Consider the following 144179-nt stretch of genomic DNA (forward strand, 5'->3'; position numbering starts at 1 on the left):
ATTTAGAGTTGACAGGTGTGAGTAAGATTTGAACATTTTCGTCAATGCCACCATTGTATTTCGAGTACATCATCTATCCCACTTAGCTCCTCACGTCAAGATACTGAAAACTCACGTGGAATATTAACATACAACGCTGTGAGCAGGATTTGAACCTGCGCGGGTAATACCCATTGGATTTCAAATCCAACGCCTTAACCACTCGGCCATCACAGCTCATGTGACAACTTCCCAAATGGCAATTTTTCCAAACAGAGTCCCAAGGGACCTGGGATAGATTAAAGTGGCCCTTGTTACACAGTGAAACATCTGTTTCCAGCACTTCATGTTTTTTGGTCAAATTTACAAGACGTAAGCAAATATGATACATACTTTCCATAACTGGATACGTTTCTAATACGATGCCCCTGGTAGAATTTGAACCGGCCCGGATCGAAACCGTGTGATTTTGGATCTAAAGTCATTACCCCTCTCTCATCATAAGACCTTTGTAAATTAAACAAAGGGAATATCCGTCGGTCAAGATGGATTGGCCTTTAACAATTACTAGGCCTTGTCGAATGGTTGATCTAGTCAAAAATCTCAGCAGAAAAGTATATGTGAAAGATTTGAGCTTCGCTATTCCCAGTGAGTTTTCGAGTCTAATGCATTAAACAATGCGTCATAACATTTTCTTATTTTTGGTGTAAAAGCGGATTATATTGGCAAAAGATTATTAAATGAAATGCAGCAATCAAAGAAGGTCCTCTATACCCAGTATAACAAGTGTTTTTACAATCTTCATAGAGGATGGTCAAATTTAAAGGATTAAGCCATAACTACCCATTTCTTCTTTGAGATAATCAAATGAGGCCAGAATGATTCCATTGAAATGTTCCGCTGTGAGCAGGATTCGAACCTGCGCGGGGAAACCCCATTGGATTTCGAGTCCAACGCCTTAACCTCTCGGCCATCACAGCACCATTGGTTAAAAAACAATGGGAATTTTTGGAAAACCATCCCAGATTACAAGCGTTGAATATAGAAGTTCCTAAACCACAATTAAACATCAGTTCTAACATCTTCATAGAGGTATATCAAATTGAAAGCAGAAATTCCTTATCATCCTTTCTTTGACCAAATTTTGATTGATTTAGAGTTGACAGGTGTGAGTAAGATTTGAACATTTTCATCGATACCACGATTGCATTTTGAGTACGTCTTCTAACCCACTTAGCTCCTCATGTCAAGATACTGAAAACTCACGTGGAATATTAACATACAACGCTGTGAGCAGGATTTGAACCTGCGCGGGTAGTACCCATTGGATTTCAAATCCAACGCCTTAACCACTTGGCCATCACAGCTCATTTGACAATTTCCCAAATGGCAATTTTTCCAAACATAGTCCCAAGGGACCTGGGATAGATTAAAGTGGCCCTTGTTACACAGTGAAACATCTGTTTCCAGCACTTCATGTTTTTTGGTCAAATTTACAAGACGTAAGCAAATATGATACATACTTTCCATAACTGGATACGTTTCTAATACGATGCCCCTGGTAGAATTTGAACCGGCCCGGATCAAAACCGTGTGATTTTGGATCTAAAGTCATTACCCCTCTCTCATCATAAGACCTTTGTAAATTAAACAAAGGGAATATCTGTCGGTCAAGATGGATTGGCCTTTAACAATTACTAGGGCTTGTCGAATGGTTGATCTAGTCAAAAATCTCATCAGAAAAGTATATGTGAAAGATTTGAGCTTTCGCTATTCCCAGTGAGTTTTCGAGTCTAATGCATTAAACAATGCATCATAACATTTTCTTATTTTTGGTGTAAAAGCGGATTATATTTGCAAAAGATTATTAAATGAAATGCAGCAATCAAAGAAGGTCCTCAATACCCAGTATAACAAGTGTTTTTACAATCTTCATAGAGGATGGTCAAAATTAAAGGAATTAAGCCATAACTACCAATTTCTTCTTTGAGATAATCAAATGAGGACAGAATGATTCCATTGAAATGTTCCGCTGTGAGCAGGATTCGAACCTGCGCGGGGAAACCCCATTGGATTTCGAGTCCAACGCCTTAACCTCTCGGCCATCACAGCACCATTGGTTAAAAAACAATGGGAATTTTTGGAAAACCATCCCAGATTACAAGCGTTGAATATAGAAGTTCCTAAACCACAATTAAACATCAGTTCTAACATCTTCATAGAGGTATATCAAATTGAAAGCAGAAATTCCTTATTATCCTTTCTTTGACCAAATTTTGATTGATTTAGAGTTGACAGGTGTGAGTAAGATTTGAACATTTTCATCGATACCACGATTGCATTTTGAGTACGTCTTCTAACCCACTTAGCTCCTCATGTCAAGATACTGAAAACTCACGTGGAATATTAACATACAACGCTGTGAGCAGGATTTGAACCTGCTCGGGGAGTACCCATTGGATTTCAAATCCAACGCCTTAACCACTCGGCCATCACAGCTCATTTGACAATTTCCCAAATGGCAATTTTTCCAAACATAGTCCCAAGGGACCTGGGATAGATTAAAGTGGCCCTTGTTACACAGTGAAACATCTGTTTCCAGCACTTCATGTTTTTTGGTCAAATTTACAAGACGTAAGCAAATATGATACATACTTTCCATAACTGGATACGTTTCTAATACGATGCCCCTGGTAGAATTTGAACCGGCCCGGATCGAAACCGTGTGATTTTGGATCTAAAGTCATTACCCCTCTCTCATCATAAGACCTTTGTAAATTAAACAAAGGGAATATCCGTCGGTCAAGATGGATTGGCCTTTAACAATTACTAGGGCTTGTTGAATGGTTGATCTAGTCAAAAATCTCAGCAGAAAAGTATATGTGAAAGATTTGAGCTTCGCTATTCCCAGTGAGTTTTCGAGTCTAATGCATTAAACAATGCGTCATAACATTTTCTTATTTTTGGTGTAAAAGCGGATTATATTGGCAAAAGATTATTAAATGAAATGCAGCAATCAAAGAAGGTCCTCTATACCCAGTATAACAAGTGTTTTTACAATCTTCATAGAGGATGGTCAAAATTAAAAGAATTAAGCCAAAACTACCAATTTCTTCTTTGAGATAATCAAATGAGGACAGAATGATTCCATTGAAATGTTCCGCTGTGAGCAGGATTCGAACCTGCGCGGGGAAACCCCATTGGATTTCGAGTCCAACGCCTTAACCTCTCGGCCATCACAGCACCATTGGTTAAAAAACAATGGGAATTTTTGGAAAACCATCCCAGATTACAAGCGTTGAATATAGAAGTTCCTAAACCACAATTAAACATCAGTTCTAACATCTTCATAGAGGTATATCAAATTGAAAGCAGAAATTCCTTATCATCCTTTCTTTCTTTGACCAAATTAAAAGAGTACATTTTGATTGATTTAGAGTTGACAGGTGTGAGTAAGATTTCAACATTTTCGTCAATGCCACCATTGGATTTCAAGTACATCATCTATCCCACTTAGCTCCTCACGTCAAGATACTGAAAACTCACGTGGAATATTAACATACAACGCTGTGAGCAGGATTTGAACCTGCGCGGGTAATACCCATTGGATTTCAAATCCAACGCCTTAACCACTCGACCATCACAGCTCATGTGACAACTTCCCAAATGGCAATTTTTCCAAACAGAGTCCCAAGGGACCTGGGATAGATTAAAGTGGCCCTTGTTACACAGTGAAACATCTGTTTCCAGCACTTCATGTTTTTTGGTCAAATTTACAAGACGTAAGCAAATATGATACATACTTTCCATAACTGGATATGTTTCTAATACGATGCCCCTGGTAGAATTTGAACCGGCCCGGATCGAAACCGTGTGATTTTGGATCTAAAGTCATTACCCCTCTCTCATCATAAGACCTTTGTAAATTAAACAAAGGGAATATCTGTCGGTCAAGATGGATTGGCCTTTAACAATTACTAGGGCTTGTCGAATGGTTGATCTAGTCAAAAATCTCAGCAGAAAAGTATATGTGAAAGATTTGAGCTTTCGCTATTCCCAGTGAGTTTTCGAGTCTAATGCATTAAACAATGCATCATAACATTTTCTTATTTTTGGTGTAAAAGCGGATTATATTGGCAAAAGATTATTAAATGAAATGCAGCAATCAAAGAAGGTCCTCAATACCCAGTATAACAAGTGTTTTTACAATCTTCATAGAGGATGGTCAAAATTAAAAGAATTAAGCCATAACTACCAATTTCTTCTTTGAGATAATCAAATGAGGACAGAATGATTCCATTGAAATGTTCCGCTGTGAGCAGGATTCGAACCTGCGCGGGGAAACCCCATTGGATTTCGAGTCCAACGCCTTAACCTCTCGGCCATCACAGCACCATTTGTTAAAAAACAATGGGAATTTTTGGAAAACCATCCCAGATTACAAGCGTTGAATATAGAAGTTCCTAAACCACAATTAAACATCAGTTCTAACATCTTCATAGAGGTATATCAAATTGAAGGCAGAAATTCCTTATTATCCTTTCTTTGACCAAATTTTGATTGATTTAGAGTTGACAGGTGTGAGTAAGATTTGAACATTTTCATCGATACCACGATTGCATTTTGAGTACGTCTTCTAACCCACTTAGCTCCTCATGTCAAGATACTGAAAACTCACGTGAAATATTAACATACAGCGCTGTGAGCAGGATTTGAACCTGCGCGGGTAATACCCATTGGATTTCAAATCCAACGCCTTAACCACTCGGCCATCACAGCTCATTTGACAACTTCCCAAATGGCAATTTTTCCAAACATAGTCCCAAGGGACCTGGGATAGATTAAAGTGGCCCTTGTTACACAGTGAAACATCTGTTTCCAGCACTTCATGTTTTTTGGTCAAATTTACAAGACGTAAGCAAATATGATACATACTGTCCATAACTGGATACGTTTCTAATACGATGCCCCTGGTAGAATTTGAACCGGCCCGGAGCGAAACCGTGTGATTTTGGATCTAAAGTCATTACCCCTCTCTCATCATAAGACCTTTGTAAATTAAACAAAGGGAATATCTGTCGGTCAAGATGGATTGGCCTTTAACAATTACTAGGGCTTGTCGAATGGTTGATCTAGTCAAAAATCTCAGCAGAAAAGTATATGTGAAAGATTTGAGCTTTCGCTATTCCCAGTGAGTTTTCGAGTCTAATGCATTAAACAATGCGTCATAACATTTTCTTATTTTTGGTGTAAAAGCGGATTATATTGGCAAAAGATTATTAAATGAAATGCAGCAATCAAAGAAGGTCCTCTATACCCAGTATAACAAGTGTTTTTACAATCTTCATAGAGGATGGTCAAAATTAAAAGAATTAAGCCAAAACTACCAATTTCTTCTTTGAGATAATCAAATGAGGACAGAATGATTCCATTGAAATGTTCCGCTGTGAGCAGGATTCGAACCTGCGCGGGGAAACCCCATTGGATTTCGAGTCCAACGCCTTAACCTCTCGGCCATCACAGCACCATTGGTTAAAAAACAATGGGAATTTTTGGAAAACCATCCCAGATTACAAGCGTTGAATATAGAAGTTCCTAAACCACAATTAAACATCAGTTCTAACATCTTCATAGAGGTATATCAAATTGAAAGCAGAAATTCCTTATCATCCTTTCTTTCTTTGACCAAATTAAAAGAGTACATTTTGATTGATTTAGAGTTGACAGGTGTGAGTAAGATTTCAACATTTTCGTCAATGCCACCATTGGATTTCAAGTACATCATCTATCCCACTTAGCTCCTCACGTCAAGATACTGAAAACTCACGTGGAATATTAACATACAACGCTGTGAGCAGGATTTGAACCTGCGCGGGTAATACCCATTGGATTTCAAATCCAACGCCTTAACCACTCGACCATCACAGCTCATGTGACAACTTCCCAAATGGCAATTTTTCCAAACAGAGTCCCAAGGGACCTGGGATAGATTAAAGTGGCCCTTGTTACACAGTGAAACATCTGTTTCCAGCACTTCATGTTTTTTGGTCAAATTTACAAGACGTAAGCAAATATGATACATACTTTCCATAACTGGATATGTTTCTAATACGATGCCCCTGGTAGAATTTGAACCGGCCCGGATCGAAACCGTGTGATTTTGGATCTAAAGTCATTACCCCTCTCTCATCATAAGACCTTTGTAAATTAAACAAAGGGAATATCTGTCGGTCAAGATGGATTGGCCTTTAACAATTACTAGGGCTTGTCGAATGGTTGATCTAGTCAAAAATCTCAGCAGAAAAGTATATGTGAAAGATTTGAGCTTTCGCTATTCCCAGTGAGTTTTCGAGTCTAATGCATTAAACAATGCATCATAACATTTTCTTATTTTTGGTGTAAAAGCGGATTATATTGGCAAAAGATTATTAAATGAAATGCAGCAATCAAAGAAGGTCCTCAATACCCAGTATAACAAGTGTTTTTACAATCTTCATAGAGGATGGTCAAAATTAAAAGAATTAAGCCATAACTACCAATTTCTTCTTTGAGATAATCAAATGAGGACAGAATGATTCCATTGAAATGTTCCGCTGTGAGCAGGATTCGAACCTGCGCGGGGAAACCCCATTGGATTTCGAGTCCAACGCCTTAACCTCTCGGCCATCACAGCACCATTTGTTAAAAAACAATGGGAATTTTTGGAAAACCATCCCAGATTACAAGCGTTGAATATAGAAGTTCCTAAACCACAATTAAACATCAGTTCTAACATCTTCATAGAGGTATATCAAATTGAAGGCAGAAATTCCTTATTATCCTTTCTTTGACCAAATTTTGATTGATTTAGAGTTGACAGGTGTGAGTAAGATTTGAACATTTTCATCGATACCACGATTGCATTTTGAGTACGTCTTCTAACCCACTTAGCTCCTCATGTCAAGATACTGAAAACTCACGTGAAATATTAACATACAGCGCTGTGAGCAGGATTTGAACCTGCGCGGGTAATACCCATTGGATTTCAAATCCAACGCCTTAACCACTCGGCCATCACAGCTCATTTGACAACTTCCCAAATGGCAATTTTTCCAAACATAGTCCCAAGGGACCTGGGATAGATTAAAGTGGCCCTTGTTACACAGTGAAACATCTGTTTCCAGCACTTCATGTTTTTTGGTCAAATTTACAAGACGTAAGCAAATATGATACATACTGTCCATAACTGGATACGTTTCTAATACGATGCCCCTGGTAGAATTTGAACCGGCCCGGAGCGAAACCGTGTGATTTTGGATCTAAAGTCATTACCCCTCTCTCATCATAAGACCTTTGTAAATTAAACAAAGGGAATATCTGTCGGTCAAGATGGATTGGCCTTTAACAATTACTAGGGCTTGTCGAATGGTTGATCTAGTCAAAAATCTCAGCAGAAAAGTATATGTGAAAGATTTGAGCTTTCGCTATTCCCAGTGAGTTTTCGAGTCTAATGCATTAAACAATGCGTCATAACATTTTCTTATTTTTGGTGTAAAAGCGGATTATATTGGCAAAAGATTATTAAATGAAATGCAGCAATCAAAGAAGGTCCTCTATACCCAGTATAACAAGTGTTTTTACAATCTTCATAGAGGATGGTCAAAATTAAAAGAATTAAGCCACAACTACCAATTTCTTCTTTGAGATAATCAAATGAGGACAGAATGATTCCATTGAAATGTTCCGCTGTGAGCAGGATTCGAACCTGCGCGGGGAAACCCCATTGGATTTCGAGTCCAACGCCTTAACCTCTCGGCCATCACAGCACCATTGGTTAAAAAACAATGGGAATTTTTGGAAAACCATCCCAGATTACAAGCGTTGAATATAGAAGTTCCTAAACCACAATTAAACATCAGTTCTAACATCTTCATAGAGGTATATCAAATTGAAAGCAGAAATTCCTTATCATCCTTTCTTTCTTTGACCAAATTAAAAGAGTACATTTTGATTGATTTAGAGTTGACAGGTGTGAGTAAGATTTGAACATTTTCGTCAATGCCACCATTGGATTTCGAGTACATCATCTATCCCACTTAGCTCCTCACGTCAAGATACTGAAAACTCACGTGGAATATTAACATACAACGCTGTGAGCAGGATTTGAACCTGCGCCGGTAATACCCATTGGATTTCAAATCCAACGCCTTAACCACTCGGCCATCACAGCTCTTGTGACAACTTCCCAAATGGCAATTTTTCCAAACAGAGTCCCAAGGGACCTGGGATAGATTAAAGTGGCCCTTGTTACACAGTGAAACATCTGTTTCCAGCACTTCATGTTTTTTGGTCAAATTTACAAGACGTAAGCAAATATGATACATACTTTCCATAACTGGATACGTTTCTAATACGATGCCCCTGGTAGAATTTGAACCGGCCCGGATCGAAACCGTGTGATTTTGGATCTAAAGTCATTACCCCTCTCTCATCATAAGACCTTTGTAAATTAAACAAAGGGAATATCCGTCGGTCAAGATGGATTGGCCTTTAACAATTACTAGGGCTTGTCGAATGGTTGATCTAGTCAAAAATCTCAGCAGAAAAGTATATGTGAAAGATTTGAGCTTTCGCTATTCCCAGTGAGTTTTCGAGTCTAATGCATTAAACAATGCATCATAACATTTTCTTATTTTTGGTGTAAAAGCGGATTATATTTGCAAAAGATTATTAAATGAAATGCAGCAATCAAAGAAGGTCCTCAATACCCAGTATAACAAGTGTTTTTACAATCTTCATAGAGGATGGTCAAAATTAAAGGAATTAAGCCATAACTACCAATTTCTTCTTTGAGATAATCAAATGAGATAATGAAATTTTCCGCTGTGAGCAGGATTCGAACCTGCGCGGGGAAACCCCATTGGATTTCGAGTCCAACGCCTTAACCTCTCGGCCATCACAGCACTATTTGTTAAAATACAATGGGTATTTTTGGAAAACCATCCCAGATTACAAGCGTTGAATATAGAAGTTCCTAAACCACAATTAAACATCAGTTCTAACATCTTCATAGAGGTATATCAAATTGAAAGCAGAAATTCCTTATTATCCTTTCTTTGACCAAATTTTGATTGATTTAGAGTTAACAGGTGTGAGTAAGATTTGAAAATTTTCATCGATACCACGATTGCATTTTGAGTACGTCTTCTAACCCACGTAGCTCCTCATTTCAAGATACTGAAAACTCACGTGGGATATTAACATACAACGCTGTGAGCAGGATTTGAACCTGCGCGGGTAATACCCATTGGATTTCAAATCCAACGCCTTAACCACTCGGCCATCACAGCTCATTTGACAACTTCCCAAATGGCAATTTTTCCAAACATAGTCCCAAGGGACCTGGGATAGATTAAAGTGGCCCTTGTTACACAGTGAAACATCTGTTTCCAGCACTTCATGTTTTTTGGTCAAATTTACAAGACGTAAGCAAATATGATACATACTTTCCATAACTGGATACGTTTCTAATACGATGCCCCTGGTAGAATTTGAACCGGCCCGGATCGAAACCGTGTGATTTTGGATCTAAAGTCATTACCCCTCTCTCATCATAAGACCTTTGTAAATTAAACAAAGGGAATATCCGTCGGTCAAGATGGATTGGCCTTTAACAATTACTAGGGCTTGTCGAATGGTTGATCTAGTCAAAAATCTCAGCAGAAAAGTATATGTGAAAGATTTGAGCTTTCGCTATTCCCAGTGAGTTTTCGAGTCTAATGCATTAAACAATGCGTCATAACATTTTCTTATTTTTGGTGTAAAAGCGGATTATATTGGCAAAAGATTATTAAATGAAATGCAGCAATCAAAGAAGGTCCTCTATACCCAGTATAACAAGTGTTTTTACAATCTTCATAGAGGATGGTCAAAATTAAAAGATTTACGCCATAACTACCAATTTCTTCTTTGAGATAATCAAATGAGATAATGAAATTTTCCGCTGTGAGCAGGATTCGAACCTGCGCGGGGAAACCCCATTGGATTTCGAGTCCAACGCCTTAACCTCTCGGCCATCACAGCACTATTTGTTAAAATACAATGGGTATTTTTGGAAAACCATCCCAGATTACAAGCGTTGAATATAGAAGTTCCTAAACCACAATTAAACATCAGTTCTAACATCTTCATAGAGGTATATCAAATTGAAAGCAGAAATTCCTTATTATCCTTTCTTTGACCAAATTTTGATTGATTTAGAGTTAACAGGTGTGAGTAAGATTTGAAAATTTTCATCGATACCACGATTGCATTTTGAGTACGTCTTCTAACCCACGTAGCTCTTCATTTCAAGATACTGAAAACTCACGTGGGATATTAACATACAACGCTGTGAGCAGGATTTGAACCTGCGCGGGTAATACCCATTGGATTTCAAATCCAACGCCTTAACCACTCGGCCATCACAGCTCATTTGACAACTTCCCAAATGGCAATTTTTCCAAACATAGTCCCAAGGGACCTGGGATAGATTAAAGTGGCCCTTGTTACACAGTGAAACATCTGTTTCCAGCACTTCATGTTTTTTGGTCAAATTTACAAGACGTAAGCAAATATGATACATACTTTCCATAACTGGATACGTTTCTAATACGATGCCCCTGGTAGAATTTGAACCGGCCCGGATCGAAACCGTGTGATTTTGGATCTAAAGTCATTACCCCTCTCTCATCATAAGACCTTTGTAAATTAAACAAAGGGAATATCCGTCGGTCAAGATGGATTGGCCTTTAACAATTACTAGGGCTTGTCGAATGGTTGATCTAGTCAAAAATCTCAGCAGAAAAGTATATGTGAAAGATTTGAGCTTTCGCTATTCCCAGTGAGTTTTCGAGTCTAATGCATTAAACAATGCGTCATAACATTTTCTTATTTTTGGTGTAAAAGCGGATTATATTGGCAAAAGATTATTAAATGAAATGCAGCAATCAAAGAAGGTCCTCTATACCCAGTATAACAAGTGTTTTTACAATCTTCATAGAGGATGGTCAAAATTAAAAGATTTACGCCATAACTACCAATTTCTTCTTTGAGATAATCAAATGAGATAATGAAATTTTCCGCTGTGAGCAGGATTCGAACCTGCGCGGGGAAACCCCATTGGATTTCGAGTCGAACGCCTTAACCTCTCGGCCATCACAGCACTATTTGTTAAAATACAATGGGTATTTTTGGAAAACCGTCCCAGATTACAAGCGTTGAATATAGAAGTTCCTAAACCACAATTAAACATCAGTTCTAACATCTTCATAGAGGTATATCAAATTGAAAGCAGAAATTCCTTATTATCCTTTCTTTGACCAAATTTTGATTGATTTAGAGTTAACAGGTGTGAGTAAGATTTGAACATTTTCATCGATACCACGATTGCATTTTGAGTACGTCTTCTAACCCACGTAGCTCCTCATTTCAAGATACTGAAAACTCACGTGGAATATTAACATACAACGCTGTGAGCAGGATTTGAACCTGCGCGGGTAATACCCATTGGATTTCAAATCCAACGCCTTAACCACTCGGCCATCACAGCTCATTTGACAACTTCCCAAATGGCAATTTTTCCAAACATAGTCCCAAGGGACCTGGGATAGATTAAAGTGGCCCTTGTTACACAGTGAAACATCTGTTTCCAGCACTTCATGTTTTTTGGTCAAATTTACAAGACGTAAGCAAATATGATACATACTTTCCATAACTGGATACGTTTCTAATACGATGCCCCTGGTAGAATTTGAACCGGCCCGGATCGAAACCGTGTGATTTTGGATCTAAAGTCATTACCCCTCTCTCATCATAAGACCTTTGTAAATTAAACAAAGGGAATATCCGTCGGTCAAGATGGATTGGCCTTTAACAATTACTAGGGCTTGTCGAATGGTTGATCTAGTCAAAAATCTCAGCAGAAAAGTATATGTGAAAGATTTGAGCTTTTGCTATTCCCAGTGAGTTTTCGAGTCTAATGCATTAAACAATGCGTCATAACATTTTCTTATTTTTGGTGTAAAAGCGGATTATATTGGCAAAAGATTATTAAATGAAATGCAGCAATCAAAGAAGGTCCTCTATACCCAGTATAACAAGTGTTTTTACAATCTTCATAGAGGATGGTCAAAATTAAAAGATTTACGCCATAACTACCAATTTCTTCTTTGAGATAATGAAATGAGGACAGAATGATTCCATTGAAATGTTCCGCTGTGAGCAGGATTCGAACCTGCGCGGGGAAACCCCATTGGATTTCAAGTCCAACGCCTTAACCTCTCAGCAGTGGCATGGCGTGGGGATTTTTTTTGAGGAAGCCAAGTGACGCCAAGCCTTTAGAGAAAATAGTATGTTTCAGCTTGGATGTAGTTAATGCAACTACAACAGCTATTTGTGCGCCTGGTCATTTACCAGGACTTACACACACCGGTAATCTGACCGACACGACACACGCTCTCTCTCTCTCTCTCTCTCTCTCTCTCTCTCTCTCTCTCTCTCTCCTGCGCTCTCTCACACACACACACACACACACACACACACACACACACACACAGTCCTCCTAAACATCTCACTAAATTATACATTTTATTATAAATACAACCCCTCCCCGACCGAAATGCACAAGCCGCTAAATGGTCAAAGAATCGACAGCGCGGTTGTCGGCTATTTCAAGTTTCATGTTCACGTGTAACACGACTCACACAATCACAGTATTTGATATACATCCTTTTCGTAAAACTAGGCCAAAATCAATGTTAACTATTCAACACTACTTAAAAGACAACACCAAGACAACCCAGAACAAGCACATTTTCTGCATCATGCACGAGTTTGAAGCTAGACTCGGAATGGGTACATTCGTTTTGTGACACCGGGCAATACTTTCTTTCTTGAAAGCGTCTTACTGACTGTAGCGTCTTATGGGGAAAGAAGCAACGGTGATTGACCATACTAAACACCTTATCCATACTATGGGTCTGTGAAATGCTAATGAAATCAAATGTATTTATTAAGCACATTTAATACGGTGTGCAATTATTTATTTATGTTTTTGTTATAATGGCCGTTTTTATTTGTATGCCCACCGTTATTATTATTTTTTACTGCCGTTTATGAAATAAATATGAACTAATGCCACAATTATTCATGTCTACCCCTCTCTCATCATAAGACCTTTGTAAATTAAACAAAGGGAATATCTGTCGGTCAAGATGGATTGACCTTTAACAATTACAAGGGCTTGTCGATTGGTTGATGTAGTTCAGTGTTGTATTTCTTGTTCAGTTACTTTATTTGGGAATAAACGCAGACTGCGGCTTAAACCAGGATCCATGGGTGGTACTTGCCGTGAAAACAGACACTTCGGAACCGGGTTGCCACATATGGTGGAGAATGCAGGCAATTGGAACCGACTACAACTCACGGTGAAGTAACCGCTCACAACATGCAGAACCCAGTCGGGGCCGCCGCCGCCCAGCGTCAGCAGCAGCTCCAGGGGCAGGCCGCCGCTGTACAGCGGGATACTATGCAGAGTCTTGCACCTAGAGCTACTTGAACTTTCAAGATGGTGGCCATTTTTCCAGAGGACTGCCGCCCGCCATGTTGATCTTTAAATGTTACATTTTCACATAGAAATGTATTTGGTTCCTCAAAAGGCTCTCTCAAGAGAGGTTGTTTGACTGTGTTTTGTCTGACTCCTCGCCCACAACCTGTCAGGAGTTTCCTTTCATAGCTCTCAGGGTTCACTGAGGTAAACAAGCTTCCTTACCATGACAACGTAACAGTCACAAGGGATAATTTTTTTCTTTTAAACGAACAGCCATGAAATTTGCCCTGAAAAAAACACTCCAAAATAATAAATGAGCACTGGATAATACTGAATCTTTCTAACATAGCCACGGAACAATCTGAACTTCAGCGAGTCAAAGCCAAAGCTCCTTTCCCCCAATTCCTTCACAACCATGGCCGAGATAACCCCCACTACGAGTCTCGCTGTGGAAGAACTGGGAGCCCGCCAAACGGCAACAATCTCTTTCTCCCCCTCCATGTCGCCACTCAGTCTGTGCTTCAGATTGACGTGTAAGTGGAAGAACCAGAGACGTCGGAGAACCCGACGAAGTCGTTTGAGATTCAAAATATCTTCCGGAGGCGCACACAGCTTTTGGCTCTGATAATATATATTATATAATTTACATATCTATATATGATATTATTTAGATATAGAGCCTCAGGACTCCTGCCGGAGCCCCCGGAGTGTTCTAGAATATATACAGACACGGCCAAAAGCCTCCGGATGATATTATGAATCCGAGCCATTGCGATACATCCACTGTTATCACTAGCGCATGGTACCGTGGCCGCAAGCTGCTTAGGGGCACATCCACACCGCAAACAATGGCAAGATCAAGATAAGAAAGAAAATTAAAGGAATGGCTGGAGAGGCACACACTCCCTGTCTGACCTATGTAAGGTCACTAAGAACTTGTACAGGTCATAGTCTTCAGATCAGTCTTTAGGAAGGAGCAGAACAATCTCTGCAGTCGGCCAGATAAAGGTTTTGACATTGCCTTGATCAGCTTTCACTTCGACCTTCCTTACATGCCCATCTCTCCCAGGGAAAGTGGCATTGAGTAGTTGCGAGCGGCCTGCTTGTCCCTGAGCAGAACCAGATCTCCAACCTGAAGGTTTCTGCCGGGCTCTGAGCACTTCTGTCTGTATTGCCAAGAGGGTAGGTATTCTCGGCTCCAGCGGCTCCAGAACTGGTTTGCAAGGGCCTGGACTTGCCTCCATTGCTTTGTGTACAGGTCCTTGCCAGAAAAGTCTCCAGGAGGAGGTGGAACTCCCGACTTCTGTGTGAGGATCACAGACGGAGAGAGTATGAAGTGTTGCTCGGGATCCGTAGAGACAGGTAAGAGTGGGCGTGCATTCATAATCGCTGTGACCTCCGCCATTAGTGTGCAAAGCACTTTATGGGTCAAGCGAGTGTTTTGCTGTTGGAGCATTGAATTGAAGATTCTTCTGGCAACGCCAATCACACGCTCCCAGGAACCTACCTCGATTTGAACAGCTCTGGAGCTCATACAACTGAACATGATGGCCCAACGCTTGCTCTCTGCCTGTCCTCCTCTGGTGCGTCTAGTTGTAACAGACCAGGGACCAAATACATCGAGGCCCACATATGTGAAAGGAGGGCACATTTCGAGACATTCTGAGGGCAGATCCGCCATTTTTTGTTCTTCCAGCTTCCCACGTAGCTTGCGGCAGGTTAGGCATTTGTGGATTACTGAGTTGATGAGCTTCTTGCCTCCCAAGAGCCACAGTCCTTCTGCCCTAATCGCTCCTTCCATCAGGTGACGGCCTTGGTGTCTCACCGGCTCATGGTGATGCTGTGTGAGTAGAAGTGAAATGTAGCTTCCTTTGGGCAGAACTTTCGGTTCTTCTTTGCGGTAGCAAGATGAGAGTACTTTAGTCGGCCTCCAATGCAGATAAGGTCATCCTCCAAGATTGGGTTGAGTGTCCTTAGAGGACTGCTCTTTGGTATGGTTTTGTTGGCATGGAGAGCTGACAGTTCTTTTGCCAAGGCTGTTTCCTGCGTTGCTTTAAGGATAACTTTCCCTGCTTGTGCCATTTCGGCTGGAGTCCGAGGTAAGTTACATTTATGCCAGCCTTTGTACTTGCTGTCTTGGTTTGAATGTTTTATTTTCAAGGGTGGTTTCAGGGATGCAAACCGATTGACTGCCTGCTCTTTGTTATTTGGTAAAGGCCAGCGTAGTTCTCTGAAGGGCAGTGGGGCGACCCAACTGTTAGCGTCTTCTCTTTAGACGTTTGTGTCCATTATCTTCATGAAGATGGTGTCTTCCACTGATGGAGCAGGTTTGTTGTCGTTCTCAGTACGGTTGAACACTGTCTGTCCCAGCATACTGTCGGGTGCTGTACCAGACTTCTTAAAGCTGTGGCGTGTCTCCTTGACGTGGATAAAGCTTGTGCAGGGTTGAAAGATTGAGTGGCGACTGCTGTCCAGCACGTTGATCTTGAACGTGTTGACTGTTGGTTTATGCACATTATCCAAGCACACTTCTCCTATCACTACCCAACCTAAATCCAGATGTTGGACAAAGGGGGCGTTATGAGGTCTGTTGACCTGCTGCCTTACCTTGTGTGCCCTAAGAACATCTCTTCCGAGCAGCAGTAGTATTTCTGCCAGAGGCAGAAATACTACTGCTGCACATCCAGTTCAGGGATGTGCTCGGCAATGTGATGGAGATGAGGCTGATGAAGAACATGGGAGATGGGTTTGTTGGTGTTAAAGTTCTGTGAAAATGGTTTGTCAGGTTTGTTGGGTATTGTGGTACAGCCTTGATGAATGAAGCTAGAGTCGTTGCGCTTTTTCGCCTCATAGGTAACAAAGTTGCAAAAGTATTCGAAAGGAGGGAAGCGACCGTTGTTTCGTTCTTTGTACCGTGACCCTGCAGACACCCACTTCTCCTGAAGTCCGTAAGGAAGTTTGTCTACGATTGGCCCTATGCCGCAAGGTGTCCAGGTAAGACAAGCCGGTCAGATATCCATCTTCTTTAGCACCTTGGATCTCTGCAAGTAGATCCCCAAGTTCGCGTAACTTCAAGTGATCCTTGGCTGAAATCTTAGGAAAGTTGTCCAGGCGCTGAAACATTGACTTTTCAACAACTTCGGGGGCAGCATAGGATTCACACAACCGTTCCCATGCTTTGTCTAGAGCCAGGTTGGGGTTGTTGACATGCAACGATCGCATGCGTTTAACCTGTTCGCTAGATTATTTTCCAAGCCATTTGGTCATGAGGTTCAACTGTTGGGTTGCTGTGATGTTAACTTAACTGGTTGCGCTGGAGAAAGAGGAGTACCATGCACGATTATTCTCGGGCTTGTCATCGAACTGGTACAGCCCTGAAGTCACAAGGTCTCGTCGTGCCAAATACTGTGCCAAAGGCTCCCCTAAAGTGGACATTGGTGTGCCACTTTGAGGGTAATGTCGGAGTTTACAACGGAGCATGAGAGTTCATGGTGGGGTTGGCTCTACTAACCTTAGCCTTTGTCTCAGCTTTAGTTGGGCCAAATAATTCTGGTGGAGACGGTTGCTTACTCTCAGCATTGTCCCTGCTGACAGGTTGTAGTTGTGAATCGTCTTCCATAGGTGGATGCCATGACATGAAGCTGTCGTGTGACCTTGCATTGATTGAGGGAGCAACGGGTAAGGGGAAGGAAGGAGAACAATTCTTATGATCGATCTGGGATTGAACATATTCACTGGTGCGTTTGATTTTCACCTTTTCGGATTTATATTTCCCGTCTTCGACAACAGACTGCATCGCTTCTGCGTCTTACAACACTTGAGCTGTCACCATGGCTGCGTCAGCTTCTCTATGAAGGGTTAGCACTTAGACTCTTAGACTCTGTGTCTATTCTTGTAGTTTCCAATGTATTTTGAGCATCTCTAGTGGCCCTTTCCAATTTTAGGTTAGCCTCTCGGCTAGCATATGAAGCTCTCACCTTTGCTGCTGCTGCTTCAGCCCGGGCGTGAGCTTACTGATGATGTTCTGCTGCTCCTAGCACTGCCGGCAGGCGACCTGCTGCTTGTTGCCATCGCGACCACTTCAAAACATCCAATGCTGCCTTTTCACTGTAGTTTTCTCGTGCAGTTGGGTTGTCTCTCATCAACCAAGAGAGCATGTCTCGGGAGGTGCAGCAGAAGCACTGGCCCTGCATCCAAGATCCACCTGGTGTGCAGTTGTACATCAACACCGGATCAAGGTAGGAGAAGGTAGGAGACATCTTAATGCTCTGCATTAAGATGTGATTAAGCTGTGTATTAAGTATTAAAATCAGTGCTTATTATTACACTAATGTCCCTGTTGCAATCAGAAACAAATGAAACATTCCATATAACCCAATTGTTGTATAATATCACCTACCTCATGATATCTGCACTTACAGTCAGTTACAATCTTTTTCCCCAAACAATTTGCAGGTAATTAGGAACAAGCATTATCCGTTGTATTACTGCCCTCCATCTCCTGCCTCCCGGTCTCTGGCCTGTTGAAAATGTATATTTCCCCTGAGCATACAGCGTCATCACACCTGCCCTGTGAGTCTGGTTTCCCAGTCTTCGTCATTTCTAAAGATAAGGACATGAAAAACAGCTATTATTAGGCAACAGCTGTAAATATCCTGGCCTAGACTACTTCATCACGGATCATTCAAGGCAAAATGTATGAATAAGAAATATAGAGGTATTAGAAATAGTAGGATATGCATACCCTGACATAATGCATATACAGAATAGTACAAGCAGCGATTTCACAAATGTGTTAAATCATAGCCTATACACAGGATAGATAACAGCAGCAATCCCTTCGATTAATACATCATAACATTGTTTGGGTGTTTTGATAGTATCAAACATCGTCAGTGACTATATAGGGCCGGCTAGGGCCTATACATTTTTTTTCTTTGCTCCTCTTTGGTGCATAGCCCGGGATTGGGGCTAGGGCCTATATAGCAATGTTATAATAATAAAACACGTACATAACCAGCAGACGCACGGACTACTCGCATATCCACACACACAAATACCACTTATAAAGACACTGTAAAACATGTCTTCAACTAAACAAGCTTTCGATAAAAAAAACACACCCCCACCCTCCTCCTTGACCCGCCTCTCTCCTCCTCATTTGCATTAAAGGTACAGACACAGAAACGGCGCGTTTGGGGAAAGCTCAATATGCGACTGGCTCGTAGTGGCTGTAATTCTGCATCACGGCTGAATTTCTGGAACGTCTTCAAATACTGTGTTAGGGACCCACTAATATCTATATTAAAGCATCCATAAAGTAGCATGCCATGGGACCTTTAAAGAATGGTTCAATAATCATGGTTTAGGAATGGTTTAAGCAAATATCAGCAGTTGTTTAGATGGAAGTCAGCGAGGAATCTAGCTTGAGCATAATTGCATTGCATAACATAAATTTATCAATATCATAAATGAATCAGCATTATATATACAATTTCATATGACATCAAATAAATAAAATACTTAGAAAAGATTCACATGATGAGGCACATGGCCCTTAGTTTCAGAAACAGCCACAGAGACTGGCGCAGTGGCTGGTCCCTCAGTATCATGTCCTGATGATACTGAGGACGTGAGGCAAGGTGAGCTCATAGGGGCCACTAAAAGTTATTCCAAGTAATCAGTTGCACTTTTGACTGAAAGGAGCTCAAATAAACATGTACAAAATCCTTTTGAGCGCGATACTCCAAGATAACCTTGTTGACCATGGTCAAGTAATTTTAGGCTTTGTTGTGAAAGGAGGGATGAAATGTTGTGAAATTTCAAAATGTGCACACTAACGGACACACACACACACACACCCCCCCACACACACACGCACGCACACATACTAGTTTAAATGTGATATGAACAGTTAATTAGGGACTACCCTGATGAACACTGCAGATCCATGTGTTTGCCCAATTAATTGTGTCTGTGTTTTCTTAAAGATGAGTGAGATACATGGATGAAGAGAGGAAGGGGGCTGCTGTTGTATAGGACTCAGTTCCGTGCTTCGCCCTGTGGGTTTGTGGGTTACTACGCTTGGATGTATACCAACTGGAATGTTCTAGAAATGTAGTTTTGGCGTGTAATCATTGTATAAGCAAACATGTATGTTCCTTGTATAAAAACAGGATTAGACTCAATCAAACATATTTTCAGAAGTCAACCCAAATAAGAGACATTTGATGTTGTGCCCTTCTCTCCCTACATATTCATGATGCAGCATGTTTTACAGGCCAAAGGCAACATGGTGCAGTGGAACTTTTTTATTTTATTTATTCTCACAACAAGATACAAATCCATATACTATTGATGAATAGATTAAATACTTCACGAGGAAATCCATTTAAAATGATGAAAAGATGAAAGATGTGGTGAAAGATGTACATTCATCTGTAGTGATTAAATATGTTGATCGGGTTGGGAAAGATGTTTCTGAGCCTGGGGGTGAAGCGGCCTACCGGCGACCACACCGTACCTTGGAGGATGGCTTGTTTCCAGACTGAGGCCACACTTTGTCATTGGGGGGAGACAGGGAGTTAGTTGGTAATCTATTGATTGATATAGTCCTGATATTATCGCTGTTAAAGCCTATCTACAGAGTGAATATAGTTTCTAACATAGAAACCTGAACGAGAATGCTTTGGATTGCAATGTTATGATAATGTGGTTACTTAATAAGTGCATAATACTCAAAAGCCTCCGGCATTACTGGCCAACTGTTTGGTGCCTTGTGGGAAAAGAAAGAATTCAAAATGATGTTCAACAGAGGAACGGTTGAATTTAATCAAGCTGAATAAAGGCCTCCGTCTACGACCAGCTAAACAACACTGAGGGTGCTGTTGTTTTAGGTCAGCTGGGATAAAGGATTGTATCCTCCTGGGGGCCTTGTTGATTGCTTGTGGGGGTGGGAGGCCTCTGGAGTTACCCTGGACGTGCCTTGGGGGGGTACACAACAATACCAGCCACTCTGATGCCAACAACAGATTCCTTGCTTAACCGGTCGCTGTTGATTGTGCTCCAGGTCTACTTAAAGCCTACTTGTGACCACAGTGAGTCTTTTCATTAGGTTCTATATTGATTATATTTATAATAGGAAAAGGACTAAAGAACTAAAGAACTGTACTCACATCAAAATGTATCCCATCACAATGTATTATGTATTTATTGACCTATTCACAATCGACAAATGTATCTAACCCTTACCCCTTTAACCATTATTATTTATTTGGAAGACAGAATAATATATATTTTTGTCTTTCCTTTTTTTTTGCTTGTATTCTTTACTAAGAGAGTGTCTTTCTTTTTATAACGGTGTAGTTAAAAGAAGAAGGAATAACATGTGTTATGTATATAATATATGTTAAATAACATGCAATTATTAATTAATATAGTTAATATACAATAATATAACTGCATAGTTATATGAATATCATGTATGAGGATAAATGAAAATGGCCATAATAATAATAATAATAATTATTATGATTATATAATATATACAACATTGCGATTAGAGCTTCAGAGTTATCCTTTCCCAGTGAGGGAGAATTTAGGACACATATGTGCGCCTGGGGTGTTCTCCGCAAGTGGTCCACCAAATGGCTTTTGGTGGAAAATGTAAAGATCACTCCGGAACAAGATTTTAGAGTCACACGTTTTAGTAAACAAGTCCACGGTAAACACCTGCTAATGTCTGCCGACCTGAAACTTCGGGATCAGGGAAGGAGAATTTATTTAAAATATTGTATGGATTATTTTATTCATTCTACAATTTATATATTTTTCTATCAGATATTTAAAGAACGCCTTAAACGGAGCCCATGATAGAGTGACCAACCGTTCGTGGGAGGAAGGTTAAAGGCTCGGATTAGATTTAATCCCACGGTTACTGGGCATGCGCAGTGTGAGGAGAATGGAAGAATGACAGGCGATGTGGCCGCCTCCCCTCTTCAATTTCCTTTATTTAATGGGTGAGGAATTACCAAAAGAGGTAAGGGCATATAAATCTTACATGTTATGTGTTTGGTTTGTTTCCGGATAAAATAAAATAAAAATAGTGACGTCCGGACACTAACATTCATGAAAAAATGTGAGTGTCCCGGGACGATTGATTGGTTGAACGACCGAATAAAGTGCTTATACGTTATAAACAACGACCAACATCTAAAAGTAACTCGCAGTAACACTTCCAGGTAACTTAATGTCGATTCTAGTTACAATGTGCACTTGTTCGCTCTGTGTGAATATCATTGTAACGGGCGCTGACCCACTTGGCAGGCAGAGCGATTGTTCAGATTCAACTCACAGTGGAGTCGCACAGGAGAACTCATGAAGGAAGGCCTACAGCAGCTGATCACATGGCACTGATTATCATTTAAAACTAATGAACTCATCCCTTTTACAAATGTAGATTTTAGTAGGTCAATATATTACGTTTATTAATTATAATTGTTATATGAGCAAATTTAGATAGAATTATGTTCCTTTCAATTATGCAATGATTGAAAATATTGGATTCTTATTCATATTGCACAGAATACTGTTTTCCACATGCCTCCTTTACAGAGCAACATATAATCATGTGCAATGTGAGTAATCCTGACATAAATCACAGCCTATCCCTTTCTCCATGAAGCCGTCAACATTCACTCACTATGTCGTAATGCCCTTTCCGGAAAAGCATATAAGAAGTGTATAGTGTCCTCTTTCAGTGACCAGCTAATAATAAAAAACGTGTCTTCTTTCAGAACCGGTTTAAGCAGAACAACATTCAACAGCAATGGTCTAAATGAGTAAAACCCTGGTGCTCATTTCCTGTCTGCTTCCTCATCCTCCATCCTGTCTGGAATTAATAAAGTACAGTTTCACTGGCTCATCATCACACATCTCCAAGGCCCTCTGAGTGGATGCATTTGGATTCATGAGTTCCCTTCGCGGAGCAGGATGCTCCGGTCCGGTGCCCGGTTGAAGCATGTCTAAATGTGAGTGTATCGAGCTAAAGGACCTCAGCGCTGATGAGCCCATCGAGCTGGCCGCTCCGCAGGCCACGCTAGTTGGGCCTACGTCAGCCGCCGGCCCGCCGCTACGCTCCAACGTGGTGCGCCTGGTAGGCGGCGCGGCAAGCGTTGAAGGGCCCCTCTTCCATCCGAGGGACGCCGGGAAGGGCCATGACTTCCTGCCCTGCAGCTACACCCATCTGACCTGGTGCGACCTGTGTGGAGAGTTCGTCTGGGGTCTCTACAAGCAGAGCCTCTGCTGCGCAAGTGAGTTACGACGTGAGCCGTCTCTCTGTGGTGTAGGCTTCTAAAAACAGAACCCAATACACCGTCTCTCTGTGGTGTAGGCTTCTAAAAACAGAACCCAATACACCGTCTCTCTGTGGTGTAGGCTTCTAAAAACAGAACCCAATACACCGTCTCTCTGTGGTGTAGGCTTCTAAAAACAGAACCCAATACACCGTCTCTCTGTGGTGTAGGCTTCTAAAAACAGAACCCAATACACCGTCTCTCTGTGGTGTAGGCTTCTAAAAACAGAACCCAATACACCGTCTCTCTGTGGTGTAGGCTTCTAAAAACAGAACCCAATACACCGTCTCTCTGTGGTGTAGGCTTCTATAAACAGAACCCAATACACCGTCTCTCTGTGGTGTAGGCTTCTAAAAACAGAACCCAATACACCGTCTCTCTGTGGTGTAGGCTTCTAAAAACAGAACCCAATACACCGTCTCTCTGTGGTGTAGGCTTCTATAAACAGAACCCAATACACCGTCTCTCTGTGGTGTAGGCTTCTAAAAACAGAACCCAATACACCGTCTCTCTGTGGTGTAGGCTTCTAAAAACAGAACCCAATACACCGTCTCTCTGTGGTGTAGGCTTCTAAAAACAGAACCCAATACACCGTCTCTCTGTGGTGTAGGCTTCTAAAAACAGAACCCAATACACCGTCTCTCTGTGGTGTAGGCTTCTAAAAACAGAACCCAATACACCGTCTCTCTGTGGTGTAGGCTTCTAAAAACAGAACCCAATACACCGTCTCTCTGTGGTGTAGGCTTCTAAAAACAGAACCCAATACACCGTCTCTCTGTGGTGTAGGCTTCTATAAACAGAACCCAATACACCGTCTCTCTGTGGTGTAGGCTTCTAAAAACAGAACCCAATACACCGTCTCTCTGTGGTGTAGGCTTCTAAAAACAGAACCCAATACACCGTCTCTCTGTGGTGTAGGCTTCTAAAAACAGAACCCAATACACCGTCTCTCTGTGGTGTAGGCTTCTAAAAACAGAACCCAATACACCGTCTCTCTGTGGTGTAGGCTTCTAAAAACAGAACCCAATACACCGTCTCTCTGTGGTGTAGGCTTCTAAAAACAGAACCCAATACACCGTCTCTCTGTGGTGTAGGCTTCTAAAAACAGAACCCAATACACCGTCTCTCTGTGGTGTAGGCTTCTAAAAACAGAACCCAATACACCGTCTCTCTGTGGTGTAGGCTTCTAAAAACAGAACCCAATACACCGTCTCTCTGTGGTGTAGGCTTCTAAAAACAGAACCCAATACACCGTCTCTCTGTGGTGTAGGTTTCTAAAAACAGAACCCAATACACCGTCTCTCTGTGGTGTAGGCTTCTAAAAACAGAACCCAATACACCGTCTCTCTGTGGTGTAGGCTTCTAAAAACAGAACCCAATACACCGTCTCTCTGTGGTGTAGGCTTCTAAAAACAGAACCCAATACACCGTCTCTCTGTGGTGTAGGCTTCTAAAAACAGAACCCAATACACCGTCTCTCTGTGGTGTAGGCTTCTAAAAACAGAACCCAATACACCGTCTCTCTGTGGTGTAGGCTTCTAAAAACAGAACCCAATACACCGTCTCTCTGTGGTGTAGGCTTCTAAAAACAGAACCCAATACACCGTCTCTGTGGTGTAGGCTTCTAAAAACAGAACCCAATACACCGTCTCTCTGTGGTGTAGGCTTCTAAAAACAGAACCCAATACACCGTCTCTCTGTGGTGTAGGCTTCTAAAAACAGAACCCAATACACCGTCTCTCTGTGGTGTAGGCTTCTAAAAACAGAACCCAATACACCGTCTCTCTGTGGTGTTGGCTTCTAAAAACAGAACCCAATACACCGTCTCTCTGTGGTGTAGGCTTCTAAAAACAGAACCCAATACACCGTCTCTCTGTGGTGTAGGCTTCTAAAAACAGAACCCAATACACCGTCTCTCTGTGGTGTAGGCTTCTAAAAACAGAACCCAATACACCGTCTCTCTGTGGTGTAGGTTTCTAAAAACAGAACCCAATACACCGTCTCTGTGGTGTAGGCTTCTAAAAACAGAACCCAATACACCGTCTCTCTGTGGTGTAGGCTTCTAAAAACAGAACCCAATACACCGTCTCTCTGTGGTGTAGGCTTCTAAAAACAGAACCCAATACACCGTCTCTCTGTGGTGTAGGCTTCTAAAAACAGAACCCAATACACCGTCTCTCTGTGGTGTAGGCTTCTAAAAACAGAACCCAATACACCGTCTCTCTGTGGTGTAGGCTTCTAAAAACAGAACCCAATACACCATCTCTCTGTGGTGTAGGCTTCTAAAAACAGAACCCAATACACCGTCTCTCTGTGGTGTAGGCTTCTAAAAAATAAAGGGGATTATGGCAATGATTAACTATGTGTGTGTGTGTGTGTGTGTGTGATTGTGTCTCTCTCAGCTATTTTGCATACATTTATTTGCATAATATACTTTTTGACAAGGAAAAGGGGCTTAATCATTGTTCCTCATTGGATCACTCTTTCAATATTAACAAGAAGGAACGCTTCGACTTTCCAAAACTGTATTGTCAACAATGTTGAGCATTTTCTGGTTATGAGTTGACTGTGATTCCATTCAATATATTGCTTTATCAAATACTTTGTTACATTGATGTGTAGGATATTTTATGGAAGACTTTAACCAAAGTACATTTTTCTGAATCAACTTTGTAAGCATACCATTTTAGTTCTTTTTCCTTCAATACTATAGAGGACTACTACTTTATCCATGTCTCTTTGCCCAATCAATAGAATTATCTCAGATGAGATAATTAAATGTGATACATGTGAGAGTGAGGCTCCAGGAAGCCTCACTCTCAAATGTATGGGTTGACTGGTAGTAGTGATAATACTTTGATGTGAAACACATCCAGAGGCTCAAAAACACTATATTTCCGACAGTCACCATAGTTTAAACATGATATGTAATGGATTAAGCTGTTGACTACTTTTTTGGCTATATCAGTCATATATTTGAACCATTAACTAAGTCTAACATTTAACATTAATCAGCTACTCAATAACTAGTCTCTTGTCTAACTGTGACTCCTCTCCCCTGTCAGACTGCAGATACATCTGTCACGACCGCTGCCGGCCGTTCATTCAGCTGGACTGCAGTGCAGGGGGCCATTTGGCGCCAGAGCCAGCAGATCTGTCTGTAGATGCCATAGAGACAGACACAAACGTGGTAAGATCTGTCTGTAGATGCCATAGAGACAGACACAAACGTGGTAAGAACCATTTTACTGAGGGCACCATGAATAGGCAAGGCAAGGACAATTTGATCACCCTCTCAAGTCACGTTTTTATTTTTAAATCTACCACAGCTGCCCTTAAACTCCACACACACACACACACACACACACACACACACACACACACACACACACACACACCAAAAGGCAGATTGGGACAAATCTTCCACTGCCACTCAGTTCTCCATTCGTCAACAAATACATTGATTCATTTTGTGAGGACACTAATATACCAATCATTTAAGAGAAGGCAAAATCACAATTGTACAGCTTTTTTTTTACATTGAAATGATTTGTATCCCTTTCGTCTCTTCTATTTCAGGATGAACAGATTGAATGGGGAAAGCAAGAATTGACTATTGGTGAAATCCAGCAGAAGATAAAGGAATACAATGCCCAGATCAACAACAATCACTTCATGGTGAACGTAAGTGAAGCTGTTCTTCATTCTTTCTGCACATTCATGTATACGGAAGTAAGGTTGCCTTGGAGCCTAGATGTTGTGCTTTTCAATGTTCATGATGATCTTTGCAGAATAAGGACGGATCATACACAGGGTTCATAAGGGTGCAGTTTCAGCTCGCTCGTCCGATTTCTCTGCCGTTGCCACGCAAACTGTCTCTGACACAAGAAGGACAAGCCTCGACGCGGAGGACGTCATTTTACCTCCCGAGAGATAGTGCCAAGCACCTGCACATCAGCTCCCTGACCCGTGCACGGGAAGTCATCCAGGCCCTGCTCAACAAGTTCACTGTGGTGGACAACCCCGCGAAATTTGCCCTGTTTGAACGAACGGAGCGTCAGAATCAAGGTGAAACTATGCAATGTGTTATTACACTTAACATTTCGTTATCTTTCGTAGCATAATTGCCTCAGTCATATTTTGGCCAAATTATGATAGGTCAACTAACTACACTCCTCACGCTGTTGATTAACTGAAACTCATTGGCTATATCCTAAGCCAATCAGTGCTTTTTACATTCAATAATCACTATCTGCCTAGGTCATCAATTTGACTGAGGCAATTTTGACGCTAAATACAAAATGTACCTTCAAATATGACTTAGGCCATTAAGCTATGAGGCTAATGATTTGGTGAATTGGACAAACTTAGACATGCTAGCTCTTCCTATGTTCACCAGTCGATTTCCTTGTTTTTTTTATTCACAGTGTACCTCCGTAAGTTGTCTGACGACGCATGCCCCTTACACTTACGCCTATGTGCTGGCCCTGGGGAGAAAGCTCTGAGCCTGGTTCTGAAAGAGAATGACACGGGCGACATAAATGTATGTTTCAAGTGTCAACCCACGTGGCCCCAGAGGGCATCCATACCGTGTGCTACAATGTGTCATTTAAAATCCTTTTGTATTTCTTACAGTGGGATGCTTTCAGCTTTCCTGAGCTGTGCAACTTCCTGCGGATGCTTCAACGCGAGGAAGAGGTGCACATCCGTCAGATAGTCAAACGCTATGCCCTCGCCAGAGAGGAGATAAAGCAGGCCATGTCAGGGGTCAGCATACTGTGTTGAAGCAGTCTGACGGGTCAGTGCACAGGGCTGTCCGGAAAATGGCTGGCCAATCAGTGGGTATTTAGCCTCTTCTGCAGCATAATGCAATCAGAATTATGACCTCAAAGCACCTTTTTGTAAAGAATATTAATTTAAAGCGATAACAGAAATCCGTATTTTACCTCTTATATTATTCAGGGTTATCAAGGTGTGCATTAAGCATCAGAAAAGGATGTTCCATTAAATTAATTCCTTCTATTACTTCCAGAAGATTGAATGAGTCTGTGGTTTACCTTCCTGGCTTCATAGCCAAGAGGGTGGCCAATTACTGTAGACTTGCGGCCAAGTCAGTGAGCAAGGCAGTGCGCTCACATTGTGTTGATGGTGCAGCTTAATGAAGCTACAGAGTGAGATCTTTATCGATGATGTTGTGAGAACTGCAACCACATTGGGAATGTTTAACACTTGCATCTTTACTTCAGGGAGTAACACCCAGAGCCGCATTGAGATCCTATCGCAGGGAATCCAATCAGGAGTAAACAGACTGTAGTGTATAATGCTGCTAACTGTGAAACAGGTTGTATAAAGACACAGTGTTAAAGTAAAAAGGGTGTTCTTACCTGAGCAGAGATAAAATGTGCCGTAGTAAAGATCTGAGAGTTGTAAAAAGATAGTGCAGAAAAGGGCAAGAAACTGAACAACCCCAAATAAGTGCCCTCCTCTCAGCTCCCTTCCTCCATACGTTTCACTGCCATTGAGGAGTGTTGCATTGACTCACTTGTGATTGACAGGCAAGATGGATTCCTCAAGCCAATCAGGGCTGCACTGATTAGTCAGAACTTAGTTAGGAGTGTTACAAAAGCTGAATTGGCTCATGCATAGACAGGGTGCTCCAACAGACATTCTCACAGCACTTCACTGACTATTAGCTCCTAATGGCTACGGTTATATTAAATGATAGCTCTTAAAGCCTACCTACAGCACATTTAAGAGGGATGGGGTCTAGACTTGAGAGGAATGTTGTTACATTTTTTGAGAGAATTGCTTGAGATGCTGTTTAAATTGAAAAATAAATTATTTAAAAGGTTTCCGCACATTTGAGACTTGTTATCTTTTGTTTACAGTATACAAGATGGCTCATGTTGATTAATATTGGGTTTCACACAATTGCAACTGTATTGCACATAATATGTATTGTCATTCTTGTCTTTGAGGAATGAGAGAGATATTGAGAATATATTGCAACATTTTAAATAAAAACTTCTCTAGTAGATTGGTGGCATAATAGCTGTTGTCTTATAAAGCCTTATATTTAAAAAGTAATAGATGCATGTATATAGCAATCGTTTTGATGTCTCGTACATCCACCGATTCCCACCCTTGCCGCTTGGTGGCGGAATTACAAATGAAGGCGCTTCCGGCCCCTGGAACAAGAGAACCAAAGAAGGATTGCATCCGGTTAGCTTACAGCGGTAGCTTGTGTGTAGCTTAGATGGAAATGATCAAAACAGCTATTTAACTACCGATTCAAAATACGACCCTAGAAACTAGTGCTGGTGCAGGTGATTCAACACGGATATATTGGATATACCCAAGGTGACAACGTTCTTCTGCATGAGTCTCCTTCCTTAAGGGTGAATTTAACCAGATGCCCTGTGTAGCGTTTTGAGGTAGGCTAGCTAGCCAGAGAGTGATCAAGCAATGCCCTATAAAGTGAGGTTATCATGGTAGTTGTTTAATATGTGTAGTTTAACGACTGGTCAAAGTCCAGTGTGTGATCTCTGCTTTATGTTTAACTCATAGTTGACATTGAAGGCAGTGGAAGCCGACCCATCCAGCTCACATTGGGTCTGGCAGCAGATCGAGGGCTGCACTGTGCTGTCGATCATTTTAGTTTTGGTTACTATTGCATGTGTGATGCCTGCTGAATACCTGCTGAACGAATGAATACTTTTCTTTGAAGGTTAGAAGAGGCATCTCAAAATGTTATCACTTTTTCATTACATATTAACGTGACAGGGCTCTGATTTATCATATTAATGATGGTTGGTTTTCTGTCTGTTTCCCCTCATTTTTTATTGTAAGTGTCCTGGTGTTGAACTGTACATATTTTATACTGACGCAATTTATGCTTAGACTGAATGTTAACCTTTCTTCTTTATTTAACATGAAAAATGCTATTTAAAACACATGTACCTTGTTCTATTCTGCACAGTGAAGCTGTAACACTACAAGGAGGCCTGTGACCAAGAAAAGAATGTGCCACAGTTGAAGATGGGCGGGAGTGGCTCAAAATCAAGAGGATATTGGCCTTTTTCTGGCTCAGGTACTGTTGAAGACGCAACCAAAGACGGAAATGAGCAATCGGTGACCAGACTGCGTTTCCCAAGTGCAACGCCATTTGTGTTTACAAGACGGAGGTGAATACAGGCTGCCACACCAGATTATGTATCACATCATGGCTGTTAAAAGTATTGCAGACTGTCTCAAAACAATTAGTAATAACTTTATGTATTGCAGCTCGTTGTACTTGGATGAGGATGGTGACTTGGCCCATGAGTTTTACGAAGAGACAATTGTAACAAAGAATGGTCGTAAAAAGGCCAAGCTGAAAAGGATTCAAAAAAATCTAATACCTCAGGTGTGTAGCATGGAAGAAAAATCGATTGTTTCTCACTGGACCAGACATAGATTTTCCCAAGATGTATCATGTCAAAGCAAGTAATGGCTCTCTTTTCACTACAGGGAATGATAAAGCTGGAACATCCTTCTATCCATGTAGATTTTCCTATCGTCCTCTGTGAGGTTTGATGCCTGAGCCTTTTCCTGCTCGCCAACTCCGTCCTGCCGTCTCCCTGTGTGGGGGAGCCACGCACTTCACTGGAACATGACCTCTCCAAATATCTAATGCCCTTTGCCTGGACTGGTTAGTAAAATGTTAAGCCTCTGCATGCAAACTATGTTCATGGTTTGTCACGTGATCTGTGTCGGGCACAGAAGAGGCCACCCATAAAAATGTATGATGTATTAAAGATGACAAAACAGTAGAAGGGGGTTACCATCTATGTGAATCCTAGTTTAAATTTTAAGTTTAGTGTGCCTATGGATCTTTGAATATTGTAGGAAATTCCTTACCATATTTCAGCGGGGTCTTCTCTTGTTTTATAATTTGTTGAAGAAATGCACTTCGAGAATAATGCAAAAGGTTATTACATTTTTGGCTTTGGCGAGATAATGGCCAGTAATTTCTATAATGGCCTGAAAACAAACGATACACGTATGATTTGAGAGGAATCAAGAGCTGTTTGTTAAATCACTATCGTGTCAAGTGCTTCTAGCATAAATATCTATAATATATATATATATATATATATATATTAAAAATCCAATTTAATCAAGGCCAAAACTTAGGTTTTCAGAGCAGGGAGGCTTAAATGTACATTGTATGTGTGCAACGCCTATATAACTTGCTTAAATATCAACCTTGCATGAAGCCTTCATTTGCTTAACACTAAATATCCCTATGAGGTGGACGATTCTCTGCCAATATGTTCAGAAGTGGTTTAATGTGTTGTAATGTATGATGGATCTTGGCTTGAGTTAAGAGGTTGTCTGACGCCCTCATGTACAGTTGAGTTTAACAACAGATCATTTGTTTTCTGCTTGGGCTCACTCAGTTCACTTTTTATTTATAACTGGTCAAATAAATTTTTTATTTATATTACAATTGAAAATGTGTAATTGGTTTGTTTTATTTTTCATGCAAAATTTGTTTTCTTCTTCTTCGTAACTTTAACTCTAATAATTGCATTATATAATTGTCAATATTATTTTTTGCTCCATTGCTGTGATATGGATTTTGCAGTCCTTTCAGAATGAAAACAATTTCCCTTACTATTATTTGTACTTATTTTATGCAAAGACTACATGTTATCCTTCAATCCAATTTTGATGAAAACATGGATTTAATTCTGGAATCAAACCAATTTAATCACAAAAGGTTAAGGGCTACGGTGAGTAAAAAATAAACTGCTGACTGAAGGGATTTTTGGCAGTTGTCCCTTAGAGTCTTCTTGGTGCCTCCACCCTTCAATCCCTGATTGGGGAACAGGGTGTCCAAAGATTCAGGCTCTTCTCCTGGTATAAAGGTTTAGGGTCTCTGAACAGGTATGGAGAACCCTGATGGTCAGGATCTCTGAACAGGTATGGAGAACCCAGAAGGTCAGGGTCTCTGAACAGGTATGGAGAACCCAGAAGGTCAGGGTCTCTGAACAGGTATGGAGAACCCAGAAGGTCAGGGTCTCTGAACAGGTATGGAGAACCGTTAGTGGGAATGCAAATCTATTGATTGAGTCATCAAGCGATGATGTACATAGTATTCAAAACACAGGAAATGCTGTGCAACACAGCCCATATACAATCTTGGTTTGCAGTATTAACGTGGGTGGATTCTTACCATCATTGTATTTCCGCTTTCAGGACATGTAAGGAAAATAATTAACCTTTCAAATCCAACGTCTTAATGAAACATGTAATGGCTTTACCAGTAAAGACTGCAACAAGAAGAACAAGCTGCACAGGAAATTGAGGGTGGCTCTTGCAGGGAGAGGTTAATAAGAAATGAATTAATAAGCATTGAAGTGGTTTATTACGTCCACTTAAAGGATAATGCTTCATCAAAATCCACTTAAAGTTATTGATGTTACGAAATCCTTTTGATTTCTGCAGCTTCAAAGTATTTCATCGTCCTGGGGAAGTTCCAACCACGATGGGTCGGTTCAACTTTACATTCATGGTCATAATGGACTGGCCCATGAGGCATCCAGCCCAAGTAAAGTAGACGGGTTCATCGGTAAACGGCACCGTGTTGAGCAGAGTAGATTTAATCAATATTTAATGTTTCATTAAGAATTATTCAAATATGTAATTTACCCTTCTTTTTTTTTTTTACATAATATAACATTATCCTTGGTAAAACTACATCTCTACATTTGTGCGCTTGTATATTCAGGATGTGATATTTGAAAAAGAAAATAGCATATATAGATATATCTCAGATATAGAAGGTTATATGAACTGGTGGTCGTGCATGCCTTGATTTGCTTTAGTTGCTGGACAACGCTTGGATCACTCCTATGCAAAAATAGCAAACATTGAACTCATAATTCATGTTTATATTCATCAGAAAAACTCAATACTAGCATGGACTTAGGTCCTGTGTGTGTGTGTGTGTGTGTGTGTGTGTGTGTGTGTGTGTGTGTGTGTGTGTGTGTGCGCGCGCGCGCGCGTGGTGTTTGCTGTCTTTATTCAGACAGCTCTGAATCAGCTCAGTCATCTTGGTTATGACAGTATCAGGGTTCTCTCCAGGCCCTCTAGGGAGGGCCTTAAGGGTGGAGGTCATATTAGGTCTATAAAACGGCTGCGCCCTAATGGACTGAAACTGGAATTGAACTCATAGCAGGCAAAAGAAGACCCTCTGTTCGACTTCAGATTTTCCCGTAAGTCTCTTGCGGGTTATGCTGTTTTATTAGATGCCAGTATTAGATTATATATATATATATATATATATATATATATATATATATATATATATATATATATATAAATACTACTATAGATACTTAATATGCTACGACTTTAATCGATAGGCACTGGTGACCAAACCTAAATAGAACACCGCGGAAGAAGAACAGACCATATGCTGAGATGTGTAGGGGGATCGGGCACAGAAATATTATGAAAAATGGAACGTTGAAATCGTGTGGTATGATGAAGATGATACTGCAAACTTTTTTTTTTCGATAGTTCGATAGTAAGTCGTATGGATCATGAAAACAACAATATATGAGTTGTAATGGTTTTACAGCAGCCTCTGCTTGAGAAACCAATGCCCCCCCCCCTGTTTTCCTCGGTGGGCGAGTCGCTTCCGCCAGCCTCTAGCTGAGCATACTCCGGACCAGTGTTGCCAGATTTGGCCAGATTTCCCGCCCAATCTGGCAACCCTAGCTGCAGCGCGCATCCGCCAGGGTTGCCAGATTGGGGAGGAATCTGGCCCAATATGGCAACACTGCTCCGGACGTCGATACTTGTTCGCTCGTAGTAATACAGACATGTATTGAAATAAAAAAGTAAGTATGAGGAATTCTCTCGCCATGGCAGGGTGTTTGGAAATTGAAGTTATTTACGAGTCATTTGAAAGCGACCATAGTAGACCGAAGTGTCTTAGCTGACAACTTCAAAGTAACAGGTCAGTCTTATCTGTTCCCTAAAAAGGTTGTTAGAAATGATAATGAATGCTCTGTGACCAGCCAGAGAGATGCCACAGCCGACCGAATGGTGTCCATCAGCAGAAGCAGAATCATGACAACGTGCGAGCACTTTAAAGAAAGGTACTGAAAGGTTAGGCATATGCTTTTCGATTTCGTAATTTGACGTGTATTTATAGTAACCTATAGGCCCATGTATAGTCTCTACATTTACAAGAAACAAAATCTCGTTTACCATTACCAGAAATATATTAATAACCAAATAGAGCTAAGTATCAAATGTTTTTTTTACTGGCATATGTAATCGTTGCAGTTTTTTATTTCAGAGACTGGAAAAACGTCAGAGGTTAGTTATGGCGAACGTATTGAACAACCATTGGGCGCTGAGTGTTCAAGTGGCATGGTTGTTTGTAGCCCTTTTCATACCCTGGACTGGCCTTTGTGCAGAAGAGCTAAAACAGACAAGATTGCCATTGTTTTCCCAAAAGCCGATTCTCCTGGCCTGGAATGCCCCAACAAAGGACTGTTTTCCACGTCATGGTATACACTTTCCTCTGGAGCAATTTCAGATTGTGGCATACCCAACTGAGGGGTTTGTTGGACAGAACCTCACAATATTTTACAAGGACCGACTTGGCTTGTATCCTTATTATGAGCCCGATGGCACTGCTGTCAACGGCGGCCTCCCGCAGGTCGTCAGCCTCTCCCAGCACTATGAGAAGATACCGACGGGCGTGAAGAAGTACATAAGGGAGCCAGGGTCCAAAGGCCTGGCTGTCATCGACTGGGAGGAATGGCGCCCACTGTGGATTCGAAACTGGAACAGCAAGGATGTGTATAGAGAGAAGTCTCGACTTATGGTGGCCCAAAAGAACCCTGATTGGCTCCCTGAATGGGTAGGGAAAGTCGCCCAGCAAGAATTTGAGCTGTCCGCTCAGAAATTCATGCTGGAGACTCTGAAACTTGCCAAAAGCCTGAGGCCACACCAGTTATGGGGGTTCTACCTGTTCCCCGATTGCTACAACCATGACTACACCAGTGATCCCAACAGGTACACCGGCCGCTGTCCTGATCTGGAGGAGAAGCGGAACGACCAGCTCAGCTGGCTGTGGACTGAGAGCACGGCACTGTTCCCCTCTATATACATTGCCTCAGTACTGCGCTCCACAACTTCCGGGCGGCACTTTGTGCGTCACAGGGTAAAAGAGGGAATGCGCCTGGCGTCGACTGGGGACGGAGTGGCACGGCCCGTGTTTGTTTACACCCGGCCCACCTATACCAATGAGCTGACTCTGCTCACCGAGGTAGGTGGATCTTCCCACAGAATGAGAATGCATAGCATGTTTCCCATTCCGTCCGTTCGATCTTGATGTGTAAAGCAGGCTCTGAGAAGTTGTGACATGTCTTTGATCAAAAGGTTCAACCCCCTGCCTGTCCTAATCTGACCAATAATTGTAATTCATGTCAATGTTTCTCGCAGATGGATTTGGTATCAACCATCGGAGAGAGCGTCGCACTGGGAGTGGCAGGTGTCATCCTGTGGGGCGACGCCAGCTATGCGAGCAGTAAAGTGAGGGACCTGCTCACAACACCGTACCCCTACCATCGTACCATGTGTACCAAATATCTTAACATCCCGTCTCTCATTCCCTACTAGGAAAACTGTTCCCGCCTCTCTGAGTATCTCCGCGGGCCGCTGGGCCGATACCTACTCAACGTCTCCAACTCGGCCGAGCAGTGTAGTGGCATGCTGTGTCATTCCCACGGCCGCTGTCTGCGCAGGATTCCCGACACCGACACATACCTACACCTGAACCCCCTGAGCCATAGCATTACACTGCAGGACGGGCGATGGAAGGTAACTGGTAAGGCAGGCCGGACAGAGTTGGTAGACTTCCGCAGACATTTCCAGTGCCAATGCTACAGTGGATACAGAGGGGAAGGCTGCGGCCTTAAAGAAAAAGAGGAGAATAGAGCAATCTCATTCCTGGGTGCTTGGCCCCTGAGTCTTATTTTCCCACTCGGTCTCCTCCTCTTGCTCCACTGAACGAACCCTGATCAAAGATCAGTTATCTCTACATGTCGAGGATGTATACAATTAGATGGGCGTCGGATCAAAGGCCTTATGAAACAAATCTAGATGAACCTCATTCATCTGAACCATGGACTGCCGCTCACCACAGAACGTGTGAACATTGAACACTTCACAGGCATTGTTCCTCGCAGCCATGCTTCTTGGGGCCTTTGCTTTTTTTATCTGCAAATTGCAAGTTTGGTCATTTATTCAGCCAAAGAAGGTCAGTAGGACTTTTGTTGAGTTTCATTTAATTTCCCATGCATTGTCATTGCATGTGATGCAATGAGAAGGTGACTAAGGTCAGTGCTTAGAATCAGAGAATTAAACCCAAAGTCCACCAGAACCTAGTTTATTTGGCAAAATAAATAAGCATGCATGCAAAGAAGAGGCGAAGAGGTTCTGGTGGACATTTGGGGATTTTCATTTTGTGTTTCTAAGCAGTGACCTCAGCATAATTGTCATTGCATCACGTGCAACTAGCTAGGTAGTTGGTTGCATGTGTTGCAATGACAATGTTGCCTAAATTCCTTATTCTAGGCACTGACCTCATCAACATTGTCATTGCATCACATGCAATTAGCTAGGTAGCTTGGAGGCATTTTTATACAGTTTTATATTATAAATATATTTATACTGTAAGATATACAGTGTGCGTATAGGTTTTATGTGCCAATCGTTGCTACTACCTGCAAAGAATCTAAGGCTTTGCGGATGCATCCAAGCAAGGTTTAGAAAGCCATCCTAAAGCTTGGCATCTGGTTCATTGATATCCTGGGCATCAATTAACAATTGTGCCTTAATCGAGACTGAAGCCCATTTAAATGTCCAACTAATGATTCAGATTATTAGTATTCCATCTTATCTATCGAAAATCGTGTTTGTTTAGATGTATTTTTTAGCTTGCTGCAACAGTGATTCTCTAAGATGTACTAATGCAGGTCATAAACCAACATCAAATGAATTCTAAAGCTATTGATTGGTGGGTTGTACTAATTCATGCACATAATCTTCTGCATTGTGCTCAAGAATTGTGACTCATTTGCACTGGGATATTTTCAGCTGGCTTTTAATATTTATTAAATTTATAATTTGGTCATGATAAATCATCAACTGGCTGACATACTGGAGAATACTAAATATGAGATGATGCTGAACATTACTTCCAGGATATGTTTCAGATTTATCAAGTTAAAACTAACAGGAGAAATATTCCATTATCACATTTGTTGACAATGGTATATACTAAAATGTGGTTAACTCCTCATCAGGTTTTATATAATGAAATGCTTAATATGGATTTATATTTAATTTAAAAAGGAGAACTGGAACTTTAATGGACCTGAGTGCTGTCAGATTTGATGTTCAGTTAAGTTGACAATCAGATTGAGTTTGTATTAAGGAACATGTATTGCTTTGGTACAGCAAGCTTTAATAAAAAAATATTGATAATCAAAATTCCTGTTAATGCCAGGAACCCTAATCCTATTGAAATTCAAAGTCATAGGTAGGATACTCTAGTTGAGGATTCAAAAAAGGTCAATTTGGCCTCAAATTGAAGTACTTGATTATTAGTCAATCAAGAAGTATTGCCCATGAATCAGCATTCCCCATGAATCAGTGTTCCCCATGTATCAGTATTCCCCATGTATCAGTATTCCCCATGAATCAGTATTCCCCATGACTCAGTATTCCCCATGAATAAGTACTCCCCATGACTCAGTATTCCCCATGAATCAGTATTCCCCATGAATCAGTATTCCCAATGACTCTGTATTCCCCATGAATCAGTACTCCCCATGACTCAGTATTCCCCATGACTCAGTATTCCCCATGACTCAGTATTCCCCATGAATCAGTATTCCCCATCAAACAGGACACACCCTGTCCTTACGGCAAGCCTAGGTCTTCAATTTGGATTTATTGTTCAGACATGATTTTATTGTTTGGCTGTTTGTTTAGACATTATTTCCTAAATATGACGATATCCAATTCCAGTGTCAACCGATCAGAATCCAAACTGATCAGCAAGTGACCATATTCTGATCACTTTCTATTTTCTGAGACGCTGCAGCCAAAAATAAGGGTGCTAGTGATATCATGGAGACTCTACTTTTCAGAGACCTTTGCGTATGTGTATGTTATTAATATCAATGAACATTCATTGAATGAAGGTCAGTTCTCCATAACACTTTGTCATGTTTGTAAAATAAATATAATTAAATTACTGATGTGTGATTCACACAGGAGACCATTATTACCAGGAGTTCAATTTGGGGCATTGGTAAATATTTTAGAAACTTTCAGGGGTATTTCGTGCCCTTTTAGGCAGACTTGAGCAACATTTTTCTTCTTTCTTTTCATTTATTCAGCTGAAACGAAACTTCATTTCATATTATATTCAGGGTGCGATTTGTGAAAAAACCAGAGGGGGGGATAATTTTGAGAAACATTTTAAAATGTTTCAAAATGAAGACGGACCCTGTGTATTTTGGTTGTTAATTATTATGATGTAATGGTGAAAATACTTTGGGTGGGGGGGATAATTTTTATCCCCACAGAGGATAAAAATAATTCAGCAGAGGGTAGGACGTGTAAACCAGAGGGGGGGATAATCCCCACCATCCCCACCGGAAAATCGCACCCTGATTATATTGTTTACTTAAATAGATTATCAAGTACTAAAGGATTTATAGACTATTATTTAAGTTTAAAATAGCATCATAAATTATCTAAACAACATGGAACCACCTCTCGCAAAGGTTATCAATGGCATGTCATTAATGGGCTAGTCTCTTCTTCTCTTCTTAGTACAAAGACCTGCCCCCAAACACACGGCCCCCAAACCACAAGGCCCCCAAACCATACTGCCCCCAAACCACAAGGCCCCCAAAACACAAGGCCGCAACCTCTTTCTGAAGATCGCGACCCTCGCTCTCCTTGGCTGGGGGGACCATTCCCTGCTTTCTGGAGGCCTGTCCACGGCTGGAGCTGCCCCGGTAACGTCCCAAAGGTTCTAGCTTGCTCATGAATGTATACATTTTGAGACAGTTGGTAATTAGTCTCATGTCTATCGGATTATTGGCTTTTACGTGACCTCGCTAAGCGGGGGCTATTTATCGACTTTATACCATAGCAGGTCTGATTATAAACAGATTATCGATATAATATACAACAACTATCCGTACGAGGCCCTACTTTTGATTCTTTTTGGCTGGTTTCCCAAAGATTAAAACACATCACAGTGACCCATAGGGCATGCAGGTTACTGCCAAATGATTTACAACATTGACCATAATAAGAATAGGTCAGTATGTCTCCTTTTTGTTGTTTCAGAAAAATTAACATCAGATATTTTGTTGATATATGGACTCAGAAATCTGGTCACCCTTAGCCTCGATAAACTGTTTTGCATAGAATCCCATACCCTCTCCAACCCTACTAAGGCCACCAATAAGGAATGGACCCCCCAATCTGACTTGGGGGACGCCCTTGCCGCCCTCTGCCCACTCATTGCCACCCTACACCACATTTGTAGGAACCCACCAGCACCCTATTGACGGCGCTGCTCTCAGCCAGCCTTTTCGTCTACTTGCACTATGACAAAGCGCCTGCCTGGAACCGGTTATGAAGTTATCTTTTGGTTTGTTTTGTGCAGCGATGTACATGATCCGATGTTGCTCAATCCATTTACAAGGGGCTCGTTTCCTAAACCTGAGATTCATAAATAAATGATTACTATAATCATAACTAAACGTGATGTGTCGGATGTATCGTGCTACAATATTGTGGTGATGTGTGTTAATAATAATAATATTAATAAGAGCGGAACATTTAAAGTGTAGCTGTGGTTTCCTGTCAGCATTAATATGCAGTGCAATAAAACTAAAGTAGCGTCTGAGACAACGGGATTTACACTGAGGCAGTGCGATAGTATTCTACCACGAAGCGGTGTCTTTACTGTGAGTATTGTGTAGTAGTTTCCACTTCTACCATCACTAAGTATTAACAGCCGATAGGAGAAACGATATAACGTTAAACAGTAACACGATGAAGTGTGTACCTACCAGCAAGAATTCAAGTGTTTATCGTCCGTCGTTGAAATAATTTACACAGTACTCAACTATTGGTATGTATATTCTTAAATATAATTCTTAATCGTATTAGGAATTGTCCAATCTGATCTCAGGTGTATCTGGAATCAATACTGGAATGCCACCGTACTGTATAGTATACCTACATCAAGCATAACTCCTTCTACTCGAATACTTCATACCCTGTTATCACAAGTGTGATTTTGCTTTTTTTTTACTTAATATTTCAGATCCAGCCTTAAGCTGAAATGAATTTCTTGCGTAATCGTCTTGTCATACTGGGCTTGGTGCTGTCAGCCACGATATTGCTGTATCTATTGCTGCCGTCCATCCGGCACGGCGGCATGGAGCCGTCCCTGGACGTCAAGAAGATGGGCCTGGCAGCCACCTCCCCGCCCCCTGCTCCAACCATCAACATGTCCATCCGCACGGGTCAGCTTCCCGGAGACCCCCCGCTGTTCTTCCGAGAAGCTTTACCAATCGATGCATCGGGGAGGCAGATATTGCCGAGGTGCGATCTGCAACGCTTTTGTAGCCAATACTAGCGACAGGTTTTTTAATGAATACATTAAGATAATATAATAGAAAATCCAATTACAAATGGAAATATTTATTCTTTAACAGGCTTCAAGTGGTCCTTCTGCATGGCCAGGCCTTTTCATCGAAAACTTGGGAAGAACTTGGTACCCTTGCTTTACTAGCGACTAATGGATTCCAAGCATTGGCTATGGATCTACCAGGTACAGATTGTCACACTTTAATGTGAAAGTGGAATGCATTGCCAACTGAATAACTAACAAACAGCACTAAAATTATTACGTTTGCTTCTCTCAATATCTGTATATTGATTAAAACATATCAATAATTAGAATCAGACCATAATGAATGGCGTTCATTGAAAGAAGATTTGTAATACTCATCGTTAGAATGGTCTATACGACTATTAGCATGGAACGTAATGCCGTTATTGGTTGTTCCCCTGTCTCGGAAATAGGTTTCATTATCTACAGCAAGTATTGAAGTCATTTCAATTCAACTGTATCCACAATGTGTTATCTATTAATCTTCTAATAATGATGTTTGTTTATTATGTCTGTTTGGGAGGATTTGGGAATTCCCCTGACTCGGATGCACTGAAAAGTGACCAGAATCGAGTGGACCTCCTTCAGCGTTTCATGGAGTCGCTTGGCGTCCGGACGGCAGTGCTCCTCAGCCCTTCTATGAGCGGTCACTATTCTCTACCGTTCCTCTTCAAGCACAGCACGCAGCTCCATGGCTACATTCCCATCGCTCCCGTCGGAACACGAAACTACACTCCGCAGCAATACCAAAACATTCAGGTGAGCAATGTCTAGGCTACTAAATGATGTCAAGATAAATTCAGTGTTTGTTGACTTTGGGTTTAACTTTGCTCTGCATTCAGAATTCAGTCTCTTCAGTCTGGGCAGTGGTGTGGAGACAGAATTTAAACCTGTGGGTTTGATGGTTTGTGGGCCCTATTGGAGAAAGCTACGGGGGCCATTTGTATGCGCTAAACTGTGTAGGACAAACAAAGATGAAGCTAATTAAGCGGCTAAACATTCTTGTGGATATAATGGATGTCAATTGATGGCAAATTTCCAAAACGGCCAATATGGAAACACATCTACACCACAAGAGAAGGCGAGGGGAAAAAACATCATGGTTGATTCAAATCTCAACATAGACAATGTCAACAATTCACCTTTTAACAAAACCACCAAATCCTTTTTGGCGGAACCCTCAGTATTTTTTCTGTTTAATTGCTACCATTGCAAAGTCACAAGTCTTTATTTCAGCTTTTAGTGACGCTGAGTATTGGTCAAAGGGGGTCAGGATACTAGTGGTGGGCTCGACCAAATAGAAAGGTTCTGTGTTCGGTCCCGGATTTCAGGTTTAACGTCCTTAAGACCGCCTACATTTATAGATACGTCATGATAACATGATATGTTAATGTCATGTTTTCTTGTCCCCTCTACCTACTACCTATTTGCCTTTCAGACTCCCACACTGATTGTGTACGGAGCCCTGGACACTAACCTGGGTGCACAGTCCCATAAGAATCTCATGCAGCTGCCCAGGAACACAGTGGTGAAGCTGGAGGGGGCACGCCACGCCTGCTACATGGACAAACCCACAGAGTTTCACCAAGCACTACTGGACTTCCTCAGCAAACTGCAGTGAAAGGTTATGATGGTTCAGGCGACAAAGAGCATTATGTCATGATATCTGTTACAGAGTGGTACCGTTACTTCTGTTGTTGAATTACTAGATGAACAATGCTGTGCATGTCACTCAGTGTGAGAGTCATCAGCACATGTTTGGTTTGGGGTGACTGAAGATGGCAAAAGGATTGTTGAGTTTCTTGTTAATGTTATAAAATGGTAATTTTCATAGTCTACAAAAGCTGTTCATACACAAAAATATTTTTTCTTATTATGTCATCTAGAGATCAACGCTAGACTAGTGGATCTTGTTAATGTCTGTGTGAACATGGTTCCGTTGTTACCATTTTTGTCGGTGACATCCCCTCGTGTAAGTATGCAATGTTACAGTTTATGTATTTAAAATGTATCTTATCCCATTTTAGCTTTATATTCGAGTATGCTTTGAAAATGTTAATCTTGGATTGGTTTGTTGTATATTCTTAAAATGAAAGCTATGGTTAAGAAAGACTTAATGCATTATACAATAAGATTCAATGAAGAACTTAATCTATTTATTTAAATTTAGAAACTGTAATATATTTGGAAAGGATTTGAGTAGCAAAAAACATCATATGCATATCGTATTTAAAGTGTGTGCCGTCATCTGAGTATTCAGATTGGTGTAAATGCTAAGTGTGTTGTTGTTAATTACTGTGTCTGTGTTAATATAAAATCAATGCGACACAGCCTGTCCATTAAAACCTACAAGAAAGGCAGTATCTTTTATCCGTTATACCCATGCTATGGCTGCATCTTTACTATGAAATACACATGCACTACAGTGTCTACCGTTCCTTGGCGTACTACTACTATGCGACCCAAAACAACGCATGTTTATCGTGTTTCTGCATTGTTTTTGGATATGCTCTTGTTTGTGTGTATGCATCGAATAATTCAAGCTTACGGAGTTCATTGATGAGACGGAAACTACTACACAATACATGCAACTCTATGATACCGTTCAAATATCGCTATACCGTGCAAAACGTGTGTGTGTATTTATGTATACGCAGGGTGCGATTTGTGAAAAAACCAGAGGGGGGGATAATTTTGAGAAACATTTTAAAATGTTTCAAAATGAAGACGGACCCTGTGTATTTTGGTTGTTAATTATTACGATGTAATGGTGAAAATACTTTGGGTGGGGGGGATAATTTTTATCCCCACCGAGGATAAAAATAATTCAGCAGAGGGTAGGACGTGTAAACCAGAGGGGGGGATAATCCCCACCATCCCCACCGGCAAATCGCACCCTGTGTATACGAATATCTACCGTTTTTTAATCATTAGCTAATTTCAATATTACTGGTATATTTTATTTGGTTGAGTATCTCGAGTCTTTTATTTTGAAGAAAAAACGAACGGCTGCGTATTTCCGGTCCTGTTTCTGCAGCTCAATCAGGTGACCAGATGAACTCACGCGCACGTTCTTCTCCATTGAGCAGCGCAGGTTGCCGACCGAAAGGTGAGTCATCCAACCCACTAGCACTCAGCAGCTGCCGACTGGCTAACCCCGGTCCAGCCCAGGGCACGGGGCTGTTCCGGCGCCCAGGCTGATTGATCAACTGAGCGGGAGACAGACATGAACGTTATTAGCCGCTGTTAAAACGTCGCGATGTTGTGTAGTTATATGAGGTTCTTCAGTCTTTAAAGATGAGTGCTGCTTAGCGGAGCTGCGTATATGCGCATGCCCGTGACCCATAGTCTCTGGCTCTGTTTCAGCGCGTGGGACCCCCGCGTCGGTCCTCTCCGCTATTAAAGATTTACTTTATTAAAGACCTGCATGACAGGTGTCCCGGTGACTGTACCTAGTGGGCACCGTTATCTTATTTAGTTCAATAACTAAAATAGGCTATCACTCTCTGGTAGAAAGTTGGTATCCAAAGGGACACTATTGAGTGATACAACTGCACACCTTCACGTTGTCAAAAGCAGTTTGTATTCCCGTCCCGACGTTGGCTTGTAGCGCCGACTGCTGTGGACAGGACGAGCTTGCAGACTTCCAGCCCTATACCATGGAGTCCAATTCAGTGCAATGATGGCTGCATAAAGGGTTAACCCAAGTCAAATGACTGAATCCTACATTTATTATAAGTCGCTTTGGATTAAAGCATCTGCTAAACGCCCTAATATAAAACCAATCTAAATGTACACTGGGGGACCTTACGTGAGGCGGCCAATATTTGTGAACGTTGACAGGTGGGCCTAACGTGATTAAGGGCTCTACATCAGGCGTGGCTCTACATCAGGCGTGAAATTGTTCAATGAGATCAGAGTTTCAGCTGTTATATTTCTATGTGATTAAATGTGGACAAGGAGCTGGCTTTTCGGGTGTCAATAGGACTATTAAAACCAGGCCAGACTCTAAACACCCTAAACGGATCTCAACAGTCTGTCCTTTTCTTATATACCGTTATATCTTGCCCTTATATCTTGCCCTTTTTCTGTTTTCTGTTTACCTCCAGCATGAATCAAAGTTTCAGTATCTTTATTGTTTGTATTTTAAGGAGTTCATAACAATGCTGCCTGACAAAGACGGCCCCAGCGGCGGCGGGCCGTGTTCCACCCAGGGTTCTGTTGGGGAGGACCCCTCAGTGTCCCTGTTCAGAGAGTATCTCCGCCTGAAGACAGTGCACCCAGAGCCCGACTACGGTAAATAAAAGCCTCTAACCGGACTTTAACCAGCCTCTAACCGGCCTTTAACTAGCCTGTAACTAGCCTTTACAATGGGTTGGTATTTAGTGTTTTTGTTCTGAAAATAATTATTTGTGAAATAATAAACGTTAAGGCCATGCAGTGAAGAACGTTAATCAGTTATTATGTTATTTCTGTCGTGGCTTTTATTGCGTACAATATATATTTATTAATTTGCGTCAACGCATCTATCTTGGTAAACAAGTTAAGTCACTGTTGATGATTCACACATTGGCCCTTTGGTGCTAGAGGCATCTGTGGTCCTTTTGTTCCAGCTATTGGTATATCATAATACGGCCAATGTGTAGGGCCAGTGGCTGGTTACTCATCAGCTCTCTGGACTCTCTTTATTGTCCACCCTAACCCTCACCAGACGTCTGACTTTTGTTGTGGTGAAGCTTTTAACTTGACCTGTCATATAAACAGATGGATGCATATAACTGCTCTGGGGTTTCCTCTTTTGGACAAATATTGTTAATTAAAATAACTCTTGATTTCCAGAGAAAGATTGATGAGACTTACAGGCCTCTTGATCCCTTTGCTTTTATGACTCCTACCCACCTTCATTGGCTGTGCTTCATCACAAAGTGCTACCAGGGCATTGCCTGTCTTGTTGTCTATTGAGAGCTGCTTCGTGCTTATGCTTCTGCAGATGCTGCCCTTCGTTTCTTGGACAGAATCGCAGAGGAGCTTGAATTGCCTATGAAAAAGATTGAGGTTTGTTCAAGTAATGTTATACATTACAACCCCTCGTATCATCCAATATAATACTGAAAGTACATGCTAAGTAAAGGATAGACATTTAAAACCGTCTGCAACCGTTCAGCTTTTCCCTCGTAGGGTCTTGACCATCATGACCTGGGAGGGAACCAACCCTGCTCTGAAGTCCATTCTGTTGAATTCCCACACGGATGTGGTCCCCGTCTACCAGGTATGCCCGGCCAACCGCCTCCATATCCAGAGCATCTGGCTTCTGCTCACAGGATGGGAATACGGTGTGTTACTCTATTCCTCCACAGGAACATTGGAAGTATGACGCCTTCACAGCAGTGAAGGACGCAGAGGGGAACATCTACGGCCGAGGAGCACAAGACATGAAGTCTGTCACTATACAGTAGGTCTAATCTGAGCATGGCTCTATCAGAGGAGCGTAGGACATGAAGTCTGTCACTATACAGTAGGTCTAATCTGAGCATGGCTCTATCGGAGGAGCGTAGGACAGGAAGTCTGTCACTATACAGTAGGTCTAATCTGAGCATGGCTCTATCGGAGGAGCGTAGGACATGAAGTCTGTCACTATACAGTAGGTTCAATCTGTCTATATCAGGGCTGCCCGATTTGGGGCCCGCAGGCCAAGTTTGGCCCGCGACCGATTTTATTTGGCCCGCGCCTTACCCACTGTATATATTATTGTTTTCCGCCATCAGCGCTCGGAATCTGCGCTCGCTCTCATTGAATATTATTTATTGGTGCACTTCCATTCCTGACCCTAGAATAACATTGTGATACATTGATGGTAGGGTGGCGCTGTTGAGCTCCTATCCTGTTCAGCCGCCTCCCACATATTTGACTAAATATACTGAAAATTTTAAATTTTGGCCCACGAGCCTCCCCACGATTACATTTTGGCCCTCCACTGGGAAGAATTTGGGCCCCCCGGTCTATATGATATCACTCCGCCATACGGGGAATGTTATATCGTCTGGTCTAGGGTTAATATATCAAATTGCTCTTCAATCTCGAAAGCCATTTAATAAGAAAAATGTAAGCAGAATAACGCTAATGTCATTACAAAATCCCACCACATATTGGTGTTGTCTCATTTTACTCTAATTTCCCATGCTTTTTCTTTATTTTTTATACTCCTAGGTATATCCAGGCGATCAGGAGACTGAAGGCAGAGGGAAGTCAGCCAGTGCGCACTGTCCATTTAATGTTTGTTCCAGGTAAGACCTGGCACTTGTAACATATATTTTAATCTCCCAATTACATTTAATATGAAAACAAACTGCTGAGTTGTTTGGGGATTAATCATTGAATTGCATGTTGTACTTTGCTTTCTGTAGATGAAGAAGTTGGCGGTCATAAAGGAATGGAAACCTTTGTCACTCACCCAGAGTTTCAAAAGTTAAACATTGGCTTTGCCCTCGATGAAGGTACTTTTGTTTTTATTAATAAATAAACCATTACAATCAAGGAAATTTCTTCTGTCATTTTCACACCTACCCAGGCAACAGTTTTTAGGTAGCTTGTTTCAATATTTGATATCCGTGTGAATCCCATTCAACATTGTCCTTCTCATGAATGTGTCTCTCTTCATTTATTTAATTATGATAATAATGAACTTCCCTTAACAAAGGACAGATGCCCCAGGCAGTTCAGTGTTGAGCTCAAGGATCCACATCATTGCATACGTACCTGGCTGCAGACAATAATATGAGATTGATGTTGATGGTAGACAAGGTCTATCATGACTACTAGCTAGAGAACACGAAAATTATTGATATAGTTTGGATCATGGGATTGCTGGCATCGATTAGACCCGTAATGAAGAAGGGCTGGTCAATTTGCAGGCTGATCACGGCATAGCCAGACAGAATCATTTCATTCAAATGAAAGGAAACAATGCCATCGCCATTTGATTCTGAGATGGGCAGCTCTTCCTTTAGTCCGCTCTGGCGTGCTAGTGGTTTCACTGGGTCACTGCGGTGTCTCGTGTGTGTGTTGGCGTCAGGTTTGGCCAGCCCTGGGGAAGCCTTCACCGTGTTCTACGGGGAGAGGAACCCCTGGTGTAAGTACAAATCACCAGTCGCTGTCCACAGTCCCAGCAACTCAGAATGGCAGACCTAATGTCTTGTATACCCTAAACTCTGGACATGTTTCAGGGATCACAATCCACTGCCCAGGCAGCCCTGGGCACGGGTCTCGGTTTGTTGAGAACACGGCTGCGGAGAAGCTGGTAAGATTGATCTTCCTGAAGCTGTAGGTTTTAACTTTTGGTTTCTATGTTGGTGTGCTGTGTATAAAAACATAAAACCATGTGTTTTATACTTTTTCTGTTTCCACCTTCCTTTAGCGAAGTATCATCAACTCCTTCATGGATTTCAGAGAGACGGAAAAACAAAGGTAAGAGATATATTGTGAAAATGTATTGCATGATAGTGTTGACTAATAGGGACAATGTGAAGGATTGACAGCTATAGCAGTTACTAGCAGTCACTATGCATAACAATAAGAAAAATCCCCTGTCTTAACGCGAACCCTCCCTTTTGCTGTGGTTGACTGCACTCACTCAATCACAATAAGCAGCCAAAGCCAACAACTAGAGTCACACCTAAACTCAGCTGTTCCTCCATACCTCCGATATTAATCCTGGTCCTAGCCCTCTTTTAGCTGTTGGCTTACTTCAATAATGGGCATTCACGCCCCCTGCAGTACCTGTAAGTAAAGTCGATTCTAAGATTTTACATATTTAGTTAAAGTATTTCAAAATACAATTGATCACGTTTTAGGGTGAAATTTAATTTATGGGGTCGTTGCTATTTTTAGCCATCGGCATGTACTATCGTTATAGCTAGATCATTTTACCTTAAGAAAACCATAAATATATTAGTCAATCTTACACATTAAAGGGTTTCCCACAACAAAAAGTAAAGTGATGGGGTTAATGCTGCCCTGAAGTCTTGGCATAGGGCTGTACCCTTAAATGTGAATAGTCTAATCTTGTGCTGGGTCGAAACAATGTGGTTACAGCCGGGCATAAAGAGAGCTGATCCCTGGTCAGTTTCTAGCAGTTAACACTGCCAGACACAGTGACTTGGTCCGCTGAGCCTTCCTCAGCCCCCTGCTCTAGATGGCGTTGTTGCAGTCTTTGTGAGCTTTAGGCGCACACAGACAAACATAAACCACAATAGGCAAGGACACCCACTGGTGAAAGTTACCCACTCTGTCGGTATTTTCCCTGTTTTGTTAAGTTAAATGGTCATGAATTTGATCTATAGTACACTGAAACGTGTCATTCACATGGATTTGTTAACTTAACGTCTAAAGGCCCATTCACACCCTACAGTAAATACGGATACGGACCGTTTCGTCCGGTCCCGGAGGTCGTTTCGTCCGTCAGTGGGTCCGTCACCTCTGAGTTTAGGAACACGGAGTGCTCCGGGAGAAACGGAGCAATACCGGAATAACGGAAATCGAGGCGGCAGTATAGAGTCAGAGAGTCCAACCATTCGCGAAAATAGAGAGTAGTATAATATCTGAGATGTGTATATATATATTGTATTGAACGTTTTATACTTATATTATACTATATACCTGACCTTTTTGTTTTATTGTTCACCTGCTTTGGCAATGAGTTGTAACTGGTCATTTAAAAATGGCTCAACATTTTGAGGAGATAATCTGTGGGTTGGATAGGGGTGTCACATGCCACCGCCGCCTAGGCCTGCACTTTTTGAACCTTTTTTGCCGATTTCGGATGACACAAAGCAAAACCATCTCCTCTACAGATGCCATGTTTGCGATTGTCAATGTCGTTAATTTGTGACAGTCACTGCCCTCTAGAGCAGGGTTCGGCGTCTGGCGGCCCGCCGGCCATAACTGGTCCGCCAGAGATAATATCTGGCCCGCCAGATTATTCTGAAGTTATATGATTATTATTATTATTATTATTATTATTATTATTATTATTATTATTATTATTATTATTATTATTATTATATTTTATATTGAATATCTATATCTGTTAGCTTAAAAGTAAAGGGCCGGATACAGTGAACTTTATTTTCTTTCACAACCGTTTTTGAATTTAAATGTATCAAATCCTGCTACTACTCCCGGAAGGTTAGAGACACACTCGTCACGGTCACGCGTAAACTGCGAGGGGCTGAGCGGGAGTTATTGGAAACTATGCAATATTAAATAAAACTGAGCTCCCCTTTATAGGCCTATATACAACAACTATGGCGACCCGACATTAAGTATTTTTGTGTGATACTGCACGCAGAGAAAGGCAGGAGCTGTTGACAAAAGATGTAAGACGCCAAGCTCTGAGACTTTGATGTTTAACGCAAGTAGAGTCTCTGATGAGGCTACTTCGCCTACAGCTCTTCTAACGGTGAGTAGGCTAGGAACGGAGGTTTGTGTGTGTGCGCAGTCAATCAGCACCCGTCTCGTCGGTCGGTCTTTTATCCCGACAAAAGCCTCGTAAGGACAGTTCCTCTGCGTCTCTCTCGTAGATCGCACCATCTTTCAACGTCTTTGTTTAATACGACTGCATCACCTTCTCTCACGTGATCAGCAGCTCGCGGATTTCACTTTCTCTCCAGTTAGAACTGCTCATGATGATATCTCTACCCAACGTGATCAGGCATGACATTTACGTGATTAGGGCATACACTTGTTTATATGTGTGTCTTTTAAGAGTCATCTAGTGCTTGGTAGGCATTTGACTAAGCCAGCTGACGGGCCTGCATGGCAGTTCCAGATGCACTTTTATTAATCAATTCCTTGAACTAGCCTTTGATAATGTTCTGGCCCGCCACCTACTGGCTGGAAAAGAAATTGGCCCGAGGCCAAACTTAGTTCCTGACCCCTGGTCTAGATGTATTGCGTAACATCCATAACAATGCTGAAACCGGACAGAGGTATGTCCTGGAGACAACGTTTGGTACGGACGGACGAATTTCGTCCGGATCCGGAGGTATGAACCGGCCTTAACTTGAAGCCTGCAGAATATACATTCTAAAGCCAAAGCCAAGAAACCATAGGAGGGCATTTCCTCTCACCGTGACGTGAGTCAGCCATCTTTGAGGGGCCACTTATATGTAAATGAGGCGGCTGGTGGTTCATCTTTTGTAACGCATGAATGAGGAGCACATGTAAATGTCCCTCAGTGCAGGCACTCTGAGGGACAGGTAATATCAATAGTGGTTAACATTTGGAACCACACTTATCTAGTATGCTTTATACTTAAAGTTAACCTTACTTATACTTATAATCTAAGTGAACTGAGAAATGGACTGATGTCATTGACTACAGAGGGATGTCTGTCTGAGTGTTCGCCGGTCAACCCATGACCTTCTGAGGTGTTGTAAGTAACATATGGGGCTGATGCCTTTCTCTGATATTCTCTACCAATATTTCAACAGTTTGGCTGAGAAGCCTCCAGTATTTTCCACCATAATAGTCGCATTAACCGTGCATCTATACGTTCAACCAGATTGGATTCGGATTTTGGGTTCTGTGTCTGCTCGAGATCTTTTCTTAGGGCCATGAGCCGGAAGTAAAAGGAGACGATAGTCGTCGCCGTCGGAAAACGAGAAACGGCGTTTTATTTAAAAAGGTGGCGAAGAAGATGGAGGGTGCCGGTGTCGTGCCAATTTAGTTAACCCCTATAAGAAGTGTATCCACGGCCGCGGGAGCACGCATGCATTAAGTGCAGGTTGAAGTAGACACGACGCTTCGATTTCACCCAAGGCTGAATTAAAAGTACGTGTTTTCTAAATGTTGGTCATCAACGAGGTTCTTAAGTACTAACTACGGGCACATCTGTCAAAATAAATGTTTTTTTTCTTCCTACGTGTTTATGATTTTTATTCATTCATTGCCCTGCCGCCGAACTGACGGGGATATTCTCCGATATTATGAATCTTAAAGACTGCGTCGGGTTTTCTAACTCTGGTACTTTCCGCAACAAGTAAAGACTCGTCGTGGGGGTTATCTCAGCCATGGTTGAGACGGGATTGGGGGAAAGGAACTTTGGCTTTGACTCTCTTTGACTCGCGACATGGTACAGAAACGGATTGTTGCAGCATGCGGACTCCCTGATCCGGAGGAAGTCCTCCGCCGCCGGGCTCCCTGCTAGCCAGACACATGGCATACAACATTGAAATGTAAACTAAAGAAAAGTAATTTCGCTTGTTATTGTTAATTGAGATCTTAGATTATTGGAGATGTTTCGCAGAAGTCTACATGGTTGGAACAATGGGATGTCGGAGCAGAGGGTTTTTTTTTTTTTAAATCAAGGGGCGTCGGACTAATGGGCAGTAGTACCAATGGGAATTTTTCGGGTTATTGAGAGGCTGAAACAATAGAGCGTTGGAGAAATAACATGGACCCGAAGTGACAGCTGTCTACTGAAAACATCTTTCTCGAATGCCGCCTGGGTTTGTTGTTGTTGCTGGGGACGTAAACAGGTCAGCCGGCGGCTCTATAACCACTAGTTGAAATGGGCACAGTGCCAACTATCGTACCGAGGCATGACATGCTTCGGCCAATGATTCGATTTTCTCACCTCCATGTATACTCTGACAATTGCAGTTGTCCAATTGAGGAGCATAGTCGAACTATGGCTGTAATCGAATAAAGCAGTGCATGTAAATGTACTGACTGTTTTGATTGTGTAATTGTGTATCATTTTAATTAAGGTATATTATATTAGGCCAACCCAGGAACTACAGTGAAAGTGCTGCTTTGCGTCACATGATTGAGAGGAAACGAACTTATGAAAGTTAATGTTCACTAAATTGCTTTATTACTCTACTACAATACATGGAAAGTTTTTTTTTATTTTATATTTTATAAAATCAATATTTTGGCCCAATGGGCTGGTTTTAAATTTTAGTAGAGTAATAAATGAACTAAGAATACATTAATATCACAGATTCAGATTTGAACACATTTGCATCATCCTAATACTAAGGTCTAAACACTTTTAAAGTGGGAACTCTTTTACAACAATGAGTTGTATGTTCCGTTAAAGGTAAAGAATGAGGCGCTCTGTTTGACAGGTTGAATATGAGCCAGTGTTTCACTCTGGGTGACGTCACTACCGTCAACATGACCATGGTGAAAGGAGGGGTTGCCTACAACGTAATCCCCGCTGAGATGGAAGTGAGCTTTGACCTGAGAATACCTCCCACCGTCAATCTTCAGGTGCGTAGTCTTCACTTTCTCTACTTTATTATTATAAGGTACTAAGACATCCGTAGGAACCCTGTGGTATTCCTTATTATTGAATTGCATCATTATCTTTATTTTTCTAAAAAATTCATCCATATCTCAAATAAGATATAGTCAAAAGTTGTATAAATTGGCATGCATTTAGAACTTGTAAAATAAGTAAGGTAATGCTAAGGTCGGGCGAAATTCATTTATAGGAGGCGCTATAATCAGAGTTTGAGTGTCAAATGGTTGCTATTTCTACTAGGATAATGCAATATGCATGACACATTTTTTAACTGCACCATTTGTCATGATGAACAATATTCCTACTGCAACCCAAAAAAAAAAAAAAAATGGAATTAATGCAATGACCAGAACTTGGCCAAACGCCCACAATAAGTGATTTTGCGGCCCAGGTCAGAAAAGCTGCAAACTTGGCACACAGTCCCACTGATGGCTGGGACTAAATGTTGAATCATCATAGCAGTAAGACCCAAACATGTAGGGGTGGGAATCTCTTGGCACCTCACGATTCGATTCGATTACGATTCAGAGGTCAACGATTCGATTCTAAAACGATTATTGTTGCATCTCGAAGCAATATATAATATATATATACATCTGAATTTGCTACTCAGAGTTTGCAAATAAATTCCTACTTTTGTGATGATCATTAAAGAAATCAACAGATTAATTACCTTATCTAATATTTGAAAAAGCTTTTGTCACAAATATGACTTTCTATGAACAATGCAATAATCAATGCAGCTTGCATTACAACACACTATGGAAGTAGGTAAAAAATAAACAGATATAGTTTTCTTTTCTTTCTAATCTTTATTTTCTATGTCATTAAAGAAAAAGCTGCTCTTAGTCAATTATAAGAATAAGAACTTGTTGGTCGTTCTTGTGTCTGGCTGTGAGTTTGCGTGCATGCTATGCGTAGGCTGAATCGCAATCGCATCCAGACAAATCAGATTGGCCAATACACATTGAAGATAAATTAAATAGTTTTAAAACTACTCAAGTTATCCCTCTCTGTCTAACAGAATGTTGCAGGAGGCAAACATTTAATTAAAAAAAATATATATTTTTTTGTTCCGATTATTAACTTTGAATCGAGACGGAATCGTTCTACACAGAATCGCGATGCATCGAAGAATCTATTATTTTTCCCACCCCTACAAACACGGCGAAGACATACTGTTTTGTGTAAAATATATGCATATTTGGGACGTTAAAACAGCTATAACTTTGCATAATAATGATGTAGGATCAGTTTTCTAAAATGGCTGAAAAGAGGAGATGGAAGTAGCCATGAAAGTCCCGGCTATCTGAACGGCGGCCCCCTGCCAATGCTTCGGGTTATTTTTTAAACATGGTTCGAGATTGTGATATGTTTTCTTACCATAAACCTGTTTTTATGGAATACCAATGAAATTTTAACATCCTTACCTAGCTAATCTGTCCTATCATCTCAAGTCCAAAGCGTGCAATACAAAAGCATTAAATTGTATTTTTTTCATTGTATAATGTACATACCACTAAGATATTCCTAAAACTTTTTAAATACACCTTTCAGGGGTTTGAAAAGCAGATCAAGCTGTGGTGTAAAGAAGCAGGCGAAGGCATCACCTATGAGTTTGCTCAGGTACCTCGCCTCACTCTGTTTCTGTCTCTGTACATTGTTCAACTAGTGGGATTGTTTTTGACACCAACCCCCTTTTGCAGAAACACATGAACCAGAATGTGACCTCTACAGAGGACAGTGATCCCTGGTGGAATGCATTCAGTACTACCTGCAAAGCAATGTCAGTTCACAGTTTGCTTATGTAACACACACACATTGATAAAAATTCTAATGTGCATGTTTACACCTTTTTTCCTCTTGAAGTATAGTAATGGCTAATGGCTGTGTTTCATGACTAGGAATATGATTTTGGAAAAGGAGATATTTCCTGCAGCCACTGATAGCCGTTTTATCCGAGCTGTAAGTATCAGGAATCCTTAACTTTAAAGTTCTTTTAAATGTATCATATGTAATATTTCCGCATTTTAAAAAAATAGCATTACAACCTTCAACACCCTTAGTTATTTTGAGTATGATTGTTTTTTAACACGGAAAACAGTGCTGGGCTTCCCAATGATTTAACTTGTCACATTGTGTTATGTCTGTATGGGTAGTCCAGCCATCTAATGATAAGTTAGTTAACATAACTGTAGGTAACGTAACCTGTGTCTATTTCATTAGTGTGTATGTGTGTCTATTTCAAATGTGACTAATAGTAACGTGAATAAAACATCACCTTGTCGGTGAACATGATTCTACCTGAGTGGCGTTAGATTTTGACTGACAGTGCGGTCAAGACGCCAGCCCCCACCAGACAGCAGACCCGTTGCTAATTCACCTGAGGGGTATTCCATCAAAGTCACTAACGAAGGCGGCGCTGAGTTGATTGAGCCCGGTTAGAACTAACGCCAACTTCCAATTGAGGCTAAAGCCGTTCCATCAACACAGTTCAGCCGCACCTTGCTCAGGTTAGTTCAAGCCAGGCTTACGTTATCGTTGATCAGGCAGGCTCTAGAGATATGTAACCAGCCCAGAACTGTGAATGTCGAATCATGGATCAAATGTCTGAAAAGGACCGAGCGGGATCTTTTCCAGAGGCGAACAGAAGCTGCTTGTGGAGGTCTATGAGGAGTACAAGCATATAATAACTCAGAAAGGGAACACTAACCGTTAATAAATACAGGGAGGATATCTGGCAAAAAATTGCCGATCTGTTGAATGCATAAGTAGTATTGAGCGTAACATATTTTAATTTAGTATTGACCATGGATTCAAAAAGAGGGAGGTAGTCTGGAGCTAATGTGTCGGACTTGCACACGGTCGTCCGGGGTTCAATCCCCACCTAATGGGTGATTTACGAAGGATATTATCTTTACCGTGGGTTTTTGCAAGTTATATTTGGGTCCTAGGGATATTGTAAGACATATTTATTAAATAAAAAGTCAATCGTTAGGCCTTATTTCTCTGATATAAAGGAAATTACAAAAATAAGCCAACGGTAAGAATTCAATGGTGTGCCCGGGACGCGACCTGAGGTCGCCCGTACTACAGGGCAGATGCTAGACTCACCCTACTGCTTGTCCACACATTTAATAGAATGCATTGGTTAGAATAGAAATGTGCTTAGAAAATATCCACGATTACAATAGATAGCAATTCATTTAATTATTTTATTTGCATCATTTAATTAGACCCTTAGTGAAAATATACGCTGTTTGTACTTCATATATGTACATTTTTGAAAAGTCTAGGCTTGGCGGAAGCTTCTGATGGTACAGTTGTTACCGACAGATGGGACTTCTCTGAAACACAGATTAAGTAAGCCTGACAGTTAGCCTGGTACCGACCAGGTTAGTTTGGTCGGATAAAGCGAAATAAGCCAAAAAAAACAAATGTATGTCGTAAAAAACTTTTTTTAGGACATATAATTTATTATCCTTCTACAAAAATCGCACGTTTTGAATTTAAGGTATACCTCTTGCGTCCCATCAGTCGGTTATCAAAGCAAATCCTAGCCATATTGTTTCTATTTAAAAGCATTTTCATTTTTGATGCGAAAATTTAAACATCATTGAATTCATAACATTTTAATATTTTACTGAATTGATTGGTTTGAAATTAACATCTTTGAAATTCAAATACAGCATTTCAAATTGTAGAGAAAACATATCTGGAAATTAAAGTTAAAGAAATTCCAACTGAAGGAAAAGGGTATTTAGGACGAGGCAATCAAGACTTGATGTAATCAAACTGACTGCTGGCAGTTTGATAATTCAATACACTCAATTGACAACACAGTTTTTTTCAGCAGAAGGGTGAATTTTGCCTCATTTGTAGAATGATATTGTTTGAACGGAGCATACCAAAGGAAGCAAATCGTTTGTACGTCTTCACTCGCTTCAAATATGAGTCAAAAAAAGTATTTTTTTGGAGTGTCGAAATTTATTCAACATTTAATGTCTGTCCAACAAGGCTGTGTGCTTTACCCTACAGATGTCTGTAAAATATTAAACAAAGCTAAGAGTGTGATTAAAAATGTTAAATGGTTATGGCTGAAAACAACGGGCTCAATCGCTTCTTATTTGCCGACGGCTGGTGTAGAAGTTAGGGATGGGACCTGTCCAAGGTTCAGAGCGCCATCCCGATCCACCAGCCGCATTGAGCCAGACACCGCATAACGAGGACTACGTTCTCGCTAACACAAACTTGTCGGTTGATCCTAGGTGGGGATCCCAGCGGTGGGCTTCTCCCCAATGAACCGGACCCCCATCCTGCTGCACGACCACAACGAGTTCCTCAACGAGCAGGTGTTCCTGAGCGGCATCGACGTGTACCAGAGACTCATTCTGGCTCTTTCTGGCGTTCCCGCCTTCCCTGACGAGACCAATCCCTTTCTTTAACACCCTGGTCAACACATTCAACTGAAGAACGAGCAGATATTGCCAAAGAATAAGGAACATGTATTCATATATACATATAGGATTTCCTTAATACAATGATTTTCTGTTAATGAAATTAATACTCAGGGGTGTGTGTGTGTGTGACTGAAACAGCGGTGTAACACTATGATCATCTTTGCATTCTAGGTTGGCCGTCTGTCAAAGCAGTCTTTAGTCAATATGATTTGCTGTTTGAATAAGGGGTCCTATAATTGAAAATATGAAATGAGAGTAATTGACATATCTATCTTTCATTTAACCTTTTTGACCCTCACCTTTTGTAAATGCAGTTTTAATCCTAAACGTTTTATGATGCATTTTACTCTATAATGATGACTTCTAATAAAATAATGAATATTTTTTGAAACTGGAGATATTTTTCCCCTAACCAGTCTCATTTGGTCAGTTACATTCCTCCTAAATATTAATAAAAACACATGGATAATCTCAATGTTGGATACAACAGAACTTCTTAAATTAAGTAATGTTACATAATCAATCTCCAGCACATGGTCCATTACAAAACCGTTTCAAAGGTTTCTTCCAAAGACATTTCCAAATTGTGACATTATGTACAAACCATCAAATGTTCTGAATGTATTCCCATGACGCATCACTAAATAAAGCATCTGTGAAATGGTAAATGACGTACATAAAAACAGAATGATGGCACTTTTGTCAAGACCAACCACCATATCCACCTGTGTATGAGGATGGAACACATCTGCTATAATATAACGGAAAAGTTATCCGAAGGGCTTTTGGAGCGATGCGCTGTTCTCCCTTTAGAGAGGCAACAGTTCACAGCGTGTCTGATTGGGATCGTCAGGGAGACAGCGGACTCTAAATACAGAGTAGATCTTCAGGACAGCAGCATTAACACTTCAGACTACAGGCTCCTTGAGGAACACTTTCCATGGTCAATTCCGCTCCAGGAACACAGTCACAGCAGGTCAAGGCCCATTCTGCCTGGACGCCAGCAGTACCGTATTTAGGTTTGGTTTTGAAGAACCGCTCTCATGCAACGCTGTCCGTGTTTCATGAAAAGTGAATAAATACCAAATAGTGCTCCCATAGTGTAGTACTGAATAATTAGGTGAGGTGAAGATATTTCATTGCTTAGGAATCAACACAGTCCTTAGATAAGGAGGATGTTTGACTGGTATAAAGCCTTGATAACTATTGGTCTTTGGTAAGATTAGATAATGTGATGATTAATGACCCTCTGAAATAACGCTCACACCCATTGCTAACCCAGTCACACATGGTACGGTCCAGAGATCCCACGAGCATATACCATTTAATCTAAGACAGTTATTTCAGGCTTTTTCTCTCTTTCTATTGAAAGTATTTTCCGGGCTTTAATAGCCTATAAGCTGCTTGATTTTTGGGGATGCCGCTTGGGCCGTCCGGTTCTCCATCTCCCCGCGTCCTCCACCTCTAGAGGTGCGCGAGCCTGGACCGGAGGAGGAGAGCGACGGGGCGGGGGGCGCGAGGCGGAGCGGCGCTCTGCAGTACAGTCTCCTCCGAGCATCACTCCGCATCCAGAGCTCCTTGATGCTCTCACGTCCGACAACAACGACTGTGGTATCGATATGACGAGAGTAGGAAACGTGACGACCGTGGCGATCATCTAGCCGTAGCGTGTTGGATGATTGTGTTGCCTTTCGTTCTTCTGAAGGAGCTCTTTGTTTTAAGCCTCGGAGCCCCCCAGTAACGAGAATTTTTTAATGGAAAAATGGCGACAGGCAAACAGTCTTCCAGCTTGGTCGTCTGCCTGCTCTCCATCCAGATGATCTTCTTGATTCTGCTGGCGTCCCGGCCTGGATCCGAGGCGCTCACCTTCCCTCAGCAATACACGTAAGAGCATCGCAGTCCTCCATTGATAATATATTGGTTGCTTAGAAGGAACTTTAGTTGTTCGTTACTCCAAAGCCACACTTGTATCAATCAACACACTTCCTTCAATTACCAACGTTGCGTCCGTTGCGTTACATAACAGCCCCCCCCCCCCCCCCCATAATGTGTCTATTTAATTATTCGACTTCCACCACGATTGACAGCCTATCTAAGGCTTGAATGAACGTAGAGAAAGCGTAGTAAGAACTTGACGGTTTTTTCCTCTCAGTCCAGAATGTGGATGATGTTCCAGTTTGCAGTGGTTGACTTGTGCAGGGCGAAGCATGAAGCGGTCAGAGCCTCTGAAGCCTCAGGACGCCCGGGTACCAGCACCTTCCTGCTTCCATGACAACACCAACAGCCCTGGCTCCGTCTTTCTGAGGGAAGATGGGCCCAGTGGCTCTTGGCTTCATCTCTTCCGTGATAAACAGATTCTGCTCATTCAAAGTTATTTGGCCTAGCATTACAATTAGGGCAATTAGCAGACGCTTTTATCCAAAGCGACTTACATCGGTTAATATACACATTGACGGCAGAGTTAACCATGCAAGGCGACAGCCAGCTCGTCAGGAGCAGTTAGGGTTAAGTGTCTTGCTCAGGGACACATCAACAATCAGCTAGGAGGAGCTGAGGATCGAACTAGCGACCTTTCGGTTACAAGGCAACTGCTCTACCTCCTGAGCTAAGCCGACCCTAACGATGTAGCTTTCAATAAAACAAGAAGGAGGTTGGAGTTGTATCGAAGCAGTTTCTTCTCTCAGGTCTAGCCCTTTGCTTTGTCGAGGCCCGGTTGTTTTCAAACACGAGGTGTCTTCCCATTCTAGGATAACTCAAATAATGGTTTGTTTGTTAACTGGCTCTCTCTCATGACGCCTTGCACTGATGTGTGCAGTAGGTCAACTTAATCACGCCATGAAGCGCACCTTGCCCTTACAAGAAGTACACTGCTGCTCCGCATACTAATTACAATAATAAGTGACATATTTTCGAAAGATGATCCTGATCCTCATGGCTGTTGCTAACCTCATTAGGCGCTAAGTACAGCTGGCGTGTGCGAACGCTCTGCACTCACTCGCTGGAGGGAGGGAGGGTTCACCAGATGTTGCGGTGGTCTTGGATTAGAGACTTCTGACCAATCACAGCGGTGCATGACAGCTTTATTTACCAATTAGAAGAGGGATCTATAAATCATGGAGTCGTTTGCATGTGTCGATGTGTAGGAGGATGGGGGATGTTTGCGTGTTTGTGTGTGTGTGTGTGTGTGTGTGTTTGAGGGTGTGTGTGTAGTGGTCTGTGTATGATTAATTGGGTTGCTGCAAGGTGCTAGTACCTAATACCTCTTCCTGTGGTTTAGTTTTTGTTCTAAAACAGCAACACAGTCCTCTGGCTGACTTGGACCTGCTGTCTTCCTGCAGCTCAGCCCAGTGTGTGTGTGTGTGTGTGTGTGTGTGTGTTTGTGTGTGTGTGTGTGTGTGCAGCTCAGCCCAGCGCAGGAAAACTAAATCACATTCTATTTACAAATGACTGCAAGAAATGGAATCTACATCCGCTGCACATGGCTTCCATCCCCTGCCAACCTCCCACCATTCCTTCATCTCGACATTCCTCCACCCTCTCAGACCCCCCCCCCTCCCTCCCCGCCAGATGGGGGAATGGGAGATGGGAATAGGGGCTTCCCAGCATGTAGGCCAGCCCCCCACACCCTCTCTCTGCTTTCCTCCCTCTCGTCCCAGGGGTAGGTTTGTGTGTGTGTGTGTGTGTGTGTGTGTGTGCACAAGCATGTGGACGAGTGTGCGTGTGTGCGTACATGGCAGGTGGAGTTGTGTAGAAACATACTGTTCTGTTTCTTCATGACTGCATATAGAGGGATCTGTGTTATATCGATAGAACGATCTGTGATGTATACTGCATATCTCTTCCTAAAGTAAGAAGTCCTAAAGGAAGAGATGCATATCGTAATCTCCTAAACCTCAAGGTGTTGTTCCAGCTGCTGGACCCTTCTGGAGTGAAGAGCGGAGCGCTGTTTAACCGTCAGCCACTCCACCTTCCAAAGGAACGTTCCTATAGCGTCTGTGACACCACCTGAGGCACCACTTTGGGAACAAGCTTTCCTTCCTCCTTTCAGTTGTCCGTCAATCAAAGTCAAAATCATCGAATGGGGGAGTCGTCTCCGTGAAGCTAAGGTGTGGGCTCCTTAATCTCCTCAGAAAGACACCCGTCATTCACACGGCTCTTTAAGATCCATTTGTGTCTAAGTAGAACCGTCGGTTCCGCCCAGACACACTGGGCTGTGTCCAAACAGCCAGTCTGGTCTGCACATGCACAGCATGGACACACTGGGATGTTGAAATCCTAATATTTGTGTAGGACTGTTCTCTAGTGTTCATGTGAATGTGTTAAAGGGGACATGTTAAACCACCAGGTGTGAGTGTGATTAGCCTTACAAGCCGTTTCCAAAATCTGCCCCATGTGACATCACTAGGGGGCGTGTCCACCTAGATCTGTGCTGGATAGATCAGTCTACCAGCCTACCCGGTGGACTGAAGTAAACGTTGCTCATCTATCCAGCACAGATCTAGGTGGACACGCCCCCTAGTGATGTCACATGGGGCAGATTTTGTTAAACGGCTTGTAAGGCTAATCACACTCACACCTGGTGGTTTAACATGTCCCCTCTAAGATAAGGTACTACTCACCTTACACAAGGCTCAAGTTCCTGGTGGAAAGGTTGAGGATAATTATTATAATGCCCTTCTTTGGTCATGGGTGATGGTTTGACGATGAAAAATACAGTTTTTGTTCATCGTACTGGATTGCACATTGAAATGAAAGACTCCACGATTAGTTTGATGATGGCTAGTGTTGGCAGCTCTTGTAAAGAGTTTATTGCCATTTAACTCTGGAGAGATTGAGTTTTATTTATTGTTGATTATTGATTGATTATTGATTTCTTCTCTGTGGGATGAAGAAGCCAGGAATGTGACCAGCCGGTGCTTGTGGTTTTTTGGCGGAAAGATGGAATTCCATTGTGGTGGTGTGCACTGGCCGCGTTGGAATGTTTGACATGGGAAAACGTTTCTGACTGGGTGTGTGGAGGGGGGTTAAGTCCTGATTTAACTTCTGATGCCGCTACATATAGCGCCAATTATTTTTGATCTAGCTATTTACACAACATGAAGGAATACAGTAATTAAAAAGATGATTGGCAGTTATATTATAGTCATTCTAAATCCTTTCAGTCCGATTCTGGTAAAATGTGAATCATTTGAGTGATACAGATCGATAGAAAGCCCAATGACGTGGCCATGAATACAGACACATTATAAAATCCCTCTCTAAAACAGCTAAATATGTAAACAAATATAAAGAAATGCACAGCCATATGGGATGGAGCTCACTTCTTTCTCCCGAGACACAAACTCTGCAATAGCTAAATAAATGGTTTGGTAATCCAAACCATTTATGTAACCATTAAATGTAAATGTAAATGTAAATGTAATCCCCCCGGCATGTAGGGTCGACTTCATATGAACTATTGTTAAAATGAATGTTTCATCTCGGAAATTATCAAATGCCATTGGAGTCAATATTAAATAAATAAATAAATATGCCAATATTATAAATAAACATGGTTATGAAATAAATCCTGAAATAAATAAATGAGGCAGTAAATATGAGCTAAAATTAATATATAAATGAGTCAATATGTTTAAATAAATAAATCGTTTTTTGAAAGAAATACTGTGTTACTACTTTTATTTAATTCAAAGGACTTTTATTTCATAATTCAAACTTTGTTTTAATCAGGGGACTTAAACCTCCAAGCCCCCCCCCCCTCATCGAGTGGGCGGAGCCTAGCCGCTGCCCGCCGGAGTGTAGGCGGGCAGCTTTGCTCTGAGATTACCACGTCACACTCATTTGAATATAAAGGATAGAAATAAAAAAGGGCTGGGAAAGAAATTTGGCATTATGAAATAAAAGTACCCTGAAATAAATAAATGTGGAAATATGAAATAGAGGGCAGCTGAAATATATAGAAGTTACTTTTGAAAAAACACAAAAAATTGATTTATTTATTAAACTATATCAAACCATTTATGTATTTATATTTATTAATATATTTATTATAATAGGTTTAATTATTATTATTGTTAGTTATGTTAGTTATGAACATATTGGACATTGAACAAATATCCACGGTCCTAACCACAGCACTGTGTCGCGTCCAACTCAAGACGTGGTCCCTGGTCTGGGTCGAGGACCTATCAAAGAAGGTTCGAGTCCCGTATCTACAAGTGTGCAGGCTACCCGTCGTTGAGGAAACGCCCGGACAGCAGCACACCTCTTCACAGAGTTTGGTCCTCTTTCTGCCCAAATGAATACAAGAAAAGTACCCTTCCCTAAATAATAGCCTAACAATAGACGTCTCACATTTCAAAAGGTTCCCAATGGATTGAAATCGCTGTTTAGCGATACAACAGCGAAAAAGTAGATTAGGAACTGCGGGTCCAACGCAGATAGACGTATAATACAGTTTAAACTATGTTAACCCATTTGTGCCGGCTGCTGCGCGGCGCAACATTGTATCTAGTACATACAATGTTGCGCCGCGCAGCAGCCGGCACAAATGTGTTAAACTGACCTAGACTAAACATAGACTGTATATAATACAGGTTAAACCGATTTAACATAGACTGTATATATACAGGTTAAAATGACTTGACATAGACTATATAAAACAGGTTAAACTGACTTAACATAGACCAGTGGTTTTCAAACTGTGAGGCGCGCCTCCCCTGGGGGGCGCCAGAGTTCTTCAGGGGGGGCGCGACGTGAGAAAAAAATAAACCAGAAAAAGTAACGCAAAAAACAGACACAGCGCGTCTTCACAGCGAAGACGCGCTGTGTTCGAAATCATTCCCTATTCACTCACTCACTATTCCCTATATAGTGTTCATGATATAGTGCACTATATATGGAACGAACAAACGAGAATTCGGACACTACACTGAACATTTCTAAACGTCTTTTGCGTCAGTAAATGCGCCGGGTATTTGTGTGACGCAGACAGATGCGCCAACATCATGTAAACAAACCGGGCACCCGCGAGGAAAGCTGGAGGTTGTATTGATGTTGAATGTTACATTTCCTTGATCAAGTTTTTTTTAAATTAATTTTGAATGTTATATTTTCTATGTTAAATCCCAAATAAATTGTTGACATTTTAAACGAAAGCCGGAGACTCCATCATTAAATGTATTCGTTTTCGTTATTATTCAGCTTCTTCTTCTCCTCCGGAAAAACACGACCGCATTGCATTGTGGTATACGGGAGTAACGTGAGGGAGCATCGTATGTTCACTCAAATTTTGTGTATTTTAAGTCGACTTTATAGTGCGTGAAATTTACCACTGAGAATTCGAACACCGCTACAAAATGGCGAGCACCCTATAAGTGCACTATGTCCGTGATGGGGAACGATTTCAAACACAGCTACGCAAACTCATTCATCCACTGAAGTAGAGGTGAGCTAAAAAGGAGGCTAAAATATGATCAGAGATGTTTAAAATATGGTCAGATGTTTAAAATGTGTAAAATAATTAAAAGATCTTTCAAAACACAGGGATTTAGAAAAAAAAATTGGGGAGGGGCTCAGCTGAATTTTTTTCTCTGAGGGGGGGCTCACTCTCTCATACTTTGAAAACCCCTGACATAGACTATATAATGGAGGTGAAGCAGATTTTCCATACGTGTACATTTGTGGATACTTTCGCAGTCTTTTTCACACCCAAGTGACCAGTGTACTAGTCCTAGTGTAGGCCGTGTTGGACCATGTATTCTGGCATCCCTCATACTGATTCAGGAACTCATCTAATGATTGATGTTATAAAGGTCCCATGGCATGCAAGTTTCCCTTTATGAGGTTTTCTAACATTAATGAGTTCCCCTAGCCTGCCTATGGTCCCTTAGTAGCTAGAAATGACGTTAGGTGTAAAAAAAGCACTAGTTATCCTGCTCTGCCGCTGAAAAAACAAAGCTCAGACGCTCCGATTTGGAATTTTCCCCGTATGTCGTCATACGGGGACATGCCTCCTCTTTCTCTGCTTTGCCCGCCCAGAGAATTTTGCCCGCCAATAAGACAGTGAGGAAATGAGACAATGAGGCACCATCGCCGTGGTGCCTCCTCCCAACCCTCGTTCCCCTATTGTCCTATTTGGATCAACTTTAGCCGGCTCAATCTTGACCTCTTTGTCCTTAGTTACACCGCCTTTAGGCACCTTAAATTGCTTGGGCTTCTTTGGCTGTCTGGCAGCCATGTTTATACAGCTGATACAGCTGTTCCTTAGGAGTATTTCTCCATCGTGAGGAGAGAAAAGTTATCAGAGGTCAAAGTGGTCAGGAAATATGACCTTCCAAAGTTAGCATTTCGATTGCTATAGTGCCCCCCTATGGACTAATCTGGAGTCTGAATCCTAATCTGGATAAACCTCATAGCAATTAATCGAGACCCATGTGCCTTTAACTGCACCAAATTTGATGATGATTGGCTTAGGTTAATCCTGCTCTTTGTGGCCTCTCTAACCCATCCTTTCTCACTGCCCCCCCGCCTGTGCTTTTTGTCAGGCCATCACTGTAAATAAGAACTTGTTCTTAACGATCTGCCTGGTTAAAAAACACCTTGGCCTCTCTGGCGGCCGAGGTGTTTTGGTGTCTTCATATTACTTGAGCAGTTAGAACCTTCCACCTCAACAATCCAAAGGTTGTCAGTTGTACATGTGTTTGATAGATCTTTTGGACCGTTTCTGTTAATGTTGGTATTTTAGCGCAATGACTTAAAACTGTTTGAAGGCATAATTGTCCCGTTATTGGAAACAATAATGCACAACCTTGGAACGGATCAAGTATTTGTTGTGGTAGCTTTGGTATAACATGTGTTAGCATATATGTCCATGCACTTTCCAAAGGTTTCCTTACTCCTATTAAAGCGATGGTTGGCAGTTTAGAGGGACCCGCCAGAGTAAGTTAAATTTAGAATGTATCTAACTAAAGAAGTCCCTGCCTCCCCTCAGACCCCCCTCCCAAACCATTCCTCCAACACACGTTACTAGCTTGCTATCTTTAGAAATAGGTGTACCTTTCAGAAGTCTGTTGATGAGCAATGACTACATGGAAGTGTTGTCAAAAAGATAAATTTCTTCATCCATATCCATTCTGCTGTCATACACTGTAATCATGTTACAGCCTTGTTATATTTATCTTCTAATCAAATCTTATGAAATTGTATTCTCTCCATGTTGTTTAAATTTCTCAAGGTATTGTGTCAAAGAAAGAAAGTCCAGCATTATTTGTGACAACACTAGTGCATAGGCAGAGCATGCACAGGTAGTCGCTTAGGGATGGACATGTCTTCAGCGCTGAATTTCATTTCTGACAAGAAATCCTTTAAAATAAATGTCATACCCTAGGTTAAGGTTGAGCATAGACGTGGTTATTCCCTTGTTAAGGGTGTGGATGTAACTGTCTGTCCACAGGATCATGCACTGGGGCAGGAGGATTGAGCAGGAGATTGACAGAGTGTTCCAGCACATCACTGGAGCCCAGCAGCTGAAAGGGGTTTGTACTTAGACACACCACGGCTGTTGTTGTTGAGCCGCATTGAAACACAATGAGCCTTCCATCGTGCAGAATGGTCTGTGTACTGAATTGTTGTATTTTCCCGCTGTTTGTGTAACAGCTCAGCAGCTGACACAAACCGGGAGATGATTACATGTTTCAATATTGATGCTGTCTTTTTTTTTTCTTTTGTGGTGTTCTGAGACTCATTTCAGGCACGTAAACAACCCAAACACAATGTCTTGTGTTTCCTGTCTGGTTGTGTGTATCTAATAGCTTTTTTTTTTGCCAGTCAGCTTTGAGTGTGTGGTTTGTGTCAGTGGCGAGCGCAATACATGATATCAACTCAATGGTAACAAGAGCTCGTGGCGCTTTTGATGCACAAAGTGTTTCAAAGGAATAGAATCGGGGTAGGCTATAATGTCCTTAAGAAATAACCCAATTTATATATTTTATTACACAAGATGTATTTCTAATTTGGCGCAACAAGCATTATTTATGTTCAGAATCCCCTAGCCCCCACTCATCGTGTATATGTATATATATATATATATATATATATATATATATATATATATATATATATATATATATATCTCCATATCCATATGCATTTATTTCTGACCTATGGTAATCATTTTATTTTGTGTAACATGCATGCATATATCCTGTATTTAATACATGAAGATATACATGTTGTATGAACACAATATTCTGAACAACCCCAGAAATTATAGATTTATTGTTCCTGTGATAGGAGCGGGACGCAGTGATGAGGATCACCTTAATCGTGCACATATTTAGTTAGCATTTACTAATTTAAATATTTATTCAGCAGGTTTTTACTCCAAAGTCGCTTGTTGCCATAACAACGTTAAGTTTGACAGCTGAGTTGCCGTGAATTGTTTTGTTTTTGTCGTAAACTAGGTTCTGCTGGATGGGGAATATTCAGGTGTAGACACAACAGCACTCCCGGCTCGTGTGTATATCTGTTATTTCTGTTGTTTAGTGCGGTGATCATGGCAAGCTGCATATTCACAGGAATAAGGAGTAAAATAAACAGAATAATAGTTTTAGAATTTCAAAAGATGGAATGTGGAATGTATTTAAATCGTCTAAATTATAAACCATATTTTTGAGTTTGTGAGTAGACACTAGTGTGCTCTTAAATTGTGTGTGTGTGTGTGTGTGTGTGTGTGTGTTCGCCTAGTGGCCTACAATTCCACTAGGCCATGTTACCTTGGCCAACGGGTGACAGCCAGGCCCCCCCTCATGGTTGCAAATTATAGGGGGGCCCGTTTTACTCCTATTGACCACTTTTACAAGAATGAGGGCATTACACTTTACTAAATTATATGTTTGGAGGATCTCGCCCAACAGGAAGTGATGTAATTGGTGGATGATCTAGGGGTTTAGCACCCTTGGGTATAAGCTATAGACATGGGGTCTTTTCTATATTGAAGAGGTCTTAAAGGACTTACAAGATAATCAATTTGTTAGTTCTAGCCCAACCGGAAGGGATGCAATTCCTCCCTGAGAGGTCATACAACGATTTTTTTTTGACTTCTGAATAAGATAGAGATGTCAGGTCCCGAATCTGGGCAAATACATCTATTTAAATCTATTTGGAGCTCTAGTCCTATACGCAAGGCTCACAAAGCATCATCAAATGCTCCATTGAAACGCATTGGTAACGCAAGGCATTGCTATGAATTAATCTAAAGACTGATCAACTAGGAGGCGCCTTGGGACCCGGACCCCAAAACCGCAGACAATTTTGGGGTCCGATGGTCAAAATCAGTCCGCACCACACCCCTAATGAGATCAAAAAAATGAATATGCATTTCATCGCTCAGATTCTCATACATGCGTGTTGGATCATTTGGCATTTGCTGAGGCTTTGTGAGTCACTTCCTGTAGGGCTAGAGCCCCCACATTTATTGAAATTAAAAAGCCCATCCTCTTAAATATTAAAGAGAACCGAGTGTCTAGCTCTCTGTAGCTGCTCATGGGCAGTAGAGGTATAACATACATACATACACAGCTTTCCATGACCATTTCTGAATGAATGAGTGAATGGAACTTGAGGCTATCTAAATCTATTAATCGATTTATCTATAATGGAGTTATATCTATACATTTATAAACAACTGAAGTGCACTATTAAGGGGATAAATTACACTTTACATAGAACCCATTAACTCTTAAGTAACGTGAACATCGCTTACATTGTATAACGTTAATGTTCCCCATCACAGCGTCCTGCTCCTTCCACAGGATTTATTTCAGGGGTCATTAATAATATTGTATGCATTTAAAATGCTCATGTGTAACATATAGGATATATGTATGCATGCTTCAGAAAATGACATGATGGCCATAGGTCGTAAACAAAAGCATATGGATATATACGTTAACTGGGGGGCGGGGAGATTCAGAACAAAAATGAGGCTCATTGTTCCACATCCCAATTTGGGTTATTTCTTATACAGAGTACGGCCGGCCCCCATTATATTCCTTCAAAACAGCAGAGGGCATCAAAAGCGCAACAAGCAGTTTATTCAAACCCATACGTTGATAAACCCATATCTAGAAATGTTTATTGTATTATTTGTTCAGAAACATAGAGATTCAACGTATGTATATATGTTTGTGTGTGTCCGTGTGTGCATATATGTGTGCATGTGTGTGTGTATGCGTTTATGTGTGCGTTTGTGTGGGGGGGAGACACAGGGGGGCCAATGGCGTCCTTCTCGGTTTGCGCCAGCAGAGCAGATGGTCAGGCCACATGAAGGACTTGCTTTTCATTCATTTCCAGTAATCCCCTCCTCCACTCGAAACAAGCAGAAACTGGTTGAGGAATCATCCCACTCAGTTTGCAATCCAAAAGCGCTATGCCACAAGCAGATTATCATTTATTGCGACAACACTGGTTATCACATACAGCATCCTCTGAAACAGTGCTTGGTGATAAATTAAAAACATTTCATGCTGCAAACGATTGATCTAATGACCTGCATCACTGTTATTGACATGCAGCCCTCTTCCAATCCTAAATACCTTCAGCCCTCAGGGTCAATGGCTTCCTGCTAAATTAATTCATTTAGGAATCTACAAATATTAAATGACTGAGGTGTTCTGTGACATTCTGCGGGAGACTTTCAGAATAATCAAACCTTACAAACAAAGACCTGTCCACTTTACCTGGCTATGCAACTGTGGGACGCTAACTAGCGTAACACAAACTAGCTTAAAGCAAACTAGCTTAACGCTAACTAGCGTAACACAATCTAGCTTAAAGCAAACTATCTTAACGCAAACTAGCTTAACGCCTAGCTCGGCTGCCTGGGTGGGGAGAGGGAGGGTTTTTTTGGAGTGTCGACAGAACGATTCTTGTATAAGGTAAAATAAGGTTCAGCTGGCCAGCATTATGTATTGGTGGAATATATCACTTATGGGATGTGATTTTTCTTGATAACATTATTGAAATCACCATCGACCAGCATTGACTATAGATTTGTCTGAGTTATTTTAAGCTTCAAGTTATTTGAAATGCTTCTAATACTAAATTAGATCAATATGAGACAAAATTGATGCCATGATGATCCTCTTTTCTGAAAGAATATGCCGTTCCCTTATTGAGTGTTGGAAGTCAAAGGTGCAGTAGCTAGGAATGGAAAGCTATTATTTGAGTGTAATTAGTTTAAAGTGGTAGTAAGTATATTGGATTCGATACTCAAAATACTGTGCCATTAGCCCGCTCATGGCAAATTTCTGACTCTATCTCGTCCCTAATAGCATCTTGTCCCTAATTGTTTGGGGCATCCATTTTGTGGTCAATCACAGGTGTGTGAAATGCAACATTTCTCCACAGCAGAGAAATGTACGGAGGAAGAAGAGAAAGCAGAGCGCTTTCATTTTTTTTAAAATCTTGCTATTTTCTGCTCTCATCTACAACTCTGGAATCCACCCTACTGCAGCTTTACAGAGGACAAGGGGCATATTAGAGGAACGCTAATTAATGATGGACTAATGATGATTTGTTATGTGCTGCAGCAGGATTGCTGACATGAGATTAAAATGCATTAACAAGTGTGCTGATGTGCTTATGTATTCATGGCAATTTACAGATATATAATGAAAAGAGACGACAATTTAGCTTGGTGAAGAATCAACCCCGCGAGATTGTAGAGAAGGTGGCGTCTGACATAGAAAAGCTTCTGGCTAAGAAGCGCAAAGCTCTGGATGTAAGTCAGCTCATGTTATACATTTTACACAAATCATTGTTTTACTTGAAGTTTTAAGATTGCTTTTGAAATTTGTGTCATGCTTCTAGCTTCAAGTTCCCATAGACCTGTTTTTATATTTCTGGACAGCAATGTGACTGTTTAAATGTAACATAGAAACTCTGATAAGACATTATTAGAGTTTATTATAAACTGTCCACACAAATGACCATGTAATCCCGGTTAGAATTACTTTTTTAATGATAATTGGTATTGTTCAACGTTATGGTTCTGTTTTTTTGTGTTTCTGTGTTTTCCCTTTTGATGTGCAGAGGTTAGCTTGTGAGGCGGAGCGCCTCCAGAGAGAACATCTCTGGCAGGATGGTATCAAGGTAAACACAACGCATCAGTCAGTATACAACACAACACACATGATGGTATCAAGGTAAACACAACGCATCAGTCAGTATACAACACACATGATGGTATCAAGGTAAACACAACGCATCAGTCAGTATACAACACAACACACATGATGGTATCAAGGTAAACACAACGCATCAGTCAGTATACAACACAACACACATGATGGTATCAAGGTAAACACAACGCATCAGCCAGTATACAACACAACACACGATGGTATCAAGGTAAACACAACGCATCAGTCAGTATACAACTCAACACACATGATGGTATCAAGGTAAACACAACGCATCAGTCAGTATACAACACAACACACATGATGGTATCAAGGTAAACACAACGCATCAGTCAGTATACAACACAACACACATGATGGTATCAAGGTAAACACAACGCATCAGTCAGTATACAACACAACACACATGATGGTATCAAGGTAAACACAACTCTTGAGTCAGTATACAACTCAACACACATGATGGTATTAAGGTCAACACTACACATATTTCAGTATTTAACGTAACAAACGTGCCTCAAAATACATGTCCATCACAAATAGATACAGAAGAATAGAAAAAGTGAAATATCCAAAACCCTGATAACTTCAGGGTTTTCCAACCACAACCATTTTTTTCGTTAATATTATGTCCAAGGGCATAATGCAGACAACACTGTTGGCATTTATTGTCAAGTATTGAGCGAGAACAAAGCCGTAACCAAGGAAAACAGGCGGCTATGTAATCCATTCACGGCAATTACAGCTCATCAATGTACGTGTTTTTAAAGTGCTTATTTCTGCTAAAACTTCATTCTATTACAGGGTGAAGGATTCCCACAGAGAAATACAACTTGCTCATTTTGCTTCCGATAGATCCTGTCAGTTTGTTAGTGTGTCCAACCAAGTCTCACTCACAGAGAGGTCTCTCCAGAGCTTACTTGTTGCATGAAGTGAATGGTGGAAACGTGAGTGAGAGCAGTAGAGATTGTGTCCAACACAATTGTTGTGTTGGACAACAGAAAGCGTAGCTTAATGTTATATTAAAGATATGGGTGACTGAGACATACAATTATATTAACAATAGACAATATAGCTAACAACAACACAGGAGATCAACAGTGAGGTTAGGGTTAGTCCTATTCTAAATCGAGGATTTTGATTGGTAGCCAAAATGTTTTAACCAGCCATGGTAGTTGCTGTTACACCTAGAGTGTAACAGCAACTTCTGTTTGGTTTGGCTCGCTGCTACCATGCAAATATTTACTGCAAACGTTATGTCAGCTAGTGAGTTATCCCTACCACTGAACTCAACGATTGGCAGCGTTATGTTTACCACAGAGCAATCACGATTCACTTTCTGACATACTGTGTTTTTTATTTAAATATGAGGACAACGTTTGTGCCGTCCTCGATATGTCTGTTAATACCCTGACGGCCAGCTAAACTCTTTCCCAAAACACCAAGACTCTGCAGACGTATATCTCACTTCCACAGGTTTATTGGACGCACATGGGAAAAGGTGAAACTGCAACACACAAATAAAGGGCAGAGAAATCAGAAGTGTCTTACAATGAAAACTATACAAACTTGTCAAAATAGTGATTACTACCTTAAAATTAAATCAGAATACGTACCAACGATGCTATGTAAAGCACAAGATTTTAGCGGATGTAATTAAATTGTTCTGGATTTAAATATTTCAACGGAACACTGAACCAGCTAGACGCAAAATGAGTTTACTTCCTGGAGTCACGCGATAGGCCGATTGGAACCGCGTGTCTTAAAGGGAACGCGTCCTGATTAGAAACGCATACCTGCAACATGGAACTTGTACGCGTAACAATACACTCCCCGCCTGATGTGGATACACGTCACCCCACAGTCAACGCACAGCCCATCCTTTTTTTTTTTTTTTGTAAAACAGTCCATTTACTAAACAGTCCATTTACTGTGCCTCTGGAGGTAAAAGGAGAACTATTTCATTGACTGGCCTGAGAAAGAGGCTAGTCCCACCTGGTTTGATGATCTTCACCTCAACCTGGTGCACTTCCCCATCCTTGCTAGGGAAGGCCTGTGTAATCAGTCCAAGAGGCCATTCATTCCTAGGTGCTTGGCTGTTCTTAAGGAGGACAACACTTCCAGGCTGAATGTTTGGCTGAGTGGACTGCCAGTTCTTGTGGGCCTGCAATGTTGGGAGAAATTGCTTCCTCCAGCGATCCCAGAAGGTGTTGGACAGGTGCTGAACCTGTCGCCACTGGGACTTGTAGAGGTCAGCAACTCCAAACTCACCCGCAGGAGCAGGAACAATGTTCGTCTTTTGTGTGAGAAGAGCAGCTGGCGTGAGAATGAACGAGTCATCAGGGTCCATAGTCATTGGAACAAGTGGCCTGGCGTTGATGATCGCTGCGACTTCTGCCATGAAGGTCACCAGCACTTTGTGGGTGAGCTTGTCTTTCAGCTGGAGGAACATTGCGTCCAGAATTCTCCTCGCCAGCCCTATCATTCTCTCCCATGATCCACCACAATGGGATGCATGTGGGGGATTAAAGGACCAGGTGCAGCCCTTGTCTGAGAGGTAAGTCTTCACTGCAGTGCCGTTAATGTTTGAGGCTATCTTCAGTTCTTTACAGGCGCTGATTAAGTTCGTGCCGCGGTCAGAGCGAATGTGTTTGACTGGCCTGCGCACTGAAAGGAAGCGCCGTAGCGCGTTAATGAAGCTAGAGGTGTCGAGGGATTCAATGACTTCAATGTGCACAGCTCTTATGCTCATGCACGTAAAGATCACTGCCCACCTTTTACTTTGAGCAAAGCCGCCTCTGGTTTTACGTGAGGAGACGTTCCATGGGCCGAACACATCGAGACCCACGCTGGAGAATGGAGGATCCGTTGACAGACGATCGGCTGGCAAGTAAGCCATTTTCTGGATGCTGAGTGGAGCTCTGAGCCTTCTGCATATTATGCATTGGTGGATAATGCTGCTTACTCTTTTCTTCCCTCCCACTATCCAAAGGCCAGCTGAACGGACTGCCCCCTCTGTAAAGTGACGGCCTTGATGGTGGATTTGCTCGTGGTGGTGTCTGATGAGCAAAGTGGTGATGTGATGCTGGCCAGGAATAATCAGGGGAGTCTTTTCACTCTGATCAAGACTTGAATGATGAAGACGGCCTCCAATTCTGAGAAGGCCACGTGTGTCAATGAACGGGTCCAGATTTCTGAGAGGGCTTGCTTTTGGCATCTTTTCTTGTTTTTGAATGCACTTCATCTCTTGGCTGTAGACTTCTTGTTGAACTGCTTGGATGATTACAGCTGACGCTTTCTCTGATTCTTCGACTGTGAATTCAGCTTTGCAGTAATGCCAGCCCTTGCATACTCTGTTCTCTCCGTGATCTGTCTTGGAATGACAGGCTATGTGAACAAGGCAAGTGATTGCTCGAGTTAATGACTTCCAGGTAGAAAACTTAGCAGTGAATCCAGCTGCTTGTGTGAGGCTGTGGTGTTTAAGTCAGAAACCAGAGGGCGGATGTCTGGGTCTGTGCTCGGGTCAACAAGGTCGTAAATGCTCTCAGAATACGCTGGAGGCTCACTGGTGGCTTGGGTTTCACTGAACCTCTCTTTCACATGGAACACGTTGGGGCACGTGTCAAAGAGAGTGGGCCGTTGCAGCTCTATGGTGTTTGTGTGGAATGTGCTAATAGTCAGCGGTCTATGGACATTACCTAGGCAAACATTTCCAACAATGACCCACCCAGGTCTAACTTCTGTGCGTAAGGCAGGTTGTGAGGGCCATTCACCTGTTTGCGGACTTTATGTACTCTGATAATGTCCCGTCCCAATAGAAGCATAATGGGGGCTTGTGGGTCAATGTCTGGGATGAGCTGTGCCACTGAACTTAGATGAGCATGGTGAAGAGCTACTTCGGCGGTCGGAATCGCCTCCCTGTTGTTCGGTATGTCGTCACACTCTATGAGGCTTGGCAATGGGACGCGAACAGTTCCGTCCAGAGACTCCACTTCATAGCCACGGGCCCTTCTGCCTGTTGATTGCTTCACTCCAGCACATGTTCTCAGTGTGTAAGGAGCACTTGGACTTTGGTCGTTGAACATGTCAAAGAACTGTGGGCGAACCAGTGACCTGTTGCTCTGCTCGTCAATGATCGCATACAGTTTCACTGCTTTTTCTCTGTGGCCGGCTGGAAACACTTTGACGAGGCATATCTTCGAGCAGGAGCGATCTGTGAGTTCCCCACCACAGACTTTCGTGCATTTGTTGGTGACCTGAGACTGTGGTGAAGCTCGATTCTCCTCCCCGCCGTACTCAGAAGCAGGGTCAGCCTCCTGCTGCCAGGGTGCGGGTCCAGGGTGAAGCGCTGTATTGTGCCTGTCGCTCTTACACTCGAAACACTGGACATTTAGTTTGCAATTCTTTGCTATGTGAGACGAGCAAGAGAGACATTTAAAGCACACATTGTTTTCTCTGAGGAGTGTTTTGCGCTCGTCAATGGGCTTCTCTCTGAATGCTCGGCACTTACGGAGAGGATGTGGCTTTTTGTGCAACAGACACAGTTTGTCGCCGTCGCCGTATCTTGTTGGAGGCTCACCCATGTCAGATGTGGCTCTGGGTAACACATCTGTCTTGTGGACGGACACTTCCCGCTGTCTGTTCGGCTTCCACCTATCCTCTCTGTTCTGGGGGCCGTGTCTGTGTAGCCGATGAGGCTGAAGCTTGGATAATTTGCAATGCGAGCCTGCTGGCTTACAAATTCGACAAAGAAGCCAAAAGGAGGGTAGCTCACTTGGTTTTGACGCTTGTAGGCTGCGCCAACGTTCACCCACTTGTCCCGGAGACGAGACGGGAGTTTCTGTACAATTGGGTTGACGCCTCTCGCGGTGTCAAGGAAGGCTAGGCCTGGTAAGTCTCCTTCAGCTTTAGCAGCCTGCAGTTCCATCGGTAGATCGCCCAGCTTTGTCAGCTTAGGTCCATCTCAGTTCATTATTTCTGGAAAGCTGTCAGTGCGTTTGAACAGAGCATTTTCTATTGCTTCGGCTGAGCCATATTTTAGCTCGAGCTTTTCCCATGCCATGGCCAGTCCTGCTTCTGGCCGATTGATGTGTATGGCTCTTATCTGTTCAATATGCTCGGCTGACTCCTTCCCGAGCCACTTTAGTAGAAGATCCATCTCCTCGCTCGGTTCCAGGTTTAAGCCGACGGCAGTCAAAAAGGAACGCTTCCATGCTCTGTAGTTTTGGGGTTTGTCATTGAAGTGAAGCAAGCCTGTAGCGACGACTTCACGGCGGGCCAGATACCTGACAAAGTCATTTATGTGTGAACTGCCGTCATTGCAGTCTGGTGGTATGGCGTGGCGTGCGGGAAAAGGCCTGGTGTTATGATTTTGTGGTCTGTAGTGGTGTGCAGGAGTAGCATGCTCACCGCTGGACTTGATTTGAGGTAGACGAATGTCTCCAGGCAGCCTGTTGAATGGCTCGTGGCTGTCCTCGTATGTGCTGATGTAAGGCTGCTGTGAGACGAGACAATGTGGAGCAGTATTGTTCTGATGGGGATAGAAAGGACTGGCTTCAGGTTTTAGTGGTGGAGGTGACACGTGGCTAGTGCCCGGCGCTGTCTTTGCTCGTGTGTCACCGTTATCACATGACTAATTCTGAATCCCTTTCTTTAAGTTGATCAAGCAAATACTGCTTTGTGCGTTGTGAGGCTTCTAAAGGAACAGAGTCTATGTTCAGGTCACAACTATGTCGCTCAACCTTAACATCAGCAGCAGCTTCAAATGCCTCTGCTTCAGCAATGGCTGCCGCAGCCTCTTTTTTATGTTTGAGCATTTCTAAAGACACTTCCAACTTAGCTTGTTGTAGCCTCAGATTAGCTTCCTCTTCAGCATAGGATAGCCGTGCCTTAGCTGCTTCGGCTCTTGCTCTTGCTCTGACTGCTGCAGACCCCGTTGATGATGAACTTGATCTCTCTGAACAACATACTTGCGAGTGTGTCCTTAACGATGCGCTGTGCGGGTTTTCCTGTATTGCTGTACTTCCATGCGAACTCTCCTCCGTAGCCCTTGACTGTAGAGAATGCTCCGTTGATCGTCCCATGGATGCGTGTGACGACATCATGTCGGCTGGCTTCCAACTAGCTCCGATTTATCTTGCTTGCTATATAGCCGTTGTTTCACTGTGCCGTCCTCGATATGTCTGTTAATACCCTGACGGCCAGCTAAACTCTTTCCCAAAACACCAAGACTCTGCAGACGTATATCTCACTTCCACAGGTTTATTGGACGCACATGGGAAAAGGTGAAACTGCAACACACAAATAAAGGGCAGAGAAATCAGAAGTGTCTTACAATGAAAACTATACAAACTTATCAAAATAGTGATTACTACCTTAAAATTAAATCAGAATACGTACCAACGATGCTATGTAAAGCACAAGATCTTGGCGATTAAATTGTTCTGGATTTACATATTTCAACGGAACACTGAACCAGCTAGACGCAAAATGAGTTTACTTCCTGGAGTCACGCGATAGGCCGATTGGAACCGCGTGTCTTAAAGGGAACGCGTCCTGAATAGAAACGCATACCTGGAACATGGAACTTGTACGCGTAACAAAACAACGTTATTATTAACTGCAGTCAGGAACGACACATTGCCACATCAATGACAACACTAAACCAACCTGTGAGGTATACTACAAACCTCGCTGAACATATCGACAGAGAGGCAACTCGCGATCAAAGCTCACTTAGGATTCGATTAGTCGAGCCAGGTTTTCCGCTTTAGGTTCCATGCGTGTTCACGTGAAAGGGGTGTTTATCACGTCATTTCACTCACCTTGCGGATAAGTGAAAAGATTCTGCATATTGTATACAAAATAACTGCCAAATGCAGAATTGTTCAATATTAATCCCAACAGAGTGATGATGATTTCAAAATGCATAAGCAACGTACAACCTGCCTTATTCTATAATTTAGGTAATTCACTTTAAATACACTCTATGTAAGAAATGTATGGCATATGTTTTCATCTGCTGAGAGGTAGCGGCGGTGGCGTAGTGGATTATCATAAGGCCCGCAACCGGGGTTCAAATCTCGCCGGTGTATCATCATGCCTTTTACCCCCATATATGTGGTGCCAGCACGGCCTTGTGAATATGGCTTCAAGTTTGAAATAAGCATAAAAATATAATTCCATAAACTTTGAATAAGTACTTCATATTCAAGACAATTAGGACCTTTTAAGCTTCACATAAATGCACGTCACTTGGGAGACGAACCCATCACGCAGAAATTCAAGACAGACGCGCTACCTCCACTCCACCACTCTCTCATGGGGACACAATGCGCAACAGTAAGCATTGTCTACATAAGGTCCAACAAGGACGATCAAATAGTGAATACCCTCTGACGAGAACCTGTATCTCTCGTAAAGAATATTCTCAGGCAATGCTTAGGGATCGGTCCCGAAAGAGCCTCTGTCGGAGAAACCACTATATGAAACAGGCTCCGAGGTCCACGGAAACACCCACAAATGGTGACGCCATTGTCGAAGGAGGGGCTAGGAAGCTGCGCACGCTGATCTTAACTGATAGACTTAGCTGAAAACCTGCTCCCGACCAGGTTTGGTTGACAGCATAAGTCACCATGGTGATACAGCGACGCTAAAAGATCGGCTTTCGTGTCACAGCTAACCCAGGCTTTGAGCGCACCATACCTCGCTAACCCACTAATCGAGGTTCGTAGTACAGACCACTGGTCTCACAGGAATCAGTGAAATGACCACGGGCGCTTAACTCAAAATCCATGGTGGCCTCACAGAATAACTTGAATTGTCTGTGATATGCCCACGGATTTTGCTCCAATGCAAGTTGATGACACTCATATTCCGTGGCACACACACAGATCCACATTTCAACGATCGAGTCATCCTGGTCTCACAGGGATCCGTGAATACACACACATATATATATATATATATATATATATATATATATATATATATAATATGGGAATGGGAGCGTTTCTCCGTTTTTTTAGTCTTCCACAGAACGAAATGTAAACCCATGCATTTTGAATGGGAGCGTTTCACTGACTTTTTTGTGCTCCACAGAACGAAACGAGAGAGAGAGAGAGAGAGAGAGAGAGAGAGAGAGAGAGAGAGAGAGAGAGAGAGAGAGAGAGAGAGAGAGAGAGAGAGAGAGAGAGAGAGAGAGAGAGAGAGAGAGGGCCCTACTTAATGGTCTGAAATCAAGTGAAAAGTGTGAAATGGAAGTAGCTTTGTGGGCGGATCTCTGGCACTGTTGCTATTATATCAACGGATAAATGACTCTTGCGCCCCACACAAATCTAAAATAGGTTGGTCTGAATACCTTTAGGTGTATTTTAGGAGTAACATGCAGTAAACCAATGAGAGTGCCATCTCCCATCCCTTTTCAGAGCCATGAGCGCATTTCAACATCAGTTGATATTTTGACAGCGCGTTTGCAGTCTCCGATGAGACAGCTGCATGACCACATGATGTACTAACTTCAAATGGCTCCGTTTATGGCCAAATAATATGGCCTAATTCACAAATGGAATAGTGTTTTCTTCTACAACTTCAGAAATTCTGAGTCGTCATGCAAATTTCGATGAAGAAAACATAACACATATTCTTTTAAACACTCAATCGCGGTAAAACAATGATTTCTCACAATCAAATACTCATCAATCCTAAAAGTTATGGGCTTGTACACAACGTCTGTGTCAAGGAAATATGTGTTTGCTCTACGGTGTTTGCAGATGCATTGATTTAGAAGTACATATTATTACCGCTGTATCAGCTGTTCTTTCCCAAATAATTTAACCAACGCTATCATTTACCCTAGAACGAGATTTTGTTTTGGAAGGCTGGGATATAGCCTACTTTGCTTGAGTTTATTATTGTTATTATTATTTTAACTCATGGCATAGCCTACTACATTGTTCATTCATGCAGACCCTATGGATCTTTTTTTTCCACAATCCACATCATCATCATAAAATTGAAACTAACCAAATCATTTGCATGTTTGTGCTGTGTATAGCCTACTGCTGTGTAAGCTTACGTTGCAGTTCTGCAAATTAGCAACAATACATGCGTCGGTGTAGGAAGTCGCACTGGGTGTAAGATAGGGCCCAGAGAGAGAGAGAGGGAGATAGAGAGAGCTAGAGAGAGAGAGAGCTTCAGAAGGGGTGTGCGCAGATAGTGCAGTGCACCCTATTTTATTTATATGTCAAAACCTCAAATGTAACAAAGGGTCAATGCTTTGTATTATGGATACTCCAATTTTTGCAGCAGATCATTTATTTATTTATTTTGTTGCTTCGAGGAGGTCTGTTGGTCTCCATATATACTAAATAAATAAATATATAAATAATATATGTATGTATGTATGTATGTATGTATGTGTATATATATATATATATATTTATATATATATATATATACATCCCCAGCGATGTGAACGCGCCAATGGTCCCACTGTGCAATGCGTCGTCGGAGTGACGTCTTTTCTGTGTCATTATTGGTCTTCAAATTTGGGTCCACTGAATGGGTTGTTCTGTAACACCAGGCAACGTCTTTTTTTCGACGTCTAATGTTGACGTCTGTCGGATCTCCGTGTAAGGGCTATTTATAGTATAGTAGTAATGTAGACTAATTTTAGACGTCTTTTTATACTACTTCTTAATATTTCAAGGTGTTTTCTTTACCATTAGTTTTCTTGTAGCTGTAGCATTTCACCTTTGAACTGGGTACATTTTTGGACGTCATTTGGCCGCCTATGTAAGGTGCAGGTAGGCCCGTCGCGAGAAGGCAAGCAAACCAAGCAATTGCTTGGGGCCCCGAGCTGGCCTCGGGCCCCAACGACAAACTGATGGGCGATCGGCATAGGCGACCTAGTCCTAGGGCGGCAAATGTGTTGAAGGCGCCATCTGGTGGCGCCCTTAATTAATTAAATTATATGAGACAAGCGAAACAAAACATGTTTACCAAACATGTTCCCAAATGGAACGGATAAGGCAGGGGACAGGCGATTAATTGATAGCCCGCATTGAAACTCTCACTGTAGTATGCACTCTCCCCCCCTCCCCCCGCTCGGAAGTCTTGCTTGGGGCCCCCAAATTCCTTGAAACGTCCTTGGGTGCAGGAAATGTATACATGATGTTGTAGTGCCGAGAGACGGGACTCGGAGGCGGAGTATCCAGCACTGAGTTTTAATTAACAACTTGAAAACCAGTACATTCCAAAAACCAACAGGACTGAACTGAGACGGTCGTTCCGTCTGCTAAAAGAGTCCGTGCTAGACACACCCCCCACCCATAGTTCCGTGGGTGAATTATGTTAACCACCACACAAGCCCCCCCAGAATTCACCCATAGTCAAAGTCCTTGTGACGGGAAGGGGCGACGACCCGACCCCTTCGCGAGCGGATGACAGGGGCCGAGGCAGAGGAAGCAGCAGGCACGTCGGTGCCGTCCACCAACTCGGACGTCCCGGCAGTCAACGAGGTCGAGGGAGTCTCAACGGCCAGCATGGGGTGCGGTGCAGGCGGACGTCCCCGTCGTGGGGGTTGCGCCACCTCCACCTGTCTGGAAACGTCCAAGTTAGCTGGCTTAATCCTATCCCCGGAAACGGTCTCAGGCCTACCCCCGACGTCTACCACCAGGCACTTGTCGCCGCGGCGTAAAACCCTGAGCTGGCCATCGTAAGGAGGGCGTAGGGGACCACGGTGGGCGTCGTGGCGAATAAAGACATAGTCCACCGCGCGCAGATCGGAGGGCATGCGGAAAGTGGGGGTGCCATGTTGCGACGTGGGAACGGGCGCGAAAACCTTGGCGGTTTCCAGGAGAGAGGAACGTTGTTTAGCCGCCGGCCATGGAAACGAGGCGTCAGGAATAAAATCCCCTGGCACTCGTAGGGCCTGCCTGTAGACCAGCTCTGCCGATGAGGACTGCAGGTCCTCCTTAGGGGCACACCTGAGGCCGAGCATTACCCATGGCAGCCTATCCACCCAGTCGCCGTCATGGAACGGTGGAAACGTTCGCACAAGCCATTTGCCTGGGGGTGATAGGCGGTAGTGTGGTGCAGCTTGACCCCCAACCCCTCAGCCACCGCATTCCAAAGTTCCGAGGTGAACTGCGAGCCCCGGTCTGAGGAAAGGTCTGAAGGAGTCCCAAAGCGCGCGACCCACATGCCAATGAACGCGCGCGCCACGTCAGAAGCCGACGTCGAGGAGAGGGGAACAGCTTCAGGCCAGCGGGTCGTCCTGTCGACCATGGTGAAGAGGTAGGTAAACCCGTGAGAGGAGGGATGCGGTCCAACCAGGTTGACGTGGTCGAACCTCCTCTTGGGAACAGTAAACTCTCCAAAGGAGGCCTTAATATGGCGGTGCATCTTGGACCGTTGACAGTCAACGCATGAGCTGACCCAAGCACTAACGCCCTTTCTAAGGCCCTGCCACACAAACCTCTGGGAAACCAATTTCACCGATGGCTTCCTGCCGGGGTGGGAAAGGCCATGCAACGCCTCAAAAACTGGCCGGCGGCAGGTCACCGGGACCAGCGGTCGAGGCTGGCCCGTGGGGACGTCGCACCATAGCCTCACGTCTGAGCTGGCCACCGCGATCTCCAGGCGCAAACCCGTATCCGAATTCCTCAGGTTCTGGACCCCATGGTCGGAGGCCTGGTCCGCGCTCATACGGACGTAATCCAGGCCCAGTTGGACGGCTCCGATGACTGTTCTGGAGAGGCAGTCTGCGACCACGTTGGACTTGCCAGCAATGTGTCGGATGTCCGTGGTGTACTCGGAGATGTACGAAAGCTGGCGCTGCTGGCGGGCAGACCACGGTTCCGCCACCTTGGACATGCAGAATGTTAGCAGCTTGTGGTCCACGAAAGCCGCAAACTCTCGGCCTTCCAGGAGGAACCGGAAGTGGCGGATCGCCAGCCAGAGTCCAAGGAGTTCCCTGTCAAACGTGCTGTATGTGCGCTCCCTGGGGGTCAACTGGCAACTGAAAAAGGCGAGTGGCTGCCAGGCACCATCGACCCATTGTTCGTGCACCGCGCCAACGGCGTAGTCAGACACGTCGGTGGTGATGGCGATGGGGGCATTATGTGACTGATGGGCCAACGTGGTGGCCTGGCCCAAGGCGGCCTTCGTGGCCTCGAATGCCTTCGCCCTCTCCGCCGTCCAGTCGACAGCCTGGCCAGCGAACTTGTCCTTGAGAGCCCCATACAGCGGGCGCATGACTTGAGCCGCCTGGCGGATGAACCGGTGGTAAAACGTCACCATCCCCAGAAATTCTCGGAGCTCGAGCTGTGTGCGGGCGGGGGAAAGCAGAAATCGCCTCCACTTTCGATGGAAGAGGGGCGGCCCCATCTTTGTTGATGAGATGCCCCAGGAAGTGGATGGAGGACAACCCGAACAGGCACTTTGCCGGGTTGATGATCAGTCCGTGCTGGTCGAGCCTCATGAAGAGGGCGCGTAGGTGACCCTGGTGCGCCAGCTACTCCTTTTCGGAGTAGCTGGCGACCAGGATGTCGTCCAAATATACGAAGACGAAAGGCATCCCCCTGAGCGCCGAGTCCATTAACCGCTGGAAGGTCTGAGCGGCGTTTTTGAGTCCGAACGGCATATGCAGGAACTCAAATAACCCGAAAAGTGTCACTACTGCCGTCTTGGCGATGTCCGAGGGATGCACTGGTACCTGGTGGTAACCGTGCACCAGGTCCATCTTCGGGAAGACCCGCTTGCCTGCCAGGTGTGCTGAGAAGTCCTGGAAGTGCGGGATTGGGTAGCGGTCGGGCGTGGTAACGTCATTCAGGCGGCGGTAATCCCCACAAGGTCGCCACCCACCGTCTGGCTTGGGAACGATTTGGAGGGGTGAGGCCTAGGGGCTGTCTGAGCGGCGGATGATGCCCAGGCGCTCCATGTTGGCGAACTCCGACCTAGCGACCTTCAGCCTGTCGGGGTTAAGTCGTCGGGCCCTAGCATAGACGGGAGGGCCTTTGGTGTCTATATGATGCTCTACACCATGTTTCGTCGGGACCGCGAAAAAGGTAGGTCAGGTTATACCGGGGAACTCCCTGAGCAGGCGTGGATATTCGTCCCTCTCTGAGAGGAAGCTGGAGAGCCCGCTGTAAGCTGCTTGACCGCGGTCACATGCAAACGAGGAGAACGTCCGTGTGTCCACCAGGCGGTTGTTTTTGACGTCTACTAGCAGATTGTGCGCACAAAGGAAATCCGCGCCGAGGAGGGGAAAGGAGATGTCGGCCGTGACGAAATCCCACCTGAATCACTGGCCTCCAAAACACAGGTCCTCAGTCTTTGTACCATATGTGCGGATGGGTGTGTCGTTAGCGGACCTCAACTGTGGACCATGGACGCCAAGCGCGGTGTCCTCCGCTGTAGCCGGCAGGACGCTTCTCTGAGCGCCGGTGTTGCAAAGAAACTTGCGGCCGGAGAGAGTGTCCCTGATGAACAATAGCCAGGTTGACGCGCCTGCACTCACGGCCACTAATGAGCACAAGCCTTGGCGTTTCCCGTCGGTTTGAAATCGCACGGGGACTGGCTCCTCTTTGCCTATTGAAAATAGCACATACCTGTGCTGGCGCGGCCCTTGGCGGCCACTGGGGCTCTGTTAGCTAGTCCGTCATTGTCCGGGGGGTAGACACTGCATGTTGGGGCTAGCACCTCGGGTACGAAACTCTGAGCAGCCTGGAAAAACCGGTCTGCTTCTTCTGCCAACGCGCATGGCTCGGTAATCCTCGTGCCCGCGAGCGCCGTCCGGACCTGCGGTGGCATGTGTTGGAGGAACAGCTCCATGAAGAGGAAGTTAGGCTCTTCAGCACCCAGCAGGTTGAGCATCATCTCCATATGCTCAGAGGGTTTGCTGTCCCCGAGGCCCCGAATAGCCAACAACCGTTGGGCCCGCTCTGACTGCGACAGCTCAAAAGTCTTCAAGAGGTCTTTGAGGTCTCTGTACTTGCCCTGGTTCGGGGGATTCGCTATGAAATTCGCCGCGCGGGTCACAGTGGATCTCCCCAGCGCCGATACGTCGTGGTAATAGCGTGCGGTGTCGTCCGTGACGTCACGGATGGCGAACTGTGCCTCTGTCTGCGCGAACCACGCCATCGGTGAAAACTCCCAGAACTCCGGCAACTTGATAAAAGCGTTATTCGCCATGTTCGTTTTGGTCCCTGAAGCTTCAGCGAGACCTACGTCGGGGTCACCAACTTGAAAACCAGTACATTCCAAAAACCAACAGAACTGAACTGAGACGGTCGTTCCGTCTGCTAAAAGAGTCCGTGCTAAACACGCCCCCCACCCATAGTTCCGTGGGTGAATTATGCTAACCACCACAATGTAATATTTATTTATTATATTTTTTGTTATTTTACATTTCCTGGTTTATGTGTGTGTGTGTGTTCGTATATGCTTGTGCACTGGTTTGTGGGCTACTGGTTAAGGAGTTGGACCAGTAACCGGAGGGTGGACGGTTTGAATCCCGACCAGTACACAAAAAATTGACCTCCAAAAATGTGTTCCCGGGCTCCCGGATGGGTCAAAAGCATGCGAGTGATAGGGAGGGAGTGAGAGAGAGCCACTGATCAGTCCATATAATTTCTCCGACGTCCACAAACGGCCACATTTGGACTATAAATAGCCCTTACACAGAGTTCCGAAGGACGTCAACATTAGACGTTCGGTAGACGTCGCCTGGCGTAACAAAACAACCCATTCAGTGGACCGAAATTTGACGTCCAATAATGACACAGAAAAGACGTCACTCCGACGACTCATTGCGCAGTGGGATGTAATAAACATATATATATAGTTATTTATTCATTTATTATATACAGAGTCCACCAGACCTCCTCGAAGCAACTATATATATATATATATATATATATATATATATATATATATATATATATATATATATATATATATATATATATAATATAAATATGATCTGCTGCAAAAATTGGAGTATCCATAATACAAAGCTTTGACCCTTTTTCTTGTTGCATTTGTGGTTTTGATATATGCAATATGAATACGGTGCACTGTACTATCTGCGCACACCCCTTCTGAAGCTCTCTCTCTCTCTCTCTCTCTCTCTCTCTCTCTCTCTCTCTCTCTCTCTCTCTCTCTCTCTCTCTCTCTCTCTCTCTCTCTCTCTCTCTCTCTCTCTCTCTCTCTCTCTCCTCTCTCTCTCCCTCTCGCTGTCTCTCTTTCGCTCTCTCTCCCTTGTTTCGTTCTTTGGAGCACTGAGAAATATTCCCATTCAAAATACATGGGTTTACATATTGTTCCGTGGATGACGAAAAAGTCTGAGAAATGCTCCCATTCCCATATTGTGTATATACATATATATAAATATATATATTCACGGATCCCTGTGAGACCATTGGAGCAAAATCCGTCATATAGGGCATATCATGGACAATTTAGTGTGAGACCTGGTTGCACTAAACACAATACCATACACAACCGGCACTCAATACAATTAAATACTATACAATATATATCAACACTACTATAAAAGGGGCAGTGACACTAACACCACTGTATACATGATGGACGGAGCTCTGTCTGGCCTGCAGTTTATGTTAATGTCCAGTTCCGAGCGAGGGTTAGGCTTCTGTGACACACAAAAAGTATCATGCACCTTTCAAAAGGGGGCAGTTGAGACAATGAGATTTCAGAGCGAGACTTTTCCTTGAACAAGCCTTAGTTGGACACGATAACAAACAGGCCAGATCAAGCTAAAGGTAAAGAAAAAAAGTGATTTCTTTGTAGGGATCCTTTCCATAATGATAGAATATAATCAGTGGAAAAACAACCCTTTTACATTCACCCCGCATAATTTTCCCAAGGATTACATTGCAGCCCGTTCAGCAGATTATCATTATTAGTTTAGATCCATTAGACCTAAAATGATCAGCAAATACGGTCTAGATGGAAAAATCCTGAAGCTCTCTTTATGTAGAGTTTGATTTCCTTGTACACTGAAACAAAAACATGTACAAACCATCTTCTTTTATTATATACTTAAATATTGTATTATAATGATACAATATTTGATTATATAAGAAAAGCAGATGTGATAATATTCTATAAGAATATACTAAAGGAACTATATTTTCATACTCAATTGAAACATTAGGGTGAAATCCACATTTCTTATTTGTTTTACATTGTATTACGCTGCTCACAAAAAAAGTACACTATATTAAGCTCTGCAACGACATGAAACACTATATAAGATATACATTATTCAACTTAAACTTGGGGAGGGGGTGACATTATTTGTGTTTTATGATATGTACCACACTGCAGACATTACCTACCAAATATATTGCATACTTTTAGTGTGCAGGACCTGAGTTATAACCAAACAGGTTTGAAGAAGAAAAAGCTGAGCTAGTGTTTTCTTCTCTGCAGGAGAACTAGAACCGCTGACCTTAATACCAGAGGCCCTCATGCCTCCGGTCTCTCCCTGTAAAGATAAAGGGCCCGGGCCCCCAGCTCTGTCAGGGTGGGAGATGTTGACATGATAGGAGGGAGAGCTAATGTCCAGCTCGGAGCTGATCCACGCTCACTCTACTTTTCCGATCGGTCTGCTTCATTAGCCCATTGAATTTCCCCATACCTCGGGCCCCTTGAATGCCTCCTTCCACTCTGTCTCTCTCATGAGGGGCCGTTCACCATGGGCATCATCACTCCCGCTGTGAACTCCTCATGCGCGAAGCAGCTGACGCCCCGGCTGAAAGCCATCCGCTCATCTCCACACTCTGGGGATGAGGAGTTAAAGTGATGGACGTTTAGGGGATGTGCTTTTACACGCGCACACACGCACCTAGGCATGCACACGCACGCACGAATGCACGCAGGCACGCACATGGCAATGGCAGAGAAAGCAGTTTGATTAGAATTCAGCACAGAGTACCAAATCCAGCCATTAATCCTAGTTATTCAACAAAAAGTTATCCAACCAAAAAACAAATCACTAAACCATCCCCATGGTATGGGCAAAAAGCGTGGAACTCTTTTGGCCTGAACAAGAGCCACACTAATTCTCAGAGGCCTGAAAGAGGTCCTTCATTCTGGTTCAAGGATTGGCGTTGACATGGTTTGATCCTCCTGTCTGTATGTTTCTGTCGTACAGGAGTTGGACATGGCTTATTATGATTCAAAGGCAGAGCTGGACTACGTGAGTCGGATACAAATTGGAATACATTTGAGAATACATATTTAAAAATGAGATTCAGTTGCAGTTATTTTCACTGCTTTTCATCTTTACTTTGCCACATTTTAATTATGTATGATGTTAGTGGGACCCACAGACTAAGCGGATGCATATGTTTTCATGTGTCCTGGTAGGACTTGATGGATGGTGATGGGGACATGGAAAACCCGTCCCATATCAAGCTGGAATTTGTCTACGATCCAAACTTCAAAAACAACGTCAACTACTCCTACACTGCAGTTCAGATCCCTACAGACATCTACAAAGGAGGCAAGAGGCTCCCCTGCAGGATCTCCTTCTCCTCTCTTAACACCGTATGATTGATGGGTTCTAGACGTGTCTGATGGCCGATCGGTCTCTCTCCGGCTGGTGTTCCCCTCTGCACTCACAGCCCCTGTCATCCTGAACGAGCTGAACTGGACGCAGGCCCTGGAGAAGGTGTTCATGGAGAACAGCCGGGAGGACCCCTCGCTGCTCTGGCAGGCCTTTGGCAGCGCTACGGGCGTCACCCGCTACTACCCCGGTGAGAGCCCTCCCCTCACCACCACCCTTCCACCTGACATGTAAACCCTGCGCCGGATGTTACATCTTGTTTCGGTCTCCTCAGCCACGCCTTGGAGAGCTCCTGATAAGATCGACCTCTACGATGTCAGGCGCCGGCCCTGGTACTGCCCTTGCCTCCAAGCCTGTGTTTGCGTTTGTGTTTGTATTTTGTGTTTGCGTTCGTGTTTGTAGTTTGCGTTTGTGTTTGTGTTAGTAGTTTGCGTTTGCGTTCGTGTTAGTAGGTTGCGTTTGCGTTTGTGTTTTGTGTTTGTATTTTGCGTTTGCGTTTGTGTTTTGAATTTGTGTTTCTGTTTGCGTTTGTTTGTGTTTTGCGTTTGTGTTTTGCGTTTGTGTTTGTATTTTGCGTTTTCGTTTGTGTTTTGAATTTGTGTTTGTGTTTGTATTTTGCGTTTGTGTTTGTAGTTTGCGTTTGTAGTTTGCGTTTGTGTTCGTGTTTGTGTTAGTAGTTTGCGTTTGTGTTATGTGTTTGTGTTTGTATTTGGCGTTCGTGTTTTGCGTTTTTGTTTTTGTTTGTGTTTTGAATTTGCGTTTGCGTTTGTGTTTGTGTTTGAATGCCTGTACAGTTAAGTCAGCGGTTTGCGTTCATAACGGAGCCTTACCTTGTTTCTCTGTGTTACAGGTACATTCAGGGGGCATCATCACCAAAAGACATGGTTATTCTGGTCGATGTGTGAGTAAAATAACATGAATAATTATGAATGTGAACACATTTTTATCTATTACCAACAAACACATTAGCAACCACCAGTTTTAAAGATCCACTCAATATCGATGAGTTCCAATCACTTATTGTTCATCCTGAAAGTTAACACCTGCACATACACTTCTCTGCCCTGTCAGAATCGTCGTACTGCCACTCCTGTCATATGATGATATACAACAACAGTTCAGTGAGAATGAGCTTAGAGCCACACCGTCCTAGCAGGGAGTTTCTTCCATTCTTCACCAGTCGGCCATTAAGTCCAAAAATGTATTCAAATTAGAAGATGTTTATTCATACTATCAGCTGTTAATTGTTTCATAAAGGGGACATATTATGAAAACAACACTTTTCCTGAGATTGGGGTGTTGTTTTGGGTCTCTGGTGCTCCCACACGCATACAAACTATGAAAAAAATACCCCGCCTGCAGTTACCAAACGAGCGAGTCAGTTTCGGCGCCCCCTCCTACGTAGGAAGGGGGCACAGTTTAATGTTACCTCCCACTTCCCCACTCCCCTCCAATCAGAGCATAGCAAAGATTATTTGGACCAGCGGACGAGCACTGGGCGGAGATGTTCGCGCATTTCAGAAGCAGGCATTTCATACAAAAATAGATTTTTGTCAGTTTGCCATGCGACCGCCTGACTGCCTGACAGGCAGTCAGGCGGAGCTCCCGGACTGCTGCCGAAGCTCTGGTGGCAGTCCGGGAGCTCCAGCGGGGGAGCTTCGGCGGCAGTCCGGAGGAGGCGACGTGGAGGGGAAAGGGATTGTACTCCGGGAGCTGAGCTGCCGGAGTACAATCCCTTTCTCATCCATGAGGCAGTTCAATATGGACTCCGGAGAGTCAAGGCCAAAGTTCCTTTCCCCCAATCCTTCTCAACCACGGCCGAGATATTCCCCACTAGAGTCTTAACTTGTTGTGGAAGTACCAGAGACGTCAGACGCAGTCTTTATGATTCATATGATTCATAATATCATCCGAGGCGCACATAGCTTTTGGCCGTGATATTATATATAATATTATATAAATACCCATGTATAATATTATTATTATATTATATTATATAGATATAGAGCTCCAGGAGTCCGCAAACGTCAACAATCCCTTCTCCTCCATGCGGTGGTTCAGTCTGACAGCTCATTGGCCAATAGGCAGCAGCTCATTGGTCAATGGGCAGCAGCTCATTGGTCAATGGGCAGCAGCTCATTTGCATTAAAGCTACAGACACCAGAAGCGGCTCATTCTGAAGGGACTGAAACAGAGGGGAATAGCTGTAGGCAAGATTTGTTTTCCTAAAAGCTATTTCCAGCAAATAGCTTCAAAAACAGGTTTTCTGGAACTCATATTCTATGTTTACCTGTTGGGAAAACACCATAATATGTCTTCCTTAAACCAAAGAGACCAAATAAAAGCAATGAGAAATATTTATTCAAGGTAGTCTTTAATCCTATCCAAGTGATATACAATACAATAAAAATTGGTAATAACAAACGAAATAAATGCAGCCAATAATCAAATCGATACCACACATACTGACTTTGTTCCCAAAACTGGCTCTGTCTCCAGGAGCGGAAGTGTGAGCGGCCTGACTCTGAAGCTCATCAAGGCCTCAGTGATGGAGATGCTAGACACGCTGTCTGACGACGACTACGTCAACGTGGCAAGGGTCCGTATCCACTACACTAAGTATCGACCTTGCCCATTGATTCCTCCATCGCTGGGCTCCACTCCACTGCAGTCTGTCTCTCTCCATCAGAAACATGGCTAAGGCTCCTTTCTCCCCGTGCTTAGTTCAACGAGAAGGCAGAGGCTGTGGTCCCCTGCTTCAAACATCTGGTCCAGGCCAACATACGCAACAAGAAGATCTTCAAGGATGCGGTGCAGCAAATGCAAGCCAAAGGCACGACTGACTACAAGTCAGGCTTTCATTTTGCCTTCAACCAGCTGTTGAATGTGAGTTACTAAAAGCCAGACATTGCTAACCAAATTTAAGCTGTATCTGTTTCAAAAACTCCATCGCCGTTCCTGTTTTTGTCCTTTACAATTTACAATTTACTTGACTAAATCAGATGTTAGCTAAATCGTAGGACACAGTTAGACCAGCCTGGGTTCAACTCATTTCATTCTGGTTGTTTCTCTTTTCTCCTTCTCTCCGCAAACAACATGTTTTGCAGAAGACAAACGTCCCTCGAGCAAACTGCAATAAAATCATAATGTTATTCACGGACGGCGGGGAGGATAGAGCGCAGGATATCTTCGTGCAGTACAACTGGCCTAATAAAACCGTTTGTTTCTCCACAAGCCTTGGGAACTTGATGTCTTCAGCACAGTTATAAATACCCTCAAATACTGATTTTCTGGCTTTCCTTTTTAACGATCAATGTCCAATCTTTTTAGGTTCGAGTATTTACCTTCTCTGTCGGTCAACACAACTATGATGTCACACCCCTGCAGTGGATAGCATGCACCAATAAAGGTAGGTGGAAATAGCTCTTTCATGGACTCTAAGGTGAAGTAATGCTGCATTGTCGTTTCTGAAGTGCTATACATATCCATAATGCACTCTGGATAGCAATGGCATTAAAGGGCTCAGGGAGCTGATCTTCCTGACACATGCAGAGCATAAGTCATGTGCCATTCTAGAAAGATAATAATAGAACTGCAATATAAATGTTGTATCATAGTATGCATAATTAAAAGGATGTATCTTACACCTAATTCTCAGTACATCCACAACAAATCTCTGTATTTAAATTAGAAAAAGGTTGGACTATTAAATAGTGGGGTACATAAAATGGCAAAATCCAAGTAGAATACAAATTTGAACGGTATTGCATAATGGTATCAGGGGCATCTTATAATGGACAATCGACATTTTAAATCATTCCGGAAAACAGAGATAAAGATCAATATTTAATGCAAATAGTATTCCAGTTTAGGTATCTTTAAGTGTTAATGTACAGCTCTTGTAATGTCTAGTAAATTGTGCCGTATTGATCAACCCTTTTGGCTCCTGAATCAATAGAATCTCTCTCTCCCCCTCCCTCTCTTGTTGTCTCGTTTGTCTCCCTCCTTCCTTCCCCTGCCAGGTTACTATTTTGAGATCCGCTCCATCTGCGCTATAAGGATTAACACCCAGGTGGGTTTGTCTGGTGTGTGTACAGCAGCTGACTCCCCCCCTCCCCAATGTCTCTGGGGTGTTATGTCTCTGCTCCACTGATGAGCCTGCCCACCGCTGTGGTTGTTGTTACTGCCCTGTGCTTAGGAGTACCTGGACGTGCTGGGTCGCCCCATGGTGCTGGCCGGGGGTATCGCCAAGCAGGTGCAGTGGACCAATGTCTACCAGGACGCCCTGGTAAGAGCCTGGGCGAGGACTCTGGATCCATTACATAGACACATCTATGTACTTTACAGTACTATCACAGCACGTCTGTTGCTGTTTAGACTAGATATTATAATGTAGTAATCTATATGGTAGCACAATCGCTCACAAATCTATACATGATCGGTGCGCCTACAGTGAAGGCAATCAGTCTGTTTTACCTTATTTGAAAGAAATATAGGAATTTTCCTGTTTTTTTTCTTGTTATGTCTTTTTTATGGTAAAGTTATTGGTCCTCGCCCCCGACTTACTAAACATTCGTATTTACATTACATTTATAAAAGCCAATATACATTTGTGAAAGAGTCTCATGGGTTAGTTGTTTCAAAAGCAATGGTCCTTCTTTTCATAAGACCGTCAACGTCAAAGCACAAACAGAAAAATAACTCCAAACTCGATGAACGGTTACCCAACTCTCCCCCATCCCTCATCCAACCTCACCTCCTCCATCACCTCGTGTCTCTCATTCATGCATTTAAAGAACGCGTCCTTGCCTTGACACTGCTTTGCTGGAGTCCTGTGAAAGTAGGAGTGACAGATTCTATAATTTAGTTTGACCATTTCTGACATCCTGGATATTACCTATTTGTACTCATTGAATATGCTACTCTGATTTACCGTGTACCTTCAGTATTTCAACTAATTAAATGTTTTATGAGACAATAGGAATGGAAGAGCAATCCTTTATTTGCCAGCGCTGCAGCGCTTCAGTGGACCATTGAATGAATCATAGCCTTTACGTGAGACTCAGTACGTTGTTCTTCAGTGGACCATTGAATGAATCATAGCCTTTACGTGAGAGTCAGTACGTTGTTCTTCAGTGGACCATTGAAGGAATCATAGCCTTTACGTGAGAGTCAGTACGTTGTTCTTCAGTGGACGGCCTGGCCCATTGAATGAATCATAGCCTTTACGTGAGAGTCAGTACGTTGTTCTTCAGTGGACGGCCTGGCCCATTGAATGAATCATAGCCTTTACGTGAGAGTCAGTACATTGTTCTTCAGTGCTAGCCACCCAAAGACCATTCTTATCCATGGGACTGACTATTATCCGCCCTTTGTTGGCATTTAGTAGGTCTACAACGTACCGCCGCCCGTAATGCACCCTTCATTCCAGGAGGATTTCTTTTTATTTTTCTGTTTGTCGGTCGGGGTTTGGATGAGAGATTTGTTTAATGTTGATTTTAAAGGGTCTTGGCATGGTGGTGACCGGTACTCTGCCTGTCTTCAATCTCACTATGGATGGAAACTCACAGGTACTTATAGATATTGCCATGGAAACCCATCTGCTGCATGGTCTAATGCAATGATATTTTACAGAGATATCTTTTTATTTATTTATATATTTTGCTATATCCTTCTTTCATATGATCTGTAAACATTTAAGGTAGCACTAAGGTATAAGGTTAAATAATGAACCATCAACAAACATTAGTTAATGCATTATAAGTAAATAACTAACATTTAATAAACAGTTAACTAATGGTCTAGTAATCATTTGTTCCTGTTCACTCATGTATTCAATAAATCTATTATTTAATAGGGTTAGACTAGGTGACCTTATCCCACTAAAGCATATCTTTACCCTAAACCCTATGCTAATATATAATACCGCTTATTACTGTATTAACTAATGTTAATTGATGGTTACTAGAGCAGTACCTAACTGATAATGAACTGTTAATTGTAAGTTAATGCTTATTGCTTAAATTACTTATTAACTTACTTAAATTCATGGTTAATTATTGTACCCTTATTGTAAAGCGTTACCTAATTTAATAACTATGGCTTTTTAAAGGAATGATGTGGAGGATTGTGGTTGAATTTCTGTTATTAATTTCAGTTTTTCTCCCACCAGAACCAGTTAATCCTTGGGGTTATGGGAGTCGATGTACATCTTGATGAGATCAAGAGACTTACTCCACGATATAATGTGAGTCTAAATGTATGTTATTTTACTGAGCTTACAATGGCCAATATGTATATTTTCATATTTTCATTGCTTTCATTAACAGCTTGGTGCCAATGGATACATATTTGCCATTGATCCAAATGGGTATCTTCTACTACACCCTAATCTTCAGCCAAAGGTGAATACATGATCATAAATAACAGTCTGCTCGCCTTTTATCCAAACATCCTTTGCAACTCTGAGAATAAAGAAAGAAAGAAAGAAGATCAAATGTTGGGTGAAAGAGTGTGGAACTTTGTATTGGTGTCAATTTCCGTTGCATTCCATTCCATGCATTGAATTGTTATGTTCAACCAGTATCCATGCTGGGGTGCCCTGCTCATGTCAGACGGATGGTTTTTGTGACGCTGTTTTAGCTTGATGACCTCCCAGAGCCGGTGACTCTGGACTTCCTCGACGCAGAGGTGGAAGACCCCAACAAGGAGGAGGTGATCTCTCCTGGCATCTCTCACTGGGTCAGGCATTGCTAAGTGTAACCATTACAAGTTCATGTCGTGTGTTCACCACCATCTCTTTTTTTACGTAGATACGTAGACAGATGATTGACGGCAGGCCGGGGGAAATGCAGATTAAAACGCTTGTGAAGTCGATTGATGACGTAAGTACCTAAACTAGACACTGTACATGATGAGGTCACCATGACACTGCATGTGATGAGGTCACCATGACACTATACATGATGAGGTCACTGACACTATATATGCTGAGGTCACTGACACTATACATGATGAGGTCACCATGACACTATACATGATGAGGTCACCATGACACTATACATGATGAGGTCACTGACACTATACATGATGAGGTCACTGACACTATACATGATGAGGTCACTGACACTATACATGATGAGGTCACCATGACACTATACATGATGAGGTCACTGACACTATACATAATGAGGTCACCATGACACTATACATGATGAGGTCACCATGACACTATACATGATGAGGTCACTGACACTATACATGATGAGGTCACCATGACACTATACATGATGAGGTCACTGACACTATACATAATGAGGTCACCATGACACTATACATGATGAGGTCACCATGACACTATACATGATGAGGTCACTGACACTATACATGATGAGGTCACTGACACTATACATGATGAGGTCACCATGACACTATACATGATGAGGTCACTGACACTATACATGATGAGGTCACTGACACTATACATGATGAGGTCACTGACACTATACATGATGAGGTCACTGACACTATACATGATGAGGTCACCATGACACTATACATGATGAGGTCACTGACACTATACATGATGAGGTCACTGACACTATACATGATGAGGTCACTGACACTATACATGATGAGGTCACTGACACTATACATGATGAGGTCACTGACACTATACATGATGAGGTCACCATGACACTATACATGATGAGGTCACCATGACACTATACATGATGAGGTCACTAACACTATACATGATGAGGTCACTGACACTATACACGATGAGGTCACTGACACTATACATGATGAGGTCACCATGACACTATACATGATGAGGTCACTGACACTATACATGATGAGGTCACTGACACTATACATGATGAGGTCACCATGACACTATACATGATGAGGTCACTGACACTATACATGATGAGGTCAGTGACACTATACATGATGAGGTCACTGACACTATACATGATGACGTCACTGACACTATACATGATGAGGTCACTGACACTATACATGATGAGGTCACTGACACTATACATGATGAGGTCACCATGACACTATACATGATGAGGTCACTGACACTATACATGATGAGGTCACTGACACTATACATGATGAGGTCACTGACACTATACATGATGAGGTCACTGACACTATACATGATGAGGTCACTGACACTATACATGATGAGGTCACCATGACACTATACATGATGAGGTCACCATGACACTATACATGATGAGGTCACTGACACTATACATGATGAGGTCACTGACACTATACACGATGAGGTCACTGACACTATACATGATGAGGTCACCATGACACTATACATGATGAGGTCACTGACACTATACATGATGAGGTCACTGACACTATACATGATTAGGTCACCATGACACTATACATGCTGAGGTCACCATGACACTATACATGATGAGGTCACTGACACTATACATGATGAGGTCACTGACACTATACATGATGAGGTCACTGACACTATACATGATGAGGTCACTGACACTATACATGATGAGGTCACTGACACTATACATGATGAAGTCACCATGACACTATACATGATGAGGTCACTGACACTATACATGATGAGGTCACCATGACACTATACATGATTAGGTCACTGACACTATACATGATGAAGTCACCATGACACTATACATGATGAGGTCACTGACACTATACATGATGAGGTCACTGACACTATACATGATGAGGTCACTGACACTATACATGATGAGGTCACTGACAGTATACATGATGAGGTCACTGACACTATACATGATGAGGTCACTGACACTATACATGATGAGGTCACCATGACACTATACATGATGAGGTCACTGACACTATACATGATGAGGTCACTGACACTATACATGATGAGGTCACTGACACTATACATGATGAGGTCACCATGACACTATACATGATGAGGTCACTGACACTATACATGATGAGGTCACTGACACTATACATGATGAGGTCACTGACACTATACATGATTAGGTCACCATGACACTATACATGATGAGGTCACTGACACTATACATGATGAGGTCACTGACACTATACATGATGAGGTCACTGACACTATACATGATGAGGTCACTGACACTATACATGATGAGGTCACTGACACTATACATGATGAGGTCACTGACACTATACATGATGAGGTCACTGACACTATACATGATGAGGTCACTGACACTATACATGATTAGGTCACCATGACACTATACATGATGAGGTCACTGACACTATACATGATGAGGTCACTGACACTATACATGATGAGGTCACTGACACTATACATGATGAGGTCACCATGACACTATACATGATGAGGTCACTGACACTATACATGATGAGGTCACTGACACTATACATGATGAGGTCACTGACACTATACATGATGAGGTCACTGACACTATACATGATGAGGTCACTGACACTATACATGATTAGGTCACCATGACACTATACATGATGAGGTCACTGACACTATACATGATGAGGTCACTGACACTATACATGATGAGGTCACTGACACTATACATGATGAGGTCACTGACACTATACATGATGAGGTCACCATGACACTATACATGATGAGGTCACTGACACTATACACGATGAGGTCACTGACACTATACATGATGAGGTCACCATGACACTATACATGATGAGGTCACTGACACTATACATGATGAGGTCACTGACACTATACATGATGAGGTCACCATGACACTATACATGATGAGGTCACTGACACTATACATGATGAGGTCAGTGACACTATACATGATGAGGTCACTGACACTATACATGATGAGGTCACTGACACTATACATGATGAGGTCACTGACACTATACATGATTAGGTCACCATGACACTATACATGATGAGGTCACCATGACACTATACATGATGAGGTCACTGACACTATACATGATGAGGTCACCATGACGCTATACATGATTAGGTCACTGACACTATACATGATGAGGTCACCATGACACTATACATGATGAGGTCACTGACACTATACATGATGAGGTCACTGACACTATACATGATGAGGTCACTGACACTATACATGATGACGTCACTGACACTATACATGATGAGGTCACTGACACTATACATGATGAGGTCACCATGACACTATACATGATGAGGTCACTGACACTATACATGATGAGGTCACTGACACTAAACATGATGAGGTCACTGACACTATACATGATGAGGTCACTGACACTATACATGATGAGGTCACCATGACACCATACATGATGAGGTCACTGACACTATACATGATGAGGTCACTGACACTATACATGATGAGGTCACTGACACTATACACGATGAGGTCACTGACACTATACACGATGAGGTCACTGACACTATACACGATGAGGTCACTGACACTATACATGATGAGGTCACTGACACTATACATGATGAGGTCACCATGACACTATACATGATGAGGTCACCATGACACTATACATGATGAGGTCACTGACACTACATGATGAGGTCACCATGACACTATACATGATGAGGTCACTGACACTATACATGATGAAGTCACTGACACTATACATGATGAGGTCACCATGACACTATACATGATGAGGTCACTGACACTATACATGATGACGTCACTGACACTATACATGATGACGTCACCATGACACTATACATGATGAGGTCACTGACACTATACATGATGAGGTCACTGACACTATACATGATGACGTCACTGACACTATACATGATGAGGTCACTGACACTATACATGATGAGGTCACCATGACACTATACATGATGAGGTCACTGACACTATACATGATGAGGTCACTGACACTAAACATGATGAGGTCACTGACACTATACATGATGAGGTCACTGACACTATACATGATGAGGTCACCATGACACCATACATGATGAGGTCACTGACACTATACATGATGAGGTCACTGACACTATACATGATGAGGTCACTGACACTATACACGATGAGGTCACTGACACTATACACGATGAGGTCACTGACACTATACATGATGAGGTCACCATGACACTATACATGATGAGGTCACCATGACACTATACATGATGAGGTCACTGACACTATACATGATGAGGTCACTGACACTATACATGATTAGGTCACCATGACACTATACATGCTGAGGTCACCATGACACTATACATGATGAGGTCACTGACACTATACATGATGAGGTCACCATGACACTATACATGATGAGGTCACTGACACTATACATGATGAGGTCACTGACACTATACATGATGAGGTCACTGACACTATACATGATGAGGTCACTGACACTATACATGATGAGGTCACCATGACACTATACATGATGAGGTCACTGACACTATACATGATGAGGTCACTGACACTATACATGATGAGGTCACTGACACTATACATGATGAGGTCACTGACACTATACATGATGAGGTCACTGACACTATACATGATGAGGTCACTGACACTGTACATGCTGAGGTCACTGACACTATACATGATGAGGTCACTGACACTATACATGATGAGGTCACTGACACTGTACATGCTGAGGTCACTGACACTATACATGATGAGGTCACTGACACTATACATGATGAGGTCACTGACACTGTACATGCTGAGGTCACTGACACTATACATGATGAGGTCACTGACACTATACATGATGAGGTCACTGACACTGTACATGCTGAGGTCATGCCACACTCAACCCTCGACAACAAGGCTCTCCTAAATGTACATTGCTAATAGGATTCCTTTCAATGTCAGTACGTTGCGGCTCTTGACAAGTAGCGCATGTTTTGGAGCTGATGTAGATTCCAGTATAAATGACCTCTCTAACATTGGTAAGGGGACGTTGCATTAGGGACTTTGTGTGCAGTCTCTGGGTGTGTGAAGCAGTAGTTTTCTAGGAAGTGTGTACCTTAGTACCTGGTGCGCACTGCGCTGGTTCACGTGGGGGATGTGAACCAGCGCAACGGATGATGATGCAAATTCAGCTATTCTCTCGAACACACTCAGCGGTTTTAGCCGTCTCTATACTGGGAGTAAAGCGGGAGTTGGAGGACAGTGGAGGGCAGTGTTCCAGGGTGGACTCACACCGGAGCCCAACCCTGGTCATGCTATAGTTTTGGAAAATGTTCTATTTTTTTAACAGAAATTATCATTGTTTATTAGGAAAACATTGACCATTTATTTCAATACAACTTCCAGATGGTGCTTTACATGATGAGGTAGATCACAAGACCTTCCCTGCCTTCTGTCACAGCGAACACACTCTATTGTCGCAAATCCAAGCTTTGACTCCAATGATTACAGTCCACGGTTGTGTTGATTGTTTTTTTATTGATTCCCAACATCGTCACACGGACACTCAACATTCATCTAGTTGTTTGCAAGGCTTGTCGTGCATTTAAATTATTTTTACAAACCTTGATTTAATTTGGGTATCAACCTTTTTTTCTGTTACAGAAATACATTGATGATGCTTACAGGGGGTACACCTGGACACCCATAAACGGCACAGACTACAGGTGAGTTGGGATTTTAAATCCCTACCAATGACACCTGACCGTATTTCCAGACTTGATCCAATTTCATGTAATCTGTTTCCCAATGCTGCCCTCTGCAGCCTGGGCTTGGTATTACCCCCCTACAATGAGTACTACATTCAGGCAGACCTGAGTGACGTGATGCTCCAGCTCCAGTGTGAGTATTCCAGCACACTCCCTTCTCTGTGTGGCCTGTGTCATGAACCTGTGTACTCACCTGTGTAAAAAATCTGTGTACTCACCAGCTTACTCACCTGTGTAATATACCTTTGTACTCTCCTGTGTACCTACCTGTGTAATGAACCTGTGTGCTCAACTGTGTAATAAACCGGTGCACTCACCTGTGTACTCACCTGTGTACTCACCTGTGTACTCACCTGTGTACTAACGCCTTAAATCTCCTGTTCTTTTTTCCTCTACAGATCTGCAGTCTCTGTTGCCCAGCTCATTTGAATCATCAGGACACGTGTTTCTGGCTCCAAGGTAACCTCATCCTCATGCTGCCTCCACTATAAGTCAAACTGAAGGAAGTCTTCACTGTAGTATTCATTTGCAATATAACTCTTAAGGGAATACTGCAAGCGTCTTCAACTTTCCAACAACAATACACAGTTCCTGGAGAACTTTCTCTCTCTCATGGTGGACATCACTCCAGAATCTGAGGACTGTGAGTGTTGGTACAAAACCAGGACACCATATCTGTACATCTTTCAGGTTGTGGGAGGTCATGAACTGCTTGCGTGTGTTTCAGGTGACCAAGGCATCATCCACAACCTCATTCTGGATTCTGGCATCATTGGACAGCTGGCCTCCAGAGTGTGGAAGAACAAAGATATACATTCGTAAGTAAAGAAACTTGCTTACCGTTTAGAGTGGTTTCCTTCATATGCTAATGCTAGTCGCTTGAAGTGTAATTCCGGCCAAAATTGAACCCAGGGTCTTTGTTTTGGCATGTATACCCATCAAATAAGCCTTCCAGATACTTTTTTAGTTGAAAAACGAGTATAGAGTTTGCCCCGTGCAATATTTAGCCTCATATTATTCGTTAGGGGCACCGCGAACACTTCTAAATTGGCATTTTTTAACCACTAATATTGCTCAAAATAGCACCAAACCTCTGCAGTAGCATGATTAGGGTCCCTACACATAGAACGAAGCATCAACAACTTAGTTAGCATATTAAAAAATACTGTTTTCCAAGTCTGTGCCTTACCGGTAGGTCCATGTTTCCAGGAAGTCCACACAAGTCGATTTCCTGCTACCGTAAATAATATAATAGAGGTGCCCCTAACCAATAACATGGAAGCCAAACATTGTGCCGGGAAGACTCTATACTCGATTTTCAATGAAAAAAGTATCTTGAGGGCTTATTTGTTATATCAAATGAAATGTGATTCAACCCTCAATGCACCTTCCCTGCAATTCAAATCAGCACATACTGCATGGTCGTCCGCTGCTGTTATGTTCAGAATGACCAGCGTGAATGTTATACTTGCAGTTGAGTACCAGTAGCACTGGGGACACATTGTGGTTATTCACTGTGAAAAGCACCGTCCGTTCCTGCATATGTCCTACAGAGTGTCACTACAGAACTCTGCTTGACTCTGCGTCCTGTAGGTATGGCTTCCTGGCGGTGTTTGCCTCAACAGATGGTGGCGTGACCAGGGTGTTCCCCAACATGTGAGTCATGGTGCAACACCTTCCATCAGCCCACATCCATTTGAACCGTAACGGCCCTCAACACACTTTATTTTAGAGAATAACACAGGCTACTGTTAGCCGTTGCACACACAGAAACAATAACAAACTTCTAAGTGCTGAACTGGCCTGGCCTTAGCCTTTTGCCTCACACTCCTCTTCTCACGTGCCCCCTCACTGGAGGAACACGTCCACTTAACCAATCATGGTTACGCTATCCCCTGCATATCACTGTGATAGGTCGCTGGCTTGACGGATAGGCTGCACAGCGTCTAAGCTGACATCGGAAACACTTTCATTGACACTCCGGGAATATCAGTACTTCACTAAGAAGTCATTATCTCTGAACTGAACTACATCTCCTTACCATGACACACACAACAGACTCTTACAGTAGTATTGTTTTACTTTATTGTTGTATAGGGCTGCTGAGTCCTGGCATGAGGATCCAGAGCCCTACAAGTCCACCTACTACGGACGCAGCCTGGACAACAAGGGCTACATGTTCAGAATGCCTAAGAGAGACCGTGAGCATCACCTCTGCTGCTCTCTCTCCCTGAACCTTACCACATCCTGCTCTCTCTCTCCTTTACCTTAACCATAATCTCTCTCTCTCTCTCTCTCTCTCTCTCCTTTACCTTAACCATAATCTCTCTCTCTCTCTCTCTCTCTCTCTCTCTCTCTCTCTCTCTCTCTCTCTCTCTCTCTCTCTCTCTCTCCTTTACCTTAACCATAATCTATCTCTCTCTCTCTCTCTCCCACTCTCCCTTACCCTATCCTGCGCTCTCACTAGCTAACCCTAAAGCTGGACTTAGATCACTACTCGCAGCACGTTTGTGAAGGTCGATTACAAGTCTTTGTTATCGTTTTTTTCAGATTTACAACCTAAACACGTGAATCAACCAAATTGGCTGTTTGCTGGAGCTATTCACATGACTTAAAGGGCCCTATCTTGCATCCGGCGCAATTGACTTTCTACACCAACGCATGTATCTTTGCTAGTTTACACCCGGCGCAAAGCCGATTTTCCCCCGCAGCAAACCTGCGCCACTAAACTTGCGCCCTGAGAAGCGTGTCGGCGAAAAGCAGAGGCGCATTCCGGCGCAAATGAGACATGGTGCTGGGTGGCCCCGCCCATTCTTTCGGCGAATTGAGTTTGCCCTGCACAAGGGTCTGGTTAATAATACGTTTTTGCGGGAGTCAATCACCAAGCTGGCTTTTCCCCTTGGCGCGCTATTGGCTGGTTTAACACAATGACGACAGGGAAGCGACGGCAAGCAGCCAATCGCGTACAGAGTCAGTTGAACGAGGCCCGTTGATCACGCCTCTAGTGCTGAAGAAAATGATGGCAGCTTCCCCAGGGTCTGGTAATAGCCAGGCTACAACTCTGGTGCTATCTTACAGATCGATAAAGCAGTTGCGCATCTGACCGACAAATACCTGGTCTAACTGCACTAGCGGATAGCGCATTTGGTGTTGCTATTTTGATGTACCATGGCTGGTTGGAACTGCTTACACACTAGTAGGCTATACACAGCACATACATGCAAACGATTTGCCTAATTGAAATACTATGATGATGATGTGATATGTGGAAACCTTTTTTTTCCAGAGGGGCTGCATAAATGAACACTGTAGTAGGCTATGCCATGTGTTAAAATAATAATAATAACAATAATAAACTCAAGCAATGTAGGCTATATCCTAGCCTTCCAAAACAAAATCTCGTTTTAGGGTAAATAATAACGTTGGTTAAATCTTTTGGGAAAGAACAGCTGATACAGAGGTAATAAGTTGTATTTAAATCAATGCATCTGCAAACACCGTACAGCAAACACATATTTTCTTGACCCAGACATCGTGTACAAGCCCATAACTTTTAAGATTGATGAGTGTTTGATCGTGACAAAACTAATGCAAGTGAGTGTTAAAAAGAATGAATGATTCCTCCATCTGTTTAAACACACGCAAATTAAACACGTAACGCATAATACTGTCCATGGTAATGTATCGATGTGTCGATAACAATAATGTATACAATAGTGGTAAGAAACGATGTTTGTTCATGTATTGCCGCATTCATTAAATAGACCCACAGTTGCGGCCACAGGACCGCACATCATATGTGTGTTAGGTTTTCTTTGCCAAAATTTGCGTTTAAGTTGAAGAAGGAAACACTATTCCATGTGTGAATTAGGCCACATTATTTGGCCATAAACTGAGCCATTTGAAGTTTAAAATCCATGTGGTCAGGCATCTGTCTCATCGGAGACTACAAACACGCTGTCAAAATATCAACTCATCAGGTTCAAATGCGCTCCTGGCTCTTAAAGGGGATGGGAGATGGCACTCTCATTGGTTTACTGCATGTTACGCCCGAACCACACCTACGGGTGATTAGCATGGACCTATTAAAGAAAGGACAGCGGATAAAAAAATGGCGCCCATTCATTCCTTTGAAAACAGCTCAATGGCGCAGGGCAACATCAAGGAGAGATTTGCTTCTGCATCCTGGGAGCCAGCCACGCCCTAGTGCATGACGCGCCGGATGCAGAAATATTCTCTTTGTTTAGCATTGTAGCATCATAAGCAAGAGGTCTGTCTGCACATCCCTCGGAGACTTTAAGTGATAAAAAGCCTAAATACATCACATCATTCATGTTAAGTAAAAGGAAAAGCCTCGGACACGAGAAGTTAACGGAGCCGTGCACTGAGCCCTCGCGAATGCCGGGCCGAAACAACATTTGTTTCACTACGACTCCTTTCAGCTGCCCACCTCTCCTCCTGCAAAAAATAAATAAATAAAATGGCTAATAAAACGCTTGAGGTGGCGTTTTGAAAAGAGAAAACTTACATTTTATTAGTACATGTTATAAAGATAATTATGAGCCTTTGATTGATATCCTGTTCCTGGGGGCTTGGGAGTTAGGCTACTTGAGGGCCACACTTTTTAGATTTGCGTCAGGCGCAAGAGTAATTTATCCGCCGGTATAATAGCAATAGCGCCAGAGACCCTCTCACAAAGCTACTTCAGTTTTTAGCTTCTCACTTGCGTTTCAGACCGTTAAAATAGGGCCCCAAGACCGTCATTAGATTCAGTCACTGAGACTAATGTTATCCTGCTTTAACATTATTCATCCTGGCTCCCAATGAAGGGAGGTTTCACTCAACCATGGAATCTGTTTTTAATGATCTTTTTGTGGTTTTTGTTGCTCTTTTATTAAGGTTTACGATGCAAGTAGTAGACCTAGACTTGACGTTATTCCCACATCCCCATGTCTTAGCCCCTCTAAATGGCGTGACGAAGCATTGCCTATAGTATCATGATAAGAGCTAGACTTTAATCAGCGCTGTTCGCTGAACCTGGACAACCGGTCTGAACTGGAGATGAAGCCGTAGATAGCTCTCCTTTAATGGGCACTGATGCAAAACCCTCTAATTAAATCCCAATAAATGGAGTCCAAGACAAATTTCCCTCCAAGGATAATAATGTGTATCTTATCTTAGATCTTTATCTTAAATAATTTATGTAGCCAAAGGCTATCACCGTCTTGCTTGACTACTTAAAATCATAAGACACGAGACCTGCAGCCTCAAAGTGTACAGCCGATATACTACACAGCTGTACATCTGGATAAAAGCCTTGTGCCACGTTGCAGGAAGCTAAGCAGACGAATATGAGTGTGCATGTGTGTGGATGATTGCTGGTCTAAGCTGCCAAGACTGGACTCGAGGGCTGCGGGAGGCTGCACACCTGTTGCTGCACATCTGTTCTCAATGTGCACATCTGTACATTGAGAGACCAGTGTGCACAGGTTAAACAAGCATGGTATTTGCGACACTGGCCAGTGTAGTCGTGATGTTGAAAATGTGGTTTATTTAAAGATTTGTATAAAATGATACATTAGCTGGTGCTCCATGTTGCCATGCAGGACACCCCTCCCTGAGTGTGTCGGGAGATGGCCGGTGTAACCTGTTGCACATTGATTGCTCAACAGGTGTGAAGCCTCACCCAGCCCCAGAGTCAAATCAGACTCGGCCAGGTGAGGCTGCTTAAAGCAGCCATCATCCAGGCACACTCCCACAGTAAGCATCTCCCACATAGCCCACACACAAACGCTGCATATCACACCATCTTCGTAAATAATCCAGACACACGCATTTAATCAGTCAGTTATCGGTTATACAATTTACTGTCATCTCATGAAAATGACCAATGAACATTCTGAGTCCTTGACAAAATCTGCTTCTTGCCGGCAGCCATCCTTGCAGTCGTATCACAGGTGATACTGTTACATTTTATTATATGTTAGATTTAATCTGTGTCGGTGTGTATTATCCATAAAGGCTATGGTATTGTCCATTACAGCTCCTTTTCTTTAGTGCGAGGAGTGAGTAGGTTGGCCTGACTCAATCCAATAAATGTAATCCCACTCATTCCTTCTTCTTTGATAGTGATGTTAATTTAAATGGATGTTACTTTATTGCTAAACTTATAGAAACGGTCAATTAAACCATCTTAACTAGTCCAAACTAAACTCCTTATTGCTCTGTGGTTCCCCTATTAGCTAAACTCTGTAGTGGTCTGTTTACATGAGTTACCAACGACACATTTCCGTCAGCTCGACTAAGTAACTCTCATTTAAAGCAAACTAACTAAAAACGCTCATATTATCGGCAAAATGATTTTCATAAGAAACATCCTATTAATATATATTTCACTATTAAAAGAAATCGGTGATCGTATCGGATTGGCAGATCACACACAGATCAGTGATCGGGATCTGCCTAACAAAACCTGATCGGTGCGTCCCTAACCTGAAACCCCAGCCTTCACAGGAAAATGTTAACCTGTGCTTTAACACAAATCTTTTTGTGGGTCACAGTGTTCCTCAATGTTTTCTAAACTGTTTCTCTGTCTGTCCGTCCGCCCGTCTCCGTAAACAGCCGTGGATGACATCGGGGAAGAGAATGGCACCATCGGAATCCTACTCAGCTCTGCTGTGGAGGTCAATCTAGGTGGCAAGCTTCTCAAACCTGCAGGTATGATTCCTTCATTCATTCAGTCTGTTGATACCCCGACATTAGACCTCAAGACCTTCAGTGGGATTTAGAGGTTTGATCATTTACAGTCTAATGATCAATCATGTTTTAGTGTTTAAATGTCCACACTACAACGTTACTAGGTCAATCTAAATAAAATAAAACTCATGTGTTAAACCTCTCTTTACGTCCAGACAGCATTCACAAAATGAAATGCTCTGACTGGAGATTCATAATTTTCTGATCGTGTGGACCTTCTCATTAATCAGTGGTCGGGGTGAAACTCGACCTGGAAGCATGGGTGGACAAGTTCAAGATCCTGGCCAGCAATGTGTCGGAGAGCCGCCAGGGGTCACAAAAGGTACGTTCAACCCCCCCGTCCTAATCTTCTGGCTGCTGCGTTCCTCTAGTGAATCTCTGTTTACTAACGGTGCCTTTAACTCTCTTCACACAGTGCGGGCCTTCCAGAAGCTGTGAGATGGACTGTGAAGTGAACACGGACGTAAGCATGCCTATCGCTCTCTCTGAGGGAAGCCTCTCACTTATTCTCCCATTTATAGACAGACCCATCCATCCCACATTGAGAAGGAGCTGGGACTGCCTTGTGTGGGAAGCATCCTTCCGTGTGGGGTAATGCGTGTGACCTTCCTGCCGTGAGGCCTGGTGTGAGGTGAAGAGTTGTGTACACACGTAGCCCCCCAGTCCCCGGGCGATCATTAGCTGACTGGCTAGTGTTACTAACTAACTACTATCTTATGCTTGTGAGGAATCCGGGTGGGAAGGTGTTGATAGACCATTACAGTCAAGTCACCCTTCTGATGCCAGCTACAGCGGAGCCTAGCAGTAGTCGCTCCAACAGAAATTCAACTCTATAGTATAATATAAATATTCATTATAAGAATATAGAAATCTAACATGTATAGCTAATATGGAGACCGATCGTTTGAATGCAGGGCAGACATTGTTCAAATGTTATGTATGTCATGGCAGCCTTTGTCTCAGTGTGAAATGTTGTGTCTTAGCCTCTCGGGCCGTGGTTTGGTCAGGGACTACTGTGGCCCCCAGCTGCTCCTTCAGCTGTCAACTGGGCTCACCATGTCACTATATTTGTGTGTGGTGGGCCTGCTGTTATCTGAGGTCATTTTCTGTGTGTGTGTGTGTGTGTGTAGGACCTGCTCTGTTATCTGATCGATGATGGGGGATTCCTTGTCATGTCCAATCAGAGAGACCACTGGAAGAAGGTAAACTTTCCATTAATATTGTAAAATCAGAGTGTAAAGAACGTAGTGAGGAGAACAAAAGGTGAACAGCTGAAGGTAAACAGACAAACTGTTGTGTAGTTCTTGTCCTTCTAAAGTTTATTCAGCTGCCTCCTCTCTCTTCTCCCAATAAAAGGTGGGCCTTTTCTTCGGAGACGTCGACCCCTATCTGATGCACGCGCTCTACAACAACTCCATCTACGCCCGCGTGCAGTCCTTCCAGTTCAAGTCGGCCTGTGAGCCAATCAGCAGCAGCCACACGGGGGCCGCTGCAAGAGGCATCTTTGTGGTAATGGAGGACTTCAACGCAATCACGTTCAAATCGAATCAAGAACGAGAGCCGAGTGCTCTGTGAGTGTGACCTGGCGGTGTTAACATGTCCTCCTGCTCCTCCCTGTACCTCCAGCCCTCCATTGCGGACATGCTGAGTTTGGCCTGGTGGTCCTCAGCCGTGGCCTGGTAAGACCTCTCAGAAAACAGCGCAGTGGGGGGCTCGGGTGCCACATTGTCCAAAAGGCAATGCTTGGCACCACCTTTTCTTGTTTTTTTACTGCACCCTTCATGTGAAGGTTGAAGCGCTCACACTGTTTCCATGACTACATGTCACCTGATCTCCTCTCCAGGTCTGTGCTCCAGCAGTTGCTGTATGGACTGACCTACAACAGCTGGTTCCTCACAGGTGGGCGCCTGTGTGTTCAAAGATTATGCTGTGATATGAGGGTATGAAGTATCGAGGCTATCAATAGTCTTCCAACAGTCTGAGTCTTTCTCTGCTCTCCTAACCTGTCTTCCAGACGACTCTGTGGTGGAGGCCTTCGAGACTAAGGACAGCAGCTGTGTGACCATCCAAAGCCAGTTCTATTTCACTAACACCACCAACTCCTACAACATTCTGCAGGACTGTGGGAACTGCTCCAGGTGTGCTTCGATGTGTGCTCTGCGCTGTTTAGCATGGCAGTTTTTGCTGGCGGGTAGCTATAAGCTAGCGTACACTGACCCCCAACCCTTCCTTCGCAGGCTGTTCCACGCCAAGAGGATAGAGAACACCAACCTGCTCTTTGTGGTGGCAGAGACCCTGCCCTGCAGCTCCTGTGAGATCGAGAGGCTGACCCAGGTCCAGACCGAGTGTATCCTACCCAATATTCATACAGATCCATCTTCACCCCCATTCTGTTCGCCCTGTCTCAGTGTCATTGTGTTTTCTATGGGTTGTTACGTTGGTGTGTTCACGCTTGTTTCGGACAGTTGATTGGCTGGTTCCTTTGTGTTTTTGTTTAAATTAAATTAACTAAATTAAAATAACATATTTCCTAAGGACACTTATACTATGAATTCACTTCACTCAGCTATATTCAGCTGGTGTTTTGGATGACCTGTCATGCCATCATTACATTAATTTAGGTGGCACTTTACTAGCCAAGGAACTTACAAGAAGTTCAACCATGAAGCTGTAACCCTTAAGTGCATAAATCCTATAAGTACATTGAGTAAAGTGCAAGTGCTACATTATAGAAACAAAATTATTTTTATTTTCTGGCCAGATGCAGTATATGCAGATTAGGTACAATCTGCAAGTGGACATTTGTAGGGTTTCATCTGTGTTGTTCAGTAGGGAGCTCGTTCCACCATGTGGAGAAAGGACGGCGAACACCCTACTTAGTGCCGGGGTAGGTAGCTGTTTGGCAGTCTTAGAGCGGAGTGGACGGACAGGGGTATATGGTTTGACCATGTCCTGGATGTGGGAAGGGTTGGAGCCCATCGCAGCCCGTTAGGCTGTACTACCAGCGACTTGAATCAGTTTGGAGCATCCATCAGTAGCCTGTGCAGGGTGCGGAGGAGAGGTGCAGTGAGGGAGGACGTGGGAAGGTTGAGGACCAGTCAGCGGCTGTGTTCTGGGTGAGCTGCAGAGAAGGAATTGCGCATGCAGGCCAACGAGCCAGAAGGGAGTGGATGTAGTCTGGGTGATGAATGACCAGATGACCAGATCCTCCTGATGTTGTAGAGCATGAATCTGCATGAGTAGATAAAGCACCTAGACACGCAGGTTTTACCTGCTTTTTACCGTTTTAGAGCTTGTGGGATACACTTCTAAACAGCAAATTGAATCCATTCAAATTCACTTCTGAAGTACAAGGAATAATGGAGAGGAGTGCTGCTGGCTAGGTAATCACCGCTGGAAACACGGGCCTTCACCTCGGTTCCGTCATGACATCGCTGCAATTCAGAGCAGGAATATCTGTTGAATATCCAATATCTTTTTGATAAGACCACAGTTAGAATCCAATTCTGTGTGAAACACTGTCATGTGTGCGGTTATGTTACAAAGTTACCACAACGTTCAACATGCACATTAAGTTATTCTTAGTAGGATTGCTTTGACCATGGATTACAGCGCTGGGCTACCCAACAAAACGTTATCTACTGCTGTAAATTACCTCATGTAACATTCTCTAAAGCTGTAAACTACCACATAAAATGATCTACAGCTGTTTGGGTAGTCGACTCATCTGATGGTAAGTTTTCAAGTTAAATTATGATACTTTAATTTAATTTAATTTAAGACCTTTTACCTTTAAGACTACTAACACCACTAAAACAATGTAAAGTTAGATTAAGACTACGAACACCACTTCAACAATGTAAAGTTAGATTAAGCCTACGAACACCACTTAAAAAATGTACAGTTAGATTAAGTCTACTTACACCACTACAACAATGTTCAATTAGATTAAATCATCTAACAGCACACAATTTGAACAAAAATGTACAAATATGCAGTCGAATCCAGCAGAAAGAGCACTGTGAAGACGAGCACTCCTATTTAAATATACTGAGTCCTTTCAGCAGGATACCTCCAACAGTCAAAAGGCCCACTATCAGACTGTTCACTGCCCGTTAACTCTGAAGCTCAGTCCGCGAGGAGAACCCGTGTGAGGTCCTGAGAGATGCCAGGTATCGCAAAGGTCCACCGAGCTGCTTCGACTACAGTGCCTGGGTGAGTACAGCTAAACCTCTCTAAAGGCTCTTAAAACCAACAGGTCAAATCCTTTCATAGTAAGGGTCTCTTAATAAAACCTTAGTAGGTACAACTATTATAGTATGGGTCTCTTAAATACATCTGAAAAGGTAAACCCCTATCGTAGTACGGGTCTGTTATAAACACCTGACAGGTAAACCCCTGTCATAGTGCGGGTCTGTTATAAACACCTGACAGGTAAACCCCTATCATAGTGTGGGTCTGTTTTAAACACCTGACAGGTAAAACCTTATCATAGTGTGGGTCTCTTTTAAACACCTGACAGGTAAAACCTTATCATAGTGTGGGTCTCTTTTAAACACCTGACAGGTAAAACCTTATCATAGTATGGGTCTCTTTTAAACACCTGACAGGTAAACCCCTGTCATAGTGTGGGTCTGTTATAAACACCTGACAGGTAAACCCTATCATAGTACGGGTCTGTTATAAACACCTGACAGGTAAAACCTTATCATAGTGTGGGTCTGTTATAAACACCTGACAGGTAAAACCTTATCATAGTGTGGGTCTCTTTTAAACACCTGACAGGTAAAACCTTATCATAGTATGGGTCTCTTTTAAACACCTAACAGGTAAACCCCTGTCATAGTGTGGGTCTGTTATAAACACCTGACAGGTAAACCCTATCATAGAACGGGTCTGTTATAAACACCTGACAGGTAAACCCCTGTCATAGTACGGGTCTGTTTTAAACACCTGACAGGTAAACCCCTGTCGTAGTGTGGGTCTGTTATAAACACCTGACAGGTGAACCCCTATCATAGTGTGGGTCTCTTTTAAACACCTGACAGGTAAACCCCTGTCGTAGTGCGGGTCTGTTATAAACACCTGACAGGTAAACCCCTATCATAGTACGGGTCTGTTATAAACACCTGACAGGTAAACCCTATCATAGTGTGGGTCTGTTATAAACACCTGCCAGGTAAACCCTATCATAGTGTGGGTCTGTTATAAACACCTGACAGGTAAACCCCTGTCGTAGTGCGGGTCTGTTATAAACACCTGACAGGTAAAACCTTATCATAGTGTGGGTCTCTTTTAAACACCTGACAGGTAAAACCTTATCATAGTGTGGGACTCTTTTAAACACCTGACAGCTAAAACCTTATCATAGTATGGGTCTCTTTTAAACACCTGACAGGTAAACCCCTGTCATAGTGTGGGTCTGTTATAAACACCTGACAGGTAAACCCTATCATAGTACGGGTCTGTTATAAACACCTGACAGGTAAACCCTATCATAGTATGGGTCTGTTATAAACACCTGACAGGTAAACCCCTATCGTAGTGCGGGTCTGTTATAAACACCTGACAGGTAAACCCCTATCATAGTGTGGGTCTGTTATAAACACCTGACAGGTAAACCCCTATCATAGTATGGGTCTCTTTTAAACACCTGACAGGTAAACCCCTATCATAGTGTGGGTCTGTTTTAAACACCTGACAGGTAAACCCATGTCGTAGTGTGGGTCTGTTATAAACACCTGACAGGTAAACCCCTGTCGTAGTACGGGTCTGTTATAAACACCTGACAGGTGAACCCCTATCATAGTATGGGTCTGTTATAAACACCTGACAGGTAAAACCCTGTCATAGTATGGGTCTGTTATAAACACCTGACAGGTAAACCCCTGTCATAGTGTGGGTCTGTTTTAAACACCTGACAGGTGAACCCCTGTTGTAGTGTGGGTCTGTTATAAACACCTGACAGGTAAAACCTTATCGTAGTGTGGGTCTGTTATAAACACCTGACAGGTAAAACCCTATCATAGTGTGGGTCTGTTATAAACACCTGACAGGTGAACCCCTGTCGTAGTGCGGGTCTCTCTCACAGCAGCCTAATTGAAGGCCTAGTGGTGAGAGTGAGATGGGTGCAGGGCGGTGATGGTGTAAGCTGTGCATAGGTCAAACACCACGCTGTTCATCGGTAGTCAGAGATCCTACTGTAACACTGTGCTGTTGTGCGCACACTGAATTAGTTATGTGCCGCATTAGCTGTTAAAATAAGTTCCATCACTCATATTGTACTTTGGGAACTGAGGTGAATCAGACACCGACGCATCAATCCAGATAACTATGATAGAAATTCAAATATGAAGGTGTTTACTGTTGAGAAAATGTTCTTTGATGATGACGGTTCCTTTGAATTTGTGTTACAGGAGAACACGTCTGAGTGTGGTCACGGTCTCTCCCTGCAGTCTTCTCTCGGAATCATTCTCCTCTTTCAGTTTACTCAGAAAAGTATCATTGATTTCTTCTGATTTGTTTGATTACTTTGGTTACTATTGATTTCTTCCGATTTGATCCTGAAGTCGGTTGTCCTCGAGAACTTTGACCAATTCCCGTCTGCGTCATGTTTACCTGTTTTTACTCCAGCTCTGCTAGAATCTTACAGGGTCATACTGTGTATGAGGCCGAACCAAGCGCCCCTCTGTTTCCAGTGAATACCAAGACACATTCCTCTGATAAATGGATTTCACATTTATCAGAATGGTTTTAGTCCATGTCTTTTAATTGCTTCCACTTATATTTGGTATCTTCTAGAAGTGCTTCCATGTGTTAAATAAGCAGGCTTTAAGGAATGATGTGAATGAGAGCGAAATATAAAGATATTGTGCTCATTATTTTTGTGACATGCAGATCTACATGTTGAATTGATTGCCTAAAACAATATGATACAAAACTTTGCATGTAGTCGCTTTTAAACAGTGCAATAACGCTATTCTTATCCAGATGTTTTAATTGTTGTGATACCTTGGTGAACATCAATTAATGATTAATTTATTAATTTATAGTGTTATTAATTTGATGGGAAACAAAAAAGAGCAGTCCATATCTATATGTGGCCAGATTTTCTCTAAATGTATTCCATAACCCTAACCCTATACCTTCTCTAACATGTATACCCTAAACATGTATACCCTCACCCTAACATGTATACCATAACCCTGACATGTATACCCTAAACATGTATACCCTCACCCTAACATGTGTACCGTAACATCGTACATGTATACCCTAACCCCGTACATGTATACCCCATCACTAAACATGTATACCCTAACCCTATACATGTATACCCTAACTCTATACATGTTTACCCTAACTCTATACATGTATACCCTAACTCTATACATGTGTACCCTAACTCTATACATGTATACCCTAACTCTATACATGTATACCCTAACTCTATACATGTATACCCTAACTCTATACATGTGTACCCTAACTCTATACATGTATACCCTAACTCTATACATGTATACCCTAACTCTATACATGTGTACCCTAACTCTATACATGTATACCCTAACTCTATACATGTATACCCCATCACTAAACATCTATACCCTAACCCTATACATGTATGCCCTAACTCTATACATGTATGCCCTAACTCTATACATGTATACCCTAACTCTATACATGTATACCCTAACCCTATACATGTATACCCTAACTCTATACATGTATACCCTAACTCTATACATGTATACCCCATCACTAAACATCTATACCCTAACCCTATACATGTATACCCTAACTCTATACATGTATACCCTAACTCTATACATGTGTACCCTAACCCTATACATGTATACCCTAACTCTATACATGTATACCCTAACCCTATACATGTATACCCTAACTCTATACATGTGTACCCTAACTCTATACATGTAATCTGATGACCTGCATATGGATGGTACCGCTTTAGTCTCTTGTATCTTGACACTATTTGTCAAAATGGAAGTTATGCACTTGTACGCTTTTTTATTTGGAATGTAGCTTATGACCAGCTTTTGGTGTCATCTTGTGATATATCTTGACTCTTTTGTGATATTATAGATATTGCACATGGATAGAACATCTATCTACATGCATACATTTCAATGTACATACATTAACAATGACCATTGTTATGTACATTTGAATGAGTTCAGTCAAACCTCATTGGCTAGTGTACATTTTTTGGATTGACTAATATGAAATTTCCCAGCAAATAAAAAGAGATGACAACTACAGAGCAACATAAGTTTAGACACAAACAGACGAAGAACTTTGTCACCACCTTTGACAGGATGTGTTATCACAGATGTGGTAACTGATAGCACCAGAAAACCACTGGCTCATTTAGATGTATGCGTGGTAAACAGTGAAACTTTTATTTGGATCTTTTTTTGCATTCATTTTTAACCACAGTTTCGTCTTTTTGTTTTACAATTTGCAGAATTATAATGTTGAGTTTTTTGGTCAGCCAGGTGGTTCACCCTGTAGTGCCTTCGTTGCACAACTATCAGACGGCGTCAACTCTCTGATGTGGACTGTGGTCAGTAACCCTGCGTGCGTCTGTACCACGGCAGAAGCTGTTCCCAGGGTCCGCACCCTGCCGGGATACAACGCATATGGTGTCCCACATTACAGAGGAATAAGAGGAAACTTGTACGGGAGTACATTTACAACAAGTACAACATTTAGAAAATAGCAGCGTTGAAATAACAGTTCATACCTGCTCTCTCCTCTTTTTAACATGCTTCCGTCTTCTCTTTTGATAAAACAAAGTGGAAAATGTCCTCAGACTTTTTTGGAGGTAGAGAACGTGTCTTTTCTCTGTACACTGTTTCAGCCATGACTCAAAGCACACACACTGTCCCCCTTCATACGTTTGTAATCATCCCACTGGCACACACACTTGTATATTCTTATATTGTTGAAGCCTGTTAGAAGCGTGTATTTCCCATACAATGGACTGGATTGAGTGAATGTTTATGTAGCTGCTCAACTCAAGCATGAAGGGATCTGAGATCTGCTTTCAGATCAGTCTTTAAAGCACAATGCTATTTGGAGTCTGTGAAGCATTGTTTAAAAAATGAAGCATCTCATGTCATTTGCAGGCTTTACTTGACGTGATAATGCATTTACAGAACATCACAGTACATTGTAATAAGGAATTTTGTGAAATTCCATAGCCTACAATGTATTGATATTGTTGAGGTCAGTGTTGTATTTTGCTTTGTAGTGCTTTACCTGCATGATATCTTGGGAACTTTAAAGATTTATGTATCATTTGACAGCTATTTTACATGTCACATTTAGATCTTTAGTATTGCAGAGACATCGAGTCATGCTCATTAAGGATATTTTGATTGATGTTAGGATTAAGAGGGATGTACTGTAACAAAAGAGTAACTTTGAAAGTTTGACTTCAGTGAAGCCCAATTTACAGTATTTATAAAGCTTTTTAGCTTTGTTCAGCAAGTAAAAGCACATAATGGTGGTCTAGAATTGAGAGCAACCTACTGCCGAACCACTCGTTTATTTAGAATAGGACTTCCCTCCAGGTGGCACAACATTGAATATGATTAATGGTTATTATGCTGATTATTATTGTTATTATGATTATATATGTGTTTATTTTTTCCAATTCCAAGACTTGAAATGTGAAGGGTAATTGTCAGAAGTTTGAAGAAGAGCAAGATGAAAATCGATGACCTTTGTTGTCAAAGTATTCAGTTGGTTTCTCCTTTCAATTAGTATAGGTGTATACTAATTGAAAAGAATATATGCGAACTATTTTATGATTGGAATGTTTATAAAGTTTGCTGGTGTCACTGAGCAGTTTAAATTAAAACTGATCATGCCATTCAATTTACTAGGAAAGTTTGTTTTACTGTAACTTTGCTTTTTGACAATATTGTAGGAACTTCCTCTATTTGTGCCAGTTTCTAATGTCAACTCATTTTGTACAAACTATACAAAGCAGCCTGCGGCAAGCTTTGTTACGTTTTGTCAGCCAACCGTTAACTGTTTTTATCGGGTATTGGTGAATAAATGCAATATTTTTCACTTCAGCTCTGTATCCTGATTGAGATGGTTGCACATAATCAATGCAGACTAGAACACTTTATGTTTTGTATTTGGACGTTTTAAACAGTAAGCCAATACAGTGCATTCATCTTTAATATAACATGAATACACACATCACAGCATGCGCTAAGGTCATTCCATAAGCAGAGGTAAAATGAAGACTGATGTAGCAGACTATCTTATTGCATTCATCATGGCCTGCCACCAAAAGTAGACCCAACTAATGCCTCTTAACTGCAGATCGATAGGAAAGTGAATAAACAAGGAAACTTCCATACAACATACGCCCAGAACTTTTAAGCCTTTCTAGTGTACAGTTCAATGACTGTAAAAAATAATAATGTTATGGACAATTCAAGTGGTACTTTCATGCACATGGAACCCAATATCTATCCACTAAACACTTTACAGCAGCATTTAAAGTCCGTCACAGTCGGGCCGACTCTTCTGGTGCTGAGCCGGGTTTACCCTCCTGCTACCTGCCTTCACTGTGCCCAAGCCACGCCCACGCCACGGCCTCACTCCGCCCCTGGTATTTGGCATCCTGTGCTACCAGCGCATCTGTGGCTGATTACAATCCACCACAGGATAGAATATTTAAGCCGCAGGCGGCCGGTCGGCCACTGTGGATTTATCTTCGTTCATGGAGCCAGGCTCCATGAACGAAGCAAGCTGCCAAGCTACAGTGGCATGGCAAGCTACAGCCACGCCACGCCACGCCACGACAAGCTACAGCCACGCCACGCCACGCCACGCCACGACAAGCTACAGCCAGACCAAGCTACAGTCAATCGGAGCCATGCTGCTCCACGGCAAGCCCGTGCTCGGCCAAGGACCCCCCATGCTCTTGCCCTCTCCCTGGCCATAGCTCTTGCCCGTAAGTTGCATTCTTCTCTCCCGTTTTATGCACTTCCAATTAGACATTGTTCTGGTCGTTGAGACTGCTGGTTTTCTGTTCCCCTGGACTCTGGTGCCCCAGTGACTAGCCAAGCTCCTTCGTTTGCCCCCACTGCTCGTTGGAGCCTGTTCCCTACAACCCCTGTTTAAAATAAAACTATATTTTTGTTCAAGTATATCCTGTCTGCATTGCGGACCATCTTCTGCACCTTGACCAGTGGCCATGACAAGGCTATTGTCCAGCGGTGAGATGGAGCTGGACAGATGGCAAAGATTAAAGCGTGAACTTCAGTATCTTGTAACAAAGGACTCCAGAGCTGTAGGGGCCTAATGTTAGGGCCCCTAGTGAGGTGACATTTACTTCCAGTGTCGGTCTGTACAGAGTTCCCACAGTTAATTGGGAAGATGATCGGCCACAAGCTACGCCAACTGTCTCAAACGTGTATTTATTGAATGCTTTGTAATATCGCCCAGCGAACAGCCATGAACGTCTGGCACCCTGCTGGCAACACGGACGCCCCCTGGCTTTGTTCAGAATCAACTTCACCCTTGAGCTACCGAACCGGAAATAAAATCTATATTTATATATATCTTATTATATTCAACGTTTAAATAATTTACCCTGGATTCCAGTTTCTGGAGCTGCTTCTTGCCTCCCTACATGGCCAGGCTCTCAGCTTCATCCAGAGGGTGCTGCAGGTCCTTCACTGTGACCTCCAGGTTCTTCATCATCCTCTGCAGGTGAGAGCTGGTGTCCTGCTCCTTCTTCAACTCCTCCGCCATCATGGCAGCCTAACAGAACAACAAGAGGAGGCGTTGGAGTTTACACTCATCAATGATTGAAACCTGAGAGCTTCAACACAACAGGAATGTATTTGACTATGACTGAACTCACGTCAGTGATGGCCTTCTTGGCCTTCTCCTCTGCGTTTCTGGCTTCTTGAACCGTGTCCTCCACTTCTCCTTGGATCTGGACAAGGTCGGTCTCCAGCTTTTTCTTGGTGTTGATGAGGCTGGTGTTCTAAACCACAATGAGAACGGATTACATACTGTTCATCCATCCACAAGAACATTTTCTCATGGACAGACTTGCAGAGAGCCATCACTGAAATGCTGACCAGAGACAAACAACACACATGCCAATAATGTTTGCATATCTACAAGAAAGGCATGTTTACGCATCATTTAGACCTGATGATGTGGGATGTATACAATACCACCTTTGTCACAAACTAATCTCCTACTACTACCCTTGGACACCAGAGAGCCTTAGGAAGTCAGCTGGGGCCCATGATGTTTGATATTTTATCAGCAGCTGAGATGAGACAGAGCGACTGTTCTGAATGGTGACCAAGGCCTTTCTGAACTTAAGATAAATCACAAACCCTCAGTGCCATCAGGCTCAGCTCTTCACACTGCATCTACTTGAACTCCATGTCCCATGATGCATCATAGCACCTCTCAGCCTGAATACCAAGACCCCAGGAACAAGGCATACTTCCACAATCCACCAGTGCTCAGCGGCCAAGCCTGGTATTGCAGCTGTTTAAGCGGGCTGTGGACGGGTCCCTCGATTCAAGGGGCCCAGAAGTAGATATCTCCATTCACTCCAATACAAGTGGGGAACAGGAATTTGTCCCCGCAAAAAATGTGTGGATATGTAACGGGGGGGGTTAGGCCGAACCCAAGTGCACAGACAGACGACAGTTGAGGACTGTTTCAAGGATTTATTCCGGTACAGGGTCGGGCAGGCAGAGAGCAGACGGTAAGGTCACCGACAGGTGGGCAGGGAATCGTCGGTGGGTCAGCAGGCGAGGAGTCGGCAACGGGAGGGCAGAAGAGCAGATCAGGAGTCGGGAGCTGGAGAGCAGACAGACCGACAGGGACTCGACGTCGGGCGGGAGGTCAGACAGGCGAAGGGTTGATAACAGGAAGTCAGGCAGGTGGATCAGGGGACGGGGACAGAGGAGCAGACAGACCGACAGGGTCGATAACAGGAAGTCAGGCTGGTGGATCAGGAGACAGGACAGAGGGGCAGACAGACCGACAGGGTCGATAACAGGCAGTCAGGCAGGTGGATCAGGAGACGGGGACAGAGGAGCAGACAGACCGACAGGGACTGGACAGCAGGCAGGAGGTCAGACAGGCGAGGGGAGTAGACAAAGTCAATCGGGAGTTGCGGGAAAGCTCTGAATGAAACGAGACGATCTGGCAAGGACTGAGTGAAGGGAGAGGACTGTTATAGAGGAGCACAGGTGGAGGTGGTTGGGTTAATTACACGCCTCCATTAACTTCTCATGTCCGAGGCTTTTCCTTTTACTTAACATGAATGACGTTGATGTATTTAGGCTTTTTATCACTTAAAGTCTCCGAGGGATGTGCAGACAGACCTCTTGCTTATGATGCTACAATGCTAACAATCCTAGACAACGAGAATATTTCTGCATCCGGCGCGTCATGCACTAGGGCGTGGCTGGCTCCCAGGATGCAGAAGCAAATCTCTCCTTGATGTTGCCCTGCGCCATTGAGCTGTTTTCATAGGAATGAGTGGGCGCCATTTTTTAATCCGCTGTCCTTTCTTTAATAGGTCCATGCTGAATACACAACAAATTATTTTTGAGCATCATATTTCAACAACATTTAACATTTAATCCCGTTTAGGTGAATTTATGGTGAATTTGTATGAAATATTTCTTTCATAGCCTACATCATACTGTGCTTGCCCACTTCTTTGTATGTCATGATATTGTTATATTATTAGTAGTATTATCTGTAATATTAGTATTCCTTTCTATCTGAGCAGAGCAATTGTGTCGAGCAATTTCTTTCAGGATTAATAAAGTACTCTAAATCCTTAACTTAAGCGTTATATGAACCTGAATAGAGACAACATGCATGACAGCTTTTTAGAGCTTCATGCATGGCCACTTCCTGCAGGCTTCTACTCTGACGCTCCTACTCTCGGTGACCAGTATGAGGCTGAGATCAAGTGTGACTTGCCACATCTCCCCGCAGAGCGTATCCACAATGGCGTTACCACAATCCCTCTATGTCAGCTTCCCCTTGAGGTCAATTCCCTTGGGCTCAGCCACAGATAATGGTGTTTAAGGGCAAAAGGGGGTGTTCTGGCCCTGATCCTCTCCCTCTCTCTCCTCCGGAGGTACACCGCCGCCGTGCCGACCCAATCCTTTCAGCGGCCCCCTTGATGGCTCCTGACACTGGGAGCGAAGAACAGTTGAAAACCATTCAAGTCTCAAGTTATTTGTCTACAGTTTGGATCATGTCAAAGAGCGCTCCATTTAAAGGATTGATCAAGTCGTTCTCATAGAAGAACACCTGGCAGTGGTCTGAGGATTCTAAATAGATCAACCAATTAGGTTATTAACAATGGATACCTCCTCAATCATCAGTATTATTAATATCCGTGCACATGCTAATGCTGCACTTTAAATCCTTGTCATTCCATTGTTCCCTCTGGGACAGTGCTGGCAGCTGGCAGACCTGCTCTAAATTGTTCTGTGATCTGCTGGGTTTCTTCAAGCTTATAAAACACTCTCTCACCTTGACAGTTGCCCTGTCAGTACTTCTCACCACTCACAGCTTGGTCTCATATAGAGGGATCAGTAAAGCTAGGGCAGGAGGGGTAACTCAGCAGAAACCACTTGCTGTATTTGGTCATGAAGTTTCACACTGGCCCTTGATTGATGAAATGCTGCATCCTTTAGTCTCTTGGTCATTCTGACATTTGAAACCACCTTCTGCTTGACTGACTTATTGTAGACTTTAAGATTCATATTAAAGAAAATAGTATACATTGAACTTTTGTACATCTACGTTTTAGTAATTTCATTTCACGTAGTTTTCCATTGGTGTCACTCAAAAAAGAAGTAAGCCATACACTTTAAAATGGTCATTGTTTATTGGGCTAAATACTAATTACAGTCTCATAGTATTGTGTGGACATTAGATAAACCAATACAACCAGAGGTTGAGTTTCAAGAACTATAAATAGGACAACACAGCATTGCTTAACCTTGTGTAAACAATGTCCTGGGAGGCGTATCGGTTACTCAAGTTCAGACATTGTTTGGGTCTTGGGTGTCATCTCCTTAATGCACCTTGGCACTGTCTAAGAGCCCAGTTTAGCTGTGGAGAAGCTCTCACACAGCACATGGATTTAATCCTAACCCTAAAAAAAACTCCTTAGATGAGGCTAACGAATCTTTAGCTTTTGTTAACTGTAAATATACTGAACATTCAATCTCCAAATCGTTTATTAAGCATAACTTTATCCCTTTTTAAGGTTTTTTTATACTCCTTGACTTGTAAGCAGAAAAGTGTTCCAATGTAAGTTGTGGAGATCTGTACACTTAAATAGAGCCATTCCCTGTTAGGTCTGGTTCAGGCTGCCCCAATGCCCCGTCACTACTATAAATAGATCGATTGAAATCACTAATTACTATCTTACTATCTTAGGGGGCAAAGATTATACTTAAATAAGGTACGTAAGACAAGGCTTAACAATCTTAAACCATTCAGCCATTCATCACTTTTATAGTTTTTATACTTTTACTCCACTCAATTGTAAATATTTTATTTTTCAATACTACATCTACTTAATCATATGAGCCATCCATTGACCTAAGTAAAAGTTCAAATTGTTTGGAATATATGTCTTCATTAGAATGAAACCCGTTACACTCTAGACCAACACCCTACACGCCACATCCTACGGACAGTAAGATAATTCATTTTCTCTCTCTTCCCCCCCATCCCTTTCTCCTTCTCCATACCCAGCCTGAGCCCTTGAGGCACCGGGCGTCTGAACCGTGTCCGGAATGTCTGCCTTTAAAATAGTGAGCATGGCACCAAAAGAACGATAACAGAGGAGAAAAGTTTTACCCATGAGGTTGATGTCAACAGTGAACAGTTAGAAATAAATGTTAATAATCAGGAATATAAAAGCATTTTTTTATTTATGTATTCTTAAGTATGTAAATAAATAGTTTTATTTCTTAAACTGGAAAACTAAAATTGTCATAAATACATCTACATATTTTTCTCATTTTGTGAACCGTTTAGCAATATCATGATTTCACTGTGATCATTGCAACTCTGACCTTACAATTACGTACACGTGTGTATTAGTGTACATGCACACACTACATGCGTCGGTCGACGGATCTCATTGACTTTGCATGGGGCGCTCTCGAAATGCATTGTGGGTCAGTCCGTTCTTTCAGCTCCGCGGCCTGCCTCAAAAAGTGGAGAAATGTTCAACTTTTCAAGCAGCGACGGATCCGTCGGCCAAGCATATCACGTTTTTGCAAATATACGCAAATACACTGTCCAATCAATTCGCCTTTGTAATACAACCCAGGGTTGTGGATACGTCAAAAAGCCCCCTTCAGTGTAGTGTGAATGTAAGGTTAGAGCATTGTTCTGCCCACCGTACCTGTCGTGATCCGAGAAGCCTTTTCTCCATTGCTCTGTGCTATGGACCCCGCAAAAGCAACCTACAAATTCCAGATTTTTATCAAGTAAACTCCCCAGCACACTCTACCAGATATGACAGGAATTCATGCCTGGACCTTATGTACATTCACTGTCATTTGTAGAAGCAGCTGGTGCACTTATTTGTTTCTACACGTTTCCAGACAGGCGTTTGTGTTGTCTCGGGGGTGTGGATGTATTTTTGGCACCAATCCTTTTAATGCTCTTGTTATCCAGTGTTCTGACAGACTGTCTGAAGACGAGGCAAACCTTGCAGCTTGACCTTCTATCCTGTTGGTTGTCCCAAAGGCCATAACAGAAGGATCAAGTTATATAAGAGGGCGTCTGCATTCCTTCCTTCATGAAAGAGGACACTGAAATGGCATAAGTGGGCAGAAGGGCACTAACAACCAAATGCTGAGGACTTCACACCACACCAAATAGGCAAATGTATTCAATGTAAAAATGTTACTTGATCGCTTAAGCTGAAGTCTTTTCCTTTTCGGTAGGAACACAAATATAGCCGTCTCTAAGCCCTAAGAGTTCAACCATTGGTCATGTATCATCCCTCTTTTTATCGGGAAACATATCGGACTGTCTTTGATATCGGCCTGTCTTGGTGCTCCTCTTATTGGGCTAACTGGATCATTGAAACACTGCCAATGTCGGATCAGTTGCCTTTGCTATATATTAAATTAGAATACCCGTTTGAGGAAAGGTGTGTCTGTAATTTAATGTATCTGTAAATAATTGTTGAGTTATATATTGAGTTTTGAAGTGACTTCCTTAAAATAGATGTGGAGCTAACTTGAGAAGTAAATTCTTACTCATGAGTTTTATTTAACAAGAAATGCTCTTTGGTAGAATACATATAAGCATACATTATTTGAAATTATATGACTGGAATAGTCTCTAGAAATTCAAAGATGCCTCTATATTAAAAAAGAGTTTTCGCAATTAATAGTAACCGTCTTAGTTGTAGCTCTATGCAAAGGCTATTTGAATGACATGACTTCAAAGTTAACACACATGACATTTAGGATGATTATTAGGATGACCAGTGTCATTATCACATCAGTGTCATTATCACCATTGTTTAAATATTTACATTTGGTATAAACTACTTAGCCTATAAAGCCTAAGTAGGTGATGATTCTTTTTTAAAGGTTACCAATATACAATTAACTTTAAAGGATAAGTGATGAGTTCATATTTACACAAAAATTCTATATGAATCACCATCAACATATATGTTTGCTCAAGGGTTAAATATGTATATTAAGCTAAGCTAAGCAGCGAATTTAAGCTACTTTTATGAAGCATTGCTTTTCAAAGTTAGGCTTCGTAAAATATGCAGACACACACACACTCACAACATTCTCCTTGATCAAACATAATAAAAAAAGACTTGATATCGAAGTATCTTGCACATTTATTTTTGGTTAATCACAATTGAGTCATAAAAATCATATTGTATGATTTCTTGATATTGTGTCTCCTTCATATGATGTTGGTCACTCTTCGTCCTTTCCCTTTAAATGAATATGAAACACAAAGAATGGTTAATATATGTATTCCAATGATTTATCAATATGTCAATAAAGTGTAAACCATCCAAATGAATCTGTAAATTATAGAAAATCATTCAAAGAAAGGCTGTGTACAAACACAGTTTCAGAGTTTTCATGTTGAAACACTAGATGAGTGCCACACTAACTAACCACACACCTTGCCGATCTCTCGACTCTTGGCTCTGAGCTTGTTGACCTGGGTTTCTGCGATGTCAGCGCGTTCCTGAGCTTCTTCCAGCTCATGCTGATTCTTCCTGTACCTGGACAGGTGGGTGTTGGCCTGCTCCTCCTGTTTCATAAAACGTGTGTTAAATAGTGAACTGTTTAACCAAAACTTTGGTTTTATGAAGGGCAAAGGGATAGTGACTCACAGACTCCTCAGCCTGCCTCTTGTATGCCTTCATCTTTAGCTGCAGCTTGTCCACCAGATCTTGGAGTCTGCAGATGTTCTTCTTGTCCTCCTCACACTGCAGGAAAAGCAAATATCAAGGGGCCATAGTTATAATGGAAATTTGTATTCTGGTTAGGCCTCCCTCCAAAATAATTGCACATGCTCCTAATAGTCTGCTATAGTGTTTGCACAAGTTTTATTGCATCCTACTGTCCTTATCTGAGCGCTTTAAATCGTTTTTGCATTCTCTTTTTGCAATACTTTTTTAACGTGAGGGGAAATGAACGTTCCATATACATGATGTGGATGAGGTCATTGTCTGCAAACACAAGCAGTGCTCGAATAAAGTATATTTTTTTGGTTTCTATTTCTAATTTTGTCTTGGTATCAATTATAATTGATTGTTATGTTGATGATTACGATTAGTATTTGTATGACTATTATTAGTATGAGTAGTAGTAGTACTAGTAGTAGTACTAGTAATCTTATAGTAGTAAAGTAAAGTATAGTTTAGCCTCACTTTTGGCCGTCCTGGGGTGTGTTCCGTACCTGGTAGCTCAGTTCCTTCACCCTGCGCTCATATTTGCGCAAACCTTTCACCGCCTCCGCCCCGCGTCTCTGCTCCGCCTCCACTTCCGACTCCAGCTCCCGCACCTTTACAACAAAGATAACACTCGCTAAACACACTTGTTGGGTTGTGGTCATTAGGACATCCTGTCTTTGAAAAGCAAGACCTACCCTAGCCTCCAGTTTCTGGAGCTGCTTCTTGCCTCCCTTCATGGCCAGGCTCTCAGCTTCATCCAGACGGTGCTGCAGGTCCTTCACTGTGACCTCCAGGTTCTTCTTCATCCTCTCCAGGTGAGAGCTGGTGTCCTGCTCCTTCTTCAACTCCTCCGCCATCATGGCAGCCTATAAACACAGTTTAGGTATATTCGTTGGGGTATGTTTCACAACAACAGCATAGTAGATAACAGAGATTCACCTCTTCAATTAGAGACACTGTTTGGCAAACGCTGTGCTCTACTCCTTGTTCTGAAGACTCTTACATCATGAAACACTTGGTGTCTTAGGAAAGAGGAAGTGGAATAAGATGAATCCGAGACTCACGTCAGTGATGGCCTTCTTGGCCTTCTCCTCGGCGTTCCTGGCATCCTGAATAGTGTCCTCCACTTCACCTTGGATCTGGATGAGGTCAGATTCCAGCTTCTTCTTGGTGTTAATGAGATTTGTGTTCTACAAGAGAAATGCATTGATTATTAATTAATTAACACTAATAAACGGTACAAATAAATAAATACCAATAATGATAAGATGGTGTTTTTAAATGGATTATTTATACCTGGGAGTGGAGCAGTCCCACTCGCTCACTGGCGTCCAGCAGCTCCTGCTCAGCCACTTTGCGGCCCCTCTCAGTCTGCTCCAGGGCTGCCCTCAGCTCCTCCATCTCAGCCAACATCAGGTTGTTCCTGCGCTCCACCATGGCAACCTGCTCCTTCATATCTGCTTCTCCTCTGAGGGCGTCATCCAGGTGCAGTACGGCATCCTAAGGCAAGATAAACACAAAATGTTCAAAACAGTGTATTATTCAACCCATGGTTGCAGTTGGTGATGGTACTACTGTACCTTAAGCTGTCCCTGGACGTTTCTAAGTTGTTTCTGGGCTTCAGAAGCCTGGCGGTTGGCGTGGCTCAACTGGATCTCCATCTCGTTGAGATCTCCCTCCATCTTCTTCTTGATTCTCAGGGCATCATTTCTGCTCCTGATCTCTGAGTCCAAAAGAGTCTGCATGGAGTCGATCACCCTCTGGCTGTTCCTCTTGATCTGCTCCATCTCCTCATCCTTCTCAGCAATCTTCCGGTCTACCTCCCCCTTGATCTGGGTAAGCTCCAGCTGAACGCGAAGAATCTTGGACTCCTCATGTTCCAGTGTTGCCTATTTTTAAAATACAATAAAGAACAACAAATTTCCAATTAAAGGAGCTAGTAACAAATGTACTGTTCTAAATCAGAAAATGACCATGATATGTAATTGGATATTAAGGAAACATCCTCAGTTGAAATACTGGCATCCCTGACAACAATGTCATAGCCAGTACGTCCTCCTTTGAAATTGTACGTTGTTTTTTTTGGCTTGTTTATTATGATTCGTTGGTGCACCAGGTTGGCAGATATGAACCAAACACAATGTGCTGCAGGGATGGAAGCAAGCTAACAAACTGGATCAACTGAGATTGTACCAGAAAGAGCTCCCTGAGCAGTGCAGTGCTAAAACAAGGGTACATCTTGGAGTCGCATTTTAAAGATGGAGACAGCTGAGAGCCTAGAAGGATCTCAAGAGAGATGTCACATGAGCTGGTTCGAAATTTGTAAATAATAAATAAAATTCAAACTCGTGCTTAAGTTGATCAACTTATAGTGCTTTCCTCGTCGTCACTTGTCATTGTAAAAGTATAACAATTGTTAGCTTCTCAAAAGATTGTGTTAAGCTCAACTCGTCTCGGGCTGTGTTTGTTCAGTGCCCTCATCCTGGCAACCCGCGGTAGCTTTGAGTCTGGTGAGGAGGGCGCAGGCAGACACAACTCTCTTCATTATTGTGAATTTGGAAGAAGTGTTGTTACATGTTATACCTTTAGCTTATTTTGATTTTAAATCAAATAAGTTAATGTTCCTCAGACTTTAACATTTAATTGTGCCTTCTTATAAATTAGCACAAACTTGAGTAATCAAAAGAGTCGTTCTTGACGTTTTGTATACCTCTGCCTCTTCAAGGGCGGCTTGGATTTCTGTTTTCTCGCACTCCACCATCTTTTTCCCTTTTTCCAGTTCATGGATTGTTTTTCCAGATTCGCCAATTTGTTCACTAAGATCGGTTATCTCCTCTGGAAAGAGAAAAGATCTCATTAAAAATGCTTACATTCTGATTCTGACAAAAAATATCTTTAAGTTTAGCTTGTGTAAGGATGATTATTAAAATTACAATACTTATAGCGGCTGCAATAGTTTTATCGATACAAATAAATGTTTCCGTACGCTGAAGGTTCTTGTTCTCTCTCTTGAGGGTCTCCAGGTGGTCCAGAGCTTCTTCATAGGAGTTCTTCAGCTTGAACATCTCAGTGCTCAGAGAGCGAGCCTCTTTCTGAGCTCCCTCTAACTCAGCCTGGCTTTCCTCATATTTCTGCTTCCACTCAGCAAGAACCTGCAAGTTCAGAGAAAACGCTGAGCATCCTATTGTCTCAGACTGATCAATGTTCTTTTTAAAGCTCATAAGAAATGATGTTACCTTGTCAAAGTTCCTCTGTTTCTTGTCGAGGTTGGCCGCCAGAGCATTAGCTCTCTCCACATCCATCATCAGGTCTTCCACCTCACCAAGCAGCCTCTGTTTAGTCTTTTCCAGAGAGGCACATTTGGCGCTCGTAGCCTCATTAGACTCCTCTGCATCCTGAAGACGCTGGGCAAGCTTTTTCCTGAATTAGAAGTCACATTTAGCACCAGGCCTACACCATAACCAGTACAGCCCTACAGATAGAGAGGAAAACGTATTGATTTACTTTGCTTCCTCCAGTTCCTCAGTGCGCTGAATGGCGTCAGTCTCGTATTTGCTCCTCCACTGAGCCACCTCGCTGTTGGCCTTGGACATCCCCCGCTGCAGCTCTGCCTTGGCCTCCTGCTCCTCCTCAAACTGCTCTCGGAGCAGGTCGCAGTCATGGCGAGACGACTGGACCGCATGGGCGAGGGCGTTCTTTGACTAAAGAAAAGAAAGTCAAAGTCATTCAATTATGTTCAATCAAGCCTTCCATTTGCTCCTGGGCTACACAGATGAGAGTAGTACATACCTTGACCTCCTCCTCGAGGTGCCGTTTGAGCTCCTCGATCTGCTGGAGGAATCCCTGCTTGCTCCTGGTCAGCTGTGAAACCAGAGACTCCCTTTCTTCCAGCTGGCGACTGAATTCACCTGATCAGATGAATCGCAGGTTACTTCATTGAAATAAGCCTTAGCTAGAATGTTTTTTTTGTAAATTACATTTTCCCATGCTGCGCTAACCATTTTCCGTCATCAGCCTTGATCTTTGGACATTCACATCATTAAGTTGACGCATGTGTTCCTCATTCTTGGACTTTAGCTCGCTGAGCTGGTCTTCAAGGGTACGGCACATCTTCTCCAAGTTACTCTGCCAATGGTCAGTGATATCAAATTATATGGATGGGCTGTAGTTAAAAGTAGTAGCAAAGTGGCATATGGTAAATATAAAAAAGAATAACATGTTCGTAAAATGAACCTTTGACTTAGCGACTGCCTCCATGTTGCTGGAGAGGTCATCGATCTCCATCTTGTATTCGCTCTTCTCCTTCTCCAGCTTCTGCTTGACCCGCTGGAGGTTGTCGATCTGCTCTCCCAGCTCAGCCACGCTGTCGGCCTGCTTCTTCCTCAGCGCTGCAGAGGTGGCCTCATGCTGCAGGGTCGACTCCTCCAGGTCACGACGCAGCTTCTGGAACTCAGCCTCGCGCTTCTTGTTCATCTCGATCTGAAGAGAAGTGGCTCCGCCGGCCTCCTCCAGCCTCTCACTGATCTCCTCAAGTTCCCTGGAGAGATCAGACCTCTGCTTCTCCACCTTGGCCCGAGCGGCACGCTCAGCCTCAATCTCCTCCTCCAGCTCCTCAATGCGAGCCTGTCAAAACCAGGATCCCACATGAGTGCAGTCGTGATCTTCGTTCCAAAGGAGACCAACATGTATGGTAAGATTTTACCTGTAGTTCCTTGATTCTCTTCTGAAGCTGAATTCCAAGTATTTGTTCATCTTCTATCCTGCTGATTAGCTGACAGTTTTCAAAGTCCTTCCTGTTTATTAAAAATAGAATAGCATCGTTATATTGTCGTGTGTAAAACACTAAGGTGGCCAGAAACATTTGATTTTGTTGTTGAATACTTTTTAATCTTCTCTTCAGATTGCAGCTTGTCATTCTCCAGATCCATTAATGATTCAAGGGACAGCTTCAGATCTCCTTCAAGCTTCCTCCTGATTCGCTCAAGGTCCATTCTGAGCTTCTTTTCTTGCTCCAGGGAACCCTCAATCTAATGCATTTGAAGTGTTACACACGATTAAAGAGCAAAGCACGGCCCATTCAGTTTGACCTTTGATTTACATATATCACAATGAAGACTTTTGATTGCTACCCAACAATAAGGATCTCACATCATCCACTTGCTGCTCCAGTTTGGCTTTGGCCTTGGTCAGGATGTTGACTTTGTCTTCTTCTGCTTGGAGGTCATCGAGTGCTTGCTGGTGAGCCTCTTGGAGGGCTTTCCTCTCCTTACTTAATTTGGAGATGGTATCATCTTGAGATGCCATTTCTTCAATCAAGTTCTTCACCTAAAAAATACATACATAACATTGGTATAACAAATGCATTAGTTCAAAATGAATGACTTGTGTGGCGCATGGTCCATTGGGTTAGGAACAGAACCTTGTTCTCAGTGGCATGTTTCTCCTTCTCCACTTTGGCCAAGGTCAGTTCCAGGTCATCAATGTCCTTCTTGAGCTCAGAACATTCATCTTCCAGCTTCCTCTTCTTGGCCGTCAACTCAGCATTGACTTCCTCCTCATCTTCCAGTCTCTCAGATGTCTCTTTAACTTTGGCCTCCAGCTGGATTTTACTCTTAATGAGGTTCTCACACCTTTCCTCTGCATCGGACAAGGTCTCACCTTCCTAAAAGGAAAACAAGGCTCATGAACCACCATTAGCATTGCTTCTGTAGTTACTGAAAGAGCAAATGCCTCTCCTCAGGGTTACTCACGGATTGGATCTGGAGTTGCAGATCATTTTTCTCCTGCAGGAGGGTCACCATCTTCTCCTCCAGATCCTTCTTCTTGGCCAGAGCCTTTGCCAGTTCCTCTTTCATTTTTGCAAAGTCCTCCTTCATTTGAGCCATCTCCTTTTCAGCCTCAGCACTCTTGAGAAGAGGTTTGATCTTGAAGTAGAGCTTCATCCATGGCCATGTTTTGACATTCATGAATGAGCGGATGTTGTACTGAATAGAGTAAATGGATTCCCTGGTAATATCAAACACAGGAAAGATTTAGATTAATTTGTTTATGACTATCAAGCTAGCTTTCCTATACTTATTTTCTATATAATTAACATAATAGAGCTACCTTCTCTGCATCATCTTGATAAATTCTCTTCTCATGAGGAAACCCCTGCTGATAGCTTGGGTCATGGTCACCAACTGAACTAATTTCTCATCTCTCATCTCCTCCAGGGTACCCAATAACCCAGCTTTGAAGAATACCTGTAAACAAAATGAAAACTATTAGCATCATGAACAACCAACAGCAGTTTGATGATTAACTGTATTCTCTGTGTTGCCTGACCTTAGTATGTCCAAATTTGTACTGTGATTTATCAACATCAATAGACCCCAAGAGTTTCTCTGAGGCCTTTTTGTTGTCAATGAATTGTCCCTCAGGGATTACACTGGCATTCAATATTTTGTACCTGAAATTATGGAAAAACATAGAGTGATTTTTATTGAGTGACTGACCATGATGTGGACATCAGACTAAGACCATCGCTAAAGAGCTACCTCTGCTTGAAGTCAGCATAGAGGATTCTGCTGGGGAAGCCCTTTCTGCAGATTCTGATACCTTCCAGCACACCGTTACACCTCAGCTGGTGGATGACCAGGAAGTTCTCCATCAGACCTTAAAGTAGTGCAGAAGATTTGCATTAATCCCACCTTTTGTAAAGGTCATACATACATAAATCAAATCCATTGGTACACAACCTCTGTATGGTTGCTTTGTGGGGTTCACACCTGGGGTTTTGGATTCATTGGGAATCAGACAGCGCACAAAATGAGGGTGAGTGCTCTTCAAGTTGGTCATCAGCTTCCCAAGGTTTTCCTGATTGTAAAATAAACATATAATGTTATCATATGCAATACAAATGTGTGTACATTTTTTTCTACTCTGTACTTTGTTTGTATGTAGATGCACATTCCATTAGGGAAGAGAACTGGATGTGAACAAAGTATTAACTGTAAGATGCAGAATATGTGATACATATCCTGTATCACATACATTGTATGTGAGTACAAAATGTACAATGTACAAGTACAAAATGAATTAATGCTTCTCTAATTCAAACCACTGATTGTCACGTCTCACATCCAGTGCGAAATATCAACATAATGTTGACTCTATTAGATAAGTGAATGCATGGGAAGTTTGCAATATGCTCTTAATAAATGCAGCTATAGAAGATAACAGACACAACATGAACTTCATAATATGTACCCTGAACAAAGCAGACACTGTCTGGAATGAGCCACCCTTCTTCTTTCCGGCTTTCTTTGTTGTTCCCTTGGCATCTGTATTGGATACATTTATCAGAATGTCAGTGGATTTGATATTATAGATATATCTACATAATGTTCTAGGAAGGTACAAATGTGATTTTGTGATGATCAATGGTTGTGATCATCAATGGTTCATGCATCAAACGTCTTGGTGCAATTGGCCTTTAATAATTTGTATCAGTAATGATGTAAGGAGTTTATCTCACCGTCTCCGCCATGGGACGCATACAGCAGAGCCAGCAGTTTAACTGAGGACTTCTGGTAGAGCTGAACCACAGAGTCATTCAGGGGGTCCTTGTTCTTGTCCAGCCAGCCGGTGATGTTGTAGTCCACAGTGCCGGCATAGTGCACCAGGGAAAAGTGGGCCTCAGCTTTGCCTTTGGCTGGCTTTGGCTTCTCAAAGGCCTTGGTTTTGCCAAGGTGCTGGTCATTTAGCTTGTTCTTGAAGGTGGTGTCTGAGGCCTTGGGGAACATGCACTCCTCTTCAAGGATGGAGAAGATGCCCATTGGCTGAAAAAGGGAGAAAAAAAAAGATTTACTGTTTAGTGTAGCTTGGATTTAGTATTTCATTTTTCAGTATATAGGGCAATACTAACCTTCTCAATAAGCTCAATGCAGGCCGCCAGGTCCATACCAAAGTCAATGAACTCCCATTCAATTCCTTCTTTCTTGTACTCTTCTTGCTCCAGTACAAACATGTGGTGGTTGAAAAACTGTTGCAGTTTCTCATTGGTGAAGTTGATGCACAGCTGCTCCAAGCTGTTGTACTTTGGGGTCAGAGGTTGACAGTAAGGACATAGTGCAATTGTTTGTGCTTCTTCCAACGCAAAACATCAAAACCATTGCTTTGTAGAGATCACTTACATCAAAGATTTCAAACCCAGCGATGTCCAACACACCGATGAAGAATTGCCTGGGCTGCTTTGTGTCCAGCATCTCATTGATTCTGATGACCATCCACAAGAACATTTTCTCATAGACTGACTTGCAGAGAGCCATCACTGAGTTATGGACCTAGATTCCCAGACATAAAGGAATTTGTTTTATACAAGGCATGGTTCATATTTTCTTATACATTATTTGACTTTTGGAATTTGAATTAGCTGAGGATTTTGAATTACCTGAGGAACAGTTTGACCTTTGGTCACCATCTCGTTTCCCACCTTGACTCTTGGATAGCATACAGCCTTGAGCATGTCTGCAGAGTTGAGGCCCAGGAGGTACGCAATCTTATCAGCCACTGCGGAGGAAATCGGATATCATCATTTTTATTCAAATTATTGTGTGGCTTCACCAGTGCCTGCAGCCCTAAATGGCTCCCAAAAAATACTAAATTACTTAAATTAAAGCCATATATGTGCTCCCTCACACCACAAAGAGGCCAGTTCAGGATCCACTCCTGAGCTGCAACAGTTAACCAATAACCAAGTTATTAACGTCATATAATAGTTAAATATGTCATCAGGTATTTACCCTCATTGCCATCAGGCTCAGCCTGCTCCTCACGCTGCTTCTGCTTGAACTTCATGTTCCCATGATGCATCACGGCACCGGTCAGCTTGTAGATGCCAATCTTCTCATCAGCATTGAAGCCCAGGATGTCAATGGCCGTCTGTGTAAAAGTATTTTAGCATTTAAATGTCTTGTATTGTTCTCCCAAAAACGAGTTGAATTGAAATGTCATTAACTAGTAATTTACTATTACTCATTCATATTTATTATGAGCGAAAGCTTTACCTAAACCAAATGTTTAGCTTGTCAACAGAATGCTTTTATTAACCTAACTAACCTGAACAGAATACTTGCCTATGAACATTAGTTTATCACGTTTCCTTTTTTTGTTGTACTCACATCAGTGGCAATGAATTCTTCAACATCATTGATGCTCTTCACAAGAATCTCCCCCTGGCTGATCATGTGATAGTCATAGGGGTTGGTTGTGATGAGGAGAGCCTCTGGAGAGATAACATTAAATAGAATATAATATAAGTTAAAGTTTAATACAGGACATTCAAATGCAAACCGTGGATGTCAATTCACTGACCTAGAAGCTCAGGCTTGTGGCCAGTCATGAGCTGATAGAAGATATGGTAGCTTCTCTCAGCAGACAGCTGGAACGTCACCCTGGACTTCTCCAGAAGATCTAAGACACAGGAGGAGCTTATGGATGAGCATGGTTTGATTCAGGTCCCTGCGTCCATAATGACTTCCTTCGATACTTCCTTCGATAACTTACATGTTTCTATATCAGCAGATGCCAACTTTCCAGTTGTGCCAAAATGGATTCTGATGAATTTACCCTGAAGGTAGAATATGAATTAGTTTGAGAGCAAAGTCGGAGCTGCAATGCTACTCTAGGAACATGATGGTGCTGCCAGCCAACTTACAAAACGAGAGGAGTTGTCATTTCTCACGGTCTTGGCGTTACCGTAGGCCTCCAGCAGAGGGTTAGCTGCAATGATCTGATCCTCCAGCGACCCCTTTATGAAGAAGGATTACCAACATCTGTTCATACTTTTCAATTTTGACCTTGTGGATATCTGTACATTTCACTAAGGTCATAACCTTACATGCATTTTGCCCGAGCCCTTCTCCTCTGCCTTCTTGCCACCAGACACTGCAATTGTTGCAAAGTACTGGATGACACGTTTGGTGTTCACAGTCTTCCCTGCACCAGATTCTCCACTGAAACAGAAGGGACACAACTGTGATGCACAAAAACAGGTAGGGAACAAACATTGACAACACTCCTTTAACCAATACTTACGTGATCAGAATGGACTGGTTCTCTCTATCTATGCAAAACAATATACAAAACACAGTTTTAAAACACTAATCTCAAAATTGTCATCATGTTCACCGAGATGCAGTTATTGTTGTTGAATATATTTCACCTGTGAGCATGGCCTGATAGGCGTTGTCGGAGATGGAGAAGATGTGGGGCGGAGCCTCAATCCTCTTCTTGCCCCTGTATCCAGCGACCACCACAGCATCGTACACTGGGAGCCACTTGTAGGGGTTCACAGTGACGCAGAAGAGCCCAGAGTACGTCTGTCTCCACCAGGACACACATGTCAGCATGACCTTATGACCTTATACCACTAAAGGCTTCCACGTGCATTGAGGGCTGAGACTCACGTAGATCATCCATGCTGCGTAGCGCTCTTTGAGGTTATACAGCACGGTAGGCTCATTGAGGTGGGTCATCATGGCCATGTCCTCAATCTTGTCGTACTTTGGGGGATTCATGGGGTAGATTTCCTCCTCTTTCACAGTGAGGACCTGCAATCATATGAACATCATCATTTGAATAAACTGATGAGAATATATAACAAGACACGGAAGTAATGTCTCAGTAGGCTGAATTCATTCACATTGTTGCTATTATAGGTTGATTCCTGTTCAAGTTCACTACATAAAGTGTGTGATTCACGTCCCACGCCATGCCACTAATCAGCATGGGTGGTGGGGGTTTTAATCTGCTCTTCAGGACGCACCTTTCCACAGAGTGTCTTGACGGTGGCTTTGCCCCCCTCTTTGCTCTGCAGTATCCCCCGGAGGTACATCTCCTTGGGCTCCGACACGTAGAAGGCGGTCTTGGCGTCGAACGGGGTGTTCTGGGCCTCGATACGCTCCCTCTCCGGCTTCCGGAGGAAGATGGCCGCCTGGCCAAAGCACTCCATTTCCTGCTCACCCATGTTAGCTGTGTAGCTGAGGACCGCATGGGGAAAACATGACACCAGCACGGCAACACACATGGAAAATAAATTGTAGAAGGATATCTTTCCATTGACATATCAATAGGTCATTTATAAATATTTTTTGCATTTGTACCTTTTCTGACCCCAGGCGAAGCAGTAGTTGAGATAATACTGAAAAAAAATAATATGTATGTTAAACATTGAAATGGTACTGTAATAGTATGGACACGGTTGACACAGCTGACCTAATTATTACACAACAAATCACTTCATCATTAGTGTCCTAACTAGTACAAATCACTGTCATCAGTATCCTATCTAGGACGCATCACTGTGTCATAAGTATCCAACCTAGTTCACATAACTGTCATCACTATCCTAACTAGTACAAATCACTGTGTCATCAGTATCCAAACTAGTTCACATCACTGTCATCACTATCCTAACTAGTACAAATCACTGTGCCATCAATATCCAAACTAGTTCACATAACTGTCATCACTATCCTAACTAGTACAAATCACTGTGTCATCAGTATCCAAACTAGTTCACATAACTGTCATTACTATCCTAACTAGTACAAATCACTGTGTCATCAGTATCCTAACTAGTTCACACCACTGTCATCACTATCCTAACTAGTTCACATCACTGTCATCACTATCCTAACCAGTACAGATCACTGTCTCACCAGTATTCTAACCAGTACAGATCACTGTCTCACCAGTATTCTAACCAGTACAGATCACTGTGTCAACAGTATCCTAACTAGTACAGATCACTGTCTCACCAGTATTCTTACCAGTACAGATCACTGTGTCAACAGTATCCTAACCAGTACGGATCACTGTCTCAACAGTATCCTAACCAGTACGGATCACTGTCTCAACAGTATCCTAACCAGTACAGATCACCGTTTCACTGGTATCCTAACCAGTACAGATCACTGTCTCAACAGTATCCTTACCAGTACGGATCACTGTGTCAACAGTATCCTAACCAGTACAGATCACTGTCTCACCAGTATCCTAACCAGTACAGAACACTGTCTCACTAGTATCCTAACCAGTACAATACAGTTGACACTCACCCAGGAAGGCAGCCCCTCAGTCTAGAACTTGTACAGGGACTGGAAGGAGGTCTTTTATAGAGGAACCTCGGAGCAGCCAGCAGATGCATCCCTCCTGTTTTGGCCATTGAGCTTATGTTGGATGAGCCTTTGGTCCCAGATGTCTGCCCCATCACATCATAGGTCCCACTGTCACCTTATACGGTCCAACCAAAACAACCATTAAGTGAAACTCTACACATATAATAAAACCTCCTGGATAACACCCGTTAGCCTGGGTAGATCATTATGAGGGGGTTATTTAAGACAGATTTACTTCACACCATATAGGGCCTTCTGGGGTGGTTTGCTGCCCATTTGGACGGTAGGTACTAATAGACCATGCTAATCTCTCTTTTGTTGTTAAATCTTTTTCATTGTTTGGTGTATACGTGAACTTATGTATGGATGTATTAATACCCTGGAAGCGGAGGAGAGCATGTGGAAGCATCTCCAGAGCCGAGGGAGAATGTGTGGGCTAATTTAAGACCCCGTCATGAGCCATTATGCTCCTGTGCTTTCTCCGCTTTCAAGGGAAAGATGATGCGTAAGATGGTGTGTTACCAGTATTCTCCTGTGGTGTGGTCGGGTTACAATAAAAGGTGATATCCAATATGTGGGGCTTCTCTTTATGGTCTTCTTAGGATCTAGAACAAATTTAGCCTCTGCCTCAATCAGCTCACAGTTTTGCCTTCGTTGACACACGCTTTGAGCCCTTCTGGTAATTGAGCGTCAGATGGTTTCAGGCGTCTCGTTACTGAGCTTCACAACATAAATTCTGTGGCCTCTCACTTCTAGTTCAAACTCCCAATATTGTCCCAGTAAGAAGGTAAGAAAGCTTGTTCAGTATACTCTGACGTTGGTGGTGTTTTGTTTAATGGTACATTTGTAGAATAAAGCTTTATGGTTTTACATAATTTTGTAGCTCAGTTAATTCTGAACTACTTTTTTTATGATAATTGTTAGTTTATGGTCGGGCTGAGGTTGCTTCAAATGCATTCTCCTGTTTAAGAAGATGCTTAAGAAATGCTCAAAAGATTATATTCACATAATGTATGTCTGAGCCTTGTCTATTTGGTTATTAATAGAGTGAGTGTGTTTGTGTGAACACATGTTCATGAATGTTTGTGCATGTGTGTTCAGGTATGTATGAGTGCATGTGTGTGTGTGTGTGTGTGTGTGTGTGTCAGTGTGTGTGTGTATGTGTGTGTGTGTATGTGTTTGTTCATACATGTGTGTGTGTTTGTGTGTTTTCATGCATGTGTTTTCAAGTATGTATGAGTACTTGTGTGGATGTTGGTTAGGGAAGGTAAGGAGGAGTGGGGAGAGAGAAGTGAGGAGTGATGTGTTGGCCGGCTGTGTGTGGATACAGTGAATGTGTGAAGGCCTACAGGCCGGACAAACACAGGTTTATAACATGAAACAAACAAAGAGCACATTTAGTAAGCCTGGAGAGATGCGATGCGTCTCCACTGAACAGATAACAGATACCCCTGGTCTCCAGACTGCTGATGTACAGACAGCCAGCATGCTAATCTCAGCTGGCTAGCAAGAGGAGAAAGGGCCGGACAGAACCACGCCCAGGAGGACAGAACCACGGCCAGAGGGACAGAACCACGCCCAGGGGTACAGAACCACGGCCAGGGGTACAGAACCACGGCCAGAGGGACAGAACCACGCCCAGGGGTACAGAACCACGGCCAGGGGGACAGAACCACGCCCAGGAGGACAGAACCACGCCCAGGAGGACAGAACCACGGCCAGAGGGACAGAACCACGCCCAGGGGTACAGAACCACGCCCAGGGGGACAGAACCACGGCCAGGAGGACAGAACCACGCCCAGGGGGACAGAACCACGCCCAGGGGGACAGAACCACGCCCAGGGGGACAGAACCACGCCCAGGGGGACAGAACCACGCCCAGGGGGACAGAACCACTCCCAGGGGGACAGAACCACGCCCAGGAGGACAGAACCACGCCCAGGAGGACAGAACCACGCCCAGCAGGACAGAACCACGCCCAGGAGGACAGAACCACGCCCAGCCGGACAGAACCACGCCAAGGAGGACAGAACCACGCCCAGGAGGACAGAACCATGCCCAGCAGGACATAACCACGCCCAGGGGGACAGAACCACGCCCAGGACGACAGAACCTCGCCCAGGAGGACAGAACCACGCCCAGGAGCGTGTTTGTTGTCGTGGAAATTCCTTTACCAGATATTGCGTCTAAGGCAGATGACCTTTCCAAACGCAAAAAGCACACAATACCTGTGGACAATTATGGTCATATATATTTGTAATAATAGTACAAACAACGATACATCACGACATGCATCAACAAACAATAGATTAGGCCTACAATACAATAACCCGAGGCCTCAGATGGGAGTTCACTGCACGAGGAGAAGGAGCAGTCCAGTGCATGGCTAAAGTCAGCGGGGCAGCTGTCCCCCACTAACCCAAAAGCCTTTGACTGACGCTCCTCAACATGTCATAAAGGGGGCCGCGGCCGTGCCTTATCACATGGAACCCCTTCGCTTCTCGACGCTCCCCAGGGGGTCAAGAGAACAGGCCCAAACCAACAAGAGGCAGCTAGAGAAACGGAATGTGAAAACAGATATTCATCACATGAAACACAAAGGTTTACGTTTTAGACGACCCTGAAGAACAGCAGGGTGGCAAGACCATACACGGAATAGTCAACAAAGCCTAAGTTCATAAAGAAAACACACGCACACACACACACAAAACAGTGTGTGTGTGTGTGTGTGTGTGTGTGTGTGTGTGTGTGTGTGAACTTGCATTGCTTAAGCATGTTTACTCTTTCTCCAGCCTGGACAAGAAGACGAGAAAGCGACAGAGAGCGAGGGAGAGACAGAGAGAGATGACCACTAGGGTGAATCAAACTGAGAGGGTCCACATGTGATACTCCTCTCTTCTAACACCAGGGAAGCATGCTGGGTACGTGGGTTGTAAGATGGATAAGTAGTAGAAACACACATATAGCAATAGCCTATTCTTACTCATTGATTTAGATAGAAACCATTGAATGTTGTACGTCCTGGCACTTGTACATTGCACTTATTCAAGGTACTTAATTGTGTAGCATCTACAGTAGCTGCTATCGCTGCTTTACACGGGGAATGGGTTAGCCTAGCGATTGTAATACTTGCACTTGGTTCTATGAACATCTTTACTGTACCGACAGCGATATATTGTTTCACTTCTTATGACAAATGTACTTATTGTAACAAATGCACTTATTGTAAGTCGCTTTGGATAAAAGCGTCTGCTAAATGCCCTAAATGTAAATGTAAATGTAAATGATTTGGTTTATTGTATTCATCCATTATTAATCAAATGGAAATGGCTTTGAGGATACTTGCCACCCAATTGTGTGGTTGGCATTCTTCTAGTTGGAAAAGTTTGTTATTAAAAGATTATACAAACAGACTCAATAATGGTTGAGGTACACATTTGTGAATCATTATCTATGATTACGTTTTAGTACGACTCCCTTAGTGGCGTCTTCAAGGAATGTGTCCCTACGATGATAATGCTGAGTGGACCGAATATTCCCGGGTGTTTGTTATATCTTTATGGATCATCTTCTGGATGTGAGGAGGTTAGGGAAACCAGTGGTGCCTGATGTTCAGGTATCTGATGTTGCGCCTCCATCCATTATGTATATACATACAAAAACATAGATGCACATACATTGTCAGGGTTCGATTGCTGCAGGACCCAAGAGCAGAACACAGAGACAGGACTTGGAGTTGGAGTAAAGAAAAGGTTTATTTAGGGCAGACCAGGGGTGAGGGAATGGGCAGGTAGGAGAGTGGGGAGCTTCAGGCTGAAGGTGTTGAACCACAAAACTAGGCCAAAGGAAACAATGGTTAGGTACGAGATTTCAACAGGAGAAGTCCACCTATTAAAGGTGCTTGCACACCGCCGCGCGGCAACCGCCCTTATAGCCGCCTCGGTGCCGGAGGGTTCAGCGCGGCGGTGTGAAGGGCCAGGCGTTTTCTAAAGCGGCTGCTGCCGCCGCCGGAAGTTTCAACATGGGGAAAGCTGAGCGGTAGGGCGAAATCTGTGTGTTAAGAAAATAGTGTTAAGAAAATACTGGAGCCAGGTACGGCTTTACCACTGGAGTTCAAAGTACGGTCTGGTGATGACTGCAGGGAAACCAGGTGTATTTGAAGGGGAGGCCAGGTGTGATCAGTTGGGCTGTGGCAGGCACAGCACAAAGAACACAGCACGACAGCTGTGGCTATGACATACATACATATATATACATACACAAATATACATGCATAAACATACATAAATTCATGCGCATGTATGTATGTATGTATGTATGTATGTATGTATGTATGTATGTATGTATGTATGTATGTATGTATGTATGTACTATATGTATGAATGTATGTATGTATGTATGTATGTATTGTACTATATGTATGAATGTACATGTATATTGGTATAGACATAGTAGTGATGGGTCGTTCGCGACCGAATCAGTTCGAATGAACAAATCTTTAACAAGAATGAACCGAACTGATTCTTCTCTCTCGTTCGTTCTCAGACTCGACTCCTCCCAGACCCACTAGTCACTGACTCATTGACTCGCTGTTCGTTCACAGACTGTGAAGGGGGAAGAGCCTTAGTGAGCGAGCGTACGATAATACGATTCAATATCAGTGAAATGGTAAATGCATACTCTCTTTCTATTTTCTGTGTCATGCCAGATTAATCAAATATTTGAATGTCTCGTCAATCTGTCTCGTTCTTTCATGGTTCGTACTCCATCCGGGACCCCCACCATCATTGCTAAATCAAGTCTATT

At 42.8% G+C, this 144179-nt stretch overlaps 7 protein-coding genes across 15 annotated transcripts; 6 read left to right on the plus strand and 1 right to left on the minus strand.

Annotated features, from left to right (window-relative positions):
- Positions 1–22565: 22565 nt before the first annotated feature.
- rassf1 (Ras association domain family member 1) lies at positions 22566–27684 on the plus strand (the record flags this gene model as incomplete). Its single annotated transcript, XM_079741197.1, has 6 exons — positions 22566–22857; positions 25965–26089; positions 26479–26583; positions 26691–26967; positions 27327–27442; positions 27535–27684. The coding sequence occupies 6 exons, from the start codon at positions 22566–22568 to the stop codon at positions 27682–27684; spliced, it is 1065 nt and encodes a 354-aa protein (XP_079597323.1).
- Positions 27685–29122: 1438 nt separating this feature from the next.
- Positions 29123–31474, plus strand: tusc2b (tumor suppressor 2, mitochondrial calcium regulator b). 5 transcript variants are annotated; one of them, XM_079740992.1, is made up of 4 exons: positions 29123–29333; positions 29879–30083; positions 30184–30304; positions 30409–31474. In XM_079740992.1, exons 2-4 carry the CDS (start codon positions 29938–29940, stop codon positions 30472–30474), a joined length of 333 nt encoding a protein of 110 aa, XP_079597118.1. In that variant the 5' UTR covers positions 29123–29333; positions 29879–29937; the 3' UTR covers positions 30475–31474. The 5 variants fall into 5 exon arrangements, with proteins under 5 accessions (XP_079597118.1, XP_079597119.1, XP_079597117.1 ...); XM_079740993.1 differs by having other exon boundaries at positions 29123–29297; XM_079740991.1 differs by having other exon boundaries at positions 29123–29259.
- Positions 31475–33108: 1634 nt separating this feature from the next.
- Positions 33109–38136, plus strand: LOC307078987 (hyaluronidase-2-like). 3 transcript variants are annotated; one of them, XM_079741033.1, is made up of 5 exons: positions 33109–33161; positions 33972–34052; positions 34256–35233; positions 35410–35499; positions 35587–38136. In XM_079741033.1, exons 3-5 carry the CDS (start codon positions 34283–34285, stop codon positions 35974–35976), a joined length of 1431 nt encoding a protein of 476 aa, XP_079597159.1. In that variant the 5' UTR covers positions 33109–33161; positions 33972–34052; positions 34256–34282; the 3' UTR covers positions 35977–38136. The 3 variants fall into 3 exon arrangements, with proteins under 3 accessions (XP_079597159.1, XP_079597158.1, XP_079597157.1); XM_079741032.1 differs by lacking the exon at positions 33109–33161 and having other exon boundaries at positions 33792–34062; XM_079741031.1 differs by lacking the exon at positions 33109–33161 and having other exon boundaries at positions 33792–34052.
- A 1741-nt stretch (positions 38137–39877) lies between these two features.
- abhd14a (abhydrolase domain containing 14A) lies at positions 39878–43018 on the plus strand. 3 transcript variants are annotated; one of them, XM_079741713.1, is made up of 5 exons: positions 39878–39965; positions 40328–40608; positions 40722–40837; positions 41202–41437; positions 42117–43018. In XM_079741713.1, the coding sequence occupies exons 2-5, from the start codon at positions 40346–40348 to the stop codon at positions 42297–42299; spliced, it is 798 nt and encodes a 265-aa protein (XP_079597839.1). In that variant the 5' UTR covers positions 39878–39965; positions 40328–40345; the 3' UTR covers positions 42300–43018. The 3 variants fall into 3 exon arrangements, with proteins under 3 accessions (XP_079597839.1, XP_079597838.1, XP_079597840.1); XM_079741712.1 differs by having other exon boundaries at positions 39895–40132; XM_079741714.1 differs by having other exon boundaries at positions 39895–40132; positions 40395–40608.
- A 713-nt stretch (positions 43019–43731) lies between these two features.
- LOC307079993 (aminoacylase-1A-like) lies at positions 43732–58090 on the plus strand. Its single transcript, XM_079742548.1, has 15 exons — positions 43732–43787; positions 44830–44974; positions 45669–45733; positions 45843–45947; positions 46036–46130; positions 46886–46962; positions 47083–47172; positions 47751–47807; positions 47902–47975; positions 48093–48142; positions 52810–52954; positions 54546–54614; positions 54695–54774; positions 54893–54953; positions 57257–58090. The coding sequence occupies exons 2-15, from the start codon at positions 44842–44844 to the stop codon at positions 57431–57433; spliced, it is 1278 nt and encodes a 425-aa protein (XP_079598674.1). The 5' UTR covers positions 43732–43787; positions 44830–44841; the 3' UTR covers positions 57434–58090.
- Positions 58091–59198: 1108 nt separating this feature from the next.
- Positions 59199–115204, plus strand: cacna2d2b (calcium channel, voltage-dependent, alpha 2/delta subunit 2b; the record flags this gene model as incomplete). Its single annotated transcript, XM_079742013.1, has 38 exons — positions 59199–59332; positions 66903–66984; positions 71115–71231; positions 71543–71602; positions 88838–88882; positions 89053–89188; positions 89310–89441; positions 89526–89583; positions 90102–90152; positions 91751–91850; positions 91976–92137; positions 92359–92469; positions 92582–92660; positions 93274–93323; positions 93450–93539; positions 94756–94821; positions 95424–95498; positions 95581–95655; positions 95894–95965; positions 96064–96135; positions 101827–101888; positions 101987–102063; positions 102329–102389; positions 102476–102573; positions 102658–102748; positions 103524–103586; positions 104028–104131; positions 108552–108647; positions 108917–109008; positions 109102–109149; positions 109817–109888; positions 110043–110195; positions 110313–110365; positions 110530–110585; positions 110701–110824; positions 110924–111033; positions 112819–112901; positions 115103–115204. Exons 1-38 carry the CDS (start codon positions 59211–59213, stop codon positions 115202–115204), a joined length of 3300 nt encoding a protein of 1099 aa, XP_079598139.1. The 5' UTR covers positions 59199–59210.
- Positions 115205–126718: 11514 nt separating this feature from the next.
- Positions 126719–138220, minus strand: LOC307079184 (myosin heavy chain, fast skeletal muscle-like; the record flags this gene model as incomplete). Its single annotated transcript, XM_079741317.1, has 39 exons — positions 126719–126736; positions 126933–127064; positions 127147–127242; positions 127716–127820; positions 127905–128075; positions 128274–128399; positions 128506–128709; positions 128790–129098; positions 129920–130044; positions 130196–130361; positions 130446–130629; positions 130714–130910; positions 130999–131117; positions 131208–131334; positions 131443–131832; positions 131912–132002; positions 132091–132236; positions 132358–132534; positions 132629–132871; positions 132960–133215; positions 133318–133454; positions 133537–133660; positions 133749–133866; positions 133980–134067; positions 134461–134534; positions 134729–135032; positions 135119–135289; positions 135387–135536; positions 135644–135762; positions 135996–136134; positions 136374–136477; positions 136567–136665; positions 136759–136822; positions 136910–137002; positions 137093–137207; positions 137290–137317; positions 137417–137573; positions 137661–137804; positions 138020–138220. 39 exons carry the CDS (start codon positions 138218–138220, stop codon positions 126719–126721), a joined length of 5811 nt encoding a protein of 1936 aa, XP_079597443.1.
- Between the last annotated feature and the right edge of the window lie 5959 nt (positions 138221–144179).

Source organism: Pollachius pollachius (assembly GCF_949987615.1).
Source record: "Pollachius pollachius genome assembly, chromosome: 8".
Classification (NCBI taxonomy): domain Eukaryota; kingdom Metazoa; phylum Chordata; class Actinopteri; order Gadiformes; family Gadidae; genus Pollachius; species Pollachius pollachius.

Coding starts and splice junctions, on each gene's coding strand:
- tusc2b (XM_079740992.1), top strand. CDS start 29,938: ATGGGCGGGAGTGGCTCAAAATCAAGAGGATATTGGCCTTTTTCTGGC. Junction 30,084..30,183: donor TTTGTGTTTACAAGACGGAG/GTGAATACAGGC, acceptor TATGTATTGCAG/CTCGTTGTACTTGGATGAGG. Junction 30,305..30,408: donor AAAAAAATCTAATACCTCAG/GTGTGTAGCATG, acceptor TTTTCACTACAG/GGAATGATAAAGCTGGAACA.
- abhd14a (XM_079741713.1), top strand. CDS start 40,346: ATGAATTTCTTGCGTAATCGTCTTGTCATACTGGGCTTGGTGCTGTCA. Junction 40,838..41,201: donor ATTGGCTATGGATCTACCAG/GTACAGATTGTC, acceptor TCTGTTTGGGAG/GATTTGGGAATTCCCCTGAC. Junction 41,438..42,116: donor AGCAATACCAAAACATTCAG/GTGAGCAATGTC, acceptor TTTGCCTTTCAG/ACTCCCACACTGATTGTGTA.
- LOC307078987 (XM_079741033.1), top strand. CDS start 34,283: ATGGCGAACGTATTGAACAACCATTGGGCGCTGAGTGTTCAAGTGGCA. Junction 35,234..35,409: donor AGCTGACTCTGCTCACCGAG/GTAGGTGGATCT, acceptor TGTTTCTCGCAG/ATGGATTTGGTATCAACCAT. Junction 35,500..35,586: donor CCAGCTATGCGAGCAGTAAA/GTGAGGGACCTG, acceptor ATTCCCTACTAG/GAAAACTGTTCCCGCCTCTC.
- LOC307079993 (XM_079742548.1), top strand. CDS start 44,842: ATGCTGCCTGACAAAGACGGCCCCAGCGGCGGCGGGCCGTGTTCCACC. Junction 46,131..46,885: donor ATGAAGTCTGTCACTATACA/GTAGGTCTAATC, acceptor TTATACTCCTAG/GTATATCCAGGCGATCAGGA. Junction 54,954..57,256: donor ATAGCCGTTTTATCCGAGCT/GTAAGTATCAGG, acceptor GGTTGATCCTAG/GTGGGGATCCCAGCGGTGGG.